Raw genomic sequence first — 107,584 nt, 5'->3', positions numbered from 1 at the left:
GGACATGTGCCCCCATTCCCCCAGGGTGGGAGCATGACCTTACATTTTAGGGGAACCAAGTAAACCCCAACTCCCCAGCCTTCATTTTGGGGGTGGTAAGATGCCATTTTCCTCCTGGTGCTGGTAAATTGAAACTGGGAATGCAGGAAGAGGCAGGTGCTGTGGGGGCTCACGGGAGGGCTCAGCCCCCTTGGAGCACTGCTGCTCTCTGGGCCGTGTCCTGGCACAGATCCCATGGCAAACAGGACCTTGGCAGGGCCACAGCAGCCACGGGGACCTTTGCACCCTCAAGCAAAGGACAGCAGTACCAGGGCAGCAGGAAGGGCTGGGGGCAGGAGGGACAGAACCTGCAGGTGCCTTGGGGCTCAGAACAAGAGAGCACAGAGACAAGGCATCACCTGCTTGCTTCTCCTGGAGCTTTTATTGAGCACAGGGCCTCTGGAAGCCCAGCATGGAGGCCTGAGGTGGCCAGGGGCAACGCTTCTTCAGCTCCCAAGCTCCTGCAGCTGTGGGGAGAATCCTTGCAGGCAGTCAGGGGCTAGAATAGGAGCTGGAAGAACTCCGTGACACGTGGCTGCAGCTCACTGAGGTCAGCCACAGGGCCCGAGAGCGCCACGATGCTCCACTGCTCCCCTGCCACTGTGCTTGAGCTGTGGTAGGACTGGAGCTGGATCTTCGCCTTCGCCAGCAGCCCTGCAGAGGAAGACAGAGGTGAGGGGCTGTGCCTGCTGGGTAGCAGAGCTCTCCCACCCCAGTGCCCACAGTGCTATTTCCCCCACCCCAAGTCCTTTGCTCCAAGCCCCCAGCCATCTGCCCAAACCTCCCCATCCCCGTCTCTCCATCCATCACCATCTCCCTGCTGCAGCCTGGGCTCAGCCTGGGGGCAGAGGGGGGTTGCCCATGCTGGGGGCACGCGGGGAGCTCACCAGCAAGTGTGGGCAGGGTGCTGCCCTCCGAGGCTTTGGCGCAGTAGATGAGGATGGCGCCAGCCAGTGGGGCCGGCTGCTTGAAGGTGGCTCCGTTGATGTCCCTCAGCAGCGGGGTGCTGCCCTGCACGGTGCCCACTGCCCGGTACGGGGTCCCCTGCAGGGACACCTCCAGCCAGCCCCCGCTGCCCTCGGGCTCGGGGACCACGTCGCTGTGGGTGGCCGTGACCTGGCAGAGAGACGCAGCCCCTCAGCCCCCATGGGTCCTGCACATGGGGAAGGGGTGGCCTCGGAGCTCACCCCGGGGGATGCCCCCCAGCCTGGCAGCTGCACAGCAGCCCCACGGGGCAGCCCCACGGGGCAGCCCCAGGAAGGATGGGGGTTTGGGTGTGCCAGGCTGATGTGGGGGGCCCCAGACTGTCCACGCACCTTCAGCCCAGCCTCCTGGGCAAGCAGCAGGGCGTTCACCAGGGTCAGCTCCCTCTGCAGCCCTCCAGCCAGCACGCCCGCAGCCACGGCAGGCACCAGGTAGCTCCCGGCCTCCCGCAGGGCTGGCCCTAGGGGGCAGGGGGAAGGCAGGAGGTGGAAGGGCCGGTGGCAGAGAGGGCAGTCCTGGACTGCAGCACCCAGGCTGGGGCTGGGCCTTACACCCACCCAGCCATTCCCCCGTGCTCCGGCCCTCCCACCATCGACCACCCTCGCGTCCCTTCTTCCTCTTGGCCACCTTCCATTCCACATCCACCCAGCCCATTGGGTCCCTACACACCCCTCTGTGCTACCCCACCCCTCGGGGTCCCTGCACCCAGGCACAGGGTGCAGCCCACCCAGCTCACCTAGGGTGCAGACCTGCACATTGCCCCGCGCTTGCTTGCCCACCGTACGCAGCAACGTGCCCAGGGCCCTGCCCAGGGTAATCCAGGGCTTGGTCTGGGGTGCGAAGGCCTTGCTGAGAGCCTGCCCGTTGACCTGTGAGGAAGAGTGGGGCACGTGGGGTGAGAACCCACCAGCGAGTGCACCGGCTTGCTCCCAACACACCCGTGTTTTACAGATGAGGAAACTGAGGCCTGGAGATGAGGTGCCCAGCAAGGGGACTCACAATGCCAGCCAGGCCCTTCCCCGTGGCCATGTCCACGATCTGCTGGGCGATCTCCTTGCCGCAGCGGCTCTGCGCCTCCCGCGTGCTGGCACCCAGGTGTGGGCAGCTGATGACATTGGGGTGATTCACCAGGTCACGGTCCTTCGGGGGCTCCTGCCGACACAGCCCCAGCCCACTGTCAGCCCCAAGCACCCACCAGGAGCCTGGGGAGGAGAGGAGGGTGCATTACCCCCCTTCCCTCTTTGCGAAGAAGGGCTGTGCCTGGTCCCAGCCGCGTGGGGTTTGCCGGGCTGCCCCAGCCTGGCTTGGGCAGAGTGAAGGTGGTGCTGAGCCACAGCTGAGCTCGGGGGATCCCTGCAGCCCCGCTCACCTGTGTGAAGACGTCGAGGGCAGCCCCTCCACACTGCCCAGAGCGCAGCGCCCGCAGCAGCGCGCCCTCGTCCACGATGCCACCGCGGGCGCAGTTCACCACCTGCACGCCGCGGCGGCACTTGGCAAAGGTGCTGTCATTGAGGAGCCCTGTGGAGCGAGTGCTGTGAGCCACGAGGGGCTGCCCCGGATCAACCCAAGCCCCCCTCACCTCGCCAGCGCTCGCCCCGTACCCGTGGTGGAGGGCAGCAGTGGCGTGTGGACCGTGATGAAGTCGCAGCGGGGCCAGATCTGCTCCAGCGGCAGCTGCTCCACACCGAAGGTGGCCGAGACTTCGGGGGTGATGACGGGGTCGTAGCCTATGGTCTGAGGCAGAGCAGGCGCTGGCTCCTGCGGCCTGGCATGGTGCTCACCGCTGGGCCAGGAGTGCACACGCTGCCCACCCCTCCTCCCTGCCCCGGCTCCTTACCTTCATGCCGAAAGCCTGCATGCGGGTGGCCACCTCCCTGCCGATGCGGCCCAGCCCCAGCACGCCCAGCGTCTTCCCATTCAGCTCCATGCCCATGAACTGGGGTGCAAGGCAGAGAGTAAGCGAGAGCGCTTTGCCTCATGCGGGCACCCCTGGCTCCGTCCCGCCCAGGGTGCTGTGCACACCTCCTACCTTCTTACGGTCCCACTTGCCCTCCTTCATGGAGGCAGCTGCCTGCGGGATCTGCCTGAAAGGGGAGGCTGCCGTCAGCGCGGGGCCGTGGAGCACATGTCCATCCCCCCGTCCTGCCCCATGCTCACCTGGCCAAGCACAGGATCATCCCGCAGGTGAGCTCGGCAGCGCTGAGGCTGTTGCCAGTGGGTGTGCTGGGGATGGAGCGTGGCGTCACCTGTGTGTCACCCCCGGGGCTGACAGGGGTCTACACCCAGTGGGGACCCCAGAGGTGGCACCGTGGGTGGGGAGGGCACCCTGCTGAAGCCTCCCCTGCCTCCCCAGGAGCACAGGCAGGGCTGTCCCCTGGCTCCTACTCTTACTTCATAACCAGGACACCCTTCCTGGTGGCTGCCTCCACGTCCACGTTATCCACGCCGGTGCCCGCTCTGCCCACCACCCGCAGCCTCTCTGCCGCCTCCAGCACGTCGGCCGTGACTTTGGTGGCCGATCGGACGATGAGCCCATCGCAGTCCTGGGAGGGGGGACACCAGACACGGCGAGTGGAACCGGGGTGGTCTCGGGTGAGTTAGGGACAGCCGCTGCCGGAGGGGCTGGGACCCGCCGTGCAGAAACCGGACGGGCTCTTGCATCAGACGGGAGGCGGGGAGCGGCCCCGCCGCGCTCGAGGGGCTCCGCTGCTGCCCGGGACAGCCGTGCCCTGCCTGTGCCCACCCGCCCGCCCACGCACCGCCAGCCCCCGGGTGGCTGCCGCCCGGCCGCGCTCACCCGGATCTCCCGCAGCAGCTCCTCCTTGCTCAGGCCGGGCTTCTCCTGAACCCGCAGCCCTCCGGCCTCCAGGATCTCCCGGCAGCACGGGTCCAGGCTGTCGCTGATCAGCACCTTCTGCAGCTTCCCCAGAGCCATGGCGGGGAAGAGTCTCGGACGGGACGGGACGGGCTGCGGGCTCTCTGCCGGGAGCTTGCAGCCGCGTGTCTGCCCAGCTAAAAGGGCTGCGGGCTGGGCACGTTTTTCGGGCTCATTGGGTCCCGTCTCCATAATCCCACCTCTTTTCCTCCCCCTTCCCGCCCCAGCCCGGCCCCCCCTCCACCCCCAGAGGGAGGAGGCGGAGGGGAGCGGGGCCGGGGCTGTGCCGAGCCCCTCCAGAGCCCAAGAGCCAAGGGAGGGTGTGTCCTGGCGGGACCCTGCTGCCCTTGGACTGAGGAGCCGTGGGGGGAGCAGGGAGCTGTCTGTCTCCTCGGCCCTGCCTCAGTTTCCCTGCAAAGCAGGAGAGGAACAGTGGTGGCAGCCACCGCGGTGCGGGGCCTCCCCTCAAAGCTGGGGGTGCTGCTGACAGCTCGGCCCCCAGCCCAGAGTGAGCCCGGCCATGGCCCCTCCAGCTTGCCCGGGAATGGAGGCTCCCCAGACCCCTCAGCCCAGAGGGGAGGCTGTGCCGTGACCCCCACCCGCCCCTGACAGTGCTGTTGAGCAATGCCCCTGATAAGGGTCAGGAGGCACAGGGCCAGGGCTGGACACCAGCTCCCAATGACATGGGGTGCACAGGAGCCACCTGGAAAACGCCCTCCGTGGGACAAGAGCCATGGGGCTGTGTCCGGTGACTTCACGGGGGACAATGCTGGCCCTGGAGAGGGGATGGCGTGAGGACCTGGCAAGGCCAGGCACAGCCCGGCGTGGCAGATGCTGAGGGATGGAAGTTGTCCCTGTGCACATGGGGCCAAATCTTCACAGGGCAGCAGGACCAGACAGACCCCAGGGCCTGCCCCAGGATCTGGCCCTTCCTTGCCAGCCACTTGCGGTGCGCTGGAACAGCGTTCCCAAGCAGGGTTCTGCTGTGAGCTGTGCCCCAAGCAGCACGGCTGGACCCAGCTGCCTCCGATGAGCCCTGAGGTATGCTTAGAGGCTGTTAAACCGAGCAGTGCGGCAGTGCCACGGCACGGGGCCGTGGCGGGACGGCCGCCCTCACCATCAGCAGCACAACCCAGTGCTACGGACAGCCCGGCACCGCACACAGCCCGCTGCCATGTGCACCCTGGCACTGCCCCTGCCCCGCTGCCAGGGAACAACCGTGACGCCAAGCGGGGAAAGTCCAGGGCGGGCGGCATGGTGCGAGACACACGGTCAAGGGCAGCAGCTGGGGAAACCTGCAGCGGGGGCCGGGGACGGCCCCTGAGCTGCGCTGGGTGACCCGGGTGAGGGACTGTGGGACCCGGGGACCAGGACAGGGCTCCATGTCCCCTCGTGACACGGGCCGGGGCACCCACGCTGCGGACCATGGCTGGGACACGGCCCCGGAGCCCTCGGCACGGCCCTGCCGCTGGCCCTGCCTCGTTAACCATTAAGGCCTTGCTCAAGGCGCCCGCAGACCCGACATCCCAGCGCCCTGCTGCTCTGCCTGGGGGTGCCCAGCGCCTCCGTACGTCCCGGCGGCGCCTCTCCCCAGTCTGTGGCCCATCGGTGCGGAGGCCACCGCTGCCGCCACATCGGACTTGCCGTCTTCGGCCGGGAGGCTGGTGCCCTCTCCTGGGGAGCAGCGCCGGAGGCACAGCCCACGGCACTCCGGCTCCAGCGCTCCGCGGGTCCCCAGCGCCCCATCTCATGGCGGGGGCCTGCTGGGACATGGGGGGTGCCGGTGGGGTGTTGGTGCCAGCAGGCCCGTGTCCCCACTCCTGGCCCTCCAGGGGAGACAGGCGGAGAGCCTTGAACTGGTCCCTGCCTGTGTCCCTAGGAAGGGCTCTTTTGGACGGAGGAGACTCCAAAGCTGGCAGGGAGAGCTGTGGCGGCTGATGAGACAAGAGCAGGGGGCAGTGTGGGGATTTTGGGGATATGACACCCAGCTGCCGATGCCGTTAGCACCGAGAGCCTGGATGGGCTCTGCTGGGTGGCAGGGGGAGGTGCCACGGAGGACGGCTGGCTGAGGGACTGAGGGTGCAGGATGGAGAAGAGTGGGGCCAGGACACGTAGGAAGGGCAGTGGGAGGGAGTGTGTCACATTGCAGAGCGGATGGGGCTGGAGCAGAGGTCAGGGGCAGCGCTGGTGTGTTAAGCAGGGAAAGGAATTAGGGGAGTCAAAGGGAATGGAGGATTTTGGGGTTGGGATGGGGAGTGGCAAAGGAGAGGTGAGGATGGTGAAGACTGGAAGAGTTCGGTTGGGATGGTTGGTGTAGGATGATGTCAGGGTCAAGAGAAGTGGAGGGTGATAGGGATCTCTCAGTGGGTAGTCAAATCTCTCAGTGGGAAGTGGGGCTAGAAGGGTAGCTGGGGGGGGCTCACGAGGCTCCGGGGGTGACAGAGGGGATTAGGGGTGTCAGGTTGGGATTAGAGGCATGCAAAGAAGACCAGGGAGGGAGGGGGTGACACGGAGGACCAGGGGTAACTGGAGTGTCAGGATGAATGGTTGGATAATTTGGGGTCTTTTTGTGTGACCGAGAGGTTGGGGAAAGAGTTGATGCAATCAAGGAGAGATCAGGGATTGTTCCTGCGGGACTGGAAGGTGGGGAAATATTGGTGCTCAGCCCAAAGGGACAGGAGGGAGTTGAGGGTTGGGGCAGGGGATGGCTGTATCAGCTGGCACAGGCTGGCTGTGAGACAGAGTGGGAAATGGAGAGAGAGAGCAAGGAGAAGGCGGAGGGAGGGAGCGGGGAGGGAGAGAAGGAAGGATGGAGGGAGGCAGGAATGGAGGAAGGATGGAGGCAGGGATGGAGGAGGAGGAGATGCAGCGGCGGGCGGAGCCGTCCGGTGCCGCAGAGCCGCCTCCCCGGCGCACGCTGGGGCGGCCCGGCAGCGCCTGCAGAGACCCGCCGGCTCGGCCCGGTGCCGCCCGGTGCCCGTCCCGGTGCCGCCAGTGCCCGTCCCGGTGCCGCCCGGTGCCGCCGGTGCCCGTCCCGGTGCCGCCCGGTGCGGCGGTGCCCGGCGGAGCAGGATGCGAGCCCCGCAGCGGAGGTGAGGAGCGTGTCCGGGCGTGCGGCTGTCACCCGTGGGTGCGTGCGTCCGTGAGCAATGCGGGTCGGGATGTCCGTGTGCCCCTCGTAACACGCGTGGGGAGCTGAGCGTGCCCGCGCTGGGCCGTGCCGATGCCGCGGCAGGTTCAGGCCCAGGTTACGAGCCGGCTGCGGGTGCGCTGCCCCGGGGCTGCGTGGGGTCGGATACTGCCCGACCCGAGCCCCATCTCCCGTGAGCCCTGGGGGTCTCCTGCCCACCGCGATGTCGGGGCTGTGGGACACCCTTCTTCCAGCCGGGCTGACGGCTCGTTGGGCCCGGCGCTGGGCAAGCCCCGGAGCGCTGCAGGGCATCCAGGCTGGGGGCTGGGGGGAGATGCCGGTGTGCAGGAAAGGAAGGCAGACCCTTGCCCAGGGAGCACACAGGATGTCACTGCCCCGTGGTGCGAGGGCCAAGAGGTGGCAGGGCAGCGCGTGCTGTGGGCAGGAGATGTAGGATGCTGGACCGGCCCTCCCTGGGCCACTGCGCAGGTGGGGTTCGCTTGGAGGCCAAGGGTGGCTTGCCCCATCTCCCCAGACCCTTTGCATTCTCCCCTCTCTTTCCCCCCGCTCTGCCCATCCCCAATTCCAGCCTGAGCCACCAGCCAGACCGTTTGTCCCGGCACTTGGCCAGGGCCGCCGGGCCCCAGGAGCCGCAGACCCATCCCTGCCGGGAGCGTGGGTACCAGCGGCCCCCATCTCCCCCCGCCCTCCGTGCTCAGCGCAGCCCCCGTCGCCGTGCCGCGGGTGGTCGCGGTGCCGCGTGCGCTGCGCACACACGCCCAGGCGGCCCCCGCGGCCAGGCTGCGCGGCCCCGGCTCCACCTCCCCCGCGGCCACACGCAGCCCCCGCTGAAACATTTGTGCCGACGAGTCAGCAGCGAGCTGCGCTGTGCCACGCTCGGCAGCCCGGCCCCGGCGCTCAGCCGCCGCGCTCGCCCTGGCCCTCGCCACGGCCCTCGCCACGGCCCGTCTGCCAGCCTGGACGCGGGCGCTGGGCGGCCGGAGTGGTAGTGGCTGAGCGTGGGGCTGGGGTCTGCCGTCCATCCCCCCCGGCCATCTCTTCGTCCATCCTTCTGTCCATCCGTCCGCAGGAGGTGACCCGGCAGCAGGAGGTGAGTCGCTGCCTCGGTGCCGGGTGGTTTGGGAGCGGCCGTCGTCCCGCAGCCCTTGTGCCGTGGCTCTGGCAGCCGTCCCTGCGTCCTCGCCTCGCCCCGGCGGCGCCCCGGGATGCCGATACCGGCGAGGAGCCGCGGTGGCCCGGCGCAGCGCGTGAGGCTGCTGTGAGTCAGCGGGTGCTGTGAGTCAGGGCTCCGCGGCACCCCTCATGCCACGGCCCGGAGGTACATGGGGTGGGAAGTGCTGCCTGGGGGGCTGAGGGGCCCTGAGGCTGCGTCCCACTCCAGCTCTGCAACGTGACAGCGGCTCTGCTCCGTGCCCTGGGGTGGCATGGCCGGCATGAAAGGGCTCTTGTCCTCCTGCAGCCCCGGCAGCACCGCAGCAAACAAATTCCCAGTGTTGGGCACACGGATGGGGAGGGGGGAGCCCCCATCCAGCCCAGCTGGCCATGGCTGGGGCAGAGCCCGGGGCTCCTGCTGGCCCAGCATCCCTGTGGCCTGCCATGGGGCTTCCAGTCCTGGTGACTGTGAGTGCTGGTGAGCTGCGGGAAAGCGGGTGCTCTGCTCATTCACCTCAGAGCCTGCAGCCTCAAGGTGGCCCAAGGAGCAGAGCTTGGTTGCCTTCCTGTCTGGGCGTCACCCCTCTAGGCATTGCATCTCCTCAGGTGTTGTGCTTGCTCTGGTATCGTGTCTCCTCGAGCATTTGGCCCTCCTTGACTGTTGTCTCCAGGTGTTTGGCTCTCCTTGACTGTTGTCTCCAGGTATTATGCCTCTGGGTGTCATACCTCCTTGGGTGTCATGTCACTGGGTATTGTGTTTCCTGGGGTATTTTGCCTCCTGGGGTATCATGCCTTGGGATATGGTGCCACTGGGTACTGTACTTCCTTGACTATTGTGCGTCTTGTCTCTGGGCACCATGGTTTCTTGGATGTTTTGTCTCTGGGTATGGAAGCTCCAGGTACTGGTCCTCATAGGGTGTCATGCCTCCAGAAATCATGCCTCCTTGGAGGCATATTGGTCTCTGAGTGTCAGGCCTCCTCAGGTGTCATGCTTCTGGTTATTGTACCTCTAGGTGCCTCCATGTTCCACACCTCTGGTACTGTGCTTCTGGGTGTGATGCTGGTTATGGTGCCTGGCAGGGTGCTGGGCCACGCCTGGCCGGTGCTGCTGTGTTTAAAGCCATCACGCCTGATTCCCCTCATGATGGGTTGTTGCTGCAGGGACTGCGCTGCCTCTCCTGCCCCCTGTCAGGCTGGCAGTGCTGTGTCCCATGCCTGCCAGCTGCTGCTGGGGCATATCTGGGCTCCTGGGATGTGACCCCAGGAACATGCTGGGGTTCAACATGTGTCACAGGAACATGCTGGCCCTGCCCAGTCACTGGGACTCACCCTCATGCCTGTGTGCAGGGCACAGTGCCCACTGTGGCTCTGGGGGCGAGTGCCCACCTCCCTGCTCATGGGACTCCACCAAAAAGCTATCATGCTGAGATTAGAAAGTAAATATTCTGACTTTATTTAAAGGGAAAAAAAGATCGGGGGGGGGGGGTGTTATTTGGGTTTGCTTTGGTTTGCTTTTTTTTTCCTCTTTCCTTTAAACGCTGAAATGACTCACACTTCTCAGCTCAAAATAAACCTGATTGCAGCTGCGGTGGGGAGCTGGTGAGCTGGGATAACACCGAGGCACGGGGCCCCTTGGAGAGCAGCTGGGGCCAGCCCTGCCTTAGGCAGCCCCTGCTCTTTGCCAGCACCCAGACCCCCTCCCCAGGGCTGCTGATGGGGCTCAGGTGGCCCTGGCAGGGCTGCTAATGGGGCTGAAGTGCTCCTAAGGGGGCACAGCCATCTGCACAGCCCCCACAGCCTGGCGTCTTTGCACTTAGAGTAAATGCCTCCCAGCTGCAGGAAGCACATTCATGCACCCTTGTTTGTGCATGGACACCCGTGTGCCCCCTCCCATGCACCCTCAGGGATGCACAAGGGTTTTTCCTTGCCTGGCGTTTGCCCCCTCACCCTGGGTAGGCTTTTGGATGGCCATTTGATGTCAGGAGCTCACCCCCAGTAACCACCAGTCACTTGTGACCCCCGCTGAGGTGGGGGAGACGCAGCAGCTGCCATCCAGAGCCTCTGGTAAAATCCGTCACTGCCTGCCCTGGCCCCTCTGAAACAGGAGCTGGGTGGTGCGTGAGGCCCCTGAGGACTGGACCTCCCATGCCATTAGTGACATGGCCGTGTACTCATCTCCTCAGGGACCCCTGCAGTAGTGACGGGCCAGCCCAGCTCCCTGGAGCCAACTGCATGGCGGGTAAGACCCCCTGTGAACTCCCCACGCCCCTCTGAGGGTGCTGTGCTCAGGACCCAGCGTCCCTCCCGGTGGCATCTTGGAGGCAGTCGGTGCGTGGAGCAGCCGCTTTGCACGTCTGAGTGCTCACCCTCCTTCCCTCCCAGCTTCCCAGAGCGGGCCGTGGGGCGAGGCTGAGGAGGACCCCACGCCGGCCGAACCGGGGGGGTCCCACAGCCCCCCAGGTGCTCAGCCCCAGCCTGACCCCTTGGTGCAAACGTGTCTCCTCCGGGACTCGGAGATGAGTCCCCTCACCCAGACGCAGACCCTGCGGGACTTCGAGCAGGTGAGACTGTAGGGTGCCGGGATCCCCCCACGGCACCGCCAGCACCCCCCAGCACCGCCGAGTGCCTGCAGGATACGTGCCAGACCCTCTGGGTGCACCAGTGGGGTACAGAGGGCAGGAAGGGGACACGGAGCAGGTGACAGTGGGACGGGAAGAGGGGGCTCAGCCCTACCCCCACCTCGGGCGCCGCGCTCCCCCTCGCTGCCCTCCTGGCTGAGGCGCGTGGGGGCTGCCGGGGCTCAGGTTTCAGTACCCGCCTGTCCCCGCCGTCCCGCTACGGTGACGAGCCTCAAATAGCTCCGGGAGGAGGGAAAAAAAGGCAAGGGGCCGTGTCGGGGCTGGCGGCGGGAGCTGCGGCGGGCAGGGAGCCTGGGCCGTGTCCCGGCGGCGCCATGTGAGGGGTGCCGGGATGCGCCCCCCATGGAGCGCCGGCCATGGCTAACGGGTACCGCACGCTCTCCCAGCACCTCAACGACCTCAAGAAGGAGAACTTCAGCCTCAAGCTGCGCATCTATTTTCTGGAGGAGCGCGTCCAACAGAAGGGCGAGGGCAGTCGGGATGATGTCTACCGGCGGGTGAGCGCCCGTGGGGGACGGGCATGGGTGCCCAGCGGGGATTTCCCATCGGGGAGGAGTGGTGAGAGGGTGTCCCCAGCTCAGTGGGGTGCCCAGCATGGGTGGCAGTGCTGGTTTGGGTGCAGACAGATGGAGGAGGTTTAGCCCAGACAAGCGCCGGTGGGATGAAACACCACCCGTGCCACTCTGTGCCGGGAGCACCCGAAGCGCTGCCATGGGGTGGGGGACCCCCGTGCCACCTCTGATACATTCTCATGGGCTGTGGTGCTGGGGGGTCTGGGCAGGTGTGGGGGCATCCTTCCCAGCTCTGTCCTGCCCCACAGAACATCGAGCTGAAGGTGGAGGTGGAGAGCCTGAAGCGGGAGCTACAGGAGAAGCAACAAGCCCTGGACAACACATGGTGAGCAGGGCTGGCTGAGCCCCTCACCCCGGGGTGGACGTGGCACCCACACACCATCTGTGGGGCTTGCGTGGGCACATGGGATGGGGGTTGTCTGCCTGCACCCTGCCCGCAGCGGGCAGTGGAGGGGTTTGCAGTGGAGCTGGAGGGGTTTGCAATGGGGCTGGGCACCCGCAGGGCTCCTCTTACAGCCCCAGCGCCAGCCAAAAATAAAGGGCAGCACCTGTTTGGTGGGGGAGGGCAGCACCGTGGCACAGCAGGGAGAAGCCCGTGTTTTGGGGAGTGTGCAGGGACTGTTTTGGTGGTTCTGAGCCTGAGCATGACAGGGTGCTGCCAGAGGAGCCGTGTCCCCAGGGCAGCAGCACTGGGAGGTGACAGTACACCCGTCCCCGGGGTCTTGCAGAAACAGCACCCACGGTGTGGGGGGAGCTGGGCTGGGGACACCCAGGGACCATGGCTCACCCAGCCCGGCTGGTGTGGCGTGGGAGCTTTGGCAAAGGGAGCCCACACTGTGCCATGCCATGAAATGCCATGACACGTACCCTGCCAAGCTGTGCCATTCCCTGCCATGCCACACTGTGCCATGCCATGCAGTGCCCTGCCATGCCATGCCACATGAGATGCCATGTCATACATTGTACTGTGCCATGCCATGCCATAGTGTGCTGTGCTGTGCCTGGCAGGGTGGCTGCCGAGAACCAGACGACCCGCAGCCAGGCAGTGCTCCGGCAGCAGTATGAGGAGCAACAGCGGGAGTCAGAGCACGTCTATGAGCTCCTGGAGAACAAGATCCAGCTCCTGCAAGAGGTCAGCCTAGGGGTGGTGGAGGCTGGAGCGGGGTGCCAGGGGCTGATGCCTGGGGTGCTCATGCTGTTGCCCTGCAGGAGGCCAGACTGGCACGGAATGAGGCCGAACAGGCTACAGCGCTGGCCAGAGCTGAGGCAGAGCGGTGCCGGGAGCTGACAGGGAAGCTGAAAGAAACTGCGAGGATGAAGGAGGAGGACAAAAGCGATGATGGCTGCGGTGTCGTGGCCCAGAGGTGGGTACTCAGGGCCTGTTCCCTCTATGCTGCCAGCCTGTGCCTTGTGCTCATCCTTGGGGACTACCAAGGGGCTGGTGCTGTGTGGGACTAGGGGACTGTAGGCATCGATGGGGATGGAGGGGTCATTTCAAGAGGAGAGAGCTGGGCTGTGGGGAAAGGAGAGCAGCCCTGAGGCCACTCTGCTTTGCTCCAGAGATTGATCCCCACCCCCAGCTCCATCCCAGTGCCTGACCATCCCCTCTGCTTCCCTCCCTCTCAGGAGGATCGAAGAGCTGACCCGAGAGCTGGCCGCCAGCAACCAGCTGGTGGAAACGCTGTCAGCCGAGAAACGCGACCTGCAGCAACACCTGGAGCAGCCCCTGGCCCAAGGGGTGCAGGTGGGTGGGCAAGTGTGGGGGCACCCAGCCTGGCACAGGGCTCGGCTGCCAGGCATCATCCCTGTCCCCTTCTGGGGCCGTGCCACGTCCAGCGCAGCGGTGCCAGGCACTTGTGCAGCTGTGCCGCGCTGCCGGGCAGGCGGGCGGCAGGACTTGGTGCCCGTGCAGGCCTTTGGGTCTCGGTGCCGCCTGCGTCCCGCTGTCATTTCAATCCCAGGTCTTAAAATACCCGCGGCAGCCCGGCGCGGTGCCAGGCGGGATGTCGGGGCCGCGGGCGATCCGAGCAGCGTGTCCCCGGCAGCCGCACGGCGCTGGCCGGGGCCACGGCGCTGTCGCCAGCAGCTGCCCAGGCGGTGGTCGCGCCGACGGAGCCCGGTGCGCGCCCGCTGCGCGGTACGAGGCCCTGGGCCGGTACCGCCGCGTGGGTGCGTGCCGGCGGCCTCGCGCTGCGGGGACGCGGCGCTGGGGACGGGCTCCCGAGGGGAACGCCGGCGGCGGGGCTGGGCGCTGCCCCGGGGCCGTGCGGCGTCCCCGCGCCCTGGCAGCCCCAGGCGTGCGCGGGCGCGGCGGCGGGCACTGCCCATGCGTGACACCCGGCCGCCAGCCGCGGCTGCCGACTGCAAACGCCGGCGGGGGGCCGCGGCCGCCGCGCACGCGCGGGGCTGCCCTCTGCCGCCATCTTGAAATCCGAGCCAGAAGCCCGGCGCCGCCGTGGCAGCGGCATCCTCGGAGGCGGGAGCTGAGCGGCAGGGCGGCAGCCCGGGGCAGGCGGGCAGCGGCGAGGGGACAGGGAGGAGGAAGGAGGGGAGCTGTGAGGAGAAGGGAGCAACGTGGGGTGGGGGGATTGGGGGGAGCGCAGCCCTGGTGTGTCTGCGCTGAGGCGGGGAGGTGATGTAGGGTGGGATGTTTTGTAGCACCAGCAGTCCCGGCGCGGTACTACCCCCCCCATAAAAAAGGGAGGATTGGTGGGTCGGGAAGCGGCTGAGGGCTTGAGGGAGCTGTACCCCCGGAGATGTGCCGAGTGACGGTCTCTTGAGAGCCCCCAGAAGCAGATTCAGGTGCCGGGAGGGAGGGAGCGAGGGCGGGAGGATGAAGGAAACCTGCCGGATCTGCGCCCGCGAGCTGTGCGGCAACCAGCGGCGATGGATCTTCCACACGGCAGCCAAGCTGAACCTCCAGGTGCTGCTGTCCCACGTCCTGGGCAAGGAGCTGTGCCGGGACGGCAAGTCCGAGTTCGCTTGCAGCAAGTGTGCCTTCATGCTGGACCGCATCTACAGGTTCGACACCGTCATCGCGCGCATCGAGGCCCTCTCCATCGAGCGCCTGCAGAAGCTGCTGCTGGAGAAAGACCGCCTCAAGTTCTGCATTGCCAGCATGTACCGCAGGAACAACGAGGATTCTGGCGCTGAGGACAGAGCTGGGGACGGGACTGTGGACCTTTCGAACCTGCCTGATGTACGGTACGCAGCCCTGCTGCAGGAGGACTTTGCCTACTCTGGATATGAGTATTGGACGGACCAAGAGGAGCACAGCTTGGAGCCGCACAGCTGCCATGCCTCAGAGGGAGCGAGCAGCCGCCCGCGGCGCTGCCGTGGCTGTGCCACGCTGCGGGTGGCCGATGCTGACTACGAAGCTATCTGCAAAGTGCCACGGAAGGTGGCCAGAAGCATCTCCTGCGGGCTGTCCAGCCGATGGTCGGCCAGCATGGGCAACGAGGAGTCATCCCTGTGTGACGCGGCCGAGTCCACCAGCGGCAGAGCGCCTGCGGACAGTGAGAGCATGGAGGAAGGCACGCCTGCGTCCTCCGTGGAGTCCCTGGATACGGCTGTGGAGGCCAGCCCTCTGCAGCAGAAGGATGAAGATGCAGATAAGGGAGTGAAAGGGAATGGGAAATGTGATGATTTCTCAGATGACCGCATGACCCCAAACTCTTCGCACAGCGGGAACAGGCTGGAGCTGGCCCTCAGTTTGATCAAGGCTTTGGACTACAAACCCCTTCAGAGCCCCCGAGGCAGCAAGCTGCCTATTCCTGTGAAGTCCAGTTTGCCCCCTCCCAAGCTCGGCTGTGACTTGGCAGATGGCAGTGCCTCTGCTGGCTTAGCATCTGCTGCTTCTGCCTTCCCGAATGCTGACAGAAAATCCTTTTCCAGAGCTCCTTTGGGTCTTTCCCTGGAGATTTCTGAGCTGCAGGAGCTGTGGGACGACCTGTGTGAGGATTATATACCGCTGCGGGTAAAGGTAGAGGTCATTGTGCCACTGTTCCATTGAGCAGCCTCCCTGGCTGTGGCCTGATGACAAATCCCACACACGAGCCCACGAGGGATTCTTCTGTGCTGAGATAATAGATAGCCCGAGGGCTAAGTATAGGCAGCTCCGTCCTTTTTAGGTGTGCTGCCTTGCTCCTCTGTTATTCTCCTGTCCTGTCTTTCCTCCTGGTGTTCTGGGAAATGAGCCTTCCCCCTCCTCCATCAGCTGTCCCTGCTGTCAACACAGCCTGCTAGATGGGTCTGAGCTCTTTGCATGCTGTGTCATTTCCCTGCTGAGGAAACACCAATTTCACTTCAGCTTTCTCTTTGAGCAGTCGGGGTGACTTTTACTTGCAACCAAAAGGAGCGTTTTAAGCTTCTGGGCATGTGTTTTCCAGCAAATGTGTTTTCTTTGTGCCTGGGTGATGGTTCAGTGTCAGAACGACTGCCTCTGTAGGTCAGGCCTCCAACCTGCCTAACATGGTGCAGGGATCCTGTGCATGCCCTCAGGAAAAGGTGTTTTCCTTGCAGGTGGATTTGTGCCAGAGGATGACTTTAGGGTTTGTATTCTAGATAATTGGTTTATTTTCTGATCTTGTGAAAAGATTCATCAATTAGTGGCAGGTGTTGCTGAGAGGGGATGAAAGCTCCTGCTTTCAGGAGTCTTCCTAGTGCTGTCAGCTGCCTCATGTAGCTCTAGATTGCCTCTGTTTTGCTGGTTTTAATGAAATCTTCATTAGTATGCAGTCAAAAAGCTGAACTTGTAACTCCTTTCCACTTCCCTTAATGAATAGAAGGTCTTAGTCAGCTTCAATTCAGGAATATCCATGTCAGCCTAATTGCATTCCCATTAGTAGCCTTAGTGCTGTCTAATGCCCTAGGTAGCCCCAGGGATTAGAAAAATGCTTGTTTATTGCTATGGCAACTGGGGCTGTGCTGAATTGTGCTCCCGATGGAGGCAGCGCTGCCCTGCTTGGGCGTTTCCCAGAGCTGTGTGCTTTCCCTATAAAAGCTAGGCAGAAATGTAGGGAAAACTCCTACGAGGGCTTTGTGCTGGCAGCCAGGGAGTGAAGATGTGGAGCAGGGCGTTGATGCTGCCCTGCAGTCTGTGGAGTCTCTGTTGCTTCCTACTAATTTTCATTGCTAGGAGTATATTTACAGTCTAAAAATAGGCTTTCTCTTAACAAAATGTGGTGTGTTTATGGCTTGGCTTTGTGTCACACATCACCATGCTCATCTGGGAGCTGTGCTTGAGGAGTTTCTGCAGCCTGTGCCACTCGCCTGTCCCTGCCGGGAACTGATCCTGTGGGATTTTGTACTGCCTGTTTCTTGCTGTGGCAGCATCAGTTGTGGTCTTCAGTGGGGGTTGAGGCAGAAGGGGGAAAGGGCTTAATCCTTCAGAGGGCTATAACAGGAAAAATGAGAGGTGGGCTACAGTCAGTAGGGTAAGTAGTTCTTGTATACATGATTTTTCTTTCTCTTTGTAGAAGCAACACTGTTTCTCAAGTCAGATGCTGCTGTCTTGGGAGTTATATGCATAAGCACCTTGGTGCTGTGAAAGGAGTGTGTAGGATATATAAGACCACAATTCCCTTCTTGCTTCTGGGGAGCTGCATTTCCTGGGTGTTTCCTTAAAGCCCTTCAGCCCCAGGAGAATGCCCCCAAGCCAAGACTGCCTCAGAGTGCCTTGCTGACAGCAAGGGAAGTGTTACCCTGCTGACAGCATGTCTTTTGCCCACTGTTCTGGGCAGATGTGGGCTTGGCAGGCTTACAAAATGCCACCATGATGATTTTTGAGGGAGTGTTCTCTAGGTTAGTGCGTGCTGGAGCTGTGCTGAGGAGAGACTGTCAGTAAAATGCTGACGGAGGAGAAACCGCTGGGGAGCCGTGCTCCCGACATGGCTGCAGGGAGGCACGAGGCAGGCAGCCTTTGGGACTTTGGACTCTGGAACTGGCTCTGCCTTTCCCCTCCCTGCTCTTTGTAGGCTTTCTGATTATCTTTTCTTCAGAATGTGCAAATTGTGAGGAATGTTTTCCTTTTTTTTCCCCCCCCTCTCCTCTGTTTTCATCAGCCTTATTTCAAAGTAGCTGCTGCGTGACAGATTCCAGCAGCATTCCTTGTGGGATCCAAAGCCTTCTGGCTGGGCACATTTGAGATTACTTGTTGTGAATACTTAAATTTTCACTAGAATCTGAACATCAGGGTAAAGGGAAGCATTGTTTCTGTGGGGAAGCTTGTGTCTGTGACAGACAATGCACAGGCCCGGGGGAAGCTCCCCAGCACTGCCTGTCTTGCCCAGAGACAGCGTTTCTGTGGCTGCTGAAGATGTGGATTCAGTCTGACAAGGCTAATCAGAGCTGGGTGTTGTTCTCCCTGTTCTCTGCTGCCTGGAGCTGCTGCTTCTGTGTGTGCTCTGAAGAGCTCTGCCATGATCTCGTAGGCTCTGCACTGCAACCCTGCACTTGCCAGGGTTCCCAGCTAAAACAGCCAGCAGTCCCATCATGTTGCTGATGATATTCGGGAATAAAGAAGGCTTTTCAGGGCTGAGGGGTGGCTGGGTTTGAATCTTGCTCTAGGGAGTGAAGAACTCACTAGGCAGGAGGTAGCAAAATAGTTAAGATGGGAGATGGCAAGGGATTAGTGTGTGCTCAGCCAGCAGGGTCTGGCAGGCCATGCCTCAGAAAGGAGGTTGTTTCCATTCCCAGTAAATGGGTATGTGTCATGAAAACAAGCTCAGCTGAGGCACTGAATTTGCTGCAGTTTGTGGAGCTGGAGGGAATTGGCCACTGTGGGTGCTGGAGCATGGAGAGCTGTGCAGGGGAACCCAGAGAATCACAAGTGGAAGAGTTCAGAACAGAGGATGTCTGTGGGAAGGATTGAAGATTGTGGGCTTGGTTGAGACAGAGGAGCTTGAGAGAACATGGGAAGGAGGAGTTCGGTTTGGGCTTTGAAGCTGCCAGCATGGCACATGGGAGGGAGAAGAGGCCTCAAGGATGTGGCTGGGATGTGAGGAGCAGATCCATCTTTGGCCTGCAGACAGTGGTTAGAGCCAGAGGAGCTGCTGGGTTCACAGTACAGGAGTGAGGAGAGACAAGCAGCCTGAGCAGAGCCTCGGGGCAGGAGGGCACTTCTGGCAGGTCAGGAAGAGAGCTGCCAGGTGCCAGCCTGCAACCCAGCTGAAGGGACACCCAGGCAACATAATGGTTCAGCAGCAGAAAAGCAGAATGGGGCATGTTGAAGCCCGTGCTGCGAGATCTGTGAGGGCTGGCAGCAAGACTTGAGCCACTTCTCTCTTTTCTTCCAGAACGTGCAGGATGAGCGTCAGCAGCCGACTCCAGGTGACCCTGCAGCGGGGGAGCACACGTCTGACCTGGGTGCTGCAGAGCTGCAGGGCAAACTCCAGCAGTCTGAAGCTGCCAACAAGGTATTTTTCTTCATGAATAGCAAATTCAGTGCCTAGTGAGTCTGGTGTAGTTAACACTGGAGGATTCCTCCTGGCCTGGCCACAGGCAGGCAGCTGTGCCTCCCTTCAGCAAGGCTGGGTGCAGAGGCCTGGTTCTCAGTGCTGTTGGCTGCCAGGTTCAGTTAAAGGTACTTACTTGTTTGAGGGCTTTTTTTTTTTTCCCTGAAGCTGGGCTGTGTAAATTTTCCACATTTATTCTTGCAAGCCATTATTCTGGAAGATCTTCCCAATTGCCCGGTGAGCCCTCCAGGAGCTGGTGGAGGAGAGATGCACTGGGCTGTTTCCCCGTCTCTTGGATTTGCATGGGCTGAGCCTGGTGTGGGAGGGAGAGGCACCTGGCTTTTGAGACCGCTGCCTTCTATTTTTCAGGCTATAAGGAAGATCAGTGCAGAGGAGCTCCTGTTTTCACTTTGATTTAAAGGTTTTCTTAGGAAAGAAAGATGTATCCAAGTTGTCTTGAGGCAGATCAAATTGAACACACACTGCGAGGGGTAGATGTTCTTAGTTGTGCTTTTGAACTCTAAGGCAGATGACACCCACTGGGGAAACAAGGGGATTAAATGGGGAAAAACCCATCAGGATGGGATCTTTATTTGAATGTAGGGAGAGCTGTTGGAGCTGTGTGGGCCACAGAGGTTGGCAGGGAGATGAAGAGGCCCAGTAAATGCAGTTGGAAGTGTTTATACAGATTAGGAGGAGTATATCTTGGAGAAGTAACATGACAGCTGTGCAAACGAATTAGCAACAAGAGAAAAGTCATATGGCAGCACCATCTCCTTCAGAAGTTGAGGGCTGAGTAAGTTCCAAGGAAGATGTGGATCATCCAAGGCTACAGATGCCAGCAGGCAGCATGTTTAGAAATGCTAACAAGGAGTTGCTAAAATGCACAGTGTGTGCTGAGGCACAAACATCATGGGGAAAGCAGAGAACTGTCCTAAAACTGAAGAAGATAGTAGCCTTTTTAGGGTGAAGATGTTAAAAGCAAAGCTTTCTCAGGTTGTAAACCAGCCAGGAGAACTACTGAGATGTTCCCCTTGGCTTTGTGGCTGTGCTGTTGTCGTGCTGGCCCTGGCTAGACTCCCCTGTGCTGAAGCCAGAACTGGAGCTGAAGTAAGCTACTGATCTTTGCTTTTAAGAGAACAGAAACCACTAATAAAAACTGGGAAGGCTGCTGTGCAGTCTGAGGAAGATTCTCCTGGCATATGTTAGAGGCAGTGTGATAGGTGAACCCCAGCCTGGAACCTCCGCCCTGCAAATAGGGGCTGTGCTGGAGGGACCAGAAGCACTGGAACAGCCCTGTGGAGGGACTGGAGGCTTTGTGTTTACTCACCCACTCACTCCACCCAGCTCAGTGTTTACACACTCTAAAGGGATCCGTGTTGGTCTTGCTCTGGTGAACATCTGGGTGGTGTGAACTTGAGCAGGGAGTGCAGGGAGTCTCAAAGGTGTTCATGTAGGCAGATTTAACAGCCCAACATGTTTCTGTCTCCAGTTGTTACAGGAAAAGCTGAATGAATTGAGTTTTGAGTTAAAATCTGTTCAAGAAACATCGCAGAGGCAAGATCACACAATCCAGAGTCTGAACGAGGCCCTGAAGAGCAAAGAGAGTAAGGTAATAGTTTTGGGTGGACATGGTGGTGCTCACCAAAAGAGAAGGGTGTGCTGGCCCCATGGGCAGTGACTGAAAAGGAGTGCTCCAGGCATCTGGAGCTCATTCAGTTGTTTCTTGCAAAGCTCTTGCTTCTCTGCTTTGGTGACCTGCATCGTGATCCAGGCTTGGGACAGGAGGGTTTGTGCTTGTATTGCCAGTGCCCAGCCTTGCTGTCCTTTGCCTTGTAGACAGAGGAGCTGTACCGTATCATCGAAGGGCAGAATGAGACCGTGGCCAAGCTGCGGGACATGTTACACAGAAACCACGTGGGACAGCTGCAGGTGTGTCCCTGCAGAGCCTCACATACCTCAGGTTTCCTTCTGCAGGGATCCTGATCTGTTAAACCCCTCTCATGAAGCGAGTCTTTTGAGTTTCTGTGCTTTCCACTCTTGTTAGATGTCAGAGAGCCCACTCTCATCCCAGGAGCAGCAAATGTCACTGCTGGATCTCCAGAACACGCTGTTCTGCACCAAGCTGGAGGTGCAGAAGCTGAAGAGAGCTCAGCGCCAGAGGGAGCATCAACTGGCTGAAGCCAAGAGAGCCACCCAGCTCCTAGAGACCGTGGTGCATGAGGAGGAACAGCAGAAAGAGGCAACCTGGAAGCACAACCAGGTACAACAAGCAGTTAGCCTTAGCTTCATAGCTGAGGGGTTGGAGTCAGCAAAGACACTTGGTAGTGGGCATGTTGTCTCTTGCATATCTTTGGTTGTATGACTGTCCTGTGTCTCTTTGCCATGTTACAAAATTAATATGTACTGCTGTGAAGGTGAGCTATGATTGATTGTAAATCATAGAATGGTAGGGGTTGGAAGGGACCTTTAGAGATCATCCAGTCCAACCCCCCTGCTAAAGCAGTTCCACCTAGATCAGGTTGCACAGGAACATATCCAGGTGGGTCTTGAAGACCTCCAAGGACGGAGTCTCCACACTCTCCCTGGACAGCCTGTGCCAGGCTCTGCCTGTGGCCAGAGCAAGGGCTTGAGTTGGATGGATATCCTGGGAAATGAGAGAATCTCAAACTTCACAGTGAAAGTGTGTTTAGAGATGTGAAAGCTGTAGTAACGCAGAGCATTTTTGTCTGTTCACACAGCCTTTGTTGCCGTTGGCTTGTTCAGACTGGGCTGCTGTTTACAGGTGTGAGGTGTGTGCTTTTCCCTTGCAGGAGCTGCGTGCTGTAGTACAGCAGCTGCAGGCAGAGCTGCAGGACAAAGCTCGTCAGCTCCAGACCGTGGAGTGGGAGAAGTGCCGTGAGCTGCAGGCCCAGGAGCAGAGTGTCCAACGTTTGAGTCAGCATCTGGCTCGCAAGGAACAGCTTCTGCAGGTGAGGTGCAGAAAGGTTCAGGGGGACCATAAGTAGGCAGGGCCCCTGCTCCTCCTTTGGCGTTCAGCCATGGAAGAGTCGGTCTGTAGCTTTCACACATGCCCTTTGAAGAAAGGAAGGAAGGAAAGAGGTCCTTCTGGGCTCCCAAGGAGGGGAAGGAGTCACAGGTGTCTGAGTGCCTCAGCCCTCAGCAATGCCTGCTGAACCCTGGTAGGTGCTAACCACCCCTGGGTCCTGGGGCTCTGCCATCCTTTAATGTGGGGGGAGTTAGAGCAAGTGTAGGGTGGAGGGGAGGTAGTTAGCCCTGTTTCTCCTGTGCTGCTCTCTGGGAGGTTTCTGGACTGATAGCTGTACTAAGGGTGTGTGCCTGTGGCCTTTAGGAATCGAGAGAACTTCTGCAATGCCAGCAAAGCTCGGGAAAGAGCTCTGCAGCTATGAACGCCATGTTGGAGAAACTGCAGCAACGAGTCAGCGACAGGGATGCTGCTCTGGAGGTGAGCACAGACTGTTGATGATGTCTCAGTTTTGTATGAGAATCAGCCTTTGGGCTACAGTCAGCAGTGCAGCTCCAGGGGTGGCTGTGTCTTCTGCATGCTCTTGGTGGCTCAGCCTTCCAGAGGAGCCCTCTGAAAGGGAGAGCTGAAGTGCCCCATACAGAGAGTGGTGGGTTGCACAGCCCTACCACCCCTTCTGAGCCATCACCCCCCTCTTACCCTAGCGAGCAGTAGATGAGAAGTTCTGCGCCCTGGAGGAGAAGGAGCAGGAGCTGCAACAGCTCCGTCTCTCACTAAGGGAGCGTGGAAGTGACCTGGAGAGGCTGCAGGATGTCCTGTCCAGCAACGAGGCCACCATTCATGTGAGTACCTGTGCCTGGGCACGAGGAGTCCAGCCTGGCTGCAGCGTGGTGCCAAACAAACCTGCCTCTGAATGTTCTGCTTGTGGCTGGACAGAATGGCTGCTGCAGGCTGTTGGCCTTCCTCTGGCCCGGTGTAGGGGGCAAGTTCCTGGGTCAGTTGTGTTTCTGGACTAAGTGGAAGAGTGAGTGTGATGTCTGAGAGTATGAGTGACTCTTTGACTCCATGAGCAGGAGAGGCTGGTGTTTCCAGTCTCTTGTCACTGGTTAAGCTGCTTCTGTTGTGGTCCCCAGAGCCTGGAGAGCCTCCTGAAAGTCAAAACCCTCGAACTAGAGCAGGTCTCAGCAACCTGCCAAAACCTTCGCTGGCTCAAGGAGGAGGCAGAGGCCAAATCCTGCAGCAGGCAGAAGGAGCAGGAGGGGATTATCCAGCAGCTTCAGACCTGCCTGCATGACAGGAACAAGGAAGTGGAGGTAAGGCCTTAGCTTGGCTTCCTGAGCCTTCAACCAGTTTGGTGTGAAACCAGGGCCTCCTGGCTGCCTGCTTCTAAGGAGGGCATGTGGCCCTCTGCCCAGTGCTTTGAAAGCTTGGCTGGTGTTGGCACCTGTAAATACCTGTGTCTCTCCATCTTTCCATCCCTCCTTGTTCAGGAGCTTACAGCCACTCTGCTGTGCAAGCTGGGCCCGGGGCAGAGGGAGGTAGCAGAGGAGCTGTGCTCACGCCTCCAGCATAAGGAGAAGATGCTGCAGGATCTGCTCAGCGACAGGAACCGTCAGACTGCGGAGCATGACGCTGAAATCCGGGAGCTGCTGCAGGCTGTGAGCACCAAGGAGCAGCAGAGCAGAGTGAGTTACATGCAGGGCTGCAGTGGGGAGCCTGGGGTGGATGGCTCTACCTTGCCTTAGGCAAAGGGCAGCTGATCTCTGGCTGGAGTCTGGTCCTGGAGCTGCTGGATGGTAAAGAATCACATGAAGTGCCATGACCTGTTTCTAGGCTGGTGTCAGGCCATCATGTGGGAGTGCTTGTGAAGCTGCAGCTCAAGTGGTGGTGTTCAGGGGTCAGCTCCCTGTTATGTGAACTGGGTAGGATTTGTGTGTGGTGGGGAAGAAGGTGCAGATCCTCCTTGACACCATGCACCTGGGCTTGGGGCAGCAGAGGGGCTGTGGCAGGGTCACTGTTTCATGTGGGTGTTACCAGTCCAGAAAAGACTGAACTGTTTAGTGCATAGCACAGAAGCCTGGGTAAGCTCTGCTCAGTGCCTCTTACCTTAACATGTTTAATCGGTTACTCTTAATTAGTGCATGGCCCTGAGCGTGTAAATACCACTTAAAGAGCCACAGTTATTACTCTGCCTGCTCTTGCCCACTGGGTGCAGTTCAGTGTTGCCCAAGATGCTTTGCAAGTTCCCTTTTATAAAAAATGAGCTAAAAGGTCCAGGCATTGCTGCCTCCTCTGTTCTGTCTTTCTCCCTTCCTGAATGGGGTGAGAGAAACCAAGGAACTTGTTCCTCTGTGGGTAAAGGCCCAAGTGGAGATGAAGGCTGCAGCCAAGTGCTGTGAATGGGTAGGAGCAAGAGCTCACAGGCTGGTTTGCAGAACACTTCAAGTCTCAAGTGGCAGAGAAATATTGAGATGGTTTCCCTTAGTCTCTAAGGGACTCCTGCCCCTGGTCACAGCCCTGTCTCTCTCTCTTTTTTCCTGCTCTATCAGGCAGCTGCTGAGAAGATGGCACAAGCTTTGGCTGAAAGGAGCTGCGAGTTACAGCTCCTGCGCCAGCACAAGCTGGGGAAGGAGCCTGTCGGGACCCAGGGGGCTGGTGCCAGGCTACTGAAGCAGGACAAACAGCCCACACAAGTAAGAACCATGGACTGGGTTTCTCTGCCTGTGGCCGTGGGGCTCCAGAGAGAACAGATTGCCACAGAAGGAAATGGGAGAGAGGGGAGCACCACAGAGAGTGATAGAAATGGAAGTGGTGTTAGGGAAGAGACTTCTTATAGGAAGAAGAGAAGAAACTGAGGAGGAGAAACGCTGCCTGGGTGTTCTGGTCTTGATTCCAGCAGCCTTTGTCACTCAGTGTCTTCGTTTGGGCAATGTTTGAGTCCTTAGGGCATGTGAGAGTATGAAAGAAATCCCGCCTCTGACCTCCCAGCATTGACCCTTCCTTGGGCTGGGCTGTCTTGTTGTATTGTAATCCCCTCCCTGACATTGTCACATTCTGGAGGGGACAAGAGAGCTAATTTTAGATCCCACTAATTCTTGGCAGAGCCTGCTGGCTGTTTGCTGTCTCTTCCACAGTTGGAATTGATATTTTTAAAGCAGCTTTGCTAAAAGCCCCTTTGAGGCTGAACACAACTCCAAGGCCACATATGCCATGCTCCTGCCTGAGCAGCTGTTAATGGTTTACTGGTGAGCTGAGTGTTTTTAAGCAGCTGTAAACAGGTTGCTTGTTTCTATTCCCAGGATCAAAGTGAGCTCTAGGAGCTTCCAAGGATGTGTGTATGGGCCAAGCTCTGAGTTTTCCTTCCTACATGGTCCCTCTTGGGCAACAGCCATGGGCAAAGATGTAGGTCTCTGTAGAAACCTGTTCAGTCCTTACCACAAAGACACTCACTGCCAGCAGCCTCCCAGCCAAATAAAACAATGCCCATGGTTGCAACGAGTGCAATTCACTTGGCCGCTCTGCCTGCCTAGATCCACTTCGCTGCTTGCTCACGTTTCAGAGGCTTCAACAAAGCAGCCAGCAGCTTTGCTGCAATCCAGGAGCAAGCTGCAAGTGCTAGGCTCCCTGCAAAGGTGCAAACCTGCAGGCTTTTGTGTTCTCAGGAGATACTGCAAAGAGCTGGTGGAGCTACAGCCATTGCCAGACCCCCCCAGGAGGACAGCAGCTGCGGGACAGAGGGAGGTGAGTGTGGGGACAACTTCTTTCCCCAGATGTGACCAAGACTTTTTGCTGTAGGGGAAACATGATTACATGAAACTGATTAAAGAGCTTTGAGCAAGAGTGAGTGTTTTGAAATAAAGCTGTGCCCTACCCTTTGGGCACAGGGATGTCTGGGAAAGAGAAAGGCTGGTGTTGGGTTTGAGGTGAGGTGCTTCTTCTCAAGAGCTGCTGCTGTCCAGTGAAGGGTTTTTGACTTTATGGGTCAGGCTGTGCTGAGACAAGAGCAACTGGCTTTGGCTTTGCCTTAGGACCAGGACACCCGAGCTTTGCCAGGGATGGGACAGCAGGCCTGGGATGTTGTTCTTGCTTTGGGCTGATGTTTAAGGATAAAGCAGGGAAGAAGAGGCAGCATGATGGGGAGCATAAGCACTGTGGACCCATCTTGCCAAAGAGGGATTCCTGGGATCAGAGCTGGCACACTGTATCCCTGCAGTAACCAAACTGTTTTTGCAGTTACAGCGTTGGCAGCAGAACTGGAGAAGGATCTTGTTAATGCCAAAGAGGAGCTGGAGCTAATGGCCAAGAAGGAAAGGGAAAGCAGGGTGAGCTTGTGCTGCAGCCAGTGCTGACGTCCCTTACTGATGGGAGACTCATGGGCTGCCCTGAACTCTGGGGGAGGGGTTTGGGACAGCCCCTGTTGTGAGGGTACCCTCAGTGACAGAAATGGAGCAGCAGTTTGCATTGGGGTGCTGGCTTTCCGAAGCCTCTCACGGGCTTCTCTTCCCTCCCCAGCGGGAGCTCACTGCTCTGCAGTCTGTCCTGGCTGCACAGGAAGAAGAGCTGCAGGTGCAGGCCTCAGATATAGAGTCCTTGACCAGGACCATCCAGATCAAAGAGGACCTCATCAAGGTAAGAGAACATTCTAGACTGGGTCAGTTCCACCTGGGGAAGCTGCAGAGGAGTCTCCTCTTTCCCCACCTCCTCAGAGCAACGTGACTGACTCTGCATGGGTGGTGTTGCTGCTGGTTTGCCTACAGCCCTCTGTATTATTTTGGCCTGAAGGTCTTCAAGAGTCCTTTAAACAGACTGTATTGTGTCCCTTCTCAGTTATTGCTCCATGCTGTTGTCTGCCTAATGCACTCTGGATGCTTTGGCACTCCTCCTTTAGGAAACCTGTATCTTTCCAAGCAGTGGAAACTTTTGGCAGTTGCATTCCAGGGAGGATTAGGAAGGTCCAGCTGCCCTTGTTACTGATCCCTTCTTCATTGAGCAATCCTGCCATTGGGTTTCAGGATCTGCAGATGCAGCTGGTGGATCCTGAAGAAATTCCAGCTGTGGAAAGGCTGACACAAGAAGTGCTGGTGCTTCGGGAGAAAGTGGCCATGGCAGAGTCCCGAGGACAGGAGGCCAGCGGAGACAGAAGGCAGCAGGTAGTGTGCTGGGGAGGGGCAAGCTTGGATGTGTTCCTGTTTCTGCTGGTGCTCAATTCTGAGGCTTTGTATTTCAGCTGGCATGTGCTTTTGTTTGGTGGAAGCTGGTTCTGTCTGTGTTGGAGGGAGTACAGAGGAAGGGATGGTTCCCATTAGCACTTTTCTTTAAGGCAGGGTCTTTAGGGAGTCTGGGAGTGACACTGGTCAGTTTGGACACAAGCCAGAGAGGAAGGGGCAGTCCTCCTTTCTCTGGGGCAACCAGATGCCTCCTTCGTTTTCTCTCTCAAGTGTTGCATCTTGTCTCTTCTCTCCAAGCAGTTGTTACTGATGCTGGAAGGGCTGGTGGCCGAAAGGAACCGCTTGAATGAGGCTCTGCAGGCAGAGAGGCAGCTCTACGGCAGCCTGGTCAAGTTCCACACGCACCCAGACAGGTGAGCGGAGCAGCCCCTGCAGCGGGGCTTCTCCTGCCAAGGAAAGGGGAGTCCAGGCAGAGAATCAGACCAATGCAGCTTTGGGAGCCCATATTTTAGGCTGCCTTCTTCCCTTGAGGAGACTGCAATGACCAGCTTGAAATGCTACTTGAACTCCCCCTGTTGCTGCCTCTTGTTTGGCCCTTGGGCTTTCAATCTCTGTTCCCTTCCCAGCTCAGTTTCCCACCCACACTTGGCCACCTTTCAGAGGCTGCTGTCAAATTCCCAACCAACTGTTGGGTCGATAAGGCTCTATCTAGGTGCTTACCCAGGCTCAGCATGGCCTGCATTCTGTCCTCTGCACTAATCCCTGCCCTTCAGGGGCCTGCAGCCTCTGGGATATTTGAGCTACCTGATAGCAAGAGGGCACATAAGTGGAGTGCTTGGGTAAGTACTAAAGAACAGCTGTGATTAGGAGTCCCCTACCATGCATTGGAGCCTTTTTTGGGGATGGCTCTGCTCTTGGGAGGTTTAGAGGTGAGGCCAAGAGGCAACCCAGCTGCCAGGGGAGCCTGTGGGGCCTGTGCCTGGAGTGAGCAACGGGTAAGAGAGACAGGGAAGTGCTGGAGAGAGTCCAGGGCAGGGCTACCAACATGATCAGGGGACTAGAACATCTCTGTGATGAGGAAAGGCTGTGGGATCTGGGGCTGTTTAGCCTGGAGAAGGCTGAGGGGGGCCTTATCAATGCTTATAAATATCTAAAGAGTGGATGTCAGGAGGATGGGGCAACACTTTCTTCTGCAGTGCCCAGTGACAGGACAAGGGGTAATTGACATGAGCTGTAACACAACAAATTCCACTGGAACCCAAAGAGAAATTTTTTTGCTGTTCAGATGAGGGAGCCCTGGCCCAGGCTGCCCAGAGAGCGTGTGGAGGCTCCTTCTCTGGAGGTTTCCAAACCCTCCTGGACACGTTCCTGTGCCCCCTGAGCGAGGGGAACCTGCTTTAGCAGGGAGTTGGACTGAATGAGCTCAGGAGGTCCCTTCCCAACCCCCAGCACTCTGTGCTTCTGTGATGAAGTGGCAGCCCTGGCTGGAGGGGCCTGTTTGGGCTGTGCTTGCTGCAGCCTGTCTAACGCTCTTCCCTTCCGTGCGGCCGCGTAGCGCTGCGAGAGACCACAGCCTGCAGGTGGAGCTGGAGGGCGTCCAGGAGCTACGGGCACGGCTGGAAGAAGCCCTTGGAAGAAGCTTGGAGCGTTTGAGCAGGCTGGAGACCCAGGGCAGCAGAGGAGGTGGGGAACAGGAGCGTGTGGGAGCCCTCCCCCAGCATGCCTTCTGAGCACTGCCGCTCGCACCCGCCACGGAGGCGGCCACTAACCGAGCCAGCCCTGCCTCACTGACTCTGGGAGGGGGCTCTGGGGCTTGGGAAGGGTACGAGAGACCTGGTGCAGGGTTCTTTGGGGTTATTTTTGAGCTGCTTTGGAAACAGTGATCAGTGCAATCCACCTGTGTCCTGTGTATGTTCCTGTCTGACCCGCCCCGCTGGCCACTGATGTATTTGCACATTCAGATCATTCCATTTTAGTTGGTTTCCCTCTCTCTCCTTTCTCCTCCCACCCCCGTGGGCCAAATAAAGATTCCCTTTCTCTGAAGGAAACACCCAATGTCCTCTCTCATCTCCCAAGTGCATGAGTGTTTTTGTATTCCCTCACCATTGGTCTTACCCAGTGACATCCCCGTCTTGGGTTGATGGTGGCTGGCCCAGAAGGAGAAGGTGTGTGTGGGAAAAGTGGGCTCCAGAGCCAGAGAATGTGAGGAGAGCCACAAGACCTGTTGGCACTTGCCTTGGAGCTCTTACACAAGTCTTCAGTGTAGTACTAATGATTCTTTTTGTCCTTAAACCAAGTCCTGCTCCAGGATTGATGAGTTTACTGACCCTTTTTTTCCCCACTAAGTGCAAGTCATCTCAGCCTAGCTTGTGAGTGCCTTTGAGAGAGAGCTTGCTCCTCTTTCTGACAGGTGCTTTGGGGTGACTGAAACCTGTCCCTGCTACCAGGGTCTGGGCTGGGTCTGCTCCCTTAGGGCTATGTGCACATCTTACAGGCTCCACATGCCCCTTGGGCAACGGGCAGGGCCCTGCTTCTGCTTTGCTGAGGCCAGTCCTGCTTGGCACCCTTGTCTTTTCTAGGGCATCTTTCACTTCCTCTGGGGGTGTTGGGGCTGGTGTGAGAGCTGAAAACAACAGCAGCAGCTTTCCTGTGACCACCACTTCCCACGTGCAGTGGGCAGGGAGTCAACAGCCTCATACTTGATCACTTCCCAAGGTGGCAGGAGCACATTTTGTGCCTCTGAGGATCTGTTTCTCCTTGCTGAGAAAGCTGATCTAGGAGGAGGGGAGCAGAAGAGCTCTGCGTCCCCTTCACATCCTGTAACCCATCCCAGGCCCTGTGCTTGTGCTGGGCAATTCCCTGCCTCAGACAGGGGTAGGAGACAGTACAGCTCCCCCTTCACACTCAGCAGGTCCATGCCCAGCTGTGTGGGTTCAGCAGTTCTCATCTGGCCCAAGGGGACACAGCTGGTAGCTGCTGGGCAGTTCTGGTACTACTTGAGCAGCTTCTCCTTTCTTGTGTTTCATCTCATTCCCTTCCTCTCCCTTCTCTGTGTAGCATCATTTTCTCCTTCTGCCTCTCCCTTTGTAGGAGCCTTTGTGTCCCTGTCCTTACTTTTCCCTGTTCCCTCCTCCAGCCTGGCTTGGATGCTCAGCTGGCTCCCTGGTACCCAGGAGCCCAGGACCCAGTGTCAGGCCCTGAGGAGAGTCCTGGCTGGTGCTCCTGCAGCTCTCAACTCTTCTTGTGTGTGTTTTGCTGCAGATATGTTTCCTGCCTATGCTACTATCACTGCTGTGAAGTCCCCCTCAGGGGAGCATTATCTTAGGCTCAGCTAAGATATGTCTCAGCTCCTGCCCTCTTTTAGGGCCTCTTTCCATCCCTGGTGTCCCTGGTTGTGCCCTCCTCTGCCCCAGCCTGTGCATCCCCTGCCCCACAGCATCCTCTGTCAAGCTGTAGTGTTTTGTGCTTTCTCACAGCTCTTTGTGGAGGTCTCTCCTTCCTCTCCCTTTCCCTGAGGAGCTTGCTCTCCAGCCCTTCTTCCCAGCTGTGTGAAGACTTCCCATGCACCTGGGTGTCCTCTGCCCGTAGGCCATGTGCAGTTTCCAAGCTCTGCGACTCCTTCTCTTTGCCCTCAGGCTGCATGTGAAAGATGAGGCATCTGCCACAAATAGTGCTGGGGCTGTCTCTTTTGCCTGTGAGTCACAGGGAGCCGAGCAACCCATCCCTTGGAATGGGCACCCTTGTGTTCCTGCTGAGAGAGAGTACAAGCTGTGCACAGGCCACCCTCTGTGTACATTTCTCTACTCTCCCCTTCACTAGCTGCTTCTTCCTTCATTTGTTTTTGCCTTGAGCTTTGTGCTCCCTCTTTCTGCCCAGTCTTGAAGTGCTGGGATCTCTGTGGAGCCATGGGCAAGGGGCAGAAGGGCAGTGCTGGGTCCTGGCACAAGCCTTGGTTCTCTCCTCTCAGCCATGGTGCCCCCGCCTTCCAGCACAACCTGCAGCTGAGGGGCTGCACTCCCTCACCCTTGGGGCGCATGTGGGCACTGAGCTGTAGCCCCTGAGGGCTAGGCAGGGGGCAGATTGTGTCCCTGGGCACTGATGGGGCTGTGCTCTGGCTGTGCTGAATGTCACCCCCAAGACCTGCTGCTTTACTGTGGTGTTGCTGCCACTTCCAGCTGCCTCTCAGCCTTTTGCTCCCAGAGCACTGCTGCTCCCCATGGCACAGGAGCTTCAGGGAACAGGCTTTCCCAGGCAGGGTTACATCTGCCCAGGCTTCCCAGGGAGCTGCCCTGGATTTTTGCAGCCTCCTGGCAGTTGCCTGTCCTGAGTGTGCCACCCTCTGTGTGCATCCACAATGTGCTGTGCAGCTGCCTGCCCTGCTGCAAGGCATGCTCCTGCCTGGCCCTGGGCTCTCCCTCCCAGGACTTCCCTGCTGCCTTCTCCCTCATCAGCAATGTTTGACCTCTCTGCTGCCAGGATTTCTCCCTTGCTTGAGAGTTCCAGAGCTGCTGGTGCTGGGTTTGGCCATCCCACTGCATTGCCTGCGGGGCACAGGCAGATGCAAAACCTGTCCCTGCAGAGCCCCGGGGGGAGAGAAGGATTGGGGTAGACCTTGTGTCACAGCCCAGGTGCGCTGACTCTAAGCAGGGCAGGCAGCTGGGAGGGAGGAAAGCTGCCCAGCCATGGAGTGCAAGCCCTCACGTGGGGTTCTGCACGGAGGGACAGGAACAGAGCTGTGCCCAAGCAGAGAAGTGTGTTCCAAGCTCAGCTCTGGGGGGCAGGGGGGACCAAGTCCCCCACATGCTGTGGTATGGGACACAAGCATCCCTTTAGCTCTGCTGCAGCTCTGCAAGGCCAGGGCAGGGCTTGCAAAGAGCCCAGGGCCAGGCTTGGCAGCAGGGCTTAGGCAGGGAGACTGTTAGTACCCTCCTGGGCAGGTGCTGGTGTGGGGTGCAGGTAGGGGCAGGATCCCTGACCTAGGATGGAGCAGGTGCCATGCCTGGGGCTGTCGCCTCTCTCGGTGCAGAGTTGGAGCTCCAGCACACCGAGAAGGGGTGACAGGGCTCAGGGATAATCCTGCCAGGTGGGTATGAGAGCAGACACCTGCCCCGGGGCTGCCCGCGGTGGCCATGGGCATCACCACGGAGAAGGCCACAGAGGCAGTGCTGCTATTGCCATCGCTGCTGCTCTGAGTGCCGGGTTGTGCTGTGCTGTCCCCTAGGTCAGGCCACAGGCTCGGAAGGTGACGGTGCCGGCAGCGGCTTCCCCAGCAGCACCGAGGAGGCAGCGCACGGTGCGGCAACCCAGCACGTGAGTCCGGGAAGCGCGGCGCCGGCGGCGCGGGGCAGCCGGGCACTGTGCCGCTGCCGCACCGGGTCCCGGCCGCTTCGCGAGCAGCCCTGTCCCTCTCTGTCCCTTTAGAGCCAGCCCCGGGCCCCTCCGGCAAGCGGGAGCAGCGAAAGGATCCTGATCGTGCCGGGCAGCGCGGCACCCGCCGTGCCGGAGCGGGAGCTGCGGGCGGCAGACGAGCTGCGGGAGATGAAGGCGCAGCTGGAGGAAGCCGGATTCTCCTCTGTGTCCCACATCAGGCAAGAGCCCCGGCACGCTGGAGCCGGACGGTGGCAGTAGCTTCAGGGGGTACCCCGCACCCTGGCCCCTGCCTGCCCGTCACCGTGCCTCGTGCCCGCAGGAAGGCGATGCTGAGCCTGTGCTTGGAGAACGCGGAGCTCAAGGAGCGGATGGGTGAAGCCACATCGCTGCTGGAGAGCGGGGAGCAGGAGGAGGCGGGGCTGGGCAGCCCCCCGGCCGCCGAGCCCCGCAGGCTGCCGCGGAGGAGCCGCAGCACGGCCGGGGACGGGCGGGAGGTGCCGGCGGAGAGGGGCGCGGTGCCCGCCAAGCGCCCGGCGCTAGAGGCGCGGTCCCGCGATGACACGCCCAAGAGACCCTGCCCTGGCGCCCCAGGCAGAGGGGAGGGGAGCCACGTAAGTGCCGCGGGTGTGGGGCACTGGCATGGGGTGGGGATGGAGAATAAGGAGCTCACAGCCCATCTCTGCTCTGGCAGGTGAACGGCACGGACCCTGGTGGGGGCTGGCCGGGACTGGGTGCAGAGCTGCACTCCCAGGTGGCCCAGGGCCAAAGGCAGTGCCAGGAGCTGCAGGACAAGCTCGCTGCCTCCGAGGCCGTGGTGCGGGCACAAGCCGAGCAGCTGGAGAAGTACCACGTCCTGCTCTGTGAGTTAGAGTCCCTGGGGACGGGGATCTGTGTTGTGCCCCGTGCTGTACGTTGGGCAGGGGTGGTGAGCCCTGCCCCGAGCGGGACCCTGAGCTGAGGGGGCTGCCCAGCAGGTGAGCCCCATGCCCAGCAGCTCAGCAAGCAAGTGCAGGTGGACTTCCAGGACCTGGGCTACGAGACATGCGGGCGAAGTGAGACTGAGGCTGACCGAGATGAGACCACCAGCCCTGGTAAGGGGAGCTGAGGCTCCAGGGATCCCTGTGCCTTGTCCCCCTGGCACGGAGAAGTGACCCCGTGCCCTGTCCCCTCTGCAGAGTGTGATGAAGCGGATGTATTCAGCGAGCCCAGCCTGGCTGAGGAGCTGGAGTCCCCATGCCAGCTGGGGGTGCCCAGGCTGGGCAAGGCCGCCCGCAAAGCCATCACCCCAGAGGATGTGGGGATCCTGCACCAGCACATCCAGGACCTCAAGGCACAGCTGCTCAACGCCAACAAGGTGATCCAGAGCCTGCAGCGCCGTGCCCGCTCCGTCTCCGTCACCAGCGGCTACGCCTCGGGTGCTGAGCGGCCGCCGGCGGCTCCTACGGCCCTGGCATCCCCGGCACACAGCCTCACGGATGAGGACGAGGGCTGGCAGTCGGACGGGCACGGCAGCCTGTGCCCCCCAGCCCTGCGGGCGCACCGCGATCTGCAGCGCCTGGGGCAGCGCGTCGCGCTCCTGGAGGCACAGCTGCCCGCTGCCGGGCCCGGAGCCGCCCTGCCGAAGGAGCTGCACTCCGCTACTTGGCCAGGGTATGGCTGTGGGGAGTGGGACCAGACAGGGGGCTGGGGGGGTCTCCAGGGGTTGCCCCAGGGCGGTGGCTTCTTGGTGCACGTTTTCCCTGCAGCTGAGCTCCTGGGCCGGTTGTACAGCCCGAGTACAGCCTCTCAGCCCTGCCCCACGGCCCCTGTCCCTGCCGTGCCCTCTGCGGGGTCTGGCAGCCCTGTGGACCCTACTCACTGATCCCTGCCAGGAAGTACGACTCGCTGATCCAGGCGCAGGCTCGGGAGCTGTCCCATCTGCGGCAGCGGCTGCGGGAGGCCGGCGGGCTGAGCCGCAGCCTGGCGCAGCACCTGCGCGACGCTCTGCGCTCCTTCGAGGAGCTCCTCCGCGGCACTGACATCGACTACTACCTGGGCCAGGGCTTCCGGGAGCAGCTGGCCCAGGGCAGGCAGCTGGCTGAGAGGCTCCGAGACAAGCTGGGTAGCAGTAAGTACCTTTGAGGGAGGCACTGGAACTGGCTGGTGTGGGGCGTGGTGGGCCGGGAAGGGGTGGTTTGATGGGTGTTGTGAAGAGCTGGGGCTGTTTCGACACCGTCTGGGCTACCTGCATCCAGTGAGGCTGTCCTGTCCTGCTGTGGCTGGTTGGGGACAGGCAGCCTGGGGCACAGAGACGCTGACTGGCTCCTCTCTGATGTGTTTTTTCAGGAGATCGACAAGATGAGGAGGATAAAACCAGCCACGAACTCTTGGCACTGAGGTACCTGTTCCTAGGGAAGCCTTTGGGACCTGTTCTGTGTGGGCACCCCAGGGGCTATCGCTGCTCTTGGGGTGGGGGTCTGGCATGCCCTTGGGTGTCTCTGCTCCAGGTGGATGTCCTGGGACTGTCTCTGCTCTGGGGATGGGGAGCCCTGGGCTTGGGCTGGGCACACTGTGGCTCCAGGTAGCCTTGCAAGACACAGAATGTGGGGTGTCACGCTGGAGTAGGGAAAGGCTGCAAGATGGGGGTCACCCTGCCCTGCCAGCCCTAGTGATGGGTCTTCTCCACAGGCTCAGCCGGGAGCTCCAGGAGAAGGAGAAGGTGATTGAGAGCCTGGAGGCGAAGCTGCAGGAGCGCTGTGATTCCCCTGGCAGCAGCCGCCCGCCCTCTGAGTCATCCTGCTCTGCCACCAGCTCCTCCTTCCTGTCTGAGGGGCTGGAGCCCTGCTCTGATGGGGACGTGGGCAGCGAGTACAGCCAGTGCCAGCAGGAGCCCACCCCCCTCACAGGTACCAGCGTGCTGGGGACATGCAGCAGGAGGGGCCCATCAGGCTTGGGCAGGGGCTGCTCCTGTGGCACTGCGCCTCTGTGTCAGCTGGAGGGGTGAGCACAGAGCACCTGGGGCTGCAGAGGGGTGCCAGGGAGCCTTGCCATGGTACCACAGCCCTGCACTGCTGGGACCTGACTGGCCTGGTGTGGGCCATCCCTGCCCACAGTGCCTCCAGGCATGGGGACTCAGCTGCTCAGGGCATGCAGGGTCCCCAGAGTCTTACCACGGTCCCCAGTGCCATGCCAGGATCCACAGAGCCCTGCCAGGCTGAGCCTTAGTCCTGCTAACCTCTCTCTCCGTCTCTCTCCCTTCTTTAGGCCTTCACTTGGACTCCCTGTCCAAACCTGTTAGTGCCCCTCTGCCTGTGCTGCCCCCCTTCCTACCTGCGGGGCCCCCCCTTCCCATGGCACCCCCGCTCCTGGGCTGCTGTGGGACCCCCATCTGTTCCCTGGCTGAGGTGCAGCAGGAGCTGCAGGTGCTCCAGAGGCAGCTGGGAGAAAGTGAGCGTGTGTCTTCACCATGGGGTTGGTCCTGCCTGCTCTGCCATGCTCTGCTGAGCTATGCCATGCTGCACGACTACCCACCCTCTCTAACCTGCTTTTCCCACCCTGGCCCTTCTGCCTTCTGGGGCTACTGTATCTAGGTTGGGTCCCATCACTCTGGCTGGGGGATGATGGGGATGTATGGCTCTCGTGTAGAGAGGACTTGATGGGTGGGATGGACATAGCCTGAGGCAGTACTAGCCCTCAGTGTGGGTGCTTGTTGCTGTGTAGGAGTGGGGCTGAGACCCTCCAACTCATGTAGTCAGAAATTCCCTCTGCTCTGCTGGGGAAATGGGTTTTGGCTGGAGCAGGAGGTCAGTGATGGGGATCACCACTGGGGGACATCAGGGTTCACTGCTGGGCAGAGTGAGAAGGGGGCAAAAAGAACATGCATGGTGGGAGTGTCTTACCCCCATTCTTCCTCCCTGCCCATGGCCCTCCTCCTCCTCACTGCTTTGCCTATGTGTGCAGGTGTGACGCTGCCCTTGGCACCGGCCAAGTCCACAGTCCCCCTGGGCCCTTTTGGAGAGGGCAGCACAGCCCCGGTGTCTCTGTGCCACCACGGTGTGCTGCCAAGCCTGGCTGAGGCCCCCGGGGCCACCAACACCCGCAGCCCCTGGGACGTGGCCCAGTCGCTGTACGGGGCCCTGCCATCAGGGTACCCCTCCAGCCAGAAGCTAACGGGTAAGGACAACGTTGGAGAGCGTGAGGGCATCCCGGCTGGGCATGGGGCAACGGGGAGGAGAGCCGGCACCATAAAGGCTGTGGGACACAGCTCTGTATGGGGCAGGATAGTGGGGAGGGCATGAGGCACGTGGCAGAGCCGCCCCTGCCCTGAGCTGTCTCCTCGGCTCCAGGAGCAGACCTGCTGGAGGAGCACTTGGTGGAGATCCGCAGCCTGCGCCAGCGCCTCGAGGAGTCCATCTGCACCAACGACCGGCTCCGGGAGCAGCTGGAGCGACGCCTGGCCTCCGCCGGCAAGGCCAGTGGTATGGCACGGGGCTGGGGCTTTGCACGCCCCATCACAGGGAGGGCGCTCACCCCATGCTCGAGAGGGTGTCGGGGAGAGAGGCTCAGCACTGGTGTCCCTTTGCAGGCTTGCCCAGTGACGTCTCTGCCCAAGCACCAGAGCCAGGGCTGCAGTGGAGCGGGGAGAACCAGGCTCTGCGCGAGGACAACCGGTCCCTGCGGCTGCAGCGGGAGCAGCTCTCCCAGGGTACGGCCGGGCCACCAGCATCCCCCAGGACGGTGGCTGAGGGGCTGCAGGGTGACAGCTCCGTGCTCTCTGTCCTCAGAGCTGGCGCGGGTGCAGGAGGCTCTGCTGGCTGCCTGCTCCCGAGCACGGGAGGCTGAGGCAGAGCTGGGCCAGTGGCGAGGGGAGCAGCGGAGGCTGGTGGAGGAGCTCGCCCAGTGCCAAGAGAGCATCCGGCAGCTCCGGGACGAGCGGCACTCTCTGCAGGAGGACAACAACAGGTAAGGTGTGGGGCCAGCAGGGCTTGGGTGGCACAGCTGGCACTGGGCCCATGGGTCGCCCCTCTGCAGGCTGCAGCACACGGTGACGCTCCTGCAGCAGCAGAGTGAGGAGCAGCAGCTGCTCCTGCAGACCCTGCGCGCAGAGCTGCACGTCTACGAGAGCCTCCCGGGCCCCTCAGCTGAGACCCGTGCAGGTATGAGACCCAGGCTCCTGGGCATGGGGTGCCTGCCCCCCCAAACACATGAATGGTGGCCCAGCTGGTGGGCACAGAGGGAGGGCAGGACCTCAGCAGCCCTGTGTGCTGAGCCACAGCCCTCCACGGGGGCTCAGACACTCCTTATTCCAGGCTGCTTCCCATCTCCTCCGGTACGGGACGTTGGCACAAGCTCCGCAGTTCCCCTCTTCTCCTCGCTGCCCTCTGACACATCAGCAGCCCAGAGGATGGACGGTGGGTACTGGAACCTCCCCACACACGTGCCTCAGGGGCTGTGAGACCTGACAGGCTCGGGGCAGCACCTTGCTGAGCAGGGCAGGGGCAGGGCCAAGCCCCGAGTGGGACGGGAAGGCTGCAGCGGGAGCCGGCAGAGCGAGCAGGCAGCGGTCCTCGCCTACCCCCGCTTGTTCCACAGAGCCCCCCGGCACAGACCCGCTGCTGAGGAAGAACGAGGGACCGGCTGGGCCTCACGTCATCGCGCACCTGGACACGTACCGGGCCCTGGAGCGGCACATCCTGGAGGGGAAGGCGCTGGCCCACGAGCTGATGCGTGTCTCAGGCGCGGCGCTCGGGCTGCCCCGCTGCCCACTCCCAGGAAAGCAGGTAAAGCGTGGGCAGGCCGGGGCTGACGGGGCGGGCCCCTCTGCGCACCACGCAAGAGGTGGGTCCTGAGCCCCGTGCCAGCCCCCAGGCTTGCAGGGCTGGCGGCTCGCCAGCCCGGGGGCTGCTCCAGCGGTGCCCCGCTGCGCGCTGGGCACGGCGCGTTGCCGGGTGCCGCAGGGGCCCCGGCAGCGCCCGCTCCCGCACCCTTCTCTCGCAGGCCCCGGGACAGCTGTGGGGCAGCGCCAGCGCCCTGCACCGCGTCCTGGAGCGCTGCGCGGCACTCCTCGCGGCCTTCTGGAGCGGGACGTGGCTCCCCGGTCCCGCCCGGCGCCAGCCCCAGGTAGGCACAGGGCCGGGGGTCCGCTGGGGCGCGGCGCGGGATGCGGCCCCGTGGCTCACGCCGTGCGTCCGCTGCAGGAGCAGGCGCTGCACGGTGAGATCACGGCGCTGCGGGCGCAGCTGGCCGAGCGGGAGGAGGCTCTGCAGAGCACGGCCCAGCGGCTGCGCAGCGCGGCTCGGCTCAAGGACACCATGGAGCACTTCATCGTCAGCCAGCGTGCGTGGCCCCAGTGCCATCCTGCCGTGAGGCACCCTGCTGCATGGCAGCCTGCCATGGGGCACCCTGCTGCATGGGACCCTGCAGTGGGGCAGCCTGCCATGGGGCACCCTGCTGCATGGCACCCTGCCATGGGGCACCCTGCTGCATGGCACCCTGCAGTGGGGCAGCCTGCCATGGGGCACCCTGTGCCTGCTGTGGCTCCACAGCAGAGGGCTCCCACTGAGCCCTGTGTCTCTCTCCCTCTCGCAGTGACCAGGACCCACACTGTGCTGCGCAAAGCCAGGACAAACCTGGAGGTGAGTTTGCTTGGTCAGTGTGGGATAGGGGTAAATGCCCCTGCCCTGGTGAGCCCCAGTGCCCTGGGAATGGGCACAGGTGGCAGACAACCCATGCTCAGGGGTACTGAGGGGCAACACGTGTGTCTATTTTCCTTGTCTCCAGGCACAGGCCTGCCCTGGCCGTGCCCCATCTCACCACCACGCGTCTTCTCTCGCCAGGTGAAGGCCCAGCAGGCCCTGCCCGTGGCATGAGCGATGTCCCTGACCCTGGAACCATGCCACGCCGGAGGGCTAGAGCTGGCCCGGCTACTGCCAAAGGCTGGGGTGGGCAGGGGTCTGGGGATGGGGTAGGGCTGCAGAGTTCGTGGATTTGGTTCCTGTGGTGGTCATGTGCCCACTGCCCGCTTTTGCTTGGCATCGCAGCAGCTGCTACCTTGGGCTTTGCCTGCCCTGTGCTTTAGTACTTGTCCCCCCTTCCACCCATGTTGCTCAGAGCAGGGCACCAGAGCCCTCTGCCTTGAGCAGGTGTGCCCTGGGGCTGGGTGCTGCCTGCCCCTGCTCCCAGCTTGATGTGTATGTGTATGTATATGTACAGACAGAGGGGTCAGAGCTGTATTTTGGGCGCTCACCAGGCATGTTGGGGCCCCAGTGCAGGAAGAAGATGTAGAAATGTCTCATTCTGTCCCCGTGGCTGGAGAGTCCCCAATAAAGGTTTCCTTTGAGTTGTGGTGTTTCTTGCATGCCTGTGTCTGCAGCCCTTCACCTCCCTCCCCCAGCCCCCGCAGCGCAGGGGGCCACAACCCTCTCTGCCCCCAGGGATGGCTCCCCGGGCACCCCAGGGGCAGCTCTGCACCCTCCCCCAGCCCTACCATTCTTTGGAGCCATCCCCCTCCAACACGAGGCCAGCAGCACCGAGAACAATAAATACTGTAATAAATAGAGAGCCCCCTGTGAGGTGTGGCTGCTCGGCAGCAGGCGGTGCGAGGGGCCCGGGGGGCCCTGCCAGGCCCCTCCAGGGCAGGAGCCCCTGGCCTGTGCTTCTGCTTGGTGGGGCCAGCGGGGGCCTTGGTGCAGCAGGTAAGCGTGGCTGTGCCCCCCTCCCCTTGCCTCTATGCTGAAGCTGGCAGAGGGGCTGGGGCTGCAGCCAGAGCCCTCCTCAAAGCTGGGGAGCAGAAGGAAGGAGGGGGGCAGCCCCACGGCCAGGGCTGGGGGACAGCGGGCAGGCTGGGGTGTCCCAGAGGCCCTGGGGATCAAGGTGGCCTTCGAGAGTCAGCAGGTAGGACCCCTTCCAGGAGGCCAGGGCTGCCTCAGAGGGACCCTTGCTGGCTGCAGAGGACGGGCAGGGTCAAGCCTCTTCTGTGTTGGGCGTGAGGAAAGGCTGGTCTTGGTGAGCAGCAAAAGTGGCCCCGGAGACTTGCAGAAGCCAAGGGGAGCTGTAGGTGGGCAAAGACCAAGGGCTAAATCAAACCACACCAGATGGGACAGTGCCACAGGCCCCAGCAGCCCTGGGCTCGCTGCCAGGGCTGCGTCCCTGCCAGGCGGGAGGCTGGGGCCAGCGGCCAGTCCTCACACAGTCCCGTGGCCCAGCGTGTGCAGACGAAGCGGCGTCGGTGTCCGGGCGGCGGCCAGGGCCTGCCTCAGATGGGCTTGTACAGCAGCGTGGTCACGTATTTCTTCTTGTAGCGGTGCGTGGCACTGAGCACCATCACCCCGTCCTGCGGAGGCACCAGGCACACCTCAGCAACTCAGCTCTGCCCCGGCCAGGCGGGCACGGCTGGCAGCCTGTGCAGGGCCAGGGCAGGGTCTCGGATGCAGCACGAGAGCCCAGGGCTGCTGCGGGGAAGGAGGCCACAAACTCTCCCTGCGCAGGCCACACTTTGATGGGCAGCCAAGCTGTGCTCACTGGGCTCCTCTGATCCCTGCGCCCCATCTCCATTCCCCTACTCCCTGTGGGGGCTGTGGGCTCCTGGGGGCACAGCAGCCCCCTCCCCTCACCCATGGCCCTGCTCGTACCTTGATGGAGAGCGCGTAGAGGTGATTGAGCATGACGTGGTTGGGTTCAGGCAGCAGTGCTGGATCACACTAGGGGAAAAGGAAATGTCAGGGGGACAGCACAGCCCTCACAGGGAGCTGCCATCTGAGCTGCCACCGCCTGCTCTGAACAGGAGCAGAGCCCAGCTGAGCACCAGGCAGTGCCAGGGGCCACACTGCTGTGGCTCATGGGAACAGTGATGGTTTTCCCAGGCCCCAGCCAAGAGGAGGGGAGTCCCTGTGCCCCCCTCTCCAAGCCCAGTGTGAGTGCGGGCACTGTGCTGGTACTCACCGAGATGTTGGTGTCCTTGTTCAGGATGACCTGGAGGAGGTGAGGTGGGAGGATGGGGGGCGATTTGAAGCGCTCCTCAGGCCGGTAAACATACATCTCCTGGCCATAAGGTCCAGGTGGTGAGCTTGATAAGTCTGAAGAGAAGGGAAAGCAGGACATGTGAAATGGCTATAAAGCAGGACTGGTGAGTACAGAGCAGCTCCCAAGAAGCTGAGAAGAACCCAGCAGGGTCTCTCAAGCACAAGTCTTCCACGAGCCATAGCTATGTATCATATAACAACAGCTCAGCCTTTTCACAACAGAGTAAGCAGCCAGGTGAGTCCTGAGCACTTCCAAGCAGGGCTGTAAGCTGGTACATGCACTGACCCACCACAACCATGCTGTGGTACCCACCCCATGGCCCTCAGCACAGCTGGGTCCCTGTAGCAAGCAGCCAGCTTGTCCCAGAGCCATCCCCGCTCTGCAGCAGGGGAACAGCAAGCAGCTCGGTGCTGAGGGACTGCCTGGTGAGGAGGTTCTGGAAAGGGCAAATGGGAAGGTCTAGACTGAGTAGCTGCTCAGCCCCTCTGAGGGATGATGGGAGCCAGTAGTCCCTGGAAGCTGGACTGGTTCAATCTCATGGCCACATCTAAGCTTGGCCATTTTGGAATCACCAGCACCCAGAAGGGCTCCACATCTCTGGAGCTGCTGCTGTTTGCTGCCTTCCTTCCAATGCAGTTATCTGCTGCCCAGGCTGTGCAAGGAGGTGAGGCTGAGCTCTGCCTGAGATGGGGTTTGTACCAGAGATGGCAGGTGGCACTCTGGGCACCCTGGACCACGACAGGACTGAGGTACCTGCCAGCATTCCACAGCGAGCCGGCACTGCCGGGGCTGCAGTAACCTAACCTGCTGCTCTGGCACAAGGGGACAGGGAGCTTTCTGATGTGCCAGCACTCAGACAAATTACCTTGGCATGAAAACGAAGAGCAGCTGCTGAAAATAACCCGGATCCTGCTCTCACTTTGCTCCCGTCTCAGATCAGATGACTTACCCACAGTTGGGCAGACAGAGCAGGCTGATGCTCCTGGCGTTGCCTGCTGCAGAGCAGCTGCTGCTGCAGAGCGGCTGCCCCAGGGCACACAGGTATGGGCCCTGCTCTGGGATGCTGCCAGCACAGAACGGGTGACACCAGCACAGAATGAGCTACATCAGCACAGCCCCTCCACAGAGACAAGGCCTCAGCTGTGGGCTGCTGAGGACACATTGCCAAATGCTACTCTTCCCAGATGTAGGCCCACACCTCTGCTCAAGGAGTTGTTCCCTCCTCAGAGCAGTGAGTCTCAGAGCAAAGGAGGTGGAAAATAGCACATGCAAAGCTGTAATGCCACAAAAACTCACCCCGACCTGAGGTTTCGGAGCTTTCCAGGGAATCCACCTTCAGAGCATCAAACACCTCGAAGTCAGACTTCTTGACATGGATCAGGTTGTTAATTGTCCCCATCTGGCTGGTGACCACAGGCTGGAGAGAAACAAGGTCAGAGTCCTCCTGTGCCCACCTCCAGTCGGAGCCCACCCACCACTTCCTGGCTCTGCTAGGCCCAGGTGGTCTCTGCTGTGCCATCACCTCTGAGCACAGCTGGCCGTGGTCTAACTGCCCTGTGCTTGCAGATCTCTGCTGTTTGCCCACAGAGGATTTCCCTTTACTCGGTGTCCTCTCCTTGCCATGCTGCTACCCCATGATTCCGTTTGGAGAACCTGTGAGTACTGACCCCACAGCCCATTTTCCCAATTCTCAAAGGGATTTAAAGGCCTTCTGGTGTTTCTCTACCCCTCTGTCTCGCCAACACCCGCATACAGCATCTCTAAGCCCAGAGGAACCAGCTTCTGAAAGGACTCATGGGACAGAGGTACCCTTTTCATTTTGGTAGACACCCTCTGCTCTTCCTGCTCTCCCTCTGCTGCAGCTATGTCATGTAACCAGAGCACAAGTCTGATAAGGAGCAGGTGAAGGCTCTGGGGTTGTTCAGCCAGGAAAAAAAGGAGACTTGGGAGAGCTTCTTGCTCTCTACAACTACCCAGGAGTTTGTGGTGAGGAGGAGATCAGCCTCTTCTCCCAAGTAACAAGCATCATGACATAAGGAAATGGCCTCAAGTTGTGCCAGGGGATGTTTAGACTGGATGTTAAGGAAAAAATTTCTTCATCACAAGGGTTGTCGAGCCCTGGCACGGGCTGCCCAGGGAAGTGGTTGAGACACCAACCCTGGAAGTGTTTAAAAGATGTGTAGATGTGGTGCTGGGTGGATGGGGCAGTGCTGGCTTAACAGTTGGACTCAATGATCTTAAAGGTCTTTTCCAGTCTAAAGGCTCTTATGTCTAGTCCCCTGAAGAAGCTGATATATGCAGGGATAAAGCTTCAAGCGTTACCTCAGATGGGTCATGGACCCACTGGCCATCCACAAAAAATTTGTACTGGTGCTCCCCCTCTGGAAGGTCCAGGATAGCAACAAAGTCATTGTGGCTGTGCAGAGAGAACAGACATTGTGCAACAGCATTACCCTCTTGGTGCTCTGGGTGCTGCTCTTCCACCGTGGCCTAGAAAACAGTCCTTTTCCCACACTGCCCAGCCCCTCTCCCCTCCAGCACCATCCTGCAGGGTTAGGCTTGCTCAGGAGCACTGGTCTGAGGCACTCTGACAAGACTGGGGGTAATGGACATCAGCTTGAACACCAAAAGTTCCACTTAAACAGGAGGAGAAATTAGTTTGGTGCTGAGGTGAGGGAGCCCTGGCACAGGCTGCCCAGGGAGGGTGTGGAGGCTCCTTCTCGGGAGGTTTCCAAACCTGCCTGGACATGGTCCTGTGTGACCCGATCAAGGGGAACCTGCTTTAGCCGGTGTTTGGGCTGGAGATCTCTAGATGGTGCTCTAGAGATCTCTTCTAACCCTCACCACTCTGATTCTGAGATTATGCCCATTGTCCTACACAGTGTTTCCACAGAAATCACAGATGTATTGTGGAACAGTGAGAACATGATGAGAGCAGGAAGATACATGAGAGGCAACCAACCAATCCTCACTGCCAACAGCACAACCAGGCATGGGGTAAGGCCATAGCCAAGGGAGGAGCTGACAGCTTCTGCAGCCAGGACTAGCTGTTGCGTGGCATCCATCTGGCCAAGCAAAGTGGCTCATCCTGTCCTGGCTCTCTGTTTCACAACTTCCCACCACCACTGCAGCACCACCCCCAGAAGCAGCTGACTACCTATTTATGCTTGGACCCTCCAGCCTGGGTGAACTGAGAGAGGCCAGGTGAGCAAATGGAATAAAAGCCAGCAGGGAGAAGGGAATGGAACATAGTGACCTGGGGGATTGACTACCTCTTGATGAGTGGGATCTTGGTGCTCCAGTTGTTGAAGGATCCAGAGATGAAGACCTCTTTGCCTCCATCAGCCCAGCGGATGACAGTGGGACGAGCCTGTTGGGATGGTTTCACCGACTCCTCTAGATCTGGCTGCCACGACACAAACTCCTTGTCCCCAGAAATCTGAGCAAAGAAAACATCCCAGAGCCTGACTGAGACACAGAGACAACCAGGACCATCTTCGCTTCCTGCTGAAGCCCCAGCCAAGGCCTCAGAGAAAGCAGCAGCCAGTCCCTACCTTTGAGTCATGAGAGCTGAAAACACTGGGGTCATCAGTGCTGCCCACCATGATCTTGTGTGGGTGCTCCTTGGTGGAGTGAGGGGTCCCAGAGCCATCCGAGCGGTGGGACTTGGAGCCATGGCGTTCCCCAGACACTCGCTCACTGGTGGTGTTCCCCATGGCAACTCAGCAGCCCCTGAGAGGGAGAGGACAGTAGCCTGTGCCTGTGCCCACAGGCTCCAGCAGCCAGGAGAGGACAGCAGCCTGTGCCTGTGCCCACGGGCTCCAGCAGCCAGGAGAGGACAGCAGCCTGTGCCTGTACCCACGGGCTCCAGCAGCCAGGAGAGGACAGCAGCCTGTGCCTGTACCCACGGGCTCCAGCAGCCAGGAGAGGACAGTAGCCTGTGCCTGTGCCCACGGGCTCCAGCAGCCAGGAGAAGACAGCAGCCTGTGCCTGTACCCACGGGCTCCAGCAGCCAGGAGAGGACAGTAGCCTGTGCCTGTGCCCACGGGCTCCAGCAGCCAGGAGAAGACAGCAGCCTGTGCCTGTACCCACGGGCTCCAGCAGCCAGGAGAGGACAGTAGCCTGTGCCTGTGCCCACGGGCTCCAGCAGCCAGGAGAGGACAGCAGCCTGTGCCTGTACCCACGGGCTCCAGCAGCCAGGAGAGGAGCGTCGGCACCAACTCCCAGTGCTCTTTCCTGGAGCAGACTGACAGCAATCCTAAAATCATTCTAGTTCAGTTGGTAACTCTGATACTTCAAACTCAATACTAGTTACACTGCATCCCACACAAGCCCAAATCAGCCAGTGTGGCAGAGGGGCTGGTGGGAAAAATAAAGCCAATCTTTATTGGCAAACCAATTGTTTGGTGTTTGACAGAGCCTCTTTCACAGTATCAGAGCCAGGCTCTACAGACAAATCCCTACAGCATCAAGAAAGCAGCCAGAGAGTGAAAGTAGCAGCTGTTTTAACAGCTCCCAACAAGCCTCCAAGAGCTCTCTTGCGGGCAGAGGAGCGGAGGCTTGCGCCTGGCAGAAGCGACGGGCAGCATGTGAAGAGGCCGAGTGGAATCGCCCAAGCTGGAGCTTGGCCAAGGTGTGGGGGCTAGTGCCTGTGGTGTTTGCACAGAGCTCTTGATGGCATCCCCTTCTGATTCAGGAGGCGAGCCACCCTGCCAGCTGCGGCACAGCGAGGAGCCCGCTCGCCGTGAGCCTCACCAGCCAGCCCCAGCAGCCTGGCTTCTGCCTGCTCAGCTGGAGGCACATGGTGAGGGAAGGGTGATCCCAGCCTCCCTGCAGCTGGAGATGGGCTGTCACCCAGCTTGGAGATGGCAAAACAGAAGCTCTGGCCATCCAGTGCCAACCGCACACCTCTCTGGACAAACAACAAAGCCACCACAAGCCACACGGGACTCCTCAGGCCCTACCCAGTTGCCAGCAGTCAAGACAGGTTGGGGTTCTCACCCCCTTGCCAGGCTTGTCTTGCAGATTTCAGCTTACTGTGCTGGCCACAGGCTCTTGCAGGGCAAGGCAAGAGGACGGCCAGCCTTGCTTCATGTGCTTAATTGTGACATTTGGGGATTTGTTTAGAAGATCAAGTTATACGAAGGGTGCCAGGCAAGGCTGCCAGCCAAAGCCAGGCTTTAGAACATTATGGAGCAATTACTAAAGTATTTCTTAAATCCTAAGGGCTGAAAGGCAGCTCAAAAGGGCAGCTAACCTGTACCCCCACCTCGTCTCAGTGAGGATAACGTGGACCTGAAGATCCAGGTCAGAAGAGCTGCACCACTTGCTCTGACATCTCCCTCTGCCCTGCAGGAGGAGGCTCAGCAGGCTCCTCACAGAACCTACCCCCGTGCCACTAGACCTGCTGCGGAGGAGCCTCCTCTCCAGTATCTCTGCTAAGGCGCTCTCACTTCACACCTACAGGGAACAAAGGCTGAACATCCATCCCCTTCTACCAAGACACGAGTAGGTGTTAACAGATGTGAAAGCTTTCCTTTCTCCCAAGGGAATCCAGTCTCCCTGCTGTCCCTTACAGCTGACACTCTCCAAGTGCCTCCTGAGGTTTCTCCCAAGAGGTGGCTCCTTTCCCACGTGTGGCACCCACAACCCCAGGCAGTCAAGACCCCGCGGGCCGCACTGGGACAGAGAGCTGTCAGCATAGCCCGCAGCGCCCAGCTTCACCAGATTCACTTGTGCAGCCCCAGCGCTCCCGCCTTCCTTCAGACCGCCCTTGTAGCGCAGTGTGCTCTGACAGGGTGGCACAGGCACGTCCCGGTGGAAGCCGCCGCTGCAAACGCTGCCCAGAGCGAAGCGTGCCAGCGCTGCCGCTCTGGCGGGGGCCGGCTGCAGGGAGCGGGGCTGGCGAGGCCCCTCCAGTGCCACCCGGCCGCAGCTCCCCACGGGGCTTCTGACAACGGCACGTGAAACGGGCTTCAGGGGCACCTGGTTGTGTCAGGCTCGCTGCCTCTCCCAGCCGGCCGGTGACTCACACGGGGAAGCGCTGGCAGCTAGCCCGAGGGTTTATTTTGGGGAGATGGGGGGGGTCTCTGTCCTGCACCCTCAGCTGTCACCTCCCGCTGCTGGAGCTGCCCGGGGACGCCCCATTCTCCTGGGCTCTTCCACCTCCGTCTTTCCGAGCAGCTCGGCCCTGAGGCTGCCGTAAGGTTACGGGGATGAGCTGGAACAGCGGGCAGAGGCGAACCTCCCTCCCTGGCCCGTGCCCCGGCTGGGATGAGGGCAGCGTGGAGCGGCGGCCGCGCTGTCCCGGCTCGCCCGGCCCGCTGCCCTTCCCCGCCGGCCCTGAGCAGCAGCGGGCCGCGCCGCCAGGGCACAGGGCCCTCCGGAGGGGCTCCGGGCCGGCCGCGGGGTCCCGGCCACCGTCACGCACCGCAGCGTGACCGGCGGGGGACAGCCCAGCTCAGCCTCACCCGCCGCCTCCCCCAGCAGCGCCTGATAGCGACGTGCGGCCTCCTCCCGCCCGCTGACCCGCGCACCCACCCGCGGCCCGGCCCGCCGCGGCGGACACACCCCCGCCGTGACACCGGCCGCTGCCCCCCGGCCCGGCCGCACCTGCCCGCGCCGCCGCCACCGCCCCGCTCTCCGCCTCCGTCCAAAATGGCGACACCCCCCGCGGCCGCCGTCAGCCGCCGCCGGCCGCCCCGCGCCGCGCCGCCCCGCCCCTGCCGCCGCGCCATGGCCGCGCCTCTCCCCGCCCCCGCGCCCGGGCCCGCCCCGGACCCGCGCACGGGCTCCGACATGTTTTCTGAGGGCAGCTTCGCCCGTTGCTGTTAAGGGCGGTCGGCCTGGCGCGCCGGCTGAGGGCCGCGCGGCTTCAGGCGCAGCCGCAGCAGCGGGCGGCCATGTTGGTTGAGGGCAGGGAGCGGCGGGGAAGGGGTGAGCGATGGCTGCGGGATGGCTGCGGGATGGCTGCGGGGCTGGGCTGCGGCGTGGCCGGCTGGGCGCTGCAAGTGGGCGGGATGCTGCCGTTGGGCTGGCCAGGCCGTGTGTGGGCAGGGGGACAGACAGCTTCGGGAGGACACCAGACAGCGCGCACAGTGTGGATCCTGGTCCCTGGGACAGCATTTAATGCTCATTTCCCAAGGTCCTGTTTCCCCCATAGCCTCTGTGCTGACCTGACCTGCTAGCAGAGCTTGCAGAGCTGCTGGGCCAGGGATTTAGGGAAGGGGAGTGATGCCTGTCCTCACAGCTACCCCCAAGAACTGGTGAGGCTGTAGCACAGCAGGAAGGACCAGGCTGCATCTCCCAAGGAACTCTCCGTGCCTCCTGACATGGTGGCGGACCCAGCAAAAGGCTACAGAAACACTCAAATAAAAGGAAAGAGATTGCAGGGAGGACCTGCCGTTTCCTTCATTTTAGGCTAAGGAGAGAGCGAGACATAGACAAGGGTGGCCACAATCAAACCGATGCTGAAGAAGACCTTAAAGATGTGGGGCACACTGCTGGAGCGGGGAGGCGGGTGCACGGCCCTGGTCTGCAGAGGCTTGATGACGCGCTGCCGCTGTGTGAGGATGGCTTCCCTGGCACCTGCCCACGCGCCCGGGCCCCGCAGCCGGTACTGGTACGGTGTGCAGGGCCCGAAGGCCACCTCCAGCCCCAGCTTGGGGTCGCTGAGGAAGAGGGTGAGCAGGCTGGGCTTCACCCCCAGCTGGCAGGCGAGCTCGTCCATGTAGGGGATGTAATCCACCTGGATGGTGTGCCGCCGGCTCTTCACGTACCTGTGGGCAGGGAGGGCAGGTTCAGCACACAGGTTCGGGGGTGGTGGCAGGGGCAGTGCTGGTGCAGGGTCCTTACCGTGCGGCCATGTGCTTCTTGGTTCGTGCAATGTCAGCCAACATGTCAGCGGATGGCGGCAGGCCCTGCAGCCCTGGGGAAGAGGAGGGTGTAGCTGGAGAGGGCTGTGCTTCTGCCATGGTCTGGCTGCCTCTGCAGCCCAGCCTGGCTTCTGCTTGCACATGGAAGCCTTTGGGGCTATGGAGATGTGCCACCACGTCAGGAGCAAAGTGGGAAGCATGAGAGAAGAAAGTGACACAGGAAAGGAAAGGGAGATGGTGGTTTACAGGCAATGAGACCTGTTAGTGGCCCCTGCAAGAGAGGATGGCTGCGAGGCTCGCTGCAAAATGCCACGTTGATTTCTGTCCCCGTGAGGACAGAAAGGAGGATCAAAAGCTGAGCAAAGGGAAATGATGTGTGAGGGGATGCCACCAGATGAACAACTTGCCTTGGCCAGGGGAGCCGAGCTGTGTCCCTGCAAACTGCCTTGCTTACCCTTGAAAACACGGGCGGCCCAGCGACATTGGAGCTCGGAGACGGGCATGATGGCACCCAGAGGCTGCACGAGCCCAATGAAAGCCAGCGTGGGCTTCTCCAGCTCAGGGGGAAACATGAATTTGTAGAGGGGGAGCTGGTTCTCCACCACCTTCACGCAGCCCTCGAGGAAGGGGAAGGAGAAGCTGTATCCCGTGGCAAAGACCACGGCGTCGATGTCTTCCCTGGTGCCGTCCTCAAAGATGGCAGCCGTCTCTGTGAACTGCTGCACGTTGGGCTTCACCTGCACCTTGCCTGAAATGATGCGGTTGGGCAGCTCGTCATTCATGGTGGTGTGCTGGTCAAAGACCCTGGAAGACAGAGACAGACCTTGTGCAGTGCCCAGGCAGCGGGACAGGCAGCACCGGGATGGGTACGTGGGGTGCTGCTGGCGCGCTCACCGGTGCCGGGGCTGCAGGCCGTAGAGTGCATGGTTGAAGCGGGCGTTCAGCCGTCTCTCCAGAATGAAATGAGTGATATTTTGAGGCAAGACGTTTTGGACGAGGCTCAGGAAGCGGGTGATGTAGCAGAAGTCGAAGGGGTACCCGCCTTCCACCAGCTGGGGCAGCAGCCAGGTCCCACGCCTGGTGCTGAGGAAGACCTGGGAGCACAGTCAGGGGACGGGGTGCTGGTGGACAAATGTTGGAGGGAGGGGAGCCGTGGGGGGTTGTTCAGTGCCCCCCAAGGTCCAAATGAGCCTTCCAGCTCTGTCAGCTCCCACATACCTGCTTGGCTGTGCGGCTCAGCTCCACCGCGATGTCGATGCCTGAATTCCCCACGCCAACCACGACCACCCGCTTCTCTGTAAACAGCTGTGGGCTCTTGTAGTCCCGGCTGTGCATGTACCAGCCCTCAAACTTTTCTATCCCTGGAAGAGAGAGGAAAGACATGCCTGGCAGGGCTGTGGGTAAGGGGTGGCTATCCCCCTTTTTTGGTGACAAGTCGGGACTAGCATGACCAATAGGAGTGATGCAGCCCTGCGACGGTGCCCAGAGAGGTGCTGGCGTCTCCAGCCAGGGAGATGCTCAGCGTGGCTCTGAGAATGCTGCTGCAGCTTTGGGACCTCCACGCTCCCATCCCAAAATCCTGCGGTTCCCACAGGCGACAGGTGTTAGGGACAGAGGAGCAGTGGGCTCTATGCCATCCAACCAGACCCTGGGGATGGGTGTGCTCCAGCCCATGCCCCAGCCAAAAACACTCCACAGCTGAAAGCCCTCCAGACATTTTTACCTGGCACCCAGAGGAGAAAGCCACCACCAGCACCCAGCCCTCAGGGCTTGCTGGGGAGATGAAGAGCCTGGTGCGTGTGTGGCCGGCAGCCTTGGGGATCCTGTCTCTGGTGGGAGAGGTGAGCTGGCAGCAGTGGCAGCTGCGCAGATCACACTTTGGTCAGAAGAGGTGACACCCTCTTGGCAAGAGCCACCAAGGACAGACCACCAAGCTGAATGGGACAGCAGCGTGCTTGTGCAGCTCTGCCTGGCACGTTAACCTGCGGAGGCGGTTTTGGCAGCAGCTTGAGCGGGTGAGCTGCAGGGAAGAGTGGTCCCAGAGGTGTGAGGGATCAGGCGGGAAGCTGGCAGGGCAGCACCTGGGAAACGCTGGGCCCAGGAGGAAGAGCAGCAGGGAGGGTACCTGGGAAGGTGCTGAGCGGGAGATGCGCTTCGCTGTGGTGCCCAGTGCACACCAGCACGGCGTCGAACACGGCCGTCTCCTGCTTCCCCTCGCTCTCCGTCACCACCTCCCACTGGCCCGTGGCGCCGAAGTCGGGGCGCTTGGCCACGCGGCACACGTCAGTCTGGGCAGGAGGGCAGGCGGGTGTCAGGCCCCCGCGCCCCCCGGCCCCGCCGCGCCGCCACGCCCCCACGCCGCTCACCCTGAGGCGGATGTGTGGCAGCAGCCCGAAGTGCCGCGCATACAGGCGGAAGTACTCCATGATCTTGGAGTTGTGCATGTAGTTGGGGAAGTCCTCGGGCATGGGGAAGTCGCTGAAGCACATCATCTCCTTGGAGGTGTTGATGATGACGGAGCGGTAGATGCTGGCGCGGCCCTCCTCGGGGTGCTCCTGCGGAAGGGGGCACGGCTCGGCGCTGCACAGGGCCCCCAGGGCTGCCTGCCCACCCTGCCTGGCACCCCACGGTGCCTGTGGCTGCAGGATTAAGCCATGGGTGCTCACAGTGCCCGTCCCTGCGCCCAGCAGGTATGACTGGCCACCCTATAAAATAAGGAGGACGCTCTGGATTGGCAGGGGCTATGTGCAGTGGCGACAGCGGGCTGTGGGGTCCCGTGCCTCAGTTTCCCTGTTCCCACTCCCAGCCCAGCTGAGGCAGCACATTCCTGAAGCTGCCAGTGGTGCCATTGCCCCAGTTGCTACATCCCGTCTTGCTGGTTGCTGAACCAGCTCTGGTGCTTCCAGCTGAGCGGCTGCTCCTGCTTGCAGGGCTCTGCCCAGCTGCTCCAGCAGCCTCTCTGGCTCTCTCACCCTCTGATCAGGGCACGGTGGGAAAGCTTGTCTTCTTGCTTGGTGGGTCCCAGGGGAAAAGTCATCAGCCTTATTAGGTGAGGGCAGAAAGGAGGCTTCCCCCAGGGCAGGGAGAGCTATGGCATAGAGGACGCTGCTCTGTGCCTCTGTGTGGGCAAGCGGCACACGAGCAGGGAGAGGCACAACCAGGACTGGCAGGGAAAGGCTGAACAGAACAGTGTCTGGGACAGCAGCAGGGTCAGGTGAGACCAGGATGGGTAGGGAAGGGACTAAGAGCAAATTGAGGGGAAGGGATGGATGAGACCGGGAAGGGAGGGGTGGAAAGGGGGAAGGCTGAGCTGGGGGAGCAAGCCCTGGGGTAAGGCCCTTAGGCACCATTCATCCTGCTGCTGGTGGGAAGGAGACAGGTCCCGTGTGCCCGGCACAGCAGCTGGCACCGCAGGGACAGCGCAGCAGGGTGTGATTCCTGCGGTGGTCCGTGGAGACACCCCAGCCACATGCATGTAAAACAGGGAGCAGCGCTTCCGTACTGCCAAGGACCCAGCCCAAGCCCATCCATGCCACTGCAGAGCAGGCTGGCACGCCATGGGACTCACCTCGAAGCGCCACAGGCCCCCGATGTCCCGGCTCCTCTCAAAGCAGGTGGGTTCCAGCCCCTCATCCAGGCAGCATTTCAGGGCACACAGGCCAGAGGCACCAGCACCGATGATGGCTACTTTCCAGGCAACCATGTCCCACGGTGTGGTGGTGGCAGGGGCACAGGGCCAAAACCTTGTCAGGGGTATGTGCAGCCTACAGATTGTGCTGCTCGGAGATGGCTGTCCCTGTGCTTCCCGTGGGTGGCTGCGATGAGTTGTTGCAAGATGTGCTTCTTCCAGACATGATCTACAGGTTCGCCCGCCCTCCGCAAGGCCCTCCCTGGGTTCTGTAAGCACTTCATGATGCCATCCTGCCTCGGGACTTCCTGGTTGTGGAAGCTGAGATATGACCACGCTCCAGATTTTGGCAGAACAAACTGCTCAGGACACTGCATGTTGTGGCCAGGACACCCTGTCACTGCTCTGGGTCCCCAGTCCCCCCAGCCATCCTCTGCAGGTGACAAAGGCGGCACTGAGTTGTGCTGCTGTGAGCACTGTGAGCCATGCTGGTGGCACAGCCCCTGCGTGAGGCTGTGCTGCTGTGGCTGTGCACATATGCAGGTGTGTCTGCATGCAGCTCATACTGCTGCGGAGCTGGAGCTGCACCGCGGGCACAAGGCCGCCCGCAAACGTGTGTGTGTGTGTTGGTGACACGCAGGGGGATGCGGTGCTGTCAGTGATGGGACCAACGCCTGTCTCACTTTACAACACCTTTATGCAGTTAGGAAGCCTGCTGCACCTTTGCTACTTGGCATGTAAGCATGCCAGTGGGTGGCTCGGATGGGTTACAGGTGATGGGAAAACTGGTACATCCCCCCGAGTCAAAGTGTTGCCCAGGGAAGGGGACTGGATTTTATCCTGCATGTGAGCAGTTTCCTTGGCTGTGCCTAGCAGTGGCTCCCTGGGAGGTGCAGAGCGGGTGTTGAGGCATTATTCTGGCGGCCAGGCAGGCTCTGTGCACTCTGAGCTCGTGGGGTGGCTGCTGTGGAGCTGTGCCAGACAGAAGGAGGGCTCCTGCCAGTGCTGGGCTACACAAGGCTGCAGCACGGCAGTGGGTGTCTGACCAGCCCCCTCCTGCACATCGCAGAGCCTCCCTCCCCACACTCACAGGGCACCTACAACGAGTAAGCAAAAATGATGGCGAGGACAGCAATGGCCCCAACCAACTTGAAGACGAGTGGCATGGCAGGGGCTGCTCCTTCCTCCTCCGGAAGCTGGTTAAATTTGGGGATTGCATAAGGTTTTCAAACACCTCACAGTTTTTGTCTATGGCAGTGAAAAAACAATGTTTATAGCATTGTAGTGTTTCCTGACATAGTGCTAGAAAAAGGGTATCAGCCTCTGCGCTGCTTTATGCCATGCATGTGATTCTCAGTGGTGGCAAGGAGCGCATCACAGAAGGGACCTCAGCAGAGTTCTGTTGTCAGTTCAATCACCCCTGAAACATCGTGTAAGCTATCAGAGAAAGATGATTCCTAGCTCACGGTCAGGTGTATTTGTGCAGGTTTTCTCGTTAACACACTTCTGATCGCCCCCCCCCCCCAAAAAAAAAAAGGAAAAAAAAGCGCGCCTGCTTTCCTGCAGCGATCGTGCAATGTTGCAAGAAAAATGCATTACCCTTTTCACCGAAACGCCACTGACTCGTCACTCCGGGCAATCGCTGAATATTATTCTTCTCTCCCAGTCTGGTAGCACCGGGAGCTGCGGAACTTGGCCTGTGCAGGGCACCGGGATGCCCGTGCTGCTGCAGGTTGCGTGCCAGGGGCACGGCGGCAGCCGCCTCAGCAGCCGCACGCCGCCGGTCAGCGGCCCCGGGCGGGCGGGGCGGGGGCCGGGCGCCGCCTCCCCAGCCGGGAGCAGCCGCCGGGAGCACCCCGCGCGGGGGCGGGCGCCGCCTGATTGGCCGCATCGCGGGAGCCCGGGTACGGCGCCGCGGCGGCGGGAGGCGGCGGCAGCCCGCAGGATGGGCGGCAGAGCCGGCTTCTTCGAGGTGGGTGCGGGCAGCGCCGCGGGCGGGACGCGGACGGGGAGAGTCCGGCCACGGGCCCGCGGCATTCAGCCGCAGGCGGCCGGGGCTTCCCGGGGTCCCGGCGCTAGTCCTCTCCTTCCATCTGCATGGAAGCAGCGGCGAGCCGGAGCCATCCGCTCCCGGTTCTGCCGAGGCGAGGGACCGCCGCAGCACCCGAGCGGAGGGCGCTGAGGCGGGACGCCGCTCGCCGACGTTCTCTCGGGGCGAGAGGGCACAAGTGTCCCCCACCCGCCCCGTCCCTCCCTTCCCCGGCCCGTTCTCCTGGCGCTCCTCTTCCCCGCGTCCTCTCTGGTCCTTGGAGGTAGCCCTAGAGGGCAGGGGCATACGTGTCCCGGTGCTCCAGGCGGACTTTCTGCCATCCTCAGAGGCTCCGGATCGATGGTACTGAGCTTCCCGCGGGCGGAGCCGTGGGTGGGTCTGGCGGTGCGTCCCGGCTGTAAGGAAGGAGCGAGAGCGAGGAATGTGCTCGGCACTTTCTGTCCCCAACTTCTCGGAAGACCCTTGTCACCAGCCGCTGTGCATCTCTCCGAGACGAGTCCCCTTGAGCCTTCCGGGCAGGCGGCTGCCGGCCCCTCGGCGGCGCGGCGCGGCGTGCACCATCCGGCGGGGCGGAGCGAGGGCGAGCGCTGCCCGCCGGCCCCGGGCCGGGCAGCTGTCCCGGCTCTCTGCTAGCACGGTGCGATCCGCTACCGGGGGGAGAAGAAAAAACAGCCGAACGGAGTTCAGTACAGTCAGAAACTTGCGTGGAGAGAAAGTGCAGAGTAGTATGCACTGGGGAGTGCGCAGGATAACGTACCTCAGCAACTCAAATAAACATCCACACCAATTCTATGCTAGAATTAGCTAGACCAATAGAAAAATTCTTAAGACGGGCTAGTGGCAGCAATCTTGAACGCGTTTTTGCAGGCTTACGCTTCAGTTTCTCCATCACTGCTAGCCTAAAAATGAAAGCATTTCCTCCTGCTGTGCAAAATAGTTGCTATAACGTTAACAGAATCCAAAACAATCTGAAAAGCAGTTGCTCCTCTAGTGACTTACCGTGACCTAAAAGTTCAGATTCTGCTTTTCAAAGCTATAACAGTGTTCTGGACACCACAAACAATTCAGCAGAGTAAGCTGTCTCTAGCTGTTGTGTTTAGTCAGTAGTGCATCAGCACTGTGCCTTTTCCTCTATGGTGTTGATCTCCCTGTTTTTTAGGAAAAACAACCAAGTTTTTCACACCTCTTGCATTTTTACCAGTGCCCTGGACTCTTATGAGATCCAAATGCAGGAGCAGACACATGTGTATTACCCTCCTGGATGTCTTCAGTCATCACTTGGTCTGCGGGTTTGCTCTTCTGTCTTAGCCCTACTGACCTTCTAAACAGCACTTGTAGACTAGAAGACCTCAAAAGCACAGACATCCTTATTGTTACTCTATTTTGCAAATGGGCAAACATTAAAGTGACCAACTCCATTTTGCTAGTCAGTCTTTTTATGCAAGGCACATGCAAATCTTTTGAGTCCTAACTCAAGATCTTGTGTCTAAGCAACACTAACCTGAACTCAGAATGCCTCATGAATTTACATGTCAGCCTTGTGTGTCTTAGTCTTTTTTTCCCCTGTACAGTAGATTTCCTTAGCTCATCCAGTGTGTCTCTGAGCTGACTCAGTCACACAAAGAACATGGACAAAGAAAAGCCCAGATAGCAGTGAGCAGTGCTGTTGCTTATCACTTTCTGCACTGTTCAACCTACGGATTCCTTGTTATAAATTCATTTAATTTGAATTCTGAATTACATTTCCCCACCATGCATTCCCATATGAGCTACCAAAAGACAGAAGGTAAGTGTCCCACCTCACCCAACGTTTCCCGAAGGGATGGGGAAATACTAGTGTTCCCTGTTTGAGGTACATCTCTAAACCATTTACTGTTCATTACTCTTCTGTGGTGCTTCCTCACAAGAATTGCAAAGCACTTTACAATCACCAAACTCTCACTGTGTGAAGTTTTTAGAATATGACTGTTACAAGTTTAGCAGAGGTTTATTGGTGGAATATTTCTCCCTGTTTTGTTGAGTTTGTGTATTTGATCAGTCTTATTGCACAAGCACTATCTTAGCTTCCTGAGTATGTAGGAAAGTCCTCTCCCTTATGCATGAATAAAATTACTCTTCGGTGAAGTGGCCTACAAAAAAAAGGGCAAGAGTATCAGACTGACTGTGAGTGCTGGGGCACTGGCTGTTAATTCCCTCCTTTTTCTTTATGAGAGTCTTTCTCGGCACAGCTAAAGACAGAAACACCTAAAAACTATGACTTAAGAAGCCAATGAAAGGCAGAGTCAGCTTTGGATGTGCATGGAACTCATTACTATAAATTGGCTGTGTTCAAGCTTAGCACCAAGAATTATGAGCAACCACCTAATTAAGACAAAGTATGCTGGTCCAAAAAATCCAGGGTGTCTGATTTCCCTCTGCTTGTGACATGTCTGTATTAAAACTGATATGCAATGTCAGGTCCCTGATATTTCTAGACCTATGTCTCGATGGCTGCCTCTACATTTCTTATTCTGTCATAATGTTAGAATAGCTGTTGTTTACTTCAGATATTGGTACGTTTCTAGTTTCCCCTGAGCATTTTTTATCACTAGTGCCTCAGGAGAAGCTTAGCAAGAACAACTACAGTTTAAAGAAATATACCTCCAAGTACTGCATCTGCTAATTTGAGGAGCTCCACCTCCAAAAATATAGAGACTTATGATAGTGATTTATAGATAATTGATATTGTCTAGGAGTGCTTGTTTCCCCACAATTGGAGAACAACTCTTCTGACCTTTTCAAGATATGTTTCAGTACTTATGATACACTTTATCCTAAAAGTGTCACCTTTTCTCCTTTCTGTACAAAGGATGTCTGTGTGAACATGCACAGATGGAAATGTGTGTAGCTGAGAGCTCTGAAGTTAGGCCAATGAGTTCTACCCTTTCTTTCTACTTGGCAAGTTTAGGTCTTCAAACTTTTATATAAAGGAAATTGTATGGTGCTCTGACTTCCCAGAGGGAAAGGTATTTCAACAAATACATTCATACTGTAGAAAATTAGTGTGGTAAGAGCCACAGTTGTACTTTTACTTCTTTAACTGGTTCAGATGGAAAGCGCCTTTTGTGAGCAGTGATAACCAAAAATGTTTTGGCGTCTTCACTCGTTGAGGACAGATTGAACTGACAAATGCAGTGTAATCTGAAAGCAATAAGTACTGCCCCCCCCAACCCCCCCTGCCCCACCCCTTGCTGGCATTTAAAGCTTCTCCCCCTTCTGACTGAGATGAAAACCTTCTGAATGCAAGGGGGTGATGACTGCTGCCTAGCTAGCATTGCCGAGATGTCACAGCTCCTGTTACAAAGGAGCTGTGACACTCCTGTTTCTCCCACTCAGAGCTATGCTGTCTAAAGTCTTATCAAGGAAGAGCACTGAGAGCAAGTGCCAAAAGCAGGACTGCAGAGGATTTTAAGACTCTATATCCTCCAAGAGCTGCCTGAGCAAGACAAGACCATGTGTGGATAGAGATGTAACGGTCATTTGAGGGGACACTGCTGAAAATTGCCCTGCTCTTTGAAGGTATCTGCTCTGTTTTCACAAACAACACATAAGATTATTGTCACTGAAAGAATGAGAAAATGGGGAAAAACATTTTCCCTTTCTCTTTCCTCACCACTTCTCCACACATTTGCCAGCACTTTCTACAGTCAGTTGTGCAGCTTCATTGAAAACACAGAAATTGGTTCTTTTTCTGTATAGAGCTTGAGAGAGAAACTTTTAATTTTGTATGGGAAAATTTGATAGTAAAACATTACTTGGCAGGAAGTACCTAGAGCTACTCAGAATTTGAAGACTATGTTTGAAATCAAAAGTCTTATTTAAAAAAAAATGTGTTTTTGAAGTATACTTAAAAAAATTAATACAAGTCTTGTGAGCTTACCTATCAGTATAGGGGCTGCAAACTTCCCAGGGCTTCCTGCCCTGTCAAAAGACAGTGGACTCATCCTTGATACCTCTAGGTAAAAAAACAAAAAAAATCTCTGTCCCTACAGTCTCTTCAATTCCATGTCAAAAGCTTACACTGGATAAACATTTTGCCATCCATACACTAAATGGTCCATGAAGAGTAGTAATGGAAAAATAGATATTGAAGTTCAACGTTCATCACAGTCCTGATCAAAGAAAGGATTGTGGTTTCACAAAGAATTTATAAATCTCTTCTACCTGAGTACTGTCGTTGTAGAAAATAATTGTCATGAACTAAAGCCCGGCAGCAATGGGTGTTCTTTGTTGTGTATGGGAAAGACTGTGCAGTGCTGCTGAAAAATCTGGATGTCTGCTCAGTGTTGAGTCAAAGCTGGCTTAGGTTCTCAGATGGAGGCAGTCCAGTCTGCTTCATAGCGACAGTGATACCTGGTGAATGATAGGACTCCGTAGGATGCCAGGGAAATTGGCACTCTGCAGCTCTGTGTTAGCCAGTGTAAGTAAATACCCACCGAGTCGGTATTAACTGGTGCAGGTTCCTTTCCCAGCTTACGTAACCTGCTGGAAGATGTCACGGTAGTAAAAGCTCGAGAGCCTGCGAATCCCACTGTGAAAGCACAGACCTCTAACAGCTCTTCCATTTTGCGAAAAATAAACCAGCCTCCCACTCCAAGGGAATTCACTGTCCCTTTTCCTTCCTGACCATTCTTACATCAACTCATTTTATCCCCTGTTAATTATGTACATGGATTATCTTCCTGAAGGATAAGCATCCGTCCCTCTACATCTGCTACCATCCTTAGGGCCAGGTCCACAAAGCAACCTGGGGTTTGCCATGCCTTCAGGTTAGGCACCCAGCTCCCTAAGTAAACCCAGTAGACTTCAACTCTACCCCTTTACTGTGTCGGATCCCCACTGTAGAGAAATGCTGAACAGAATGACAATGGAAGGGACCAGTGCTTGAAGCATCCCAGAGAGATAGGAATTCAGGATTTCTCTTTGGCAGGATACTGCACTTTTCACTGGAATACACTTCTGTCCTCTCCTCCATGTGCTTTTTTGGTCTCTCCCGAATCCTCCATTCCTTGTTTCATGGTCCAGGACACACAAGCGTTCTGTGGGAGGAGTGGGGGAATGGCAGAAGACAGTCTAAAGTAATTTTCCCACTTCCTGGCAGTGTGTCTAACCATTACATGTAAAGCATGAAGCACTAGGTCAACTCCTTTGCTGACAGTTTAGTTTAGTTCAGAAATTATCTAAATGCTGTGTTTTGTGCTGACCTTGGGGGTTTAAATGCAAGCATGTTTAACTGACAAATCTGAGATGGGTGGAAGAAATAAAAATGTACTATGACTTTCAGTGGTTCTCATTGGCTTGTATAGGAGCAGAACTTATGAAGCTGAGGAGTAAGTACTAGTATATGTCTTGTGAACCTGTAAATGTTAGACATCTGAATTCTACAAAAGTGAAATTTAGTTGTATAAAGCATTTTGAGTCTGGATGTCACTATCTTCTCTCTATACAAATAATGAAATAAGATTCTAGTCTCTCAAAATGTGAGCTAACTGCTTCAGAGAGGTAAGACTTGACTTGGTTGGACTACTTACAGAATAAGGTGCACAGGTAAGATGATGCAATTTCTCTTTGTGGTTAAACATTTGCCCTGGTTCTGCTTTGGGAATTCCTCACGCAGCATGGGGCTAAGCTATAGAATTCCCTGCCCCAGGACACTGCATGCAAAAGGTTTATGCAGGTTTAAAAGGCAAGTGGATAAACTAATTGAGAAAAAGTCCACAAGAGGCTGTTAAATACAAAGGCAGCACTTCTGGTGCAGGAAAAACACAATCTCTGTGTGTCTCCTCCCCTCTCTCCAATCACTACATTCTTGCCCTGTTTTATTACTTTTTCTGAGTCACCTGCTGGTGGCTATATCAAAAAGAAAGGTACTGTTCTAGATGGATCCTTAGACTCATCCCCTGCCCCTGCTTTCTTGTGCGAGGGAAGTTTCAGACTGAAAGACAGTTGTAGCAGCAGCACAAACACAGTTTTCAGTATAAGTACACTTATAGTAATTTCCCTTTGGCTTGACTCTATTGGCTTAAAAAAAGTTAGTCTTTATATGCTTTAGTGTGAGATCACATGGTTACTTCCTTCAGGAGCGACACAGTCTACCAGGAAAGTCTAAGGAGAGAGAGAAAACTACCGATCTCATAGGAAAAATAAGATGCTTAGAAAAAGTTACTTAGGACTGTGTCAACCACTGGATTTTTTTTCAGTGTTAAATTCAGGGAACTTGGCTTTTGTAAGCACTCGATAGTTCAGGGAGAATTCATTCTGCCTTACTCTTTTTTGGGGCTGAGTTGTTCTTAGACTGTAAAATAAGCAATTTATTTTACTGAGTAATTCCAAAAGAAATCAATACATTATATGCTTATGTCAGTGCTCACAAAGTCTCACTCAGCTACAGTTTACCGAATCTGTTGAGTAAAATTACTGCAATAAATCTTTCAGGATGTACAGGCATTATAAGTGTGTCAGTATTTCCATGATAGTTAGCACATCATTTTTGAAGATCTGTTGATTGACTATATTTTTGTAATCCTATTGCAGGGACACTGTGTCTTACAAATTCTTTTAAACAATTTGCTCAGCTGTTTTTCCCCATGAGTAAACTTTTACGCTTTTATTTTCTGAATAAAAGTTTAACCCTTGAATGTAGTTTTCTCTGTTGATACTGTTCATTGATTATCCTTGGCCCTTGACCTGTTTTAAACAAGACTCTACTGATCTTTAATCCTTATGCAGTAGAACAAATTTGTCTTCTAAACGCTGAACGTATGTTTGTGGTCACTTATCAAAGACTTTTAAAATAGCTGTCTTGCACAAATCTGCCTATTAAGTTCTACTCAAAGTAGTTTTAGAGAAGCTACAATTTAAAATGCCTTTAGAAATTCACCAGGTAAGTAGACTGCTAGTCATACTGCACCAGTGCAGACCAGCCATCAGTGTGTCCCATTGTGCTAAATGCTTTGAAGACACATAGAAATTAAAGTTCTCTGAGCCAAACAATTTATGTTTGGAAGGGATAATACCCACCATTTAGGTGTTCCAAGATTGCTGGGTATCTAAATCTGTTGCCAACCAATGCATTAACTGACTTGATGCTGTGCCTGAAGGCTGGAAACGCTCTGTTCATTGCTACCTGGGCTCATGTCATTGGCAACAGAAAATATAACATTTTTTGCCTTCAATCAGGCTTTTCTGGCCTCATGCAGGAAGCATCTAACTACTGGGGAATGTTCTGAGACAGTTAAGAGGCATAATAATTAGAGGAAACAAGTCACCTTGTTTTCACTCTTGTCACACAACTTTCTGTGGGCTGGAGTAGAATCTAAAGCAGTGTTCCTGCGTCCATCTTTCTGTAAAGGGAAAGAATATTTGATATTTACATAGGTCTTGAAAGTAACTGAAATGTTTGAAGTTCAGTGTTGTGATTGGATTTTCCCCTTACTACATCTGGTGTCCAATGCCTCTCACCTTTATCACTATGCACCTTCAAGGAGAGCCTGGATCCATCATCTCTATAGGCTTCCTTTAGGTATTTGAAGATGGGGGCCAGTGCAGGCAGGTATGTCAGTTTGGCACTTCAGAGACATGCTAGAATGGAACCAAATAACAGTATAGAATGGATGACTGGTTGTTTTCCACACTGATTCCAAAGGTTTGCAGGAGTACCTAAATTTCTCTACAGTCACTCCAATGAAAATCACAGAGCAAAAGAAAATGCTGTATAATTTTGGATCTGGCCTTGTTCATAGTGACAATAACTCAGTTAAAAGTGTAGATGTCATTAAGATACCCAGACCACTCTGTAATTGGCCTGGAGAAGATTTCTCTAGTATAACCACTGAATGCCATAGACTAAAACTGCCCCTAGGGGATTCTGATCCAGCATGTGTCTTGTGGGAGTGGGTATGGGACAGGAATTACACTGCTAAAGCTGTGGGCCCTGCTGGAGTCTCTAGGACAGCCCAATGGTATTCATTGATGTAAGAGCTTTGAAAGACACCAAAAGTTTCAATAACCCTTTTAGAAACTCAGGGAAACATGCAATATCCCAATAATCTGTCACATATTTGTTACGTATCCCAAAGGAGGAAAAGTGCTTACCTCCCTTGATGTCCTGCTTACAGCTTACAATGCACAAATAGAAAATACCAGTGCATTAGTATTCCTTGTGGAGATCAGATTTGATACTTCTGTCTCGAGCTGAAGTGCTCCATTGCTGTGCCAAGAGAGAAAGAACAATTTGGGACAAGTGAAAGAAGGAAATAAGATACATTAACTAAGTGATCTCTTCAAAGCAACTCTCTTAGAAAGATACTGGACTGTGATTCCTATTTTTAGTAAGGAATCATATTTAAAGTCTGATGTTAATCTATCCTCTTGGCCAGTTAATACCAAACGTAATTAGTGGTAGATGTTTATTTCTTACAAAAAACAACAACAAACTCTTTTGATACTAAGCAATGATAGTCCCAGCCATTTAGTGTGACAGATAAGCTTTGAGCTTTCACTCTTAGCTATGCCACAAAGTTCCATTACAAAGTGTTTGATGAGAACAAAGTGAAAACACTGCCACTGTTTCTAAGTTCTGCTAGCCTGCTGCAACTGAACTTTGAAATGTCTGGGGGCTTTTCTGCTTGGCTGTTGGTTACAATCATAACCTTTTGCCAAAGTCCCATCTGGTCACAGAAATAAACTGTTCTTTCTTTTTCATAGCTGTAGCTAAACCACTGCTGGGAATATAAAATGCTAATATGTAGCTACTGACAGGTGATCTGAGAGGCAAAAGGAATACTGCCTATTCCAATAACAGCCTTTTAAGGATTTGTGAGGTACAGATCTTTAGCTGCGTCTGTTCATTATGTCTACCAATGTTTTTCTCTCTTTACAATTCAGTTCTGTGAACAGTGCACATTGATATTTAAGCTGTATGTACTCAGAATATTTGCTTACATGCATACATATGCAGGGTTTTTTTTCCTCAAACCATCTTTCTGGTTTTATAGATAATAAAAATTCTGCCCCTCAGTGATTCCCGTGAAACTTCTGTATCCCGTATTTGTTTCTTTTGCTCTAGCGCAAGAAAATACCCCAGAGCCATGTGTTCTGATCAGTATGTTATCTGCTTCTGTTTCTGACTATATCCAGGAAGACTACTTGTCAGGCATTTTTTTTGTAAGTTGAGTGCTTTCAGAACACGGCTGTGATTAAAACTGTCTCTGGAGCACATCACAAGTGTCTTTATCACTGTCCACAGGTCAGAGGAAACTCTGAACAAGAAGTGTGAATTTGGGAAGCAACTAAGATTTTAAAGGTTATTTAGCCAATAATTAGTAATTATAATTTTTGTCTCCTATCAGGTGGAAATTCTTGATTGGAAGACAAAGAAACAGCTATGTTTCCTAGATAAGGTAAAACAAAAATCTGTTTAAAATGCTAGGTGACTATTTGAGAATTACTCACTTTTCTTAAGTAAACTTAGCATTTATGAAGGCTCTTTCATCTCCTGAAAACCTTTCTTTGGCCACTGAAGAGTCAACCATTATGTGTATTTCAGAGTGATTCAGAGTGACTACAGAATACTTGAACCCTTTTTCAGAAGGAGCTTTGGAGCAAAGAGCACAATGTCAGCTGCTTCACTAAGATGGTGCCAGTTGTGCCTTGCTCACTTATGTCACCAAACTGTCACTGCTGGTAGCTCTTGATCACTGCTAGAGAAGCTACCTCTGAAACAGAGGCCACAAATTGTCCTTTTTTTCCCTTAGGAAGTACTTTGAATCACCCATAGGGATCCTGGCTGTCTGTAAGAAAATGATACCGTTACACTGAGTCACGTGTCTACTCATTACAGTGTTACACCTCATAGTTGTCTCTCAAAATACTCATCTTACCTATACAATTTTTTTTTGTTGCCTAGGTGGAACCAAATGCCACAATTAGGGAGATCAGATTGATGTTCCATAAAATATGTGAGTATAATGTTTGAGGCAGTTCTCATCACTTCAAAATATACGGTATATAAATGGGAGAAAGTTACGTAAGTTGACACATGAGACGTACTCACACAAAGTGCTACGGAGCCTGCACAAGAATGCAGTCACACTGAGATTTCAGTATCGTTTTTTCACACTATCCTGACACACCTTTGTATTTTTTCTGCTGCATCATCTCTCACAGATAGTAATGCTGAATAAATAATCCTAAAAATCTTTAACTAAGCTTTATCTTGTTGTGTCACGTTCATTATAATAGGTGATGACCTAAACCAAACGTTGTGTTTTAAACAGTTCTGTATGGTCTTACAGATCCTTGGTGGTACCCAGCAAGGCAGTCGATAAAACTTGATCCGAGTAAGTACTTTTGAGAAATAGAATAACAAAGTTCTGAGCAAGGGCTGGGCACAAAAGGTGTACGTGGCATGGGTGTTAGCTCTTAAGAATGAGTTTCCAGCTATGTTAATGAAGACTGAAGAGAATCCAGAGCAAATGGAATTCTTTGAAAGTAGTGAACAGTTCCACCCATGGGCCTGGTGCTTGGTAGTTAACTCAGGAGTCTGCACTTTGTTCCAGTCTGTTTTCTGTTATGGAAACCGGCTCAGAAGAAGCTCTCCAACACTCAATTTAGTATTAGCAAGCGGTGTTACTTTGTCACCAGTTACATAGGTGGTCGCTTTTCCTAACGCATGCGCACCAAGAGATGAAAGAGAACTCCTTATGTGCTTCAAAGAAAAATGACCCCCCTGCCTCCCCATTCCGCATGCAATACCAGGGGACATTCAATGTGATTTGGGTGGAGAGTGGAGGAACATGGTCATATGTGTCTAGCATGTACTCCTTTTAGCTCATTACCACTTACAGGGGTGTCAAAGGGGTGTTAATGGCAATATTAATTTCTCAGTTAATGAAGCAATTATCTCACTTAGGGCACCGTGGCCTTGCTGAAACTGTTTTGAAGTTGTTTGTCTGCTCAGTATAGAGCAGTCTATAGCCAAAACATAATTGCTTTGCAGCCTTAAGACTCCCTTAAGGCTCCCTCCCTCCCTCAGGTTGATTTCGAAGGCATCCTGCTCACAGGTGTCTTCACCACACATATATTGGTACTGGCACTTTTAAATGCTTTTAAGCCTTTGCTTGCAATTCTGTCCTCATTCATCACTCAACTCAAAGTCCAAATCATGCTTACATGAAGTATAGTATTAAATGAGGTGAGGGTCTATGGGGATTCTATGTGGAGGAGTCTCTATAGGAGCAATCTGATATCATAACTACTGAGCACTTTTGCTTTCAGTCAGACAGATACTAATTTCCCTTAGCTGCAGTGAAGTGATCTCCACAGTGAGGCTCACCTGGGAGTGCTGAAAAAGACTATGAGTTAGAGCTATCAATTCACATAATCCTTGGCTCTCAGGCAGGAATGCCAGTTCTTTTGAGGTAAGCTAATGCACAACACATTGCCAGGCATATAGGATTTGCTGACAAAGCTGATGCCAGCTGGCTGACTTCATTAATGCAGTTGTAGGTAGTATTGCTACTAGAAGCCTCTTAGTGTGTGGCCTGGGTGCCAACCTGTGTTAATTCATCTTAGCATTCGGTATAAAATGTAACACACTGTTCTTTTGCTTCCATTAAGCATAGTTTTATTTAAGCAGTCCCTTAAAACTGTCCTGGTGAAGATTAGCTCATTATGTAGATTCTGTCTGAAGAAGACAGGCCTGTGATTACCTTATTTCCTTCTTTAGAGATCTACTTTGTCAAATTCCTCCACGGACTTATGTTGTGAGACTTGCCATGAGAAAATATTGGCCTCCTAGAGATTCCCCTAAATCTAGGGATTAAAAGCTTGACTACTAGCTCAAGTGCTGTGGAATCACCTCCTAGCTGGCAGTCTGGGAAAAAAGGAGGCATTGAAAACCACTGTAGGAGAGCCTACCAATCCCAGCTTATCCTAGCTTCTGTTTGTCTGATGACAGAGAGATGGAGGTGCAGCTGAACTATGTTAAAGGACAACTGCTGCTGTAGCAGTGATGAAGAGAGACTACTAGGCTAGGCAGGCACATAGGATTGAGAATTCTCCTGACTGTCTTGGCGTGAATAGACGGTCCAGGCTGATATGTGATTACAGGGATAAACCAAAATCACGTGTAAACATTCTTAGCTTATTGAGATTTCAATAAACCCATGTCACATCAAATAGTCTTATAGACTGGTTAAAGCAGAATGCAAAGCTAGTATGCTACCAAAGCTGACTTTAATTTTGCTGAGATGTAATTACTTCTTTCCTTCTCAGAAGGAAATTCCCTGAGGGATGAGGAAATCCTGCAGCACCTCCCTGTTGGCACAACTGCTACCTTATACTTTAAAGATTTAGGGCCACAGATAGGATGGAGTACGGTGAGCTATACTTCAAGTCTGAGCCATTTTAATAGCTATTTTTCCATAATTAATATTTACATCACTTTCTGTCCCTCCAGTATTCTGCATGACGCCTGCTCTAACAGTGGATACAGGCAATGAATCCTCATTGCTTCAGTTCATTTAACCAGGGAAAGCAGTAACACAGTGTTCTGAATGCCTAGTTCCCTGGAACAACAGTAGTGGAAAAGCTGCAGGGCAGGTTGGCTCTACTGAGCTTAAGGGGCTGGTTCTCAAATGGATTTAGAGGTCTACTACAAAATCGATAGGAACTAGTTGTCTAAATGCCTTTGGGGATCTGCTTCACAGGGCTTGCATAACTCTCCTGACAAAGGTCAGGATTATACCCCTATGAGTTTGTCCTGCAAAGAGGCACATAAGTAACTTCACATGTCAGGAACTGAGATGACCTCAGCAGGAAAATGCACGAAGGTAATACCAGTTAGCTGCTTGCACATGGTTGCATCCCCAGGGTGCTAGTGGCAGGGGAACGACAGCTGGTAATTTCTGCAATGTTATTAGCTATTCACAAAAACCTCATGTATTCACTGTTTTAGCTTAAATGCAAATTCTGTCACAACTCACTTGTTAGACAACATGGCACAGCTGTTTATGCAGTAAGGTGACCAATAACCCTTCCAGTTCTTCAGAAGGTCCACAATGCACATATTGCACTAATTCTAATGAAACAGCACAGCACAAAGTGTAAAGTACCCAGTAATTTAAAGGCACATTTACAATTTCTTAGCTATGAGACATTAATAAAATCCTACCTTAATGGCAAATAGCAAAGACAACATTCATAGAAGGTGAAGTAAAAGCAGTCAAAAGTTCTGTGAGACTGAATCTTCACATCATTACTCTGGATGCAATGCTGATAGATCAGACAGCTATTATATTGCCCATAAACCGGTAAGACGGACAAAACTTAATGGTAACGTAGACTCTAAGACACACATACATTAATATATACCAAAATATCTCAGCACAGAGTAACACAACTTCTGCCATTCCATAACTTTTCCTTTACTTTCTGTGTTCCATGCCCCTCAAGCTACTTCATGCAAATGTAAGCCAAGAAATACTTCAGTCTTATCAAATATAAAAGACAAACTCATCGTCTAAAAGCAAATCTTTGCCAGGTGAAATTCTGATTCCTGCAGAAGTTATTAATGCAACTTTTCTGAGTGTCAAAATAACTCTAAATATATTATAAAACAGTGTGTGTTTGACAGAAATACAATCAAGATCCCTTCTTTCTCCATAAATGAGATATGGGCCTACCTTCCTCACTTATACAGGTGTGGAAAATTGAACTGTTAATGTCTAGTCCAAAGTTAAATTCAGTTTAAAAGGACATTCCTAAAAAGTACACACCTATTTGAATTTAAATCAAGTTAGATAATAGCTCATTTGGTCTCCCTTCTTTTTTTTTTCCACTTTCTTTTCGCCCCCTCCTTTGTGTTCAAATCAGTTTATCTGAACGTAGAATGAATTGATTGTTTCCCTGGACATCTACTGTGCTAACTGTTCATATGTTCAAGCTGTATTTTCAGTTTAAACAAAAGTCATTCATTAGAAACAAAGCTCTTCATTTTTCAAGATAAATTCTTCACCAAATTTAATTCTAACCCAAAATAAAGCAACAGGTGTTGAGGGTGAGAGGAGGATAAGAGCTGCATAAATGTAACATGCATGCATATGTACCATGCTCACTGAGCTGCCATGATTATCTTTTCATACCCATACTGTGTCAGCTGCACTGGCAATGGCTGTATGCAACTGAGGCAAATGCATTGCAAAACATTTATGTGTATGTCTACCTCTTTCACAGCCCTGCTGTTTCCTCTCTGCCTCTCTAAATACCATCCTGGGTCAGTGGGGGTGTCTGTCCTGCCGCATTATTTATCACAAAGAAACCAAAGCAAAACAACCACCTGATTCAGATGTCTAATTATCTTCTCTCTTTTTGCAGGTATTTTTGATAGAATACACAGGTCCATTGTTCATCTATTTTCTGTTTTATTTCCGCATGCCTTTTGTCTATGGACTGGATGAGAGGTTTACATCAAGCCCACATCCAGTAGTTAAGTAAGTCTGTTTGCAGACTTGAGCAGTATTTATTGTTACCATTGTAGTCTTATTCCAAATGTCTCGCCACACTTGTTTTTTTAAGCACTCTTAAATGCTTTTGTCTTGCTGTTTCTAGCTTGGCATGTATCTGCCATTCTTTCCACTACATCAAAAGGTTGATTGAAACAATATTTGTTCATCGGTTCTCCCATGGAACTATGCCACTGAGGAATATTGTGAAGGTAAATTGTGCCAGAATCTATCCACAGCCCTCCTTACAAACCCAACCTAGCTAGTCTATGCTCTGCCTTTGCAGCACAGATTTCTTGGTGTGGCTTTTGTAGTAATGCACAGCAAATCTCACCCATAAATCTGTAGTCCTTTCAAAATACTTACTCGTATGATACTATACTGATTGATCTTTCAGAAGTCTAAACCTTCAGCACACCCTTCCTTTTCACTCACACAGCTCCTTGGGCTGGAAGGTTTTAGTGTTAAGTTTTAAGATAGCACAAGCAGGTGCAATATTGTCAGGGTAGCTCTGTCCTTTATTTTTTAAAAAACCAACCCAAACCCTACTTTTTGTAACAGTCATTTTACAGCTTCTTTGCCCCAAACACTTTGTTTGCTATTAAAGCAGATATGAACTTACCTTTGATCCAGCAAACAGTAGGTTGGTTGTTCTGCGTTTTCTTCTCCCGCAGGAGCATTGTCTAATGTCACCAGTGCTGCTGTAGCACAGGGCAGCTGTTGAGATGCAGACCCCCTGTTTCCTAGATGTCTGTGAAGTAGTACAGTGAACTGCATGGTTATGCATTGGCTATAGTTACTTTACAAATGTTTGCAGCAGAGTACAGGCTGGTATTCAAAAATACACTTTATACTCAGGAAGACAGGACATTATCATTTACAACTGGAAAAACATATAGTATAGGATCAACATTTGAATATTTGTCGTTCGATGACAATCCCTTTGAATTTGCATTGTGGCAGTGATACTGCCAGCAGCAATACCCTATTGCTAACTCCTTACAGCTGCGCAGTGGCTCTGGTAGTTCTGGTGATAACTTCATGCTTTCTGAATGAAAGGAAGATTTATAGTTGAGCAGTGGCCCTGAGAAAGAAATTTCCCTATAAGTTTACCATGTTTTCTGCAGAGGAAGGGTGCAGGGCTCATTAAAAGGCTAGCAGACCTCCTAAAGACTTGTTCTTAACAGAGTAGTAGCTTATGCATGCTAAGTAGCAGATCAATGAGCAACTTTACCTTGAAAACGAATCTGTACAGTGTGATAAATCTTCATTTTCTCACTGCCATCTCTGACTACTCATTTCTTGCAGACCATACAAACTGTTGTTGCTAAAACTGACGTTTGTACTGGTCATTCCGATGACTTCTTTTCCGCTTTCTCAGGTTGTCTGTACTTGCTTTCATGTGTAAAGTTGCTTAGAGTTCTACCTTGTTATCAGTGCTTGGGTTTGATTTGCTTTTACAGTTTCATTGACTTTGGTGGTGTTACTTCAGAACTGTGCCAGTGAGAATAATATCACATACTCTTCAATTATTTCTCTTACATACAGTTGGTAGACAAAGCTTCTCACTTTAAGTGTTTGATCATGTATGCAGCAGATATAGTTAGCTTATTTCCTTGGTGCAATGGAAAGCTACTTTTAACAAGAGATACTTCACTCTCAATAAGCAGAGATCCAAACCAGGAATTGATGAGATTTGTGATTTTCATCCTCTGTCTACCGAATGGAAATAGGAATAAAGGATTCTATAAAAGGCAGCAGGGGTTGACCAAAAGCAGTTCATGCTGTATACCAACATAGTATAATTCTTTCTGAGACATGAGATTTTTCTAGGCAATGCCAAGGTATAGCACCTAATTTATCCAGACTTAGTAAACATCTGGCTTAGGATGAGTAAGATAGGTACCAAGACAAAAAAATGTGTAGTAAAAAAGGAACTAAAGGAAAGATGAATGTAGACCTGCCAGACCTTTAATAATAGGGAGATACTAGTAGAATTCCTCAAAGATTAGTCTTATGACTGGTCTTAATTAACATTTTCATGGAAAAAAAAAGGATACTAATGCTTTCCATAAAAAACCCTCAAACATCTGGAGGAAAGAAAACACTAAACCTAAAGTTAGGTAATATACTGAGACAAGAAGAGTAGATTCTTCTTGTGAATAAAGATAGGCAGGGCATTAAGGAATAGTTTTGATCATCACAGGGACAATCAATTGAAGTAGAGAAGACAAACATCCAAACCATGACTTTGTAAACCCAGGAATAATTTATTTATGGGATCCCTGCAATATCTCAACTTGATCCACAAAATCTTTTTCTTTAATGAGAGATTGATATAAAGCTTTATTATTCACTTGGAAGATGAAAGAGTCTCACAAAAAATGATTTATTTTAAATTGATGAAGTCTGCATTAATTCTGCTGTCCCTGTCTGCACCTCACTGGAGGCTTTTGTATGAGCAATAAGGCTTCTAGTGGTAGCTGGCTATAAGTAGTGTTACTGCCGAGGACCTTAGCAGTGTCTGACTCCACTTACATCAAAGGTCCTACTCTTGTAACTGAGGGATACTCTTGCCATAAATCATGTTCTTTGGATGACTAAAACTTGTTCGGTTTAATTACGATGTGTGTTGTTGGGAGCTGAGTCATGATGATTTACTTACTGTGGTTTACTGAAGTCCACTGCCATATGATCCATCCTGTGCCAAGCCCCAAAGTAAGGGAAAGGTTTTTTCATAAGATCCTATTCCAAGATCACAAGAATCTGTTTCCACCTAAGTCTGTACCGTAGCTAGTAATTTGTAGGTGACAGTGGAAGAAGCTAGTGTTAGTGTCCTATCCATGAACTACTTCCCTAACTAGATTGTTCCTTGCTGGAGTCATTCTAACAGCTCTGCTGCTTTTCCTTGGGAAAAGGGAAGTCATCACAGGGAAGTTACTTAATCTCTCTACCCTTTTATCCCACCTGATCTGTAATTACTGGTTAATAATTTGTACTTTCTAATCAATTTTCTATTAATATATAATATTAATACAGTATATTGCATTATTATAGTTTACTGTAGATTGCTGTAAGGAAGACATTTTTCACTGGAAGGGTGGTGAGGCCCTGGCACAAGTTGCTCTGAGAGGCTGTGGCTGCCTGATCCCTGGAACTTTTCAAGACCAGGTCGAATGGGGCTCTGAGCAACCTGGTCTAGTGGAAGGTGTCCCTGCATATGGCAAGGGGGTTGGAACGACATGATCTTCAAGGTCCCTTCCAACCCAAACCATTATATGATTGTGTGGTATCCAAAAGGGTATCCATTTTGTCTGAGGTTTATTGGCACTTCAGTGGTTCAATTAACTCTGAAAAGAAAGTAGAAATGCAATGGAACGTTTGATATAATTGCTTGCAGCAGATGGGGTGGGGAGGGCCTTAACCCGTTTTCAGAAAAATGCACTGCCATATGCTAAGGTAATCACTTTAGGGTTATTATTGCTAGAAATGCAGTTCTGGAATGTATAGGGGAAAAAGGCTGCGAAAAGAAGAATGCAGCCTTGGTTAAGAATTTGGGATGCCTGAGCAGGAAGAGAAAATTGTGAAGGAGAAAGCAGAAGGACTTAGAAACATCTAAGGTACATGAATCTATTGGAAGCCCAAGACAAAAATCTTCACCAGAAAGAGGATCAGTGTTCTGCTCAAGTGAAAACAGGAAGGAAGGAAAAATAAGGGGAAGGAAAAGAACAGAACAAATGTTGAAAGGAAAATAAAAAGCTCTGTTTTGGTCTTGCTGAAGTCCAGGTGATAACCAAACATGCCCTGGAACAATAAAAGCTGAGGCACTAGGTTTAATAATGGAAGAAATTTCAACTGAAGAGAGGCAAATTAATGAGTTGTCGACAAGAGTTAAAGTCTGTCTGCAAGAGAACAGCACCTAGAGGTTCAGAGCGTAGAGGAAGAGGAATGGGCCAAGCAAAGGCCTCCCTCCTACCTGTAAAAGGAAGGAAAAGATAACCTGTCACTGAGATACTGAAGCAACAATGAATGTCCAGAAGAAAAACTACACGAGTCAGGGCCAGGCAAATCAAACAAGAGAGATTGTCATTTGCCTAGAGGATTGTACTAAAACAAAGAAAAAAAATCCCTGTTTTTCAGAACTGCTTTTATTACTGGGGATTTGCAGCTTGGCTTGCTTACTACATCAATCATCCTCTATACACTCCTCCCTGTAAGTAGCAAAACAGCCCTCAATATGATTTAAGTACTTAATGTGTTCATATATTAGTACTAATCACATGTAAACTTCTTTTTTTCAACAGCTTATGGGAAAAAACAGATAAATTTTGCTGTGATCATGTTTCTGGTAGGTCTGTTGCTCTTTTTATAAAATGCTAAAACACATTGCTTTAAATTCTTATGTTGTATGAGTGGAGGGGTAAGTAGGATAAGCAGGTGCTTAGAACTGGAACGCTTGGGACATACTCGTAAAGGTGACCACTCGTACGCAGAACAGATAAATCTGTCAGTTTTCAATGTGATCTTATACCTAAGGGATGATTCCAGCTGGGCTGATCTCTCATAGTCCTTAAAAGAATCCTGAAACGACCAGTTTGTGACACTGTGTTTAAAAGCCAGCGAGTTCGTTTTGTGAACTGTTTATTGAGCGTTAAGAATCACAACAGGTCATAAAAACTCAGGGAACTGGCCAACTAAGAAAGTATGCTGCTGAAAAATTCCAGGGATTGGGTTTGTTTTGCTAGGCTTCAGATTTTTTTACAGCTTTCCTTATTAAAAATAATTCTTAACTCAGTGTCAGTTCATTCTCGCAGTTGCTAGCAAGATTTCGTACATGCACAAGCAATGTTAGCATAGCCAAGAAAGATGTGCCCATTTTCCCTCTGTGTGTGTAAGTTGTTCAAAAAAAATCAGCTCTTCACTTGCTTTGAGAAACTAGTTGTCAGTGACTGCTGGATCTCAAAGCAACTTCCCAGTATGAAAACTCTGTTAGTAATCTATTCCTGTTGTAGAGAGAGACTACATCACTGGAAGCATAGAGCTGAGAATAAAACCCAGAAGGTCTGACCACCAGTCATTTGCTTTAATAGCTACGCTTTGTAGACACTAGAGACTGTTCATAACCATACAAATGGGTCATTTCAGTACAGGCTGGGGGTTGAACTGTTGAAGAGCAGCTCTGCAGAGAGAGACCTGGGAGTCCTGATTGATAATAAACTAACCATGAGCCAGCAATGTGCCCTCGTGGCCAAGAAGGCCAGTGGCATCTGGGATGCATCAAGAAGAGTGTGGCCAGCAGGTCAAGGGAGGTTCTTCTCCCTCTCTACTCTGCCCTGGTGAGGCCTCATCTGGAGAACTGTGTCCAGTTCTGGGTGACTCAGCTCAAGAGGGACAGGGAAGTGCTGGAGAGAGTCCAGCACAGGGCCACCAAGATGATCAGGGGACTGGAACTTCTTTCATACAAGGAAAGGCTGCGGGAACTGGGGCTGTTTAGTCTGGAGAAGAGGAGACTGAGGGGAAGTATAGCTACTATTTCTATAGTAGCTAGCAACAGGACAAGGGGTGAAGCTGGAACACAAAAAGTTCCACTTAAATATAAGAAAAAACTCTTTTACTGTGAGGTGAGGGAGCCCTGGCACAGGCTGCCCAGAGGGGTTGTGGAGTCTCCTTCATTGGAGATCTTCAAGACCCGCCTGGACATGTTCCTATGTGACATGATCTAGGTGAACCTGCTTCTGCAAGGGGGTTGGACTGGATGATCTCTAAAGGTCCCTTCCAACCCCGACCATTCTATGAGTCAAGACACTTTCTACGTAATTGATTGGGGAAGCATTATTTAAAACCAGTGGAGGAAGCTCAGTTGATTTTATTTCATGATTCATGTCAATTATACTCTAAAGAAGGAAACTTACTTAGAGCTCAGCCCCTATCTTCCTTGGGATTTTAATAATTTTTGAGAAACTGGAACTATCTAAATCATGTTTGGAGGTGTTTTTAAAGACACAAGAATAAGCAAAAGACAAAGCAAGTATCTCCTGGATTTACTTTTATCCTCCTTGGTTTATTGCTTTTAGATCTCATGGGGATTGTATAAGAAGTTAATTTGATCTTTTGGACACTGAGTCCATATTTGCTGACAAATATCATAAATATATATAACAGAATATAACACGGCCTCATGTTTAAACAAAGACATTCCATCCTCCTGTCATAGAACAATCTTGATTAACTGTATCTATTATGGTGCATTAACTACCATTTAAAAATCTTAGTTCTAATAGATTATTTTCCTGGGTTTTGGTGTTTGCTTGTGGTTTTGTTTGTTTGTTTGTTTTAAAGAGCCTCAGGAAATGACAAAAGGAAGAAGAGTAAATAGAAGGGAAGCCCATTTTTACCTCTGTTGTGCTTTTTCTTGCAGCTATGTGAAGCTGGAAATTTTTCCATTCATGTTGCACTCAGTGACCTCCAGAGAAATGGTAACAATTGCATTCTCATTTTTTTGCACTGCCAGTCAATGCTTCTACAGTTATTCTACCTCATGAAAGACCTAATCCTGGAGGGCATTTATAGCTGGTAGCTGACTGCTATGGGTGTGCAGCTTGCTCAGCACCATAAAGGCTGGATTCTGAGGAAGATCAGATAGTGCAAAGGATCCAACACCAGACCATGGAATGGCTTTTTTTAATCTCACTCTAATTTTTATTTTTTAGGTCCAGATTGTGTTGGGAGGAGCAAGTATATTAGTTACACTCATAGTGCAAAAGAAAACAGTGCTAGTACCAGCTATGCTTTGGTGAGCAAGGGAAAGGAATTTCACTGGCTTCTACGGGGGGCATGAGATCTCTGTGCAGGCCAAGGGCATGAGCCAAACATCTTACAGCTATCAACTCTTACTGTCAAAACCCCATTTGGTGACAATCTGAGAAAACCCTTAATTTCTAAATCTAAAACTTGTGGTACTTCTTACAGGAGCGACTGTGATCAAAGACATTTGTAGATGACTGACTTTCTAATGCCCCTAACATTTTCTCATAGTCAGTCTCTTCCTTCTTGGGGATCTAGAGCACATCCAGCTTTCCCACATCCAGCTTGTCCATCTGACAGTGATGAGACACAGGAGTAGGCAGATTTGGGCTGTCTTTGTAGGAAACCATATATTTAGGAGTGTGAATATTTTGTAATTTGTTTTCTAATCTATAGGCTCCAAAACCCGTAAGATCCCATATCCAACAAAGAATCCTTTCACATGGCTGTTTTTCTTTGTGTCTTGCCCTAATTATACATATGAGGTATGTATTTTCAAAAAGATGTTAAGATTTTAGTTTTGCTGAATATATTTTCATTTCTTTTGGAACGTTAAACGTGGAAGAAACCCCTGAAATAGTTCAGCTCCATATATTTCCCCTGTTTCTATAGGGGAATTCCTAGCATTGATGAAGATGTGACAAATACAAATTATGCAGGGAAAAGACACTAGGTTGTGCTGCTTAAAATTGTCATGATAATAGATATAGAAGCAAACACAAAGGTTTTGTTTGTGATTTGTTTGTTTGTGTTCATGTTTTTGGCTAAGGGTTTTTAACATTTGAGATTGATCTGGCTGACCTTGGCTTTTTTATTTACCTATACTAGGACAAGGTTGGTTTTGATCAATAGAGACATAAGTGCAAATGCTGTCACCCGAAATATTTTAAATTTCCTTGACCAAAACAGGTGGGGACCTGGATCAGTTTCACTATCATGACTCAGTGTGTTCCAGGTGAGTAATGGTTTGGTACTTCACCCTGAAGTGATGTCAGCAACAAAAGTGTGTTTTCAGTCTGATAATGAAATGTGCCTTTTTATCCCTTCCAGTGGGGCTATTTACCTTGCTTTACTTCATTCAGATGACAGTCTGGGCAAAGGATAAACACTGCACCTACCTACGAGAATTCAAGGATTATCCAAGTTTTCGAATGCCAATTATACCCTTTCTATTGTAAGAAAAAAGGTTGAATTTGAATATTGCATGGAACTTCAAGAAGCAGCTCATAAACTTCCCACCAAATAAGTGAATTAATTTAAAGGATTTTGGTGCATGTTGAATCTGCACTGCTGAGGGAAATCATATGCACTTGGAACCTACATTTCCTTAACACTCAAGAATTCTCAGCTCAGAAGCACCTTCAAAAAACAAGGCTTCATTGCACAGCTGGAAGTCCAAAGCCCCAACATTTCACTTTTGACCTGATTGACTTAGATTTTCCTGTACTAGTCTATTTTGATTGATACATCAGAGGTACTGAGGAGTCTGTGCTGAAAAGCAGCTCCAGATTTAGCAGTGGCATGCTGCAAGACATAAGTACATTGGAACGAGGACATACCAGCTAACTACTAGAGAGCTCAGCTCAGCCAGCACAACCAGCTGGCCTGAAGACAGTTGCATGATCTGCCTTCTTTGACTTGAAGAAGAGAGCATGCTGCCTGGAGGCGAGTGCTTTGCAACAAATAACATTACCAAAGAATAGGAATGGTTCCTGGAATAAAGAAATAGGCAATATCTCAAATACCTGATTTGGGTCTAACCACTAATTTGTGAAAAGAAGCAGAAGAAAGAAATATTTGTAGTATTTGTGGATGTAACATCCTACTTTGTCGGGGGTTTCTGTTTGTTTGGTTTTAGTCTTTATTAGTAAATCACATACTAGTAAATAAGGTTCTGAAGATCTGATCTATGATATTTGGCCATTTTTCATATAACAAGTCCTTATGATGCTAAAGGACCTTTTACCTAACACTTTATGTCAACATCCTCTGAGTAAGTTTTGAAACACTTTGTAAACACATTAAGCTAATCTTCAGAATGCTAGCTCCCTTCTCATTTTCAAAGCCAGGGAGAAAAATCAGCTACGTTTTTGAATTCCTGTGTTGTCTTTTTCACAAGATGTTCAATGGGACTTACTTGGGCTTTGTGCAAAACTACTAAAAAAAGACTATTGCAATCTATCTGAATGACATTTTAAATAAGCTGTTTTAGAATATGAAGAGACTGTGTCGATACTGTTTTGGTTTATGATTAATTTATTTATATTTAATGGATGTATGGATAGAGTTTTGCAACTATTTGTAAGGGTGAAACATGCAATAAAATCTAGAATATACTTTGAAATCAGTTGAAATAATAATGGCAAAAGAAGAAGACTACAGCTGGTTGCTGAAGTTTCGTAATATTTTGTTCGGTAAAAAGCAAGAATGTCCATATATATATCTATAAATATATATATGTATATAAATTCTACATCATCCGAAGAAAAAGCCTAACAAAGGGAAAATACATGATCCAGATTTTATTTCTGCATAGCATATCTTCAAGAAGATTTCTTAGATATAGTTAGATCTGGTAGGCAACTGAAGCAATACATCATTATGAATTTGTTTTCAGTATTGTTATTTTCCACTAGGTTAACTGTGAACCAGAGAAAATAGGTATATGTCAAATGTTTTCCCACTGGGATCAGTGTGGAGTACAAACAGGTTGAAATCTTCCTTCTGAGCACAGGGAAAGTACATACCCTGTTCATACTTCACATCCACTTAAGGTCCAGTCACAGGAAAAAGGAAAAGCTCGATCTTGCTTAATAAAAAATATACCTTTCCAGGCCTCCATGAACAAACAAACCTTTTGGCAGATTTGGACATACTCTTTCCTTTTAATCTCCATTTTGACATTCTGCTTCTATATGAGAGTCTTGAAGATGAATATGAGATAATTTTCAATGAGATTTTTTTTACAAGCCAATTTCTTGCCTGGCTCTGAGATCTGAATTAGTTCTTCCTGTTCTTACTGACAACTGTCTGTTTTCACTGGCAGCCTGTTGAGACAGTGAAGCAGTCTCTCAGCACCAGCCTCATCTATGATCTGTCAAGCATTGATGTTCTGACCTTGGTAATCCTGAACACACAGGGTGTCAGGAATCTACTTCTAAGCTGGGAAATGCCCTCTGCTTTTGGACTTGTCTGATGATTAATAGCAGTTGGCTAAGAGTTAAACAAGAAAAACCTAGCAGCCTGAAAAGACCAGACAGACAACTGTCTTTACCTGTCAACAAGGAGGACTCTTCTTGTATCTTATAATTAACTTTATGTTAGAGGAAGATTTTGTCCTATAGCAAGGGTCTGCCTTTCCTATGACACCTCCAGCATATAGTGTTCCTAGTAGAATAGTCAAAGTTATCTGTTGCTAGGGCTATTGCTCTTGTAAGCAGAGTGCTCAGAAAGGTGCTAAAAAAACCCCAGTAAGGTATATGTGGATACAGTGAGGTATGTGTGGCTTGCACAATGTGAGCGAGTTTGGTTGGGATGGAAAAGAGAAGACAGAATATTTTAGTAGGAAGCTGTAAGGCAGCCAATAATGTCTATCTAGTGCTCCTGTCAAAGACTGCTTTGCATAGGTGGACCCTCAGCTACTTTAGGAAAGCAGGCAGATGGGGCTAATATCCTCTAGTAAGTGGATGTTGCCAACAGTCCCAGTGAACTTTCCAGGTTTTGTGTCTCTAATTGCTCCTGTATAAAAGTGCATGACAGAGACATATAAACATTTAACTAGATATCGCAATGTCTCTCATACAACACAGTCCAAATCTGTAATTTAGAATAAAATGTTATTTGCAGTGCAGGAAGCCTCACTGTGAATATCTGAACTTGCTCTGACACCTGCTCCTGAAGGAATGAGTTGTGTGAATTCTGTCACGTGGGAAACACTGTCTTACCGGCCTTCAAATGACACCCATTTACACAGAGGATTAGTTACACTTTTAATATCTGATCCATCTTACTTGATGAGAAAGAAGTGGGAGATAATTCTCTACTCTAAACTATTTTGTCCTTCAGTTGATTAGATACATTCCCATTGCATTATCTACTTCTAGTGAGACAGGCTTTCTCATGGATGTTTTGTTTGGTACTCACCTGGTCTAAAGTTGTTTGAGAGACGGAATATTCTTCAATCTGCAAGTTTTCCTGGAGATGATTAACCGGAAAATCTTGTCCAGAGAGGAGGAGCAAATCTGATATTGCAGCATGTTGTAGTGTTTCTCTCTCTGTAAGCTCCCTGGGAAGTTGATGTGTATGAATTGCTCAGCCGCAGTAGGATCTGGAGGCAGTCCAGACTTTGGAGCTTTGATTTTCAGAGTGACAATGTAGCCATCTCCAAACCTGGGAAGCACATGTGGATTTGGAATTAGGTGGAGAGTTGGTTTCATTATTCAGGAAGGAAATTAATTTTCTGCTGTTATGAAAACATTAACAGGATATGAAAGATAATACATAAGATCTAGCTTTTTGCAGGAAGCCCTGTATTTGCCCTGCAGAAGTGATGTGTAGCATAAGAGTTGAAATGAGATCTGCTTAAATTGTCTAGGATACCACAGAGTAACGCCCAGAAATGGGTCTGTTTAAGCAACAGCCCTTCAAATTGGATTTTGCTGTATTAAGAACAGTATGTCACATGCACTAAGTGTTCCCATTAAAATACATCATAAAAATATTGTACATACTTGTATTTTAGCTGCTGAATTGTACCCAGGCATTTGAAGGTACCTTTTGCCATGATGGCCAAACAAGTACAGAGGGCTTCACATTCTTCCATACTGTTAAAATAGAGAACAGACATTTGAGGCAAAATCCAGCAGCTGAACTTTAGCTCTTCTGAGATTCTGAATCCTGAGTTTTTCTACCTGAGTGAAGTTAGAACCATGGCTCGCCCATCTCTGAGCACACTGACAACAGAGCCCCACAGGAACCGCCGTGACTGAGGGTCCATTCCAGTAGTCGGTTCATCCTGTAAGGGACAGGTGTAGACAACTGGAGTCAGAGAAGTAGGTAAGAAAATCTGTTTAGAATCAAGCCATTGAGTGTTTATGCCTTAGCATATGGCTGCTTTCCCACTGAAATCGGTGCCTTGAGAAAGCACATGCACCTTGAGAAGTGTATGACTGAATGGGTGCTGATGTACTTCTTGTCAGAGAAGTAAGGAAACAAGTACAAAAAACTGCAGGTAAGAATACGATGCTGTCTGTGTAGGGCATGGCTACAGGGGAGGGAAGGCAGTGACCACTATGACACAGGCAGTCCCCAGTCTAAGGTCTTAGATATCCAAAATATAAGCATTTATAAAAACACCTGGGACCCAAAATGGAAATAAACAGAAAGAGGCTCATGCAGGAGCAGTTATATCAAATTGTGTCAAGTTTGGCTCCCATGTTTTGATGGACTTTAGAGATGTGGGTCAATGTACTGCAGAGACAAATAGTAATACCTATAATACTAGCTTAAATTAGTATCTATAATACTAGACCCTTCAAATCTTCCTTTTCTGTAGCAACAACTCCTGTAAGAGGAGAGTGAATTCACCTCAAGTAACCTTCTTACTCACATAAACATATGGGACACATTTCTCAATTCAAGAAGCTAGTGAAGTCATCCTAATTTACACCAGTTAAGGGTCTGGTCCTGCATTAATCAGTTAATCCAGTTAAGTAAGAAAAAAAAATTTTAATTATTCAAGAAAATAAATTTTTATCCAACATTTTGTCTTAAGTTATGAGAAAACATTTTCTCTGTCTGTTTACTATGTACAGGGTACGTGTAAAGACATTAAATGTCACAAAGAACCATGCTATTAAGGTATTACTAAAATGTTTCTTTTTAGCCTACAAATTAAGGTGGTACAGTATAATCTAAGTAAAGAAGTTTTGTAGTAACTGCATTTAGAATTTCCCTTGAGACACGCAGCTATCTGGTATCTTACATCACTTGATAAGAACTACGTTTCAGCATTTGTACAGTTGAGTTGAAATTTGTATGATTTATTCCAAAGATATTAAAGACTGCAAAAGGGCACCTGTCTTACTCTATTCTGGATAAAGCAGGAAAGTGTATGCCATAAGACCATGAGTAGCTATACTCTGGCAAAAGGCAGACTGAAACCGAACATGGATTTAAATTCAGATATGTCTGGATTAGAGTTTTTATCTCAAACCATTCTTTGCTGAAGATCTTTCTTTCATGATCACTTGGGGTCCACAGGAGACATGGTTATGTGTCCCAGCCTACTCATCTGAAATTAAAGAACTGAAAATTATGTTGAAGTAGATGTAAATTGAAGGCAGAAGGGAGCTTGCAGCGACCGTCATAATCATCCTCGTACCTCTTGGGCATGTAGTTTTATGAGGCGTGATACTGAACTATCACAGAGCTATGTGACCGTGACACTGACCAGTAAGAGGAGTGGCGGGCAGCCAGTCAGTGCGATGGCAGTGGAAAGCTTGTGCTTGTTGCCACCACTGCAGGTACCAGCCAGGTGGTCTGCATACATAGGAAGCCCCAGCTTCTGAATACTCCATTCAGCAACATATAAGAGAAAGACTGTCTTTTTCACACGGAAGCTAATGCATAACACAGGACTGCTGCCCATATGTCCCTCCTTTGGCAGAGGCATGGCAATACCTGTGGTTTTAGCACATTCATTTTATAACTGGTGCAGAGTAGTACAAAAAATTTATGATGATGAGGGGAATTCTAGCTGAGGGAAAGCCATAAACCAGCCTCAGCTCTAGGCTTTCTCTGTGTGTAAGAATTTAGATTATTTTTCTACTGGGATCTTCTTCATGCTTGCTTTCTTATACATAAACAACTAAGGACAAGAACAAAACAGTAACTAGTGCAGTTCTGAGTCATAGCAACCGCATCTTTAGCTTCTCACAGTTGGCACCACAGTTTCGCAAGTATCATTAATGCCTAAGAACACACATTTGATCATTCAGTCTTGTACTTCACTCTCCAAACAACAGAAACCACTCCCAAGGCTTCAGCATACAGAATGGCAAGCCCACTTTGGAAACTCTGGCCCTGGGTGTATTTTGAACCCAGTTAATCATCACAAATATTAATTGTAACCATGTGTAACTCAAAAGCAGCAATGCTTTACCCTCTTGATTTCCTCTGCTGGAACCCCTCGCAGGCATGCATATAAATAGAGATGTTCTCGTCCTGTAAGCAGGTCATCAATGGCATCAAACTGAGGGCAGTACCCCATGTTTTGATGTATGTTAGAAATGTGGGTCAATATACTGGAGAAAGAAATAAAAGAGTCTCAGTTCTATAACACTAGCTTTAAGACAGAATGGGCAGTTGGCATAAAATCTTTCTTTTCTGGAGCAGTAACTGTTGTTAGAAGAGGATGAGTTCTTCCTGGTACAAAATCCTACTAAAATATCTGTCTGTACAGAATAGCAAGGAATATATTCTCATGAGTTAGTCCTGGTTTAGAACGTAAGCCTTTTTCCCCTCACCCATTTTCCTATGTAATTATGAGCTAACTTAAGGAGAACTTATTTGAACAGCCACTCAAATACTTTGTTCTTTTTTTTTTTCAAATGGTGTTTATTCCTAGAAGAAAAACATCCATGATTTTCATCTCAGAATGTGGTCACTGGGAACAGACAAGCAAGACACAAGGATAACACTTTGTTGGTAGCAGTGGCAGAAGTACAGAATCACGGAATGGTTGAGGCTTGAACGGGTCTCTGAAGGTCATCTTGTCCAACCTCCCTGCTCAAGCACTTAGAGCAGGTTGCCTAGGACTGTGTCCTGGCAACAAAATAACTATTCTTGAAATCATATCCATGGACAAAAAAAAATCAATCACAATTACACCTAACAAACCAAGACACACAACCTGGAACTAAACTAATATTGAGTGAATCATGCTGCATTAACTTATGTCGTTATGCTAGAACCGAGTAAACAGTGCCTTTGAAAAGTCCCAAAACTCAGGTCTAGTACCCTGTTATGCTGGTTGTCTTATTTTTGCAAGCTTTTTGGCATTAGATCTGACTGCCTTGTCCCACTGTTGTCATTACTGCAGCTTACCCACAGATTTTATAACAGAACTTTAGAAGCATAAATGCCAGTGTATGTTATCTGTGGTCTCTCTCAGTGCCATAAAACTGGAAAAGAGACTGATGGGTCATTGAGACTATGATCTGTGCAGTTTTACCCTGGTAAATGGACTGTTGTGGTTTTTATTAAGGTACTTACCTACTGCCAGCCACTGCAGCATCTCCAGATGTCACACCAGTGTCTCCAGTCAGCATTCTGAATGTTGTTGTTTTGCCAGCACCATTCACTCCCAAAAGACCAAAGCACTAAATTACAAAAGTTATCACAATCTTTAGTATTTCCAACTTGCAAATCAACAGGGGCACAAAATCTGAACTGGTCAATGAAATGTAATCTAGAGCTACTGAGCAACCTACCTCTCCAGGACGGATGCCAACGCAGTCTGTCCACTGCTGGCTTGTGCCTACCTGCGTAAACCTAAATCAACATGACAACCAAATCAACCAACTAACCAAAACCAACAAACCTATTTCAAGACAGGTACAGCAAAGAAATTTTTTGGCAATTTTAGTTCAATGCTATTGGGATAAGGCAACTTTAGAACTCCAAGTCACACATTTATTTACATTGAATAAACGTCATGACTCAAAAAAACCCCAAATTGTCTGCATAAAGTCTTTAGTACCTGATCCTTTGCTGGGCCAAAGCACCTCTAAAATATAAAACCAAACTGGAACAATACAGCAAGCTAGTCTGAAGAATGACACTCCCGTTCTCCATTCATGAGATCCCACTAATATGTCTAGTCTTTGTATTTCTGTTGCTTAAGCTTGCATGCATTCTGATAGCATAACTCTGATGCCTTCAATAGCTGGAAAGAAGATAAATTAAGAGTAGCTGTAGCCCTCATTGTGAAAGCAACCTGAGGCTGAAACTCACCAAGGGAAAAACCCAAAATCAGCATTGTGGAAGAAAAGACTAGTAGTAGAAGTGGACACTCAGTTGATACCAGTCATGTTAAATGATGTGAGCAGGGAGTGTTGCGCTGTCCTGGGACTTTCCTGTGTTTTGATTTGTAATAAAAGGAAATGGCCTTAACTTCTACAGTGTTGCTTATTGTCTAAGATGCAAGATTGATTTTGTAAACAATATTATCTGTATACATTGTTGAACTAGATTATGAAAGAATAAATTTACACTAGACTCATTTGTTTCATTCTTCTCAAAATATTACCTTGGTCAGTTCTTGTAATTCTAAGATATTTGTTTTGTTCCCCCCACTCACAATTCTTTTTCTTTCTTCTGCAACATCCTCATCTTCACCAATAATAGGTGACATGGCAGTCTCAGCAAACCTGGAAAAAAGTACAGAAACAAGGAGTTGTCCTGTGTGCAGTTAGAATAACAATGTGAAACAATGGCAGATTGGTTGCCAAAAATGTGACTGATGGAAGCAGTGGGATTGGAACTTCAGAATGGGACACTGGCTGTTGAGAGAATCCCTGACCTTTGTACTAAAGGTTCTAAATACCCTTAGTATTTACAAATTAGTTGAATAAATACAAAAATGGAGGAAATAACTTAATCACTTGTCACTGATACAACAGAACCCACCCCTCAGCCACAGCTTTTGCTCTTTGACTGCCCTTCTGTAGCCAGTAGGTAGTTCTTCTACAGATCTTTTGCGTAGACCTCCCTTTGAGACAATATTTTTAGACTTATGCCAATCAATACTCTCCTTGGCCATCTTAAGCATGATGAATGACCCACTCACACCTGGAAGGTAACTAACTGCTTTTGTTGAGATAGAAGCACATTTGTACAGAAGAGAGAGGAAGCTTGAACGGTGTCCAGGCTGCCACTGTCGCATGCCATGGACTAGAATTCTTGTCTTGGAATGTCAGGCTAGTACCTCATGCCAGTACTTATGTCCACTTTATGACAGTACAAACTTTCCAAGTAATTTTAGAATCTCACTATAAAAAGATCTTATTATATAAAAAAGTTAAAGTCTTAAGTCAAGAAAACTAATTTATTTAATAATATTTTCTTAAATCCTGTTGAGATAATGCACATTTGTAAAAGCTTTCTTGAACCACAATATCAACAAATTAATATAAAATCAGGTAAATCAAAGGCAGAAAAACCCAACTGAAATTCAGAAAATAAAGAAAGGAAAAAGAGGGACACGGAAAATAACAAAAACATTCACACTGTTAATAAAGGAACTTTAAGAAATTGTCTTCTTTAAGAGAACATGGCAACATGAGTGAAAAGTCATGAAGTGTCAGAGAAATTGGATGTTCTGTATTCTTACAACAGAGAAAACAGAGTATTTATGAATGTACATTCAATGCATCTACAACCTAAAATGCAGCACAGCAAAATGTTAGCATAAACTGCACTAAACAAGGTACTTGTGAAAAATTATGAATGGGAAGAGAAATTACTCTTTGTAATGAAGCATTTATCTTTGGAGCAGAGGTAACATGTAATTCTGGTGTCAGCTATTATAAACAGAAGCTGTGAGCAACTCTGAGTAGTGTTTTTCTGTCATAACTGGAATATTTCAATAATCAGGACTGCCAAGGTACCAAAAACTAGCAGTATCTGGGCATAGCTTCACAGTGGACATAGGTATTCAGAGGAATTTCCAGTAGCAGTTTAGCTGGTCAAACACTGAATCCAGTGAAGTGCAGTTTTCCCTTTGGAGACAAGGTGTCTGCAATGGAGACATATTCTCAAAGGTAACAATATTGGCCTGCTACCCTACAGACTGAACAGCACTAAAATGAACCCTGCACTATCAGGAAGCATGGCTAAGAATGCAAAAAATAGTGTAAAGGTGGCCCTTGAAACCATGAATTTAACCAAGATCTGTTTGTCCTTTCTGGCAAACAATGCTTCATCAGCACATGGTGTTTGAAAATGCACTATCAGTAATGATAGCTACTTGGATAACTGTGAGATGTAGAAAGGGCATCAATCTCAGTAGCCAGAGTATCAGCAACTGTAGAGATGGTAGCAGTAATATGTATAACCCAACAGTACTTTATAAACTGATCTCTTAGCCCTTCTAAGAACTAATTTTGGCACTCACGCTTTGTTTTGCCTATTCTTGTACTTTCTGTCACCTTCCTGGTGCAATTAAATCATTTTTTGACAATTCTTAAAAGAAGCAGAACATCTCCTCTGACAGAATAACTAACAGGAGCAAATGTCTTTCCTTTCTTCTTGGTGATTCCATGATTTTCTAACATCTACATCTTCCTGTACAACCCAAACTGCAGAAGCGAGTACAAAGTGCTACGTCCCCTCCTCCCCAACTGTGAAAGCATGCAAGGGTTTGCCCATAGGGATGAAAAACACTCAGTATTATTCCTTGTGTGTGTAAGCCCAAGGTACCAATTATTGTACACTTTTTGCACTGCTCTAAAACCAGATGTCAACAGGAACGTTACTTACTGGGTTATTTTCAAATAACTCTGGTATGAAGGTAATGGCACTGCTGCTGATCCCCACAAAGAGATTAATGCAAGACAATGCAACACAAGCAGTACTAGGGATGCTGAAGAAAGAGGCAGCAGGGTACATAATGGGAATTACTGCCCACCTGCATTTAAAAGAGAGAATAACTATGGTAACAACTTCTCAATATTCTCATGTCAGTTGGCCTAATGAAAACACTAAATTGAGGGGTTTTTTCCTCATCCCAAGTGTAATGAAATTATGTAACCAATTAGAGATGCCACTATACTTTTCTTTCCCTGGTTACTATGCAAAGATGTTTTAAATGTCCATCCACACAGCCATGAATGATTATATTTTAAAAAGAGAGACATAGACAACTTATTAAAGATAACACTATTGTCCTCTAAAAAGATGTTACAAAAAATAGAAACGAATATTCTGAGAGCGTCTTTCAACACTGGGCTGTTTTACAGAGATTTAGGGATGACAATGCTTTGCATTTGCTCAGGCTTTTCATTCAAAGAACATAAAAACATCAGAAAATTCAAGGCAGTCTTTCCAGAAAGGAACTCTGCTTTCATTTGTGGTATACGTATGAGGATGTGAAAACCTTTGCTTCTCTCTTTAGAAATAGATCTGGTCAATCATTTTGTCTAGAATACACCAGCTGCAGGGCTATCAGGAATGTGATTTTATAAATGAAAATATACAATCTCTAACTAAATGAAACTTTGTTCAGCCATACAAAATGATAGTTTGCCAACACAAATGCTCATTTGAAGTTAATAAGTGTTGAAGACTCAGTGCTATTTGCTCTTGGTTTAATGCTGGAAGTATTTTGGTATTGGCTGTCAATGAAAGAAACTAACAATCACTAAATTCCTCCACAATGTATGTATCAGATATATTTTCCTGTAAGGATCACATTTAATGCTTAAAAACGTAAGGCAGTGACAAAAGAAAATCTCCTGTATACCATGTGGTGACACAGAGTGTGTAAATATCCTGGAGCACAGGCAGAACCCAGTTCTAACTTGTATTGCACCCACTCAGTTTTATTCTTTAAAGCTGGATTTCACTAAGTACCAGTCTCAATACCATGAAATAATTTCCTTGTGAAATACAGGGCCAGACATGCAGCACTAACCTGGAACACTCACCCATACAGAAGCAGCAAGGCAACAAGCACAGGGAGATTAGTTGGAGAGGTATACACTTTCTTGTTGAATCCAGCAAATATAGGCACAACCACTCCAGCACTCAGTGCATAATTCACCTGCCACATCACAGTGAAAATAAGTGTGTAACACCTAAGAAGGTCTGCAAACATATCCAGATCCTAGACACTATTCCAAAAGGATTTTTTTTTATGGAGGAACACTGGAATTTATGAGATAGACTAGTTGTACTCATGGTGTTGGATCAATGCATCCCTAACAGAACATTTTTCTGAGACAGCTTTTATCAGACTGTTCTTCAAAAATACAACATATCCTGCTGTTTTTAAATGATGGTTTGGGAGCCAAATGGCCCTGCTGGTAGGCTGCCCATAAAAAGAGGCTGCAGGTATGCAAGGGAAGGGCAGTTTCTGTTGGTGCAAAGGATGTGTAGGAGGGGAAAAGCTAGTTATTTGAGCCACATTCCTGGGAAAAACCTAAAGTGAGTATTCGTGACCACTGCTCAATTTGTCTGTTCAGTATTAGTACCACTAGTATGCAATGCACAGAGCTCTGGATGCAGCATGGAAGGTGGTGTTTCACAGAACTGCTAACACCAATCAATACCTTTGCACCATGCTGTCAAGGGCCACGACCAAGCAGAATTCCTGTCAAGGAAGCTGCTGCAGGGCAGGAGGATAAGCAGGAGACAGGAACTCAGAGACCTGCTTCTTTTCTCTCATTTACTAAATTTAACTATCTTTACTAACTACTACTCGTACTAACTTTGCCCTCTCCTGAAAGAGCACCTTCCAAAGCCCAAAATATTGTGGTCTTCTCAATCATTTCATGCTTCTCCTTCTTATCTTTGCAATTCCATGTTCGTGCTTTGTTTATGGCATAAGCTCTTGGATGCTCTCTTTGTTGAGAAGGCATGGCGAGAAAGAAGGTCCTTGCTGTGCCACAACCAGATAAAGAATTTGGTCTTTTGTGAGAAAGTGACCTGAGGAGTAATGGGAAGGTAGCTGAGCCCCGTCTGACCAAACTTGGGCCTGTGTTCTAAATCCTTTTGGAACAACACAGTGAACATGATTCAGTGACCTAAAATGTATGTCAGTTGAGACACACTAGGGTATTTTTGTCTGGGCTCCAGCTACTGTTCCAGCAGCTTGTGGATCTCCCCTCCCTCCCAAGTTTGCTTGAATATCTTGGAACGTGTTCTGGTTCCTCTAGAGGGCAGGAGTATGCAGTATGCATCAGCCAACTGGGCTTTCCCCTGCTATGGCAAGTTGCACTTTATTACATGTTCAGCTGGAAGGACTGGAAACCCCTACAACAACTTCAGCCTCATTAGTTGAATAATGAGTTGTTCACCTGACTTAATTTCTACATCTGTAATCAGGAGGTGAGATCCTTAGCATGCTCTGAGCAGCACTTAAAGGAATGAATGCAGAATCACCTTCACTCCATCCACTGGTTAGTCCCCAGATCATGCAAACCAGGAATAATGGCAGGCTATGAAACAGGACGAGCAGTTACTCACTATGTCCCACATGAAGTTAGTTAACCAGTAGATTGCAGGGCTCACACCACTGACAAACTGTAGATGCTTGGCTTTTGTTACACATTCTTGAATCAGGTATAAAACAAAACTGGCTGGTACAAAGGACATGGCAAAAATCACGCAGATGGCAACAACAGCATCCATTGAAGTAGTTAGCCTAAAACAGGGCACAAGAATGTACTGTGAGCAAGGGAATGGATGCAACACAATGTTGTACTAGTCTGTGGGGAATCTGGAAGGAATGTTAAGATCTGGAAGCAGCAAGGTTACTTTGTAAGTAGAAGACTTTTCCAGTTTCAAAACATGCTAGTGCATTTTCCCAACTTGTGTGGAGCTAACAAATACAGATGATGATGGCACCATTCCCTGATTTTTTACTTGTCTTCTCTGGAACAGTTCAACTCCTATGCACATCTCAGTTTGACAGCCTTTCCTGTATGCTGTGTCCCAAACTAGACATGAAGGCACAATAGTCAAAGTGCTCTGGAAGCTGGGAAAAGAGGGATTCAGAGAGACAAGTTGCAGACCGTGACAAGAAGTGGAGATCTTGCCTCTGTGCTAAGGTAGAGGTATTCAGTTTCACTGAGTTCTGAACTCAATAGGAGACATGAGTGGGAAATCATGTCTTCTTAGGATGGTATTTTTCAAGACATTATGGCATTTAGATTCTGGAATATACAAACTCTACTACACGCCATTTAAAACTTGCCTGTGTACTGTCCTTGGCACCAAGACAGAGCCTGTAGGCTACTGACTCCCTGTAGTCAATGAAGGACTATTTCTGATTCCTTTTTTGGTTATGATCTCTGTGTTATTTCACAAGTATATCTATTGGCCTTGGAGCGTGAACAAAGACATCAGAGCCTTTGTGTTTGGGAATCAACAGAAACATGTAATCATGTACAAACAACGGTCGTATTTCCTACACCAGATAGCAACAAACTCTTATAACAAAAATAACAGCTTGCTTATCTAATTCTTGATTAGAATAAAACTTCAGGGAAAGGTCTCCACATTGTGTTAATTGAACTATTTCTCCTCAGAGTGTGAGTACACTGGAAATGGTAAGCTGCCAGGAGAGGGAAGGGTACAAGCCAGCTACAGAGCTGACAGACTTACACAGTGATTTCAGACAGTTGTTCCTTAGTGAGGTTCAGAGGATGGTTTATAGCAGAGATCCCATATTCCTCAGGGGCTTGGCCAGTCTGTAGGTTAGCTCTAAGGACTGCATTATTAGCTACATTAAGGAAACTAACCATAGCATGCCAGCCTTTATTGTTAAACCACACCTAAAAGTCAGAGAGCACGTATTCATTTAAGAAGCCTTCACTAATAACTCCAAGCTGCAGGAGAAAACTTGAGTGCCTTTTATCTACTTTGGTGGGTGTTGTCAGCAGGGAAGAACCCAGCACCAGGAATTCACAGCTCTGAGGCACAGTCCAGCAGGGGAAGCTCACATACTATGCTTTCTAAATGGTTGGACACTCACAGTCAGGGATTTCAGAGAAGCATAGTTTTAAATTTGGCAGAATGTGTCCTATTCAGAAGTATTTAGGACAGCAAGAAATACTAAGAAGATGGTCTTCTTACAACTGAGCGTGCCACTGGCAATATTCTCACAATTTGAAGCCTATGTCAATAAAGGCTGTGAGCCAACTACATCCAGCAAATACCTTGATGTTATCTTCCGTTTCCATGTACTTAAGGAAATTAGAAATTTCTTTAGCAGTGACATTTGTCCCTAAAGTTAAAAAGAAAAGGCTAAAGATTAGCTCTCCAGGTGAAATCTGGTGCTGCAGGTTTTCAGCTTTGTAACAATTCTTTAGTAAGGGTAAAAAAAAACCCAAACAATTTGCTTACTCTTGTCACATTCATCATTCGGCTCAGATCACCCAAAACACTGACAACTTGATCTCCAGAAACAGGAAGGACGGGGAGCCTTCCTCCTATAGAAATTCCTCCATATCTAATAAAGAGAACAGTATCATCAGTCTTTTGTAGCACAGACCCAAAACTTCGTACAATGATGGAAATACTAAAAATCAACTTAACATAAGCTCAATTTTCATACATCGTGTAATCAGTGTATAACAATCTCCACTCTTTTTCTCTAACAAGTTGCAAGAGCTCTTTATAGGGCTTACAAATAATAGAAATTCTATCAGTTTCTGAGGGGTTCATGCTGGGGTTCATGCCAGGATTCTTAGACCTTGTCACCACCAAGGAACACAGTCACATTAAATCACTACTGGGGACAAGCTTGAAGTAGGAGCAGTGATGTAAGAAAACAGAGCCTTTGAAGGAACTGATCACTCAACACAAATTCAAACTGTCAGCCTGGAGTGCAACAAGCACAACTGTAGTTTATCAATTGGCCTTATTTTTTTTGTGTGTGTGAAATATCACTATAACCTCCTGCTATGAGAAATTTTAGCCCATAAAACCATATGAAATCCCCTGGTGCAAAAACAGCAACATAAACAAGTTCACTGCATCACTTAAGGTGGCAACATGGAGGATAGAAAACTGCACTGATAGAAGTAAATTTTTTAAGTATCAAGATAATTTACCAGGATAGCTTCATTTGCAGCTGTGCATTTAAATTATGTTAGGCTTTCTCAATCAGTTTTCTTCCCAGCACATTAATCAGTTATGATAAATTAAGAAAATTATTATTATTATTACTTTTGAAGGAAATCTGCAATTTGACAAACAGTCTACAGTTGTTCATGTAAGCTAAGGCATTTAATAGTCTTAGTACTTGAAACAGGTATAAGTCATGTGGCTCATAAAAAGGAATTAATCAGAGATGATCTTTCCAATTGTCCTTACTTAAGAAAACCCAAGCCAATGTTTTGCACAAGAGAGGATGAAATAAGTATCAGCACACTCAGGCTAGCTGAGATAATCACCGAATAATTCAGATGTGAAGGGACTTCCAAAGATCTCTTAATCCTAAAATTCTAAAAGAACCAGGGTCAATTCAGATCACAGTGACTATCTCAAAAAATGGAGATTTAACAACCTTTCTGAGCAACCTGTTCCAGTGTTCTAACTACCTTCACAAAGAAGCTTTTTATTCTTGAGTCACAATTCCTGTTTTCCAGCCTACAGCCATTTCCTCTTGTGCTTCCACCAGGTACATCTGAGCACTCTAACTTTACCTTAGCATTCTTTCTTAGGGCTGAGCAGATTCGTCTCTCATAGCAGTACTCTACATGCATTCTCACAAGTGCTGGCTAAGAGGGGAATAATCACTTCCTTTGAACTGATGCCTATACACTTGCTAGTAAAGGTCAGGATGCATCTGGTTTTCCAGACCAGGCAGGCACACTTGATGGCTCATGCTCTGCACGTCAATCAGACCTTTTCTACAATGGTGCCTGCCAGACAAATGGTGTCCTGTCTACTGTCTTGGAGTTATTCCATCCCAGACACAGTATTACGTATTTACTTTTGCTGAACTCCACGAGAGCCCTATAAAGCCTGCTGAGGTCCCTCTGTAGAGCTGCCCTGCATGCCACCATTTCCTTAGTCAAATTCTGATCTGGTGGGCAGCATTTGCAAAGCCAAAGCAGGCAACAGACTCCATACTATCTAGACAAGCCTCTACCATTCTGAATATCCTCACAGCAAGTCAAGAGGAAAAAGTGTTAATTCCCTCGGAATGTAGCAGAAGACAAAGCCTCTTATAAAAAGCAACTTGTTATAACCTCCTCTTTTCTGACAAAAACATGTGAGCAGTGTACATATCAGCATGTCACAGAAAGGATTAACTCCAATCTGGTTTATAGGTATCATCTATAAGAGAGACTGCTTTGTCATCAACCTGTCTGAGGTAATGAGAAAACTGAAGAAATGATTTCTTCATCTGTCAATTTTAATTGGCTTCACTCATGCCTTGTAAACCTAAGACAGATTTCAAACAACACCTTCACCAAGCCTCTGTTCCAGACATCAATCATCATTTTGTATCAGTTACTATTAAAATTCCATCACCCATATGTTTTTCTTAACTATTGCAGTATCAAAATCCGCAAAAGCAGGATTTTTGCACTCATTCAAGTTGGTCCAAGGGAAGCATAAAATTTGATCTTGCTTATAAACCTAAACTCAACAGACTTAAACTCATGCCAAAGTAGACAGAAAAGAATCAGGTTTAGAATGATGGGGAAGCCTCAGCATAAAGATGATCAACACTGTATTTGACTCATTTCACAAATGTTGTGAAAATGTCCCTTGAATGTCTCAAAAAGTGATGGTTAGAGAGTGTGGGTTTGGTGTTGCTTGTTAACCCATGCTTTAAAGGCTCTCGGATGGAGCAATGACTCACCTCTAACAACTCTGTTAATAGCAGGCCACTCCAAGTTCAAAGGCACCTGCTGACATTCCCAATGCACAACTGTCTCATTTTGTAAACAAACATTTTGTAAACCAAGCACAAGATACAGCTTTAGAGACTGGACTTAAAAACTCGATCATGCTCAACAAGTGACCTGGAAAGAAATATTTGTTAGAGACTCAGAGGTCTCTCTCTCTGAATCAAAAAAGCAGAGAGAAAAATGCGTGCAATGCTTTGTTATTCACAAATGCATGGTGAGAAGGGCAGCTAAAATTTGAGCCCAAAGATACCGTACAATCAGTGCAAGGCTTACTGCTAGGATCTTCAAGTTAATAGTCACCCAGTCTTGCCAGACAAAGCAGACAATGGGGGGCAGGTACAAGGTGAAGTAGATGACTCCACTGCAGGCAGCTGCTAGATTTGCTCTGGAGAAGAAGGTGTTGAACAAGCAGCACTGCATTATGGTGGCTGTGGTGAACATCAGCAGGAATAGAAAGAAGTGGACTGCTATAACGTAGTACTTGTCCACACTGTAAGCAGAAGGAAAACAGAAACATTTAGAAGTATTGCCACTTACTGAACTAGTAGAAAAGGTTAGAAATGCCATTGACATGTAACATGTCATGAATGATAAGCCAGTCTTGCTTACCTAATAGGACTTCTAACTCTCTCGGGCAGTAATGTTTCAACACTTGCGGACAACACAATAACAAACTCTTCATCTAACTTTATCCTTGCTGCTGAATTATTACTTCAGGTTAGTACAATAAGCTGTGGAGCTCATACTCATAGGTGATGACTGAATTAAAATCACAACTGACTGACAAAAGATATTCTTCTCTGTCTTAATCAGTAAATGATTCCAAGCAAGATGTGCCTGCTTGGAAATTCATATACTTTAAACAAAACTATTTGGACTGTCATAATAAATTTTCAATGATCTCATCTCCTCAGGAAAGATAATGTAGGGAAACCTGATGAAGTGCACCTTGAAAAAACCCACAATGAACCAAAACCACCACAGGAAAATCATAACGCTTCTGCACCTAAATGATATTCAAACTCCAGAAGGAAGTTCCTCCAGATTTGAAGAATCCAAGTGCAGTTTCTCAGAGATCCTTGTGTCCTAACTAACCCTTTGGGTGAACTTTCATTGATCTTGCTTTCTTAGAGCTTTTGTAGATTAAATGCTCCCTCTCAAGAAAAGCATGGGCTGCTGCTAGTAATCTGTTTACTCTGGAAAACAATGTTGAGACTCATTCCTTTGGTTCAGCTTTGTTTTGAGCCTCACATAAGTCTCAAATGGGTCTATAAGGCTCAAATAGGTCTACAAGGTTATAAATAGATCAACATCATTGCAACATCCCACTGGGCCTGAGACTGATTTCTTTATCAACGGTGACACAATCTCTCATCAGAGTGGTGCCTCACACTGGCATAGTGAAATCCACAAGAGGAAGGGAATTATAGGTACAAGTAGATTCCTCTCTGGTATTAATTACCTCCTGATTTTTAATTAATTCAGTGTAGCAAATAAAGTAAGCTTTCTCTGTCCACTTGAACTGTAATGAAATCACAAGGAACTACAACAGCTCATCAGGGCAGGCTGATAAGATAGAATGGATTGAACTTTAACTGTGCGGTTAAACTAATATCAGTTCTCCACACCCAAAAAGATGCAACAGCATTCTTCCTTGTGAAAATGTTACAGATTTTTGGAATTAAATATAGTAGCTAGGAGGAGCTTGGTTTTCAGGTTACAGAGATAAGAGGTAGTCCTTAAAGGCAACATCCAAACTGTCACGAAAAGTTACAAAAAATTGCAGCAATTCTAAGTCACAGAGCAAAAGTTGAGGTTTTTTTTCTTTGTTTTTTTCAGACTGTCCTGAAAGTTCTGTCCTTGCAGTCTCTTTCTCCATTGAAATAGTCCATAGTTTCTAAGTAGGCAAGAACTGAATATTTTAAGTGAATCACATATAGTGAATTACAAGACTAAAATTCTTCATATTATGATCCTTCCTATTTGAAGTAACAATTACTGTTTATTGGGAGATTTGCTTCTGCCTATTACTTTGTCTGTAACACAGAGTAATCTGCTTGATATATTGTTCTATGAGGGATCTTACTAGTGAATTTATCCTCCTGTCTCTGTCAAGTGCTGATGTTGTCATGAGGTCTGCTTAGAAGAATGTGCCTGCTTATGTGCTGTGACAAGAACAGACCACTATCCATTCACATCTCCCTCTGAATGGCTTCTTTCTCAACAGCAAAGTGGTATCAGCAGTGCAAACAGAACAATGACTTGAGAGTGGCAATCCTTACCATAATCAGTGCCATGAGGAGGAATGTGCTCACAGCCATCATGATGAAGCTGTCTAGGAACCAAGTGCACCAAAACATCCCATTAGTTACACCCCTGTTCTTCATAGCCTCTTTCAGATGCATTTCCTTCTCCAGCACTATGCTCTTCACATTCATGGAAAGGGAATAGATCCAAGCGAGCACCATGAAGGTGGGAAAGGAGCGGTTCAAGGTGATCATGAAACTATCAAACCAAGAAGGGAGGAATGAATTAAATTCTGTTAAACCTAAGAACTGTTGAGATGAAAAGTGGTTCCAAGAGCTCAGAGAAGGTTTAAAGCAGTTCAAAGAGGTTCTAAGAGTTACTGATGGCTATAAAACATGTGAAGGCTCAAGAAAATACATCCCTCTCCACATTGAATTGACATATTGCTTTTACTATGACAAACAAATAAGATTTTAACACATACACTAATGTGAACAATTTGGGAGCATCACTGTCTCTCATCAGTATTGAGACAAACTGCTTTTACTCACACATCGTCCACAAAACATGGATATGGCATTTGCTGCAGATAAATTCCCAAGGGCACTTCAGTGTTGGTCTGTGTCTTTATAATCCCATGCTCAATCATGCCTTGGAGATAGGCAAAGCCTCCCCAGATATAACGTAAATCTTCCACAGGATCAGCTCTTGGACCAGAATCCCAGTACCTCAAAAGAAAATTCACATGGAAATCATTTGGGAAAATAATAGGGGAGGGGTAGGAGGGAAATTAAGAAGAGTAATAAATAATAATCAAACCTTAGCTACTGATATTGGAGGAGCACTGCCTGAAGTTTTATCTTCTAGATTTCGGTCTGTCAGATGACAAAGCTTGAGAAAGTATATAACTTGGAAGGTTCTTTTTTTTACTTTAGTTTTCTCTACACTGCTACAGAATAGCAATTTTGGCCACAAATTAAACATGTAGCAGTGTAACTGTTCTAGAATAGTAATAATTGTATTTGGAATACAATATCTTTGGAGATTCAACTGGAACTGGGGCTGTTTAGTCTAGAAAAGAGAAATCTGAGGGGGGATCTTATTAATATTTACAAGTATAGAAATGGTAGGTGTCAGGAGGTTGGGGCAGCCCCTTTTTCTATGATATCTAGTAACAGGACAAGGGGAAATGAGATGAAGCTGGAACACAAAAAGTTCCACTTAAATATAAGAAAAAACTGTTTCACTATGAGGTGAGGGAGCCCTGGCACAGGCTGCCCAGGGCGGTTGTGGAGTCTCCTTCCTTGGAGGTCCTCAAGACCCGCCTGGACATGTTCCTGTGCAACCTGATCTAGGTGAATCTGCTTCTGCAGGGGAGTTGGACTACATGATCTCTAAAGGTCCCTTCCAACCCCACCATTCCATGATTCCATAAACAGCTGGATTGCAACTACCATACACTCTTATTTTCCTCTATGTAGACAATCCTTAGAAATTATTTCTGCTATCCTCTTATGCAAGACTATTTGATGAGAACTTGGGGAAGAACAGCAGAGTTCTGCTTTTCAGGTGGAAGAAAGCTGGGCCACAATCTGTGTAGGACTTCTTTGTCTGCCTCTCTCCATGATGGAACCAACTAAAGGAGGTTACTGGATAGATTCTGAGCAGACTCATTCCCTTTGCGACGGATCCATGTATCTAACCACTGCCTGGCCTAACTGCCTCTAGAATGATACCACTTGTGTGAGTACATGGTAACTAGAGATGGATCCTGCACTGCATTTCATACTAGCTATCAGCAAGTAGAGATGGATTTCATGCATGTATTTGGTGCAGGTTCTAATGTCTCCCACGTTCATGGTATGGCAGGCAAGAATTGAGAGGGAATCATCACTTATCTGTCTTTGATTTTGCTTGTTTTCGCCACAGCATCTATGTCCATCCAGATTTTGTATTTCACATGTGGTGGAAGACTGCTGGTTGTAGGCTCTGTGTCTAGAAAACCCACACTAGCCCAGAATTTGTTTTCCTCCAGTAGCTGAAGGGCTCAATAAGTCAGTTGAGTTTCATCAACATAACCTTCAAATTTATCCAAAGTCAAGCACTACAAAGAATTACAAAGAGAAAAATTGCATGGGAATAAACTAGTAAGAGGTATATATTAAAGTAAATATCAGTGGTTGGAAACAGAAAAGGGAGGTAGGTCCATCTGAAGTAGTTGCTAGAGTCAGCTTTAAAAGTTTACGCTGAAACTATTAAAAGTTGACTCTCTCCTCCTTCCACTAAAGCAGGAACTGCTGTTGCAATTTGACAGGGCAAACAGTGCAACTTTAGGTGTACCTGTACAAAATGCACAGCCAGTACTAGGTTCAGTCCAAACCTATGGTGCCACGTTTACTCATTAGATAGATAGATATAATTTTTAAAAAAATATATATTTAAGCCCCTGTAATCATCCAGCCATAGAAACATGAACATTGCCACTTGGACTATACTTTGAAAGCTCCCTCAAAAAGCATTACTACATTAGTCAGAAGGGCTAAAGCTGCAGCACAGATGAGGTCCCACTATCAGGAACTATCTCCACAAACTGCATCCAGGAGGTAAAATTAACTCAGCTAAAAAATAAATCTTGCCACAAGAGCTTTTTAGCTGTCCAGTTGAATCAAAAGACTATGCTTTTTCAAGTTTGGGAACAATTTATTCCAATCTAGGAAGTGCCTGAGTGAACACCAGGAAGCTAAAGGATCACTGATCCATAAGAAAAGCACATTAGCCATGGACTTCTGCTGAAAGCATTTTGTCAAATGAAGGGCTGGGAAAGTCAGAGCACATATTTGAATCTTAAAGTCTCTTGGGTGTTTAGCATTTATTCCTATTTAATGCCAGTCAACTAGTCAATTGATCTTACTGATAATATCGTGTCACTACTGAAATTCAACATGTGATTAATCTGATGGCCTAAGTCAACATGTTTCAGCTATCTCAATAATAAAATGTAGTTTACTCTTCACAGCAAACTGTCCTATTTCCCAGTCTGTCATTTATTGTCACTCCATATAAAGACACTAAGTCATCAAAATCCAATGTCTTTCCATTTAACTCTGACTTGACAGTCATTGTAAGACAAAAAGATTGTGAACGTTACAAATTGTCATCAGTTAGCTGTAAAATTACAGACTTAAGGTTTTATATTTAGCTTCTAGCCTTCAGAACTGGCTAGATGTTAACTGAAAGTAGAATTATGTAACTCCTTGATGGACTAAGAAGACATTTATTGAATTGCCTTGCTTCATAAAAGTCCAGGAGACTAATTTGTTTGACCCAGTCTTCTTCATCACATCTTGCAGGTCAATAACCAAAAAACATTTCACATCAAAGTGCTTATACAGGTCGCTTGTTAATGGTCAGGCATCCTAAAGACTCCTTTATTTAATGTTACCTTGTGATAAATTTTCTGTTTCTTTTAAAACTTGAAATATGGCAGTTCAATGAGATCTATATGAAAACACATTTTTAAATGGCAGCAAAACAAAATGATGCTTAAATCGGTAACTTTATTATTTTGTGGCTTTACTCTTCCTACTGTTTTGTGAATGTTCATTCTTCTAGTTTGCTTTACAAAAATAAACTGTATGTAATTTAATATCAGAAAGCAAACTAAAGCAGAAAAACTTCAAAAAAATCGAATTAGATTGATGGCTCAAGTTGTATTTATTTTTTGGGATATGTTTATGCCACATTGTTAACTGAGTTCTGGAACTCGGTTTAGTTCTTGCCAAAGTGTCAATGTTTCCACAGTAAAGTCCTGTTGTGGAAATGTGTCTTTGCAGTGTCTGGAGAACTGTTTGCAGTTTCTTTGTTACAAGGAATTATTTTAAAGGTACTTATTGCAGCTGCAGAAGAACTGGTATAGTTCTGCAGGAGAATCTGTGGGAATGGCACTGGCAAAGTACTGACAGACAACTGACCTTACCTAGATTTTCACAGCAGGATAGATGGTGTCTAGAGTAGGCTGAGGAGCAGTATAGTTCCAAACGGAAAACACAAATGTTTATAGATTTGCCTGAGTAGAAAGAAATCAAAGCTTGTATAAAAACATAGGCTAAGACACCAGTGTTAAAATAATTCACACAATCTGAAACTGAAAAGAGGTTTTATGCTGTCATCTACTAGCCAAAAGCTAGATTTTCTTTTTTTCTTAACATTAATTGCCTTGAAACCAAAGACTGAATGCTCTACGTAGGCTTTCTTTCAGTGAATCACAACACAGCTAGTACTTTTGTAAACCTCACTATACCAAAATTCATTCACCAACTGCTTGAGGAAATGTATGGCAAATCTCCTCCTAGTGATTATTTAATAATTTTAAATGGTCCAATGAAAATGGGAAAACCCAGACTAAAATACTAAGAACAGGTTTGGAAGATAAAAACAGAAAATAAAAAGCACCAAGAGGTCTAGATGACTCTCACAAACAGTTTGGCTGTTCTGTGGCCTAAGGGGACCAAAGGGAAGAACAGGAAATTCTTGGGGTGGTGAGAATGAGCAGCCACAGTCTCTACAGGCAAAGTGCTCACCTGTACTTTCTAACCATGCAGCCATATCTATCCTAGTGGAAGGGACATAGAAATCTACTACCAGCTATAATATGTTTGTTAGTAAAGGAAAAAAAATGCTGTTGGTCTCAATGTAGAGAGTAACTAAATAGCAAACAGAAGGAGATGCAATAAAATGATAAAATAATGAATGACATAAAAGACAAAATTGGTTCCTCTTTGCATTCTCTCCTATTACAAGAGCAAGAAGATAAGTGAGGAAATCAAAGCAAACAAAACTGGTAAATTGAAATACTTTCTGTGTCATATTGAAGTACACTGTAGAACACTACTTGCACAAAATATACATACTTTTATCAAGAACAGACCTTTAAACTCCTGTGCTCCAGGCCATCAATCAAATTGAGAGACTTAAAAAAAAAATTGTCTTGGAGAAAAGTTATTCCAGAATGTGGCAACATAGTTTCCTATAGTTTCTTCTTCAGAATCGTCTAATTCTTTCTGATACCAGCAGCACGTTTTAGAACACAAGATAAAGGATTATCTTAACTATGATGATGATATGTATGCCTTCATATTGAAAGCAAATTGTCTGTCAGTTCTCAATCCCTGGGCTTCTCTGCTTCTAGATATGAAGTATGAAAGTAAAATCATTTCCCATATCTCTAATTTCCTGAACCAAGAGCTTAAAAATGTTATTTCAGAAAAGCAACAGTGGTATTGTATTATAAGTTTCAGCTATCCACAGCTTCTGTAGTGGTTTGGTGGAAAAACTTACTGGTCATATTGTCATAAAGATAAGTGGATTTCTTTCTTGTTGAATCAGTTCCTAGGAAAGCTTTGTAGTTATCTTCATACCAATTGAAGGAGAGCACTCTGGATCCACCTCCTTCTGAGTAGCCACAGAAAAGGTCAGACAGGGAGCTCACCAAGTCGCCTAAAGATTCTGGCATTCTGTCTTGTACAAATGGTTGCAGAACCATCAAAAGTTCCTGAACACTTGGCTTCGTGGCTAGCTGCAGTAAGACAAGACTTTGTTAATCAGAACTCTCAAAAGAGGCAAGTACCTGGTGAGGTCTCAGTTGTGCCCAGGCTGGTAAAGTACAGATGCAGTCAGAACATCCTTTTATCTCCTCTGTCCTGGTTACAGGGGAAGTTTGTGCTATCCAGAAAAGTGATGCATCTGATATTAGACCACTTACCTTTTTGCACTGCTTTGGACACATTGGACAGCACTCTCCCCCAGGCACTCAAGCCAGTACCTGGCGAGTTTCTGTCCAATAGAGTAGGAAGCTGTGAAAATATCAGAAACAGAGATGAGTCTTATATAGTTTCTACATGACAACAGCTATTACAGTGAGAGAAGAATATTTAAAATGGCATCTCTGTAGCTCAAATACTTTGAGTTATTCGGAACAGTTATTCAGAGTCTGGTAAACCTGTCTTGTAGAGTCACAAATCCAACATCCATTTGCAGACTCACATAGCAGCTTACGTAGATGTTCTGACTAACGTGAAGTGACTAGTGTCTTGCTGATGGTAAGTTAATGATCACACACCCATAACCTTACATTTGCAGGGGTAAATAAACAAACAGTATTTGAAACACTGGTGATGTCTTACAAAGAAAAAATTTGGAGGGCATGGAAATAGAAAAAAAAGGCAGCATAATGCAGGATGATTGTGTTAATACTTACCAGCTGAAATAACTTAAAGAAATCAACATTTGCATACAAGGCATCTTCTGCTCTCTGTAGACTCTCCTGGGACAAGGCACACATGGCCTTGTGCACAGAAGGCAGACTTCTTCAGCTGCTGAAGATAATAAAGCGGTGAAGGAGCATCTGATTGCAAGCAATGTCCTTCAGAGTCAAGTTAGGGACACCGCAGGCAAACTGCAACAAAAAATAACATTACATATAATGCTATGGAGCCTTCATACTGCTCAGAAACAATTAAAGATTTATCAAATGTAGATACCTTGATATCAGCCCCTGCTAATGTCTTCACAAATGGCAGACAGATGTGGTCAGCTGAAGCATCAGCCCTTGAACCACCTTCACTTGATGTTATGCTGTATTACCTTGCCCTTAGTCATGTTTTTCCTCTTCTCATTGGTGACTTTTCCATTTGCTGCAAAAGTTCTTGTGAGTCTTCTCCTTCTCTCTGTCATCTAAGCATACCTGATGCCATGCCACTCATTGTTGTGGTTAAGGAGGGATAGTTATATCTTGCCTGAAATTTCCTCAGGACCAATTGATTGCGGCACATCACTCTACCTCTTTTTATTAAGGCTAGTTACAGTTTTGCTGTCTGTTGCTTTAATAGAAAAAGGCCAGTTCCACTGATGCTCAAGCTTTATTTCCTTCAGTATTTTATTTTAATTATGACTGCTCCACTCCAATGCTTCTCCACAGCCGTTATTCTTGGCCACTTGGGCACACTCCTGGCTCATGTTCGTCTGTCTGTCGATTAACAACCCCAGGTCCTTTAACTGCAAGACAGCTTTCCAGCCACTCTGCCCCAGCTTATGGTGTTGCATGGGGTGTTGTGGCCCAAGTGCAGAACCCAGCACTTGGCCTTGTTGAACCTCGGGTGACTGCCTGTCACAGTCCCTCTGAAGAGCCTTCCTCTCATCAAGCTGGTCTACACATCTGCCCAGCTTGGTGTCATCTGCAAATTTATGTAGGATGCACTCAATTCCCTCATCCAGATCATTGACAAAGATGTTAAACAAAACCTGATACACTTGATCTGGCATGGTCCTCATTATCCAGTGAGAACTACAATGAAACTGAGCTGCACAGGGAAGCAGCCTGGGAACTATGTTTTGACTTGTGAAACGAGGAAACTGTGACATTAACATCATTGAGAAGCATCATAGTTTTATGTGGACCTGTTTCTAGTAAGGGGGAAGGGGCTGTAAAGACAGTTTGGCTCCTATAAGTTGTTCAACACTCTCCCCAGCTCTGAATCAGACCCATTTCTGGGGCTGAGCCAATTAGGCACCTCCACAATCACTTTTTAAGAAGAAGCTGGAAGAGGAGGGTTCTTCCTGTTCGTTCTTGTTCTGTTCTTTTCCAGTTGGTGGTGGCTGGCAAGGAGTTGGATGAGAGAGAGAAGCAACCATGCAGACCCCAAGGTCAGTGAGGGAAGAGAGAAGGAAGTGTGCTGGAGCAGAGACTCCTCCTGCATCCTATGGAGAGGACTGGTGAAGCTGAGAGTTGTTTGCACTTCATAAAAGACCCTGCGCAAGGGGCAGTGACTATGCCCAGATGAGGCCGTGTCCTGTGTGAGGGACCAACAGAAGTCATATTGGCATATTGGCATATTCTATTGGCAGAAGTCATAGCTGCTGGGAAGAACCCACACCAGACAAGTTCGTTAAGGACTGTGTCCCTGGGGAGGGACTCCGTGTTGGAGCAGGGGAAGAATGCCAGGAGTCGTCCTCATCTGAGCAGAGAGAAGCAGCAGAGCCCCTGTGTGAGAGACTGACCACATCCCCCACTTCCTGCCCCCCTGAGCCATTGAGGGGGGAGGAGGTAGAGATATCGGGAGCAGTGAGCTGGGCCCGGAAAGAAAGGAGGGATGGGGGAGGGAGATCTTAAAGTGCTGGTTGTATTTTTCTCCTCATCCTGCCCCATTTTTACTTTTTTCTCTGTTCTATTTCTTGTAGGTAGTAGAAACTTTCCTTACTTTCCTCTCTAATACTGGGGTCCGTACTAGAACCTGGAACCGTAATGAACAGCGAGCCCTCCCTGCCCTTGTCTTAATCCAGAGCGTCCTTGGTTATCTTTTTCCTCTCATCTCACTGGGGCCTCTGCCATCCTAACAAGGGTTTTATTGTGTTTTAACATCAGTCTCTTATCCTTATGTTATAATGACTCAAAAAATCAGGCCCTCAGAGGAAAACTTCCATCTCTCACTGTTTGGCCAAAGCTGCCAAGAGAAGTTCAAGTTATTTTTTCAGCTAGTTGGCTGTTTAATCAGGTTTAGCTTTCAGCTCTGTGTGTCATTTCCTGCACTCACAGGCAGCTCAGACCTAGATCTGCAGCCAGCTGTTGGCAACACTCAAGCTGTTGTAAACAAGTTGCTTTGAGGTCAATTAGCTCCATGCCATGATCCAGGGGGACAGGGTGTACAACAGTATGCAAGCAAACAGAGGGTAGAGCAGCAGGAATATCTAGAGATGAACTGTCATGGTTGAGGTTTAAGATGACCACAGATCTAAGTTCTAGTCGTGGCTCTGCAGTCTCTACCTTAACCAACCGTAAGTCCAGCCTAACTTGCTTACTGAGGTGATCTATAGGAATTTATTTATTTCCCATAGGATATCAACTGTTCCATTTCTATTGAAAATAGTTATCTTGTGGTCTTTTGAAAATTATGAGATTAGTTTTCTGCTCTTGGAGGAAATATTCACAGCACCTTCTTTCCTCACAGCTGTAAATCAGCTCTTGTGAGATGATCTTTTATCTCTGGGATTACTCCTGACAAGAAAACTTTATGAAGGACAGCAAAAGTGGTATTTAACACTAGGTCTCCTCCAACTTCCTCTCTAACTGATCTTGAGATTTATTTGATTTCCAGCATAAGGAGAACTACATCTCTTTCTAGACCAGTACAAAAATAAAGCAGAAAGACAATATGCTCTGGTAGGTTTGAATCACAGCTTCCATGACTGGTAAAAACTTCAGTCCTGCACATGCTGTCAGGCAGAGGTTATTAACAGTAGATGAATGAAAGTCACCAGGGAGCTAACAGAGACTAATACAGCAGCACATAGTTCCCCAGGTGCAGCAGACCTCTGTCAAAGAAGAGGTCAGGGATGAAAAGGGAAAGAGAAGCCCAGCAGGATAACTGTATATATTCTTCTTGTAACAAGCAGCAAGGAAGCAAATTTCCACCATCTCAGCTGATACAAAGGTGTGAAAATAAGTAGGATGTCTCAACTGACACTGGCTCTAGTATGGTCCTGTGATATTGCTTCATGACAAAGTGGAGGAGGGCTTCTCCTGGTACTAATCAAGAACACAGCAGATAAGTAATCTGGCTACTACTCACACCAGCTGCAACCCGCAGTGCACAAAAGGAACTGCATGCAAGTTCACTAAATGCCCTACCTCTTACTGGCCACACACAGTTCCAGCATTTGTGGCAACACAGACATTCTGTACATTTTAGATGTGTGCACACAGCAAATCAGCACAGTACTCAGGGAACAATCCTGTAAGTTTCAGATGTGTGTACACAGCACCTTCAGCAAAAGACTCGGACTACAAGACAGAAATTCTGTAAGTTTCACATAAGTGCACACAACAGATTCAGCAGAGGACTCTATCAGAGAGAAATTCACATAGTTTAACCTGTGGGCACACAACACATTCGGCAGTTCTCCAAAGCCTCCAAACCCACCGTCAGAGCACACAACCAGAAGAGTCCTGGGAGCAAAATGAGCTCCCTCGGTAGCAGCCATGGCTCATATACCCCTCGTCACACCTGGCACTAATCACTCACACCTGGAGGGCTGAGCACTGAACTTTTAACTTGCGGTCCCTCCTTCTCTCAGTGTAGTCACTGCTTTGACATTCTCTACAAATGTTTTAGTCACCGGCCGGGCTGGGAACATGACAGCAATGTACTCAGGGTTTTTCACTCTGAATTCTCATCGGCCAGTGACACAAAGTGATGGCACGGCCACTCTGCAATTCTCTGATTGGCTGCTGGCGTGGTCGGTACCTGGCTATGCCCGACTCTGAATTCTCATTGGCCGGTGACCCAAAATGACGGCACGGCATCATTGCAATTGTTTGATTGGCTGCTGGCATGGACGTTGCCC

At 50.8% G+C, this 107,584-nt stretch overlaps 5 protein-coding genes and 1 pseudogene across 8 annotated transcripts; 2 read left to right on the top strand and 4 right to left on the bottom strand.

Annotated features, from left to right (window-relative positions):
• Positions 1 to 538: 538 nt before the first annotated feature.
• Positions 539 to 3,958, bottom strand: PHGDH (phosphoglycerate dehydrogenase). Its single transcript, XM_062003858.1, has 12 exons — positions 3,821 to 3,958; positions 3,415 to 3,566; positions 3,181 to 3,246; positions 3,053 to 3,107; positions 2,861 to 2,959; positions 2,625 to 2,757; positions 2,393 to 2,541; positions 2,023 to 2,175; positions 1,760 to 1,892; positions 1,356 to 1,483; positions 927 to 1,155; positions 539 to 693 (listed from the first exon to the last, which is right to left on the bottom strand). The coding sequence occupies exons 1-12, from the start codon at positions 3,956 to 3,958 to the stop codon at positions 539 to 541; spliced, it is 1,590 nt and encodes a 529-aa protein (XP_061859842.1).
• Positions 3,959 to 14,173: 10,215 nt separating this feature from the next.
• Positions 14,174 to 39,708, top strand: PDE4DIP (phosphodiesterase 4D interacting protein). The gene is made up of 38 exons (XM_062003163.1): positions 14,174 to 15,394; positions 18,708 to 18,827; positions 20,359 to 20,478; positions 20,706 to 20,798; positions 20,914 to 21,129; positions 21,680 to 21,838; positions 22,219 to 22,332; positions 22,557 to 22,694; positions 22,986 to 23,165; positions 23,343 to 23,537; positions 24,402 to 24,545; positions 25,515 to 25,593; positions 26,092 to 26,174; positions 26,365 to 26,481; positions 26,865 to 27,002; positions 27,321 to 27,433; positions 28,576 to 28,703; positions 32,242 to 32,330; positions 32,442 to 32,608; positions 32,710 to 33,001; positions 33,082 to 33,250; positions 33,365 to 33,481; positions 33,566 to 34,040; positions 34,262 to 34,497; positions 34,716 to 34,767; positions 35,058 to 35,275; positions 35,634 to 35,816; positions 36,330 to 36,542; positions 36,716 to 36,847; positions 36,955 to 37,074; positions 37,154 to 37,331; positions 37,401 to 37,525; positions 37,679 to 37,780; positions 37,962 to 38,149; positions 38,367 to 38,489; positions 38,567 to 38,705; positions 38,958 to 39,004; positions 39,206 to 39,708. The coding sequence occupies exons 1-38, from the start codon at positions 14,246 to 14,248 to the stop codon at positions 39,236 to 39,238; spliced, it is 6,684 nt and encodes a 2,227-aa protein (XP_061859147.1). The 5' UTR covers positions 14,174 to 14,245; the 3' UTR covers positions 39,239 to 39,708.
• A 188-nt stretch (positions 39,709 to 39,896) lies between these two features.
• PRKAB2 (protein kinase AMP-activated non-catalytic subunit beta 2) lies at positions 39,897 to 48,053 on the bottom strand. 3 transcript variants are annotated; one of them, XR_009819357.1, is made up of 9 exons: positions 48,003 to 48,053; positions 44,945 to 45,122; positions 44,663 to 44,829; positions 43,713 to 43,806; positions 42,687 to 42,807; positions 41,310 to 41,443; positions 41,000 to 41,068; positions 40,557 to 40,701; positions 39,897 to 40,419 (listed from the first exon to the last, which is right to left on the bottom strand). XR_009819357.1 is itself a non-coding variant. In XM_062003627.1 (8 exons), exons 2-8 carry the CDS (start codon positions 45,104 to 45,106, stop codon positions 40,624 to 40,626), a joined length of 825 nt encoding a protein of 274 aa, XP_061859611.1. In that variant the 5' UTR covers positions 45,107 to 45,122; positions 48,003 to 48,053; the 3' UTR covers positions 39,897 to 40,623. The 3 variants fall into 3 exon arrangements, 2 of the variants coding, with proteins under 2 accessions (XP_061859611.1, XP_061859612.1); XM_062003627.1 differs by having other exon boundaries at positions 39,897 to 40,701; XM_062003628.1 differs by having other exon boundaries at positions 39,897 to 40,701; positions 42,693 to 42,807.
• Positions 48,054 to 48,810: 757 nt separating this feature from the next.
• Positions 48,811 to 53,118, bottom strand: LOC104562073 (flavin containing dimethylaniline monoxygenase 5). The gene is given in 9 exon segments (XM_062003469.1): positions 48,811 to 49,168; positions 49,245 to 49,317; positions 49,719 to 50,068; positions 50,159 to 50,358; positions 50,483 to 50,625; positions 51,390 to 51,552; positions 51,631 to 51,819; positions 52,833 to 53,082; positions 53,084 to 53,118. Coding segments are annotated over 9 exon segments (1,761 nt in total).
• Positions 53,119 to 54,837: 1,719 nt separating this feature from the next.
• TECR (trans-2,3-enoyl-CoA reductase) lies at positions 54,838 to 77,505 on the top strand. 2 transcript variants are annotated; one of them, XM_062003755.1, is made up of 13 exons: positions 54,838 to 54,864; positions 64,332 to 64,382; positions 64,889 to 64,940; positions 65,277 to 65,321; positions 67,258 to 67,361; positions 69,358 to 69,473; positions 69,592 to 69,697; positions 73,626 to 73,698; positions 73,790 to 73,833; positions 75,904 to 75,961; positions 76,686 to 76,774; positions 77,199 to 77,244; positions 77,340 to 77,505. In XM_062003755.1, exons 1-13 carry the CDS (start codon positions 54,838 to 54,840, stop codon positions 77,465 to 77,467), a joined length of 939 nt encoding a protein of 312 aa, XP_061859739.1. In that variant the 3' UTR covers positions 77,468 to 77,505. The 2 variants fall into 2 exon arrangements, with proteins under 2 accessions (XP_061859739.1, XP_010197154.1); XM_010198852.2 differs by lacking the exon at positions 54,838 to 54,864 and adding an exon at positions 57,853 to 57,879.
• A 1,881-nt stretch (positions 77,506 to 79,386) lies between these two features.
• On the bottom strand, positions 79,387 to 104,506 carry LOC133626274 (retinal-specific phospholipid-transporting ATPase ABCA4-like; annotated as a pseudogene).
• Between the last annotated feature and the right edge of the window lie 3,078 nt (positions 104,507 to 107,584).

Source organism: Colius striatus, chromosome 10 (assembly GCF_028858725.1).
Source record: "Colius striatus isolate bColStr4 chromosome 10, bColStr4.1.hap1, whole genome shotgun sequence".
Classification (NCBI taxonomy): Eukaryota; Metazoa; Chordata; class Aves; order Coliiformes; family Coliidae; genus Colius; species Colius striatus.
This window is presented reverse-complemented; position numbering and strand designations above follow the sequence as displayed.

Coding starts and splice junctions, on each gene's coding strand:
- PRKAB2 (XM_062003627.1), bottom strand. CDS start 45,106: ATGGGGAACACCACCAGTGAGCGAGTGTCTGGGGAACGCCATGGCTCC. Junction 44,830..44,944: donor TCAGCTCTCATGACTCAAAG/GTAGGGACTGGC, acceptor TTCTTTGCTCAG/ATTTCTGGGGACAAGGAGTT. Junction 41,069..41,309: donor ACAAGGACACCAACATCTCG/GTGAGTACCAGC, acceptor CTTTTCCCCTAG/TGTGATCCAGCACTGCTGCC.
- PHGDH (XM_062003858.1), bottom strand. CDS start 3,958: ATGGCTCTGGGGAAGCTGCAGAAGGTGCTGATCAGCGACAGCCTGGAC. Junction 2,542..2,624: donor ACTGCTGCCCTCCACCACGG/GTACGGGGCGAG, acceptor CTCGCTCCACAG/GGCTCCTCAATGACAGCACC. Junction 1,156..1,355: donor CCCAGGAGGCTGGGCTGAAG/GTGCGTGGACAG, acceptor TCTCTCTGCCAG/GTCACGGCCACCCACAGCGA.
- TECR (XM_062003755.1), top strand. CDS start 54,838: ATGGGCGGCAGAGCCGGCTTCTTCGAG. Junction 64,383..64,888: donor AGCTATGTTTCCTAGATAAG/GTAAAACAAAAA, acceptor TTTGTTGCCTAG/GTGGAACCAAATGCCACAAT. Junction 73,699..73,789: donor TCCTCTATACACTCCTCCCT/GTAAGTAGCAAA, acceptor TTTTTTCAACAG/CTTATGGGAAAAAACAGATA.
- PDE4DIP (XM_062003163.1), top strand. CDS start 14,246: ATGAAGGAAACCTGCCGGATCTGCGCCCGCGAGCTGTGCGGCAACCAG. Junction 26,482..26,864: donor TCAAAGAGGACCTCATCAAG/GTAAGAGAACAT, acceptor ATTGGGTTTCAG/GATCTGCAGATGCAGCTGGT. Junction 36,543..36,715: donor CTCCAGCCAGAAGCTAACGG/GTAAGGACAACG, acceptor CCTCGGCTCCAG/GAGCAGACCTGCTGGAGGAG.